Raw genomic sequence first — 144,179 nt, forward strand, 5'->3', positions numbered from 1 at the left:
GGGATCCTTGTATGCAATGCGTTAATGACCCTGCAGCAGTGTTTTGGAAAAGCAGCAGGAAGTATTCGATTGCTGCAGTGATTTATATAATCCAGTAGCTACATACCCATATGCAAAGGCACCTAGACCACCCAGAATTGAAGAAGTGTTATGGTGATCTGCTCAAGTCCACTCAGGCATAATCAACACCACCACACCTCAACCATCTTTCTTCAGAAACCCCTGCAGGAAAAAACCTTGAGGAGCTACCCCAGCCCTGGCACCATCCTCCACTCCCTCAGGGGGAAAGCTCAGGACCAGAAGTGATTCAGCAGAAGATGATGCAGCACAGAATTAATTTGCTTGGCAGCCACCCCACTGCAGGTCTGCTAACGCTGCTATGCAACACCTTTCACTGATAAACAGTAAAGCCAAAACCCTTGCCTTTCATAGAAGGGAGATACTAAACATGATGCAGTTTAGTGTTGTTTTCTGAAGGCAACAACCTAATCCAGCAAGTAGGAGTCATTCTTCAGAACAGGAACCTACATCTCTCTTCTTTCAGCCACGCTAACCAGAGTCTTTTTATTTCTCATGGTCTGGGAGCTGGATCCAACCCTTTCCAGAGCAGCTCTTCGTGCCCCTTTAATGAAAGAGGAGACGTGCACGCAGACTTATTCTTCTGTCGGTTGTGCATATTTTATGCCACTAAATAACTGTCGTGAAATCTGTGTTGTAAGCCAGTGAAAGCTATTTTGTGATGATGAGAGACCAGGCTCTGTAAAATGTATCCAGAAATTAAACAAGTAAAACAGAGCAAACAGCTCTGGCCTATCAAGGTAATTTATATCCTGTTAACCAGAAGGAAAAAAAAAAAAAGGCGCAAGAAACATCTGGACGTGAAAATTAACTAACCCCAGACTAATGACATAAACAAAAGAGAAATACAGCTTCCAGATCTGTGTAGCTGAGCCTGATGGATATCACAAGCTAGATTGCTAGGGGTTTTTATTTTTAAAAGAACACAACAAATCAGGGAGGAAATTTTCCATTTAAAGTCATAACTACTCAATTCAAAGATTTGTGGGAGCGTAAAAGACACAAACACAGTGGAAAAATCAGCTGCCAACAACTCTAGATGCTTGCTGGGCCCAAACCTAATTGAATAACAATAAACATTATTTGAAAATCATTTTTGTTGCAAAAATTCACAAGTAATATTATTTACGATCTGCTGTATAACCATCTGCAGATCTAACCAAATTTAAAAAAATACATACATGTACACACATAAATGGCCATAAACAACTATTCAAAAAAAATCAGTGTAGAATATGCATTTTAGAAGTGGCAGTTAAGCAAGGAAATTCTCCCCATGCTGCAATATTTTATTGCATCAAGGGCATTTGTTCCTGGTAGTGAAGGAATTTCTGGGTTTGGTGCATTTCCTTTAAATGTGTGAAAAAGGCTGGTCACTGTTTTCACCTCATCACTGACCTTGAAGCCACTTTCCTATATTCTTGCATATCTAGCTATGAAATCTTCATCAAAACTGCAGTGGGCTCTGCCATCTGTTTGATTCCCCCGCAGATCTGGGCAGAGCAGTTTTATGATCTGCTTTCCTGTCTATAATAGAGAGTATTTTTATAAAGGTGACAAATGGTACTGCTTGAAAAACTGGGGGGATGTTGTTTTATTTTCAATGTCGGAAAAAATATCTTTATGGAGCTTTTATTTGCTCATATTACCCCCCAAACCCACCAAAGCAAATGTTTGCTAAAATAATGGCAAGCTAAGCAAAGCAGAAATGATCAGGTTTTAGATTATATACCATTATGTCTTGTGCACCAACAATACTGCTTGCCAAAATCAGACTCCACAAGATTTCTAAGCAGAAAAGTAATCTTCAAATCCCAAGCTAGGTCTGCAGTGCTAACAGATTAAAATGTTCAATTTCTTTACTTAGAAGTTAACCCAATTTGACAGAAAAATCTTCAGGAGAAAGTAAATGTAGAGCTCTGTGTTTTATTTGGTACTACTTTACTGACTACAGCAATACTTGGAATGTCAGTGGTGTTATCCTGGTGCTAAAAAACGAATCCTGCATCAAAACATGTCCCCGAAAGGTGCACCTGGTTCTCTCATTCCTGCATGGAAATGGTGAAGTTCTTTCCCTGTGGTACCACCTCTGTGGTGCACCCACTGTGGATGTTTTCTGTCCTGCTCCTGCAAAGCAATAATATCCTATCAGTCATTCATAAGTATTATAGAGGCCTTCGCTGTGCTTCTGAAGTCACCAGAACCTAGTAAAACAAAACCAAAACCAAAACCCCAGTATATAATTTAGTTTGGCTTTGTGTGACTCGTGCAGTCCGTGCAGCTCCTTCACTTACATATGAACTTCCTAAAGGTGGGACAAAAGACCCTGTGCATGTCTGCAGGCTGGGCTGGGACTTGGAGAGGGCTGTAAAATGCAAGCTGGAAGGAAAATTAGCAAATTGCTTCTCTGAAACGGCAAAAGAGAAGAGACAGAAAGACTGACTTTATTTTCTAAAGCCTATATGTTCTCAGGCACTGAAGGGATGAATAACAGTCTTGCTGAGTTCTTCTTTCCCACGGGGGACACTCACACGAGTGTCACTGGGATGCCTGCAATGACTCCCCGGGACTGGTGGCACACTTTTCATCCCTCATCCATGAAGTTGGCAGGGTGTCAGGAAGACACAGGATGTTCTGGTACTGATCTGCAGTTCTTGCCTACCAAGTCAGAAGCCTCAGGAGAACCTGATGAGTGTAGGGAGGTCTTCAGAGATTGTTTCCACAGTGTGTTGCAGTGCTGATGTTTATGCAGCCCTTTTTTTATATTTCCTTTTGCCATGTGAGATTGAGTATTGAATATAAGTGACTTTTACATCATTAAAAATTCTCCCAGATGACTCAATAAGCCTTTTATCTCATTTCTTAATACAGGTATATTTCTGTTGGTTGCCAGTAAAAAAAAAAAAAAGCAGCGTTAACAAATATATACAATTCAGGACAAACCTGTAAAAGAACCATACGTTTCAAAGGCAATCAACTGTTACAAAACATTATCAGTCTCGATTATACATGCCAAAAAAAGAAAGCCCTAGTTGATCCTGTGTTAATTAAAAATCTTGAGTATGTACAGTCTGAATCCAGCAGATCCAACGTGAAGGGCCAGCAATGCAGGCAACCTTTGTGCCTTATGCACCAGTGGCGGTGGCACCCGGGCTTGCCTGCCGTGCTCTGTGCTGGGGACAATGGCACACGTACAGGACCTGATCTCCTTGCCCCAGTGGTTGTTGCTGATGCTGCAATTGGTTTCACCTGCACGGTGGGCTGAGCAGGCAGCTAACACAGCAAGGGACTTGGAGAGACTGTGAAGCAAAGACAGGTGGGGGTGATGGTGACCAAAAGTGATGAGAGAGGAGAAGACGCCCATAAGCAGTAGCAACCTCGGGGGCAGGATATCAGCAAATGAAGTGGAAGAGGCATCCCCCTGGAGCTGCACAGAGAGGAGGTGGCTGTGTGTAATCCACCAGTGCCCCATAAGGAGGAATGGGGGAGCATGAAGCAAGATGTCCTGGTGGCTCTCCTGTGCACCTCCCTTCTGCTCTCAACTCCCTTTGCCTTGACCTCACCCTTTTGCTCCTGCTGCTTGAGCATATGATGCTTTGTTTCCAGTGCCAGGGAGACTTTTTGAACAGGATGCATATGCTTCTTGCATTCCTTGCCCTGAGCCCATCTACAGTGCTTGACCAGCTTGGACCATGGGCATGGGCACGGGCACAGCTGCAACGTAGCTGCAGTGTACCTCAGGCAGAGAACATGGTAGAATGCCCAGCTTAGAAGCACCTCCTGAGAGAAGGGCAGCCATTCCCACTGAGGCTTCTTACAGTGTTTTCTCAAACACTTCTGATTCAAGATGTGATGCCTGTACCCATTATCTGTCAGGCCACACCTGGAATATTGTGTCCAGTTTTGGTCCTTCCTATACAAAAAAGATGTAGACAGGCTGGAGAGTGTCCAGAGAAGGGCCACAAAGATGACCAAAGGACTGGGAAGCTGCCATATGAGGAAAGGCTGAGAGAGCTGGGCTTGTTCAGCCTTGAGAAAAGGAGGCTTAGGGGAGACATCATCACCATGTCCCAGTATTTAAAGGGTGGCTGCAAGGAAGATGGAGGCTCCCCTTTTACAAGGAGTCACATAGAAAAGACGAGGGGTAATGGGTACAAGTTGCTCCTGGGGAGATTCCGATTGGACATAAGTGGGAAATTTTTCACAATGAGACCAATCCGCCACTGGAATAATCTCCCCAGGGAAGTGCTGGATTCCCCAACATTGGCCACTTTGAAGATTCAGCTGGACAGGGTGCTGGCCCATCTTGTCTAGACTGTGCCTTTGCCACAAAAGGTTGGACCAGATGATTCCTGAGGTCCCTTCCACCCTGATATTCTGTGATTCTACAATTCTAAGCTGGCCCTGAGCCCAAGCAATCAAGACCCTAGGAAGGGTAGGAGGGTGTGCTAGGGGCCTAACAGACAGTGGTTGTTATGGCTGCTAAGACTGATACAGATTGAGTCCCGGACTGTTTGCTGCTCTTCTGTTTAGAGGAACGGAGCTCCTCATGCAATGGCTTAGGAAATCGCCATATAGTTGTGGAGGAAACAAAGCTGCTCACTGAAGGAACCTGAGAAGGATAAGCAAAGAGCATCTCCAGGACACAGTGCTGAGGTTGCTCTTCCAGAAGAAAAGGACATGGGCACAAAGCAAAAAATCTTCCACAAGGGAAAAAGAGCTGCTCTCGTCCACCTCTCAGCTCATCCAAGAAACGAGTGGTGTCTGAATGAGCAGTTCACATCAGCTCTGTTCTCCAGCATCAGAGGGAAGGAGTTTGCTCCAGAAAAAAAAGCTGGGCCTCTAAGCTGGAGCTGCGTCTTTTGCACGTTCATGTAACAGATACCTGTATGCAGCGTGTAACAGCCTGTCCTCAAAAATCAAGATCTCTGCCTAGACTGGCACTGAAATGGGTGCAAGGTATGGTCTAAGTATCACTCTTGTTTCCTTGGTTGTTTCAAGATTTATTGTCAGTATACTTTATCTGTAATGAATTATTTTTTAAATGTTATTGCTTTCTACAGCTTAATTCTATTTGCCAAAACATGCCGACTAGTTAACTGTTGTATTTTTTTCTCTATTTATCACTAGCATGCTGTCGTAAAATAAATGGCTACTTCAAAAATCAATCCTCTTGTTTTCTGAAGCATGAAGAGGAGTCATCATTCAGAGGAGGAGAAGAAAACCTAGGCACCACATCAAGAGAAAACACATTGGCTCAAAATTTATGCAGCATACCTCGAAGTTACTTTCACTGTGTGCATGCTGTCATTTTGCCACCTTGAGCATGGCTATTTATTGAAGAGCTCTTGGGCTAACTGTGGCCTCCATGACTCCCTGCACACTGTCCCTTGTCCTCCTCTATACTGCATAAAGTAAGGATACCTCTGGGCCTCCCAGGGTATCTTCTTTCCCACTGGGAATCAGGTCCTGCCAGTTGTGCCCTGAAGTTAACGACAGAGTTTGCAGGTCCCTGATGTGACCCTCTTCCTACAGTGCTTTGCCTCATTCTACACTGTTGTATCACGCTAATGCAATATCGGTTTCCATTGCAGTGGAAGTTCCACATCCTGACCTCTCTCGGCAACATCCGTGTTGTCCATAGTCCATTTGCTGTCTCACACCTGAGCTTTCCCACTCCCTTTATCCATAAGCCAAGGACATTCAGGATTCCTCTTCTGCTTAAACAGCTGCACAAAGCTTAGGTTGTGCTTTCCCTTCTTCTAGAACTAGGCCTGAGATGCACATAAAGAAAAGCAAGCCTCAGGCTTTTCTGAAACTGGGGAAAAACCACTGCAAATCCAAGCAGCTGCAACTGTTTGGAGTGGTCTCTGCTAAAAGGATGGTGAACACTCCTGCTATGGGGCTTTTACAGCTGCAACCACAGACGAGGAGCACCCCAGGCTGGAGGTTTGTCAGTGTCTTCCCCCATATCCCTACCGGTGGCTGCTGTCAGAGACAAGGTAGGAGTTTGGGCAGGTCCTTGCAGGTGGCCAAGCTGACCGGTCCCTTTCCCTGGTGTTTTGCTGGGCAGAAAGTACCGCACATTACGCAGACACTTAAATGTCAGTCAGGGTCTCCATCTGTCACATAAAGGGATAGCTGCACCTATGTAACAGAAAGCTGGAATTTGCTCGCTTGTCCGTACTTCTTACATAAAGACTTGCAAGCCTGTGATGACAAGAGGTTAACTTCTGCCAGTGCTGGAAAATAGGCCAGGATCCCCAGCTCTGTCTGCACTTGCTTCAGGGCAGACTTAGGAGAAATCTAGTGAAAACAAATCATGGCACAGTCAAGAAAGGAAAAGGAGAAAAATGGAAACAGTATTGAATGCTGTGGTGTTCACGTTTTAAGATGCAGCTCCGCCACACTTCTTGATAGAACTAAATAACAGAAAACCATGGATAAGGGGGACCTCATAGATGCTTTTTAACCCCTCATCTTGATCTTTCCAGAAGGAGAAGTGATCTAATTCCTCCCAAGGTAATCATAAATTACCTGTTGCCCTTAAGAAAATGACGAGACAGAATCTGGCACTGGTATTCAGAACTACCAATAAAGAAAATAATTAAAAAAAGAGAAACCACAGTGTGTGACCAACCAATCTGAGTGACTGGGCAAATGTGCAGGGTTAATTGTCATTTTATTGCTAAAGATGAAGATTATAAAATTGTATGGCTTCATTTTTCTTGCTCTGTGTCAAAACTCACATCATCTGGAAATGTAATAATGCTTCCCCTGAAATAATATAGATATGCTGTTTATGTATTTTTCTGCTCTATGACCTCTTATCTTTTCCACGTCCTCCACCCTGTCTCTGTAAATGCTGGTGAGCTTAATTTATCCTGTTATGGTAGTTACACTTAGTCACAAATGTACTTCTTTTCCACTTCCTTCAGAGAGGACATTTCGCATAGCCTTGGAGTAATCAGGAAAGTAATCACAAGCCATCAGAAATGCCTGTCTACAAAACAACTAGAAACTTCCCTTTTAAATGAAGGTATTTGCTGAGAAATAGGAAAAGTTATGAAAAGCAGATTCATATCAACATTACTGATAAAAGCTAGATATTACATGCCTGCTCTGAAGGGAAACACGATAAAGGACAACCCTCCACCACACACTCCCTCCTGCCTCCACACAGTACTTGGCTTTTGGGACAAAGCTGCTCCAGCTTTGTAAGTAAAACTGCAAAAAATCAAGAATTTCACTGGCCCTTTAGCAAGAAACAATCTAGAGCCAAAGGAGATGCACAGCACGGCAGAGCCCTTACCTTATCATCTAATAATTATAATAAAACATCACTAAAACAAACATGGCAAGTGGATATATCTAGTTGCCATCTGGCTTCCAGGAGGACGAGAATGTAACCTTTACGTCAGTTCTGTTAATCTCTGTACTGACTTTGATCTTGTTACTAGTTATTTTGTGTTGTTAGAGGTATAAAGTTCACTCCTTTCACCACTTTTCTCCTAAAACTGTCTTTTGATTCTTATTCCCTTGACATCTCTTTTCAGCCTAAGATAAGCCAAAAGCCTTAATTTACTGAGCGTAATTCATAAAGCACAATCTGCATTCCTATAAAGCATCCTAAGACTTTCTTAAAATGTCTGTCCATAAACACATACTGCTTGCTCATCAGTTTGAGGTGGCACTATGTTCTCAATGCTGCACATCTGTCCCACAAGTCCTTTTTCCTGAGTTGGTGCTGAATCTGTGTTTCATCCTAACTCATACTTGTTAATAAACTCCTAAAGCTGACATCTGCATTTGCTGCCTTATATCTGTGCTGCAGGAGACTGGATCTTCATCATCAGTTGTTATAAATGGACATACCTTAGTTGCCATCATCAACATGACATGTGACTCCTCACAGGGCCTCTTCTGACATATCATTCTCTGAGACTGGCTGTGTACCTGCTGCCATAGCTTACTTGGGGACATATAAAGCTTGAAGATTCCTTAGAAAACACATTTTGGGGCTTGAGTCTGACAGCTTGGTCCCATTGATACACCTGCCAAAAGCACACAGCTACCAGCCATGCAAAGAATTGGCTGCCGTGCAAGAGCTCTGCTTTCTTCCAGCCAAATCACCATGTGGAGGTGCTGGTGGGACCTCAGTGGAGCCACCTGAACTCACCTGAGACACATGAGCCCAGCAAAATTATCAGACTTTTATTTTTCCCTTTGCTTTCTACCTTTCTCCAAAAGGGTTGTCTTTACTCTGCAGTGGACTGACCCAGGCTGTAGGACACACTTTGGCAGGCAACATGGAGAGAGAAGGAATGAGAGCAAGAGAAGAAACCCCAAACCTCTGATCTCCAGGGAGGCTGAAGCAAGTGTGGATTATAAGCTTAGATGCCCAGTAAAGGACAGCAGAGGTTGCAGTCTTTACATTCAACAGCACTTCAGGGAATCTGAGGAAGGCCAGAGTGGGCATGAAGAGACGAAAGCACCACATTTCCTTACACCTGCTATAATTGCACAAGGGTGCAAAGCCTTATCACACTTGATACAAGGGCTGTTTACATCTTTCTATAATTTTCTCCAGAAAGCTTCTATTTAACCACCAAATAACCAATGTCAACTTCAGGTAAGGATGGAGGTCCTCATCTTCACTTTCTGCAATGTGATGCTCTCCTGTTTTAAGATGTAGGAGGTCCTTTTAGATTGATGTGCTGCAGGTAGACTTATTAAGAAAGAGAATATTCCCCATGCATTATGAAGAAAAGTAGCTCATGGGCATCACTTGTCAGAAGAAAATGCTAGTGTTTTAAAGAAATATTTTTCAAATGACACAGGTAGGCAAAAATGTCCTGTTTTGAATAGCTACAAGAATGTTCTCTCTGCAGGGAGATGTGAAGAGCAATTATGTTCCCAACTTTGTAAACACGGATTAAAGAACTAAAAATGTATTTTGCTTTAGAAAGGCTTGCTTTGATTTTGTTCAAGAAACTCCTGAAAATCTGCACTCCCAAATCTGCAAAACTATGATAAAATAATTTTAAAAGGTAAACCTGTTTCCAATGCACACATGAAGGATAGCAATTGTTTGGTAATTCCATTTAAGCCTAAAATGTTTGGTAGCTTGATGCTCTGGTCATATTTTAATGGTATTTGCTGTAACCAGGCAGATTTATGTCCAGCTCTGTTCAGACACTCTCATGTTTAATGCAAAATTTGCATCTACGTCCAATTAAGTATATGCTTCTTGACTGTATGTCAAAAAGCAACTCAGTGTTCCTCCAAATACAGTCTTGGCAGGAGGCTGTAGGTTTGGGTGGAGATAACATGGAATCTCTGTTTCTGAGCTCTCAGGACATCATCCCCTCCAGGGACTGACATTTTTGGAGGAAGCAACCATTATTTCCTGATGTGGACTTATTTTCTTGCACCTCTGTTTTCTCTTTTGTTCCCCGGTGCAAAACTCTCAGAGTTTCAACAACATTGCAAAGGGAAGCTCTGTAGGCATTTATAGAGTTTCAATCCCCAACATATGATTATGAGAAGACTCACGGTCTGTATCTCAAATTAGGCACTACAAGATGGAGTGACATAAAATCATGTCCTATTGGCAAAAAAATGTGAGCGTCTGTCAAGATCAGCACTTACCAAAATAGCCATACGTGCTTTCAGTTGGCTGGATACTTAAATTCTGGTTGATATTATATTTTGTTTTGTACTTTCTTAAAAACACCTGAAGAGGAGGGGAGGTACAACCATAGCTACTGAAATAAATGGTTACTGTCCCCTGGCCTGTGACAGCAGCATTTATCTTTTCTACAGTCCATGTGTGAGGGGCAGGAAGATAAGTTTCTCTGGCTTAGCTATTTTTTGTCAAAAATCTTACCATAATTTTTCTACAGTGAATATTTATAACTGGTTTTAGTGTCAATATATTTTTTTGCAGTTACTGCACTTATTCACATTTTAATGGCCAAATCAATAAAGATTTATACACCTGTCATCCGAATTTTCCACAAAAGTGGTGAATACTTCAAAAAACAGTATCTCCTGCAGAATACTCCCCCTCCAAGCATCTTTTAAATGCCTTCATTGTTTCAGGAAACAGTAGGCTATCCATTCGAATAACCAACTCTTAAAGTCGTAAGTCAAACCCAGCAAAATTTTGAGGCAGTCTTCATGGCAAAACTTCTGTATATTACAAAAGCCCTTGCTAAGGAACCATTTTTTCTCTCTCTGTTTTTAAATGCTGCCCCTTGAATGGCAAAGTCTGGTTTATCACTTTGATATGTCTCAGCTGCACAAACTACATTGCCTTTGCAGCTTGAGGAGTTCCACTGCTTAGCATTGACCTTGTTTTGATTTTAAGGCAGTAAAAGATGTACTTTGGAGCACTGCTTTGGGGGGTGTGCAGGCGCACCGCTTAGGAGGGGTGGTACTAATTCCTGCTGTGTGTACCTTCCTCCAAAACACGAGCAACAGAAAGGAAAACCTGAAAGCATCCTTCCGCACCTGCCCATGGGCTTCGTGCAGCAGTTCAGCCTACCAGGGCACACGTGCACGCTCATCCTGGCCGTGCTTTTCTTGAAGGCAGCCACACCACGAGCCTCTTTTATCCTCTCCCAGGGGAGGCTGGTAAGACCCACACCATTGCTCTGCTGCCGGGGCTCTGCAGGATCAGCTCCCTTTCCATTCCTACACTAATATTGTTATTTCTCTGCTGTCCATCCCTTGCTGGATTTCGCAGTGGGCTGGTAGCTGCAGTGACAATGACGAGAAGCAGGGGGCTCCGTACCATTGGAGGCCCATCCTGGCTCAGCAGTGATGAGGCAGGCCTGTTCCAGCTGAAGCGCAGGGTCTCAAAGACATACAAAAGTACAAGGTTTCTGATCAGTTTAGGCTAAGGTTCAATGTTCAGATTGGTTTTAGGATAGAGCTTGGACTCAAGGCTGAGTTGAAGCCGAAGTTAGGGATCTGGCCCCAGCTGCATCCCGGCTTCACAACCTGCTCTTGTAAGGTAACATTCATAAATCCTCCTGTCTCAACCCCACCCCTTGCACTGGAGCTGCCAGAGAGGTATGACAGAGAGGCAGAGCTGGAGGAGCCCTGGCCCGTCAAACGGATCTGCTGCAAGCTCTTGCTCTTAAGTACAGCTTGGCTCACCCATATGATACGGCTGTGAGCAAAGCACTGTTAAACCTGCGGTACTTGCACTTGCTATGGCCTCCGGGTCCTTGCTCTTCATCATAACACTAAAATTCATTTTCTCCCATATGGGCAATTCCCTGTCCAGCTCTGACTTTTCCAGCCGCACCTCCCCCATCCTCTGTGCAGGCCAAGAAAAGCCTGTGAGCATCTTCACAAGAAAAGGAGGCTGCCGGGGGGGGGTGGTGGATCTTTCACTTTATATTTCAAAACCAGGTTGTCCCCTCCCCACCCCGAGATATTTATTCCAGCGAATTTCAGCCAAGGGGGCAGACCCCCGGTGCCCTGCGGTCACCCCCCTGCAGATGAAATTTCAGCGAGAGCAGATCCCGCAGCGGCGGGACCGCCTGCGGGTCGCATCTCGCCCCCCCGCACCCCGCAGCTCCCGCTCCCCTGGCGGCGGGGGCTGCGGGCGGCGCCAGGCGGCGCGGTGAGCCGGAGCGGGGCGGGCGGAGCGGCGGGGCGAGCCCAGCGCTGAGCTCACCTCCCTCCGCCCCCCCGCCCCCTGCCCGCCTCCCTTTCCCCTCCCCTCCCCTCCCTCCTCCTCCTCCTCCCGCGCCCAGCCTGCAGCCGGGATCTCAGTATTATGGCATCGAGGAGAATGGAGACCAAACCCGTGATAACGTGTCTGAAAACCCTCCTCATCATCTACTCCTTCGTCTTCTGGGTGAGTGCGGCGCGGCGCGGCGCGGACACCCACGGACCGCCGGGCAGGGCCCGGGCACCCCCGCGGCGGCCGCAGCCCCCACCTGCCCGGGGCGGGCGGAGGGGCCGGTGACGGGCGGCTGCGGGGGCTCCGCAGCGCGGCTCCGCCGGGATGTCAGCGCTGTGCCGTGCGGGGACGGAGCTCTTTTGATGCCGGAATATGTATGTGCATACATATATGTATATGCACACATATATACACACATTTATATTTTTATGTATATAGAATTTTTTTTTTTTTTTGCCTCTTCTTGCGGTGAACAAATACCCCCGACCCTCCGCGGGGGGGAAAGTTGCGGGGGTCTCCCCGGCTGCGCGATGGCTGCCCCCCCCCCGCCTCTACCGCCTCCCTGGACGGCTGGACCGGGGTGGGGGCGGCGGAGCGGCCCCTCCGCCCGTCTCCCCGCTGCCTGCCGCATCCCCATCCCGCCGCGGAACCCGGCGGGGTGCTGCCTCCCTGCCCCGTCCCCGACACCCCCTCCGCGGTGCTCGGCCCGGCTCTTACCTGGGCGCACCGGGTGCTGACCTCCACCGCCGCCCGGCAGACCCGCCGCGCTGCGTTTCGTAACCCGGCTCTGGCTCCCGTAAACCATTTTTATGACCCAGATACATTAATTGAGTTGCAGTGATTGACTGACGGGGAGCCGGGGTTTTCAGGCGACCCCGGAGGCTGGAGGTTTTCGCAGCGTCCTGGCCTGTTACTCAGCAGATCCCTGGCATGAGCAGCGTATTGTGGAGGCAATCTGCAGATTAAAGACCTTTTAATGGTACACGGTGACAACATATGATAATGGCCCCACTGTGTACTGTTAAGAGACCGTAATCTGCACATCATTGATACAGTACATTGAAGCGAATTTGTCACTTCCTAGCAAGGAAAGCTGATTGTGTATTATCATTTTAATAGCTTTATGCTGTGAAAAGTGTCTGTGAAATAGAGTAATTCAGATTTTCGTCATCTGTTTAAAAATGCATTCTAAACAAAGAATTGCTTATTCAGGGAAGTAACGTTTTACATCTTTATAGTGAACATACAACTTTTCCTGTTTCAACTTTTATTTCATAGGTTTTTTTTTTTAAAGGCATAACAGAAAGTCATAAGTCATTTTCCTAATCCACATTTATGGCAGTACCTCTGCGTTATTGACCCCTCCTCCCCCCCCCCACACATTTAACATACCCCTCTTGCTTTTTAACAATTTTGGTGGTAACCGGAGCAGATGTGTCTGATGACTGAAATGGATAGGAAGCTGGAATCATCTGTTGTTTTTTTGCTGCCCAGTAGATCCTTCACACTAGTCTGAAGGAGGTAAGTTGCTAAGTTTGTACACTTACCACAATTTCAAGATTCAGCCTTTCCAGTCCTCTCTTCTCAATGGATCTACAAGAAATCCCTCTTCTTCCTGCGATTAACGAGCTGCTGCAGGAGCTCGGGTGAATTCGTGGTATCTTTTCAAATGACGTCTTTTTTAAAAGTGACCGCTGTATCTGCTGTAGCCTGAATAAACAGAGGACTTAAATCAGCATGCCCATTGAGCTAGCACGTTTCATGAACACTAATCTCATTAAAAAAGAGAATTGTACATTAAGCCAAGCAGCTGGCTCAGGGCATTTGTGCTGTTGGCTGCTGTGATGCCAGGCCAGGTTGACAGCTGGGACCTCGTACGGTAAATAACACAGCTGAGCTCTGGTTTGGGCCATAGCAATGTGTCTGTGCTGATGGGATGCTCTAGTGCAAATTCTTTTCCTCTGAACTGTCTGTCAGGCTCCCATGTGTCCCAGTCTTCTCCAAGGGCATGGCCCACTAACGTGGCTCTTCCAGTTACTTGACACCCAACAGCTGTCAGCGTGTTCGTCTGTTTGTCCTCTTCCTTGAGCCTGGAAAAGGAGGAAGAAAATAAACAGAGTCAGAATCCTGCAACCATTGGCAAAATCACAGAATATTAGGGATTGGAAGGGACCTCAAAAGATCATCCAGTCCAGTCCCCCTGCTGGAGCAGGAACACCTAGATGAGATTACACAGGAAGGTGTTCAGGCGGGTTTTGAATGTCTGCAGAGAAGGAGACTCCACAACCTCCTTGGGCAGCCTGTTCCAGTGTTCCGTCACCCTCACTGAGAAGAAGTTTTTTCTCATATTTAAGTGGAACCTCCTGTGTTCCAGTTTGTATCCGTTGCCCCTTGTCCTATCATTGGTTGTCACTGAGAAGAGCCTGGCTCCATCCTTGTGACACTCACCCTTTACACATTTATAAACATTGATGAGGTCACCCCTCAGTCTCCTCTTCTCCAAGCTAAAGAGACCCAGCTCCCTCAGCCTTTCCTCATAAGGGAGATGAGAACAAATTTCTTTTCCATCATGCTTGCTGTTGCATCTGGTTTCTCAAGGCACTTGCCTAGGGAAACCTAGGCAGATCTCAATGGGAGAAGACAACAAAGGGCGTGGTAAAGGTCCAGGGTAGTTGACAGGAGGCCCTACATCTTTCTTAGTTGTTCTTCCTTTCAGCACAGAAGAACAAAGGTTAATTCACATTTTTGGCCCCTTTCTGGGCTTTGAATTGACCCATTTAGTAATAATTGGAGCAAGGCTGCACGTATTGACATGAGTAGAGCAGAAACATGGTGTGCTCTGGCTGTATCCTCATTTTCTTTTTACAGGCAAGTTTGAGAGCTGAGAGATGCGTGGAGTTGTATCAACCTCCCTCCATTATTTTCTGGGGTGCTCTTTGTGCTCTCAAAACCTGCTGGATCTAGACTCAGCATAGCTCAAATTTGGTCCCTGTGAGTTTTTAGAGCTGAAAATATGGGAAGGACTCAATAGGAGGAACTATTTTAAAAAAATATATCTTATCTAAATACCAGAAGGAAAACACACCAGTGCCACAAATGGCTGGTATGAAGAATTTTACTCTGATGGCTTACTCACTTTTTTTGAGAGGTTGTAAGCTAATTTCTGAAGGAGAAAGCCCTGCGTTGCTTAGCTGCAGTTTGTACAGTTTTTTTTTCCTAGCTGTGAGGATGGAGTTGCAGTATAACACATGGAGGAATGTGGTCCTGTGACAGGGAAGTATGTGATGGAAACCCTTCAGGTATCTGACCAGGTGGTTATGGATTGTGATGTGAGGGGACGGGGAGAGAAGATGCTGCTTTGAATCCGGTGAGCTGTTTTGAAACATCCAGAAGGACTTCTCTGTGTTTACATTGTTTATAAAAGAAGAAACATGTTTGCAGAACATTCTTATCATGAGTGATTATTTGTCAGGGTTAAATATGAATTGCATTTGTATCAATGAGTGAGATGTAAGCAGATGAAGGCTTTTAGTGTAAGCATTAAATGAGGCTCCACTGACTATACGGGAGCTGCAGAGCGGTAATGAAGAGACATGGTTCATTCAAATTTCATACTGCGTAGCATGTTCCTTTCCAAATACGTTTTATTTAATGGTATTTGTTATTTTTATAGCTTTGTCTCCTCCCGCTCACCGTACTCCCAACTTCTTTCTGTAAATGTATCGACATGGTAAAAAAATTCCATAAACAGAGATAACAAGCTTTTTATGTGCTCATATGTATTGTTATTCATAGTACACATTAAATGCCTAGGGTTACCGCTTTTGGTCCTTAAGGGACATAGTAATAAAAATTCAACAGCCATTTTTTTCCTAATCAGAATTCTGTACTGAATGCATCTGGTTTGGAACTAGTAGATTAAAAAAGGTAATAAAATCACTGCTTGGCTGTTAGGTATTTTTATTTTTTTCCTTTTGGGTATCATAAATTGCTTGCATAGAAATCTGAGATATAACCTGTCTTGTTTTTGAGGGAAGATGAATTTTGGATTAGAATTCAAAGTGAATTTTCTATAGCGGAGTGAAACCTTTAAGCACCCCTCAGTACCTTGTATTTATCTAGTTCTTAAGTGATCTTATGTCTTAAAATGTATGTATATGTAATGTTTCATTGTAGGCTTTGAAATATATTTTGTTATCAAATTAACAGCCTGTGTTTTGAGAGGGAGCTTTAAGGGTATGTGCACCGGTCCTTAAAAGGCTGCAGAAACTGGCTTTCATCTTCCATGCAAATCTTGTTGCCCAAAACAGGCACCATAGCAAAGTGATTGGCTTCCGATTTTATGCCCTGTGAGACACCTGGCATTCAAATGAGTGCTTTTTGTGTGCTGTGCTGCTGGTATGGGAACTTCTTGCTATTAATTAATGCAATAAAAGCATATAAGTAGAGTTTCCATTCAGATATTTTTCCAAGGTGGGTCACTGATCTGAAGAGCATCTTCTGACCAAGATTGGTGTTTTGGATACTAAATTAGGTCCTTAGAACTTGGCTTGTCTTTTGCTGTGTGATAAAATAAGAACTAAGATACCTATTTGCAGTAGTAGTAGTTTAATTTTCCAAGTTTCTATCACTGAGAAAATGGATCTGTGCATCCTGAACACTTCGGAGGTTAGCAAGTGGCAGGAGATCCGTGGACCTGAGTGTGGCAGGACAGGTAAGTGTTGCTCGGCTGCGAGGCCACAGCTGGCTCTGTGATTTTAAAACAGCTTGAAACTGCACGTTTCCATATCTTTAGTCTTCTTTTAGCCAGTTCCTCTGGTGGCTGCGGGAATGCGGCGTCACCAGCATGGAGGGGTCAGGTGGTCAGAAGATGGCACCGTGAAGGATGAGGGGCTCAGGACCCCTCTGGCATGGGGGGTGTGGGGAGACCTGATGTCTGCTTTGGAGGAGCAGCTCCCACATCTGCCTCTTCTCTCAGGCTTCCCCGAAAAGGAGGTGGCTGGCAGGGTGCTGGGAGCAGCTGCGGTGTCAGGGTGGGCAGCTCCTGGTCCTCACGCTGCAGGGGTACAGCAGAGGTGGCATTTGCCCACCATTTCGGGAGCTCACGAAGCTGTTTTCTAGGAAATGCCCGAGACAAAGAGAGAGCACGATGGCCTGCTCTGTAACACAGATTTATGGCTGAACTGCTGACCCATCTTAAATGCAGCCATTTGAGCCATGCATTATAATATGGGATTAAATTTGCATGTCCCTTTGAGTTACTAGTGGCATTAGTCATCTTCGCTATGAATGTCCAGCTGGGTTACTGAAATTACTGCTTTTCTCTCCAGAACTTCTTTCCAGTGTTTCTTCATTGGTTTCTGCATGTGTCTGGTCTTTTTTAATACCCCTTACCGTGCTTATGTTTTGTCTTTTTTTTTTTTTTAGTATCTGTTAGCAGACAGTTTTAAAGGAAATATTTTGGGAAATGTTTTAGCTTTCCCATGTGGCTTAGATTGCTCAATCTTCTCATGGTTCCATTGACTGCAAAGTCATCATTGTTATACTTTTAGAAAGAAATTTTATTATTTGTATGTAGTTACCTGAAATCCAGAAAAATCACACTCTCAAAAATGCACGATACCCCTGTCATGATGGATATGAAGTGCTCCACTGTTTAGGCATAAACCTCATGCCATTGCCTCCTTAAGGGGCCTGGTGGGGTACTGCTGCCTGTGTAGTAAACACTATGACTGTTTAGAGTTCACTCCTGCTCTAAGCAACCTGTTGTCTGGCATAAACAGTGTAAATACAAATTCTAGAGAAGGGCGCTGGAGGGGACCTCCTTAGCACTTTTCTGTCAAGAAGGCAGAAGGGTCCTTTTTCTTAGATGCTGGTTCATACCAGCCTTGCTTGTCAAGGAAACAGAGGCAGTTATTGTAGGTAAACCAAGGGAATTTAAAATGGATCCAAGAATCTGATTTTCTCTCTGGTTATGTGACTATTTATCCATTCCCTGTGCTGTCAGGGCATTAAATTAGGTTACCTGGTACTGTTGTCTCCATCTCTGGATTGTTATCACTGTTTCTTCAGTTGTTGCAACTGTCCTACAAATTTATGTGCTGATGAGTTAATAGATGAATATCTAGAAAGACCATGTATGTGAGCTTGCAGAAACACCTTCAGTCTTTCACATGCTTTTCAAGCACAATGATACTTGTTACAGGGATGTTAGCTTTACTGTAGTACCGAGTCTGTTCTTCATCCACCAAATTTGCAGGTGAAAATCCTGTTGACCTCAGTGTCTTGCAACGTAGGTGACTGAAACTTTAGAATAAAACACAAGACTCCAGAGGTGACTATAGGGAGCAGATGACAGTTAGTGTAATGCCATTTTTATTTGCATAATGTTATTTCTTTAGGCTCATCACTATTAATTAGCATTTAATCATCGCTCAGAGAATAGATGCTTCACATCAGAAGAGCAGGCCTCTTTCCATTTGAGCTCTGTTTCACCGTGGTGGGCAGATGGTTTATATGTTCTGTCTTTATAACAGTTCTGGGTGATAAGAGGGAAGCATTTAAATTTTTCTTGTGCTAAAGGGACTCTGAAGCATGGCACACTTGTGTCTTACTGGATTATCGTTATTTCATAGCTGAGCTGGTTCTTTGAGCTCTGGGAGTAGGCCACAGGATTTTTAGGAGCTGTAATTAAAAAAATAGAAATGATGCTGTTAATATTAATTTTGCGGTAATTTCTATGTAGTGCTTTGCAAGATGTTTTCCAGATTTTTTTTTTTTCATCTATATGGTTCTGGGGACAGTGCTAAAATCATTAAAAGGAGCAAGCAGCCCCCTTTCTCTCTCCGTTTCTCGCTTTCCCCATCTCTCTGAATTGCCATGCTGAGCTCAGGTGGTGGCTGGTCACTGTGCAGTGCCCACAGTGACCCCTTCCTGGAGCCAGGCTGGATGCACCACAAAACAGGAGGACTCCGCGGAGCAGCCCGGGCTGGGCAGAGGGCTGAAATTGTGTCTTGCCATCATTTCTTTCTAGGAGTTATTTGCTATGAGCTTTGAGAAAAGGTTGGGTTTGGTTTGGGCTGCATGTGGATTTGGATGGATCAGGTTGAAATGTTCTTTTTCTTTTAATATATTCAAGCAGGATTTTTAAACAGTTTATTTGCTAGGAGGATATGGTGGTGTGAATAATGAGGTGATGGACTTAATCTGTGACAGTCTGTGGACTAGCGTGCTGGTATGGTGTGGCAGAGAAGGAGAAGGAGAAGGAGAGGGAGAAGGAGAAGGAGAGAGTGAAACCCTGTAAACATCATAGGAAGAGGAGCACTTACATCTCCCTAAAACTGGAAAGTGAAAGAAGGCCCTGCTATATGACCCTTGTTGCCACTCAGTGCCTTTGAACAGAAATGAGCAGCTCAGACCTGCTGGTGCCATAGGATTGAAATTACCAGTGAAGCTAACAAGTTCTGAATGCCACCAGCACAGTATGTTTACAACTCATCCCTAGCACATGAGAAATTATTCTTATTGCAAGGACGTAAATACATTCCTTGCAACTGAAGTTTCAGCCGGACTGTGCTGATTCAATCCTTTGCTAAGTTTTAGAAACATTTGTCATTTGGATAGAGTTTCCTATGGGTTGGCCTCCATCTGACAATGACTTTGAAGTGTTTAGAAAATTCCTTTCAGCATTTTTGGCAAGAGAATATGAAAAAGTGCTCATTTAATATGTCTCTAAAATTACACGTGAGCTGTATCAAAACCTGAAATTTTTGATGGAGGTAGTCCTCTTGGGGATGGAAATTGTCGAATGGTGAATTGGGAAATCCCGAAGAAATGAAGTTTTCAAAGAAACAAGAATTTTCTGAATATGCCAGGTGATGTCGATGTTCATTTTGTAGCTGTACTTGAAACTTAGGCCAGTTTATGGCATCATGCACTGTGGCATGGCATGTGTTTAATCAGTTCAGCTAGGTGGAACCAAGGCTTGCCCTGCTGAAGATCTGTAAAGTGCGTTGGCTTCAAAGTAATATCTGGGGCTCGGGGCCCAACCGGAGTTGAAAGTTTGTAGCCGAGATGGGGAACCTGTGGTCTGGAGGCCCATGCAGTCTGCGAGGATGTACACCTGGACTGGGATTTTTGTCCTTGTTAGAAGATAACACAAAGGTGCATGACATTTTACAGCTTTCCTGAGGCTCTCCGAAGGCTCTGCTCTGATCTCACCAAAGAAAATGTGAAAGTCATTGTATACAGTTTATGGAAACACATGCAGATCAATTTCAAAAGCTATATGAGATGGAGGATTGCTGCAAATTTCCTATGGTGAAGGGGAGGGAGGAAGATCCCATGATTTCTGTTGTGCTCTCTAACAGTCTCCTGGCCAAAGCGTTGTCATTATGACTTGTGGTTGCCACTACTGCGTCAAAAGACAATCAAAACAGCAGAAATCTGTCATGAAAGCTGTGGCTTTTATTCTTGCATGAATAGGTTCAGATAAAACAGAGAACATTTTCCAGGTGTGTATTGACAGAAGAGAAGATGGAAATTCAATCCTCCTGTATGCAGTTTGCTTCAATAGCACTTAACATCTAACTGGGTCTAATTAGGCTTGGAATGATAACATAATTAAGTGCATGCCACTTCTGTTTCCCTTTGAAAACACGAAACAAATACAGGTAGGTTACTCTCAGTACTTTGATGCTCTCCCTGATGGCCACATCTCATTGCTGCGATCATTTTTGCTGATGCAGCTGCCCTGTGCTGCATTTAGGACTTACTGCTCTGTGGCATGCACTAATTGCACACAGCATGATTCAATTTACCTGTAAAATAATATACTATAGGAAACAAGCAGCTGATATTATTGCATGTTTAGAGATTTTTTTTTTAACTTCCTCTTGGTTTATCTGGTACCGAGTTTCTTTTTCCAGTGTGCTTCAGGAAAAACTATTGAGTTGAATTATGCAGGTCAAATGACCTGGAGGCTTAAATTGATCTCTCTTGTCCCAGAACAACTTACAGACCATCTATGCATCACCTGAGACTTTAGGGTTTTTTTCACAGGTGAGTGTAGTTTAAAAATTTCTGAAGAAAGAGCCAGGACCTCAAGATGTCAGGGAGCTGGCTGACAGGAGTATTTCAGTATTATTTCCTGGGACATACAAACCACGCCCAAGTGTACTCCTTGCTGCCTTTTCTCGTAAGATGGGGTCTGATGCAAAGGGATTTGATCAGGGTTTATAGAATCATAGAATAGTTTGGGTTGGAACGGACCTTCAAAGGTCATCTAGTCCAAACCCCTGCCGTGAGCAGGGACATCTTCAACTGGATCAGGTTGCTCAGAGCCCCGTCCAGCCTGGCCTGGGATGTCTCCAGGGATGGGGCATCTACAGCCCCAGGGCAACCTGGGACAGTGTTTCACCACCCTCATTGTAAAGAATTTCTTCTTCATGTCTGGTCCGAATCTCCCCATTTTTAATTTAAAACCATTCTCCCTTCTCTTGTTGTAACACACCCTTCTAAAAAGTCTGTCCTCATCTTTCGTATAGGCCCCTTTTAAGTACTGAAAGGCCGCAATAAGGTCTCCCTGGAGCCTTCTCTTCTCCAGGCTGAACAACCCCAGCTCTCTCAGCCTGTCCTCACAGCAGAGCTGTTCCAGCCCTCTGATCATCTTGGTGATTTACAAACAGAAGGTCACACCTTTCAAAAAGAAAAAAAATACAGTTTTGGGGATGGCATTACAAGTTTATTTTTGTCATGGCAGGTAAGAACTGGGACACATACAGGCTTTCTAGGAGGCGGCTAGGCCTTGCTCTGTCTACTGAGTATGTGCAGAATCTTTATGCAGTTTTCAGAGTACTTGTGCAAAACTCTTGTTGGCAGGATGGGGCAACTGTTGGCTTTGCCTGTGGCCTTGTAGGAAAATACTTTCCTATGGAAAAATACTCCTTTTTAAATATTTCCCCTTCAGTGTCCCTGCTTCGAAGTGTTGCTTTCTCTGAGCATCCTTCCAGCACAGATAAGGCAGCTCTGTGCCCTCCATCCCCCTGTGTGGTGCTGAGCTCACCCACCCTCGGCCGTGTTTACCAGCACGCTCAATGGAGAGGCATGCACGACAGGACCATTGCTCCTTGACCCATCCCAGGTGGTCCCTGCCACAACTGGGGGTCCACCAGCAGCCGCCCGGCCAGAGCGAGAACACCGCCAGGGCCTGCCCTGGGTTGGGCAGGTGTGGGGTGGGCTGTCCCGCTGTGCTCACCGGCCTGTGAAATTGCAAGCTGTGGGAGTCGTGCTTGGACCAACCCGTGTGGTTATAAACTGAGTATTCGATCCAGCAATGGCGTTATTTTCGACTGAAACCAGCAACAAAAACAAAAACAAAACCTCCCACTTCCAGGAGTTTTGTGTTTTGTAAGCAACGGCTAGCTGCTTTGTGATGTGAAAGATGGTTGTGCTTAAAATAGGTACATCTGTGGGAGAGAGAATTTTCAGCTAGTGAAACTGTTCAAAATGGTATGGAAAAGTTGCCTCAGTTTCTGTGAGCTAGCGTGAAATACATTTAATACTAAAGTAGAGAAATGGGTACTCTTTAACACAAAACTAACCTGGTCCCGGCCATATGGAAACCTGAGCATGCTGCACCATAGCTATTTTTTAACAGATGTATCAGATTTAAAGTGTTCCCTTCCCCCTCACTCCATGACCTGAGAGTGCCAGGGAACCAGACAGGATTAATCCCTGTACCCTGAAGAATATCCAGTATTAAAGCAAGGAGCTGGGCTGTTTCCTAGAGCAGTGCAATCCCCAAATGATCAAGAATATAACTGAGCCACAACCACTTAGTTGATTTATTCTTTTAATTTCATGAAGTGCTTGGCTTTGCAGTTTCATGCCAGGTGTTAGGCCAAAATGACTTCCTATTTTTTCCAGCACCCTTGAATATGTAAAATATATAAGATGGAAGACCTCTGAAGAATGTCAAGAAGAATTTCATGCTAACTCTTGGCTCTTAGGCAATCAATCAAGCTATTAATGATACAAAAAAGAGCCATCTCCTCAGTGAGAAAGAGTTAACCCGTTTTTCTTCTAGTGCCATTCATCAGCTGATCAGTTGTGCACCCAAGTCTGTGTGGCAGTAACATTTGCCTGCTGAAAGCATATTTGATCTATATCATGTTAGTGCAATACTGGTAAGCAAAATTATATGATTTAAAAAGACATTTTAAGAAGAATTAAATCAGCTGAGATTGATGAGTACATGTGGGTAAACTGAGCTTTGTCCATAGGAAATGTATAAAATATCTTGCAAAGTCAGCTTGCTCTGCTTAAAATCAGTGGGAACTATATATGACCAGACTGTCTTGTGCAGTCAGCTGAATGTTTTTGAAACTCACCCGTGCTTAATATTCATATTCGGTGAAACAGAAAGTTATTCTGTCTGGGATCTCACAGAATTCCCATAGAATTGGAATTGGGAGGGTTTATCACTCATTCTTGTGCTGGATATCTCAGCAGGATGAACCTTTTTTCCCTTCCCCTGTCAAGACAGGGGACTTGTTAATTTCTGCCTCCTGTCTCTACACTTGCTTTGCTTGCCCTTTGATTTTGTGTCATTTCACAAGAAATGTGCACTCCTCCAGTGTGGTGGTTCCACTGAAGCTCAGATGGACCCCAAAAGAGGTAGAATTGTGTTTAAAATTTTGCAGCTTCTATAAAAGCAAAGCCTAAACTAAAGATCACAAGAGCAAAAGACTCGATCTATGGATGTGTTGATGAGATAGTATACTGCAAGAACACATGTGAGTCAGCTGGTGGATGAATAAATGCTGAGTTTTATGGCCAGCATCAGAGGGCACGGCAAAATGCACACTGCTTGGATTAAATTCAGAAAAAAAATGGAGCCTGGCTGCTCCTTGTATGTTGATAAGGTGGTTTTTTTAACCAACATTGACACTTGTGTATTATGTTTTCTCTGTTCTACTGTTGTTCTTCAGAAGCATTGCGTAACTACTTATGGGAAAACGAACTCTTCGGATTTATTTACCAGTGGTAGTCCTTAAAAAATAATACTTGGCGTGCTGTTTTTCTGGGTGGAGACGCTGATGCAAGTCGAGCAATATGTATAAGGAACAGTTTGGTCAAATTTGGCGCAGCTGTGACTCACTTATTTTAAGTCCCTGACTGTAATAATTATTACATTGTAGCACCCACTTTGACATCTTATTTCAATTGCAGGAATAGCAAGCTGAAATAAAACTTACATTTTACCTGCTGTTAAGGTAGCTTGTAGAGTATGGGAATATTTCTGAGAAGTCTAATGGATACTGCTTGTGGAAAGGGATTATTGGATGGAGCAGCTAGCTGCATCTGAACTATGAAACTGGTAGACTGTGATGCTTTTTTATTCTGAAGTTGCATATACAATGCACTGGAAAAAGCAGGTTGCCCAGTATCTTGGGAGATGGAGCAGAGCTGCTGGTGCATGACAGGAGGTGAGTGGGCTTCCACAGTTGGGAATGGTCCAGGCAACTTTCCTGCCTTCGTAGATCAGACAAACCCTTTTGTTGGGAAAAAAAAAAGTAATAATTTCTCCTCAAGTAGGGCATAGGGGGGATAGTTTTATTTCAAGGAAATACCTGCACATTTCTGTAGATGGATATTCACCTCTATCTTGAAGGAGCATTTGGCTGGGGAGCAAGCACGTTGACATGCTTTTACCCCAAAGGAAGGAAACTCGGTGTGCCTGCCTGAAGAATGTCCTCATCCTATTCATGCTCAATGTCAGTGATCTGTTATCTCCATGGTATGTACCAAGTGTGGCCAGCAGGATCAAGTTTAAATGTTGACCTCCAGAAGAAGCTAGTTTGCTTACTTTTACCCTGCTGTGGACATGGAGATGTGGAGAAGGATTTTGCTAACATGGAGCTCTGGTTAAAGACCAGTATGCAGAATTTTGTAATTTTTGGATTCTGCCAGATTTTCTGATTGAGATTGTCAAACGGTTCTGGGAATTGGGCTGACTTCTTAGCTAAAGAAGGATTTCTCTCTAATTTCCTCGTGCGGTGGATGCTATGACAGCTGTGAAGACTTATTAGCCTTTTTCTTTGCTAAATTTTAATTGGACAGCTAAAAAGTACAGTCCGTGTGGGGATGGCAGTTCTCGGGAGTCTGCGTTAGTGCAGGAAAAGTGCCCTGGCACCTGCTGGCGCTGAGGCCACGTTGTGCTGAGAAGGCCAGAGTGGGATTCCCAAGCTGCCATTTAAGGCTAGAGGAGGTTGTGAGGATAAGAGTTTGGGGGCAACTTATTGCTCAGAGGAAGTATTTAGTTTGGGGATTTCTTCAAGAAGAAGGGAGTTTGCTCATGCTGACAGCCTGGTCTGTACCCCACACTGTAGGTCTGCACTTTCTCCCATCCCAGTGAGGCCCTTTAGAAAAAGTTAATGCCTTCTGCCCTTGATTTTGTCTCAGAGATAAATCAAGGTTTTTCACTAGCCAAAGATTAAGGTGTATTTTGTTGTTAGGTGAGTGTAGGCGGCAAAAGCTCATGGAAAGATGTGACCACTCATCCTGGTGTGCATCTTGAAGTTGAGTCAGTTTGGGTGAATGGCAGGCTGGTTTTATTCTGATGGTCCTTGTGCAGTTTTACCCTACCATCTCTTGTAATGACTACTGCTCCACTGGTCAGGCTGAGAGCAGAGCAGAATAGTTTAGAGCAGTTACTGTTTTGTTCTGATCCTCTGTACGGTCTGGTGAACAAGAGGGGAAAGGGTTCAGCAGGGACTCAGCAAAAGGTCAGCAGCTTCTCTGGCATTCCTGGACCTTGTTACCTAAAAAAGATAATTTTGAGGTAAGCTACAGCTTGATTTCTGTTTCCCACTTTTCCTCTGTAAGTGGTATCATATGGAGACAGACTGACAAGTGGCTTAGCTCATTCTTTGGTATCTTTTATCACCTTATTTGGCGCAGTTTAAATTACACTTTTCCAAAGGTAAATTACAAGTTGCTTAGGAAAGACTTTTTAATGCTGTTTTTGCTGGCAGTTTATTTTATCCTTTTCGTGTAAGCAGTACCAATCTAGTATCTAGTGGGGCTGCCTGCTAAGCAGGAACAGATGGCCTGTGCTAGCTAGGACAGGAAGGATCATAGGGGTAGGAGCCAGTGTTATCTACATATGTGTTTTGGATATCAACATGAACGTTTCCCAGGAGGGAGCACAGCTGGCACTGGAATGGTGGAAATCTGATTTTTTATATTCTTTATTCCAAGGCTTGGCGTACTTGAAAATGAACGTATGTGCTTCATCTTGGGCTATATCAATAATACTGAAATTACACCCCTTCTTGGATAAAATCGCTGTGCTTGCTGTTTTTCTGCTTTTTTTGGCTTATCCTGTAATTACAAGTGCTGTGTGAAGAAGTATACAGAAGAGACCAGCCAGTTCCATTATGTAATCTGCTTCCATGTATGCTGTGCTACAGGGTGGCCCTAATACCTAGTAACTAATGCAAAGCTGATGGAGGAGAAAACAGAATTACTCATAGCCATTTTAGACCAGTTTTTCCCCTGCTATCCTTGCTCCTGCACTAAAATGCTTCAGTTCTAGGATGGGCAAAAGGCCAAAGAGGAGAGGGGAATGTGTCAGAAAGTGGCTGCCTTGCAGATCTCCTGTTCTGGGGTACTCTCTTCTTAACGCTGGGCTGGCAGCATCCTCCACGCTCCAGTTTGGTTTTCAGCTGTAGCAGTGGGCACATCTCTAAGGGGGCAGGGGAAAAAAGTGTGGATGAAGAAAGCTGTGATCGTGAACACGGTGTGTTGAGGTAGATCTTTGATTCTGCTAAGGTGGCTAAGGCTTAGCCACAACCACTGAAATCACAGCCTGCTTTGTGTACTGTATTGTGCTGGATGTTTCTCATGGCACTAGCAGGCAAAGACCAAGAGATCCCAGGCATGTCTGTGTGATTATGGTTTGCTAGATCGGGCCTTTTGGAGGCCTCTTACAGTATATATTAGTATTTTTCTCCTCTTAACATTAAGAAACCATGTGTCTGGGAGGCAGGAAACTGCCCTTTTTCACATGAAAAAAAACCACAGGAAACTCTTACTGAAAAATTCCCTGTCAGACATAGAGTAATATTAATGTTGTTGTTGTTTTCCTGGGAGTTTCCCGTGCAAATCCAATTTAGAAGATAACATTCCATTCAGTTGTCCCCCTGCCACAGTTCTGAACTTAAATCCTTTTCCTTCCCCCTGGATGGACAAAGGCTAAGCAGTCCTTGCTTCATGTAAGGTAACTAGAGCTTATGTCAGCTGTGGGATGATGTAACGTTCTGACTTTTTTTCTCTATAGTAGGATGATAACCTGTACTAGATAAAACACATTAGAAGTGCCCAGAGAATGATGCCGAAGATGACCTAAGGCGATCCAGTCAGGCTGCAACCTTATCCGTGGGCAGGTGAGCAAGGGGAAGACAGTTCGCCTCAGCCTGGCCTGGAAGCATTTCTGTCTCACAACTTGATTTATGAAAGTTGTGCTTTCATACAGCTACATCACTGGAATGGCAACATTTTTTGCTGCCTCGACATCTGCCTTCTGAGCATAAGCAGAAAAGGCTGGCGTTGTGTTATGAAAAGACCCATGAGGACTGTCTCTGAATTGCCCTGGGAGAGAAGACCAGGTGAGGCAGTGAAAACTCCTCCTCTCCCCCAGCCCCACATACACACGCTTGAATCTGGGGTAAAGCCAAATTCTGTATGGGCTCCCAGAGAAGCTTTCCTGGTCATTCAAGAAATACAGAGATACAACTGGTACATATGGAGCCTCTTTCCAAATTAACGCAAGACTTCTTATTTTGGAAATGACCTTCCTTCCATTTAAAGCATCTTTTGCTTCATTTGGTATTAAAGTTATCTCAAAGGCAATTAAAGCCTTCTTTGTGCTGTGTTTGTGAACTCTTTTTCTTCCACAAAAGGTCATTTTACTTGAGGCAGTTGCTTCAACTTCTAGAAGTGAATAGCTTTCAGGACTCTAGTGACCACATTGCCTTCTGCTGCGTTTTCAAGGAACAGCCGAGATATCTCAGAAACTTATCTTCCAGGTAGTTACAAGATTCCACCAGAAAGATTGCTCCTTCCGTCAGCTTTCTTCCTAAACCTGCCTGCTTATGCTAGCAAGACTCTTTTCCACACGTTTGGCAGTAGAAAGTCAGAGGCGCTCTGCTCATGGTGGACTAAAAGCCTTTCTTTGATATGATGTGAGTTATATCAAAGGTTAAGATCTCAGATGAGATTGCCTCTCCTGTGAGAACTAGGACTGCTGGAGGATATTTTCAGAACAGTGGACGTAAATGCCTGCCCCAGTCCTGTGCCCTGCTTTTTCATTTACGGTCTCTTTTGTGGAGGTGGGACTAGAATTACATTGTTGGTCTTTCAGGGGAAGAAAAGATGAGTTTAACCCCACTTGCTCTATGACCCACAGAATACATGACTGTGCAAAATGGTCACATACACTTACCCTTGGTGGAGGTGATTGCTGAGATTTTTCTGGCTCTCCTATTCTCTGTTAGCTCCGTGATGGAGTGCTATGGCAAACCTTCCGGAGAACAGCAAAGAAACGAGCACCTGCTTTTGTACCTAAGCTGCTGAAGAGATCAAAGTATTTAATGCTAACTCTCCCTTGCGCTTCCCTCCTTAAGCTCTGCTCTTGAGAAATAGCTCATTAATTTCTTAGTGCCCTGGTAAGGAAGGAAGGGGCAGAAGGCCAATAACAAATGAATTCGGTCCAGGTCTGGTTTCCTCATAGCAGTCAGGAATCTGATCTTTCCCTCCTTGTTCCGGCAGGAAGACCAGGAGCTGGATGGCGAGGAAGTTGCTTCCCTGTTGTGCCGAATACTGGTTTGGTTGCTGCTCATATGCTGGCTCCTATATATAAAACATATTCTGTTGGACAGGAGAAGTTATGTAAAAATTATGGTAAAGGCTGTATAGGTTACACAGATTCCTGATTTTACCACCACCTTCCTCCCAGAACTTCACAACAAAGTTTAAGTGTAGTACCTTTCTTTCCTTTTCAACGATCTCTGTGTATATCACAAGTTGACAGGGAAAATGTTCTTTATAATAATACTTTGACCTCATAAGTCAGCTTTCCAGATAGATAGAAATTGGCAGGTTCCTTTTGTGTGGGCTTGGCAAGCACTGTTAGAGGAAAAGACAGTTCATTACCTGTTTAGGAAGGAGAATATTGGTGCCATAACACTATCCTTTGCTATCCTTCTCTCTAAGCTCACTGGTGAAGTCTGTTACAATGAACCACAAACTTTTTACCTGACTGTGAAATTGTCAAGAAAACCACAGATAACTCCAAAGTTTAAAGATTTGCACATGGTTCCTGTTGTAGGAAGACATTGTAGATTTTCACATTACTAATGCATGTTTCAAATTAGGCCTGAATTTGGGCAGAGGAAGTGAGGACGCTGGTAAAGACAGAAGATTTTACTATGCTTTGTATTCCAGCAAACAATATATGAAAGATGATTCGTCTAGAAAAATTGGAAGAATTTAGGTAACTTGATCTCTGATGACATAAAAGATGAAGGAAAAACCATAGCACTGCTTGTTTTGAAACTCTTTCTGTCTCTTCAAAGTGCTATAGTTACTGACAAACATCATACTACCAAAGTTTTAGATGTCTTCATTCCTGACGTACCTGCCAGTCTTTCTGCGGCACACCTGGGTTGCACCTTCAAGGCTGCCAGTTTCAGAAATTAAAAGACAAATGGTGAACAGTTTGTCCTGAAACACCTCATGATAAAATGTTATGCATATCTAACCTAGATAATAACAACAACAACAATAATATTTAACATCCTGGAAATGGTCTTGAAGTTCAAAATTCACTCTGCATCCAATGCCTCTAGCTTATGTTTTGGTAGAATAAAGCAGCAAAACATTGATCCCGTTCTTAATACTTCTCCTTGGCCACCAAGCCAAGGTTCCCTCTGTCCCATTGGGCGGTCCCTTCCCAGACAGCTGCTGTGAAGCTTGTCTGAGACGCAGCCCTGGTGTCAGCAGGACATGAGGGATGGGCCCACAGCATTTGTCTTCTGGTGTAAGGGTAGCCACAAGGGTTCATCTGCGGTCATCAGACCACTGTTCCATGGCAGCAGCTTGCTCTGGGTCTTTCTGGTGCCTCCTCTGGCAGGTACTATTTGCCCTGTACTTCCAGATGGATACGTTTAAGCAATCTTCCCATATCCCTCAAATGTATCACCTTTAGGGCTCCTTGTTCTCTAATTTCCTTTCAGACAGGCTCCTGTGCTTTTGGATCATTCTTGTGGAGAAGGGCAGTGGATTTCTTTGGTTTTTGTGATGGCCACTGCTATGTTTGGTCATCATATTGCTAAGGCAGTGCTGTTGCTCCACTGATATGATCTAGTCTCTCCTAGGTAATAAGTAGCTTTTTTTTAAAGAATTCTACCTTCCTTTCCCCAGGTTCCTGATGTTTCTAGTGTGTTGGCATTCTCATTTAAAACCAAACACTTCAGTTCCTCCTTCCACCGTATTGTGTACAAGTATATACATTTGTTCTGGCTCCCTATTTCCCCATGCCCTTTTTAAATGGGACAATTTATTCAGACTTCTCTTTGGTTTTTTCTGCTCTGCATTTTGCCAGTTCCTATCCTGTCCTCGGCTTGAGGCTGCAGAGTTTTTATGACGTGGTCTACAGGTCATATCCTAACATCATCCTAATCATTGTGTGGTTTTGCATTTCCTTGCTGCCTTTGGTTAAAAAACTCTCTTTTTATTTTCATTTTTTTTTCCCCATCCAGCTTAAAGGTTTAACATCTGGTTTTGGTTTGGTTTGGATCAATCTGCCTTCCCCTCTGCAGGCTCCCTCTGAAACTCTACTAGGCTCATCAAGAGTCCAAATGCTGCTTTTAGGCTGTGGTACAGTCTTGGGGTCCGAGCACTCACTGTAAGCTCTTTTCCCTGCAATTTTGTCCTTGTTCAGTGTTTTTGTGGAGTTATGTGTTGCAGAAGATCTGTCTCTTAGAGTGGGCAACTGCACTGCGGTGGCAGGGGGTCTGGCTGTGGGGCACGGGGGGGTTTATGTTAATGCTGAATAGCACAACCATGCTAAATTGGTCCTGTGCCAGCTATATCTTGGATTTCTAATGCTTTCGTAATGAGGCTGTGGTTATTTACTGTGCACACTCAGTACAGCCGCCTGCCCTGCCCTCCTCAGCACCTGCGGCTGGGGGCAGCTGCCCTCCCCATGGGGCAGCCGGCTGAGCCTGGGCAGCATTGCTCGCCCCCTCGCTCGAATCCTCACTCTGCCCTTGAAATGCGTTGGTCTTTTTTTTTTTCCCTATATTCAGCACTGTGCAGCGGAAAAAAAAAAAAAAAAAAGGACTGCATTGCATTAAAAAAAGGGAAGAGGAAGAGTGGAGGAGAGGTTAAAAAATGGAAAATAAAAGTGCAAAACCACCAACTTTGGTGCAGTGCTTGCTGACACAGGAGGGCATAGCGTCGGGCAAGGCACTGGCACACACAGAGATTTTGGGAGTGCAAACTGAGCTGCGAGCCCTAAAAAGCTTTCTTGTAATCTCATTCGCAACTACCCCTCAGATAGCATGGTGTCTCTGTGAACAGATGAACCATCACTTGCTGTGTGAATACCGGCAGGTGTACCCCAGGGGTGGTGCTGGGACCAAATGTCTCCTCCCGTGCTCAGGCAAGACGAAACTAGTTTTGGAAACAAACAAGCCAAGCCCAAGTGTGCATCATGTTGTGCTCATGAGTTATCCTCCTGCGATGGGCAGTGATGCTGTGGGTCGCAGGGTGCTGGGTGGTTGCAGTGGGGCAGCAGCTCTCTGCTTGTCCCCCAGTGTGGGGTGGGAGTAAGGAGACTGGCTGCATTGGAGGTCCCTGCCCCTCACCCCCTACTGACCTTTTGGGATTTTCTCTATGACCATGATATCATGTAATGCTTTTGGGGCCGGAGTTTGTCCTGTCTTTCCTTTGGGCTTTTCTGCCTTCAGATGGCTTCACCTGCTGGATGTTAGCGCTGTCGGCTGCCTGTTTCTAGCTGTGTGAAATATGAACACCAGAGAATTTGGTTGTGCAGGCAAAGATGTAAGAGCAGAAAGAGTGAGTTATGGAAAGATAGGAGTGGGAAAGAAAAGAAGGAGGAAGAAGAGAGAGTTAATGCAGAAGAAAACAGGAAAGGGAAAATGATGCTTGAGGTGACCAACCAGTCATCTGATGGGCAGTAAAAGAAATGAGTGGCTAGATAGAATAAACTGGGCAGATAGAAGAGGAGATAGGGCTGGCAGGTCATGCTGTTTTATCACCCTGTGCACTTGCTTTCTGGCACATGTCACTTTTCCTAAGGTTGCTTGCCTCAGTAACAGCGTGCCTATATACGTGCAGTGATGAGCAATGTATCAGTGCTATGGGAGTGCTGCTGTTCTGCTTGTGAGTGATACCAGGTAACTCTAAAATGCTATAGCACTTGATATGTAGCCTTCACAACCCCCTTCAGTTCCTCGTCCCTTGGGGCGGGGAGCTGCTGCTCTGCTGACCCCACTCTTTGAGGGGAGGGAGGCAAAGGGGGAAATGGGAGGGGGGAGGCGGCTGGTCTGTGGGATTTGTGAGGCTTAGAGGGGATTGTGCTGGGATAGAAGAACCCCTGGGAATGGGTAGGGGAAGATATCCCTGTGCTGCCTTGCAACACACCATCATGGTATAAGACCCCTTTATCTGCAGGTTGGTCTCTGCAGCAGAATCGGAGGGTCTGGTAGGCGGGAGGGGAGGCAGTGTGGTAGTGAGGGTGGGGAGGGAACCCTCCAGTTGGGTGGCTGCAAAACTCCTGTCAGCCCCTTTCCCAAATAGCTTTGTAATGTCATGGCTCCTGGTGGCATCGGGATTCACAGTGCTTCCACCAAAAAAAAAAGTGCCAATGGCATTGGCCATTAGCAATGTAGATGTGCAGGCAGAGACAGGTAGCAGGGCACCTGTGTCTTGAATCCAGCCCCACACCTTTGGATATGCTTGTGTATTCTAAAACTACATTTTCTATTCTAGCTGCATAGGAAAGGGAGAGCATATGAAAGATACTGAGAAAACATCTCTGGCTGCAAGTACTTATGTCACCTTTGGGGAAACTTGTCACAAAGCCAGTTACAGCAACATCTTTGTCCGTCGGTCATGTTGCTGTAAGTGTAAACACTGAAACCCCAAACATGCTGAGCGGTTTCCCAGCTGCATTGCATGCAGCTGCTTAATATGCTGCTGCTAAAGCAATTTGTGCTATGGGAGTGGGGCCTTTAGTGTATCCTAAAGACAGAGCACCCCACATGCCCAGTTGGCTGTACCAGCTGAGCATGCTCCAAGGGTCTTACTTTCCACCCCATTCCTATTACAATGGCATTTTCTCCCATTTTCTTTTCTTCTGTTGAATTAGAAAAGCAATATCACTAATAATCCTATTTAAAAAAAAAAAAGTTCCAGAAATTCATAAGCTGCCTGAGGGGGAATTGAGCATCTCTTTTGTTTACAGGAGCAAATAATTTCATCTTTGCTAGGCTGTGCCAGTTGCGGTTGCAGAGCAGCTTAAAGAGACTTTTCTGGTGACAGTAAGGGACAGAATGTGTTGAGATGCCCAATAATAGTAAAGCCGTGCTTAAGTGAGCAAGCCTATGCTGACAGCAGAGGACTGTTTCTGAACATTTGTACTAATAAACTTTGTGCTCTCCTTGTTTATCTGCTTTGTTCCCTTAAATGATGGCACATTTGTGGATAATTTCCTCCACTGATAAGCTACCCCTATCAAGTTGAAAGTTGTCTATTTTTAAAATGCCAGCTGCCTCTCGCATAAAAAACCCACTGCTGATGTACTGTTGCTTGCAATGCATTATTCAAAGTCCTTTTTAGACTCTCAGATAAAGAGCTTCATTAATATTTCAGCAGTCACTGTGATTCTCTCAAAGGGGGCTCCGTTCCCTTTCTCACTTGACATCCCTATATTTTTGTGTGTAGAGAAGATGCTTGGACTTTGAGTTACCTTTGGCAGAGCGAACCCATCATTTTCTGGAGGAAGCAGATCTTAAAAGAAACTTTCACCTTGAGATTGGTGCTAAGCAGATACCTGTTATACCCAGCACCTTACTGCAGCTCTCAGGAACAGCAGTGGTTTGGGGCTGGAGGGGCTGCTTTTGTACACTGAATGCCAACTGTTGTGCTCCATTACATGAACTGATCTTTCTAGCTGGCTTTGCTAGCTTAGAGGGGATAATAGGAAAGGGGATTGAAAAAGGAGAATCAGAACAGGTTGGATTTCTTTACATAAAGATTTACTTAATAAAGTTTTTTTATTTAATATTTACTGCATTTGCACTAATTTCAAAATGGTACTGAGGGCTATTTTCTTCCTTCCCTATATTAGGTACAAAGTCTGTGGTAAGCCTGGGCTTTTAAGAATGAACATAGTGATTTCCTCACCTGAGGTGCTGGTGAAAAACCAATATCAGGCAGGTCTGGAAAAAATGCTTTTGGCTCTAAAGAAGGAAGGCTGAGACAAGGAACACCAATCATTCTGAACTTGCTGGATAAGAGCAGTTTTCTTAATCCGTAGGGATCTTACTCCTTTCCTTGTGATGCCACAATAAAAGATTTCCTTTGGCTTGATTGTGCATGACAGGTTTTGATGCTGGGAGATGGAGGTCTAGTGATACGCAGCTGCATAATAATTTTAAAAGGTAGTTTCTCAATACATCAAGCAATTAAGTGTTCAAAGGGAAGACAAGCGTTCAAAGCTGTTGCTCACCCATGAAACGAGAGCGAACGCGATAATGCTTGCTAAAAATCAGTGCTGCAGTCTCCTGGGTGCAGGAGAGCTCTGGGCTGGAGTCTCCCCTGCAAATGGAGGCAGACGGAGAACAAATGATGAAGAGGTTGATCTAAGTAGGGTGGAGACCGTCAGTTAGCAAAGAAATAAAGCAACGACAGGTATTGAGGGGATTCAGACAGTGGGTAACTGGACACTGTGTTGCCTGCCTACAGTGCACGTGGTTTGCATGTCAGGCAGTTCTTGCACTGTACGGCCTCCCGTCGCGGCAGCGTGCAAGTCTGTGGCTTTGCTTGCAAAATGCTAGAAATGCTGTGAGCTGCAGTGGCTGAGCATCCAGAAACTTGAATGCTGGTTTGCTGTTGAAGGAAATTATTCTGACCAGGCTTGTTAAGAATAGCTTAATATTTCTCTCTCAGGTCAGCAGTAAAGTGATTTTATGGGCAAGAAGTAAGTTTGGGATTTGGTGGGTCTCATTTGGTGTTTTTTTTTTTTTTCTGTTGATGCTGCTGTGCTCTAAACTACATTTCATGTTTAGTTATCTTATTCAGTGGGAAATTAAATGACAGCTTTAGTTTTGTGAGGTATATAGTAGTTTTAAAAAGTCCAAATCCTGCTCACCCAAAATGTACAGAGGGGTTGTTTACTCCTTCAGGAGGAAAATAACAGCTGCTGTTCTTGCAAAATAAAGGGTTTTTTCCCCTCACCTCACTGGAATCACTCATGACTTTCCCAGTGTAGTTTGTGTAACATTTAAAAAAGGAACTTGGCTTACAAGCTGTTCAGAAGGTACAGGAGAGCATATTGCATGGTGCTGGGAAGACGGAGAGGATGCCAAAGCAATGCTCATATATTTAGACCAAAATATTGTGTCTTGGTGGGGAAGGTGGGGGGATTAGGCAGTAGACAAGTCCAACAGCCTGTGGAGGTCATGCAGACCCTGTGGGCTTGTGTTGTGTGGTTGACCAGCTGAGAGGAAGGACTCTGGGTGGAGGGTGCAAGCTTCAACGTTGCCGCGTTGTTAATGATGGGTGAACAGAATCATAGAATCACAGAATGTCCTGAGTTGGAAGGGACCCACGAGGATCATCGAGTCCAACTCCCGTCCCTGCACAGGACAACCCCACAGGTCACACCATGTGTCTGAGGCCTTGTCCAGTCTCTTCTTGAACACTGTCAGGCTTGGGGCCGTGACACCTCCCTGGGGAGCCTGTTCCAGTGTCCACCACCCTCTGCGGGAAGAACCTTTTCCTCATGTCCAACCTAAACCTCCCCTGGCACATCTTCCTGCCATTCCCTCGGGTTCTGTCACTGGTCACCAGAGAGAGGAGCTCAGCGCCTGCCCCTCCTCCTCCCCTTGTGAGGCAGCTGTAGCCCCGTGAGGTCTCCCCTCAGTCTCCTCCAGGCTCAACAAACCCAGTGACTCTGGCTGGTCCTCATGCGGCTTCCCCTCCAAACCCTTCAGCAAATTCATGGCCCTCTTACAGACACCCTCCAGTAGCTTTATGTCCTTTTTATCCTGTGTTGCCCAGAAGGGCACCCAGTGCTCCAGGCGAGGCCGCACCAGTGCAGAGCAGAGCGGGACAATCCCCTCCCTGCCCGGCTGGCCATGCTGTGCTGGGTGCACCCAGGACACGGGTGGCCCTCTTGGCTGCCAGGGCACACTGCTGGCTCGTGTTCAACTTGCCATCGACCAGAACCCCCAGGTGCCTCTCTGTGGAGCTGTTTTCCAGCAGGGGAATAGCGGGGTTGGCCCTGGCCGGCAGCACCTGTGAAGTGACCTGAGCGTGCGGGAGCTGCATGGGGGCTGGGTGACACGGTGGCTATCGGCGGGTGCGGAGCCGGGAAGGATGTGTGCCACATCCCTGTCACAGCCCCATCGTCACCAGCAGGAGATTATTGTGTCATGCGCTTACCGGCTGACCTTAATCTTCCTAATACAGGATCGCCCTCCCTGAGAAGGATGATAAACAACCTGCTGATGGTAACGCGGTAAGCAAAGCTTACTGTTCCAGGGAGGGAGTGTTCACAGGGTGCTGGGACGTGGAGGGTGGAAAGGGTGCCCTGGGGAAAACGGAGGGCAGAAGTGATTTCTTCCTACTTTCCCTGCTGCTGTCCGTCAGGGCTTTTGGGATTACTGTCATCTGATGGGAAGTTCCTCCTTCTTAGATTGCTTTTCCTGGCCAAGGAACCTTTTTTCCATTATGCCAGGACTTCCCGAGGTGCTTCGGCTGGCTGCCTCTTGCTCTTCAAATCCCTGGAGATCTCTGCTTCTTGTTCCCCATCCCAGGAGAAAGGGGAAGCGTCTCCTTCCTTTGTATTCTGGCCCTGCTACCACCGCCTTTCCTTCAGCAAACTGTTAATTATTAATACAATTAAATGTCTATTACTGGTTCCTGCTGCAATTGTGTAATAGTTGCCTTCCTTTTGCAAGGGTTACAGAAGGGTCCTAGCCCAAGGGACCTATCTGAATGGTGTTTGGAGCCATTACTCCCATCTGCTGGTAAAGTGGTTGACACTCATTAATTTACCTGAATGGTATCTGCTGGAGAAATTGGGGCCATTGCATCTGAGGACTGGCCAGTGTAAGAGCAGATACTCAGAAAGAAACTGGATGCTCGGGTCTGCCTGAACTTGTAAATGGCTTAGCTTGGAAAACACAAGCCAAATTTGTTTTAAAAGTTCTTAAAATTTGCTAAGGGTAAATATTTTTCCCAGCATAGCAAGCAAGGACTGTGTGCAAGAGAGGGGAAAAGACGGTAACCAAAAAGCAGAACAGGAATTCAGTTCTTCTGGGCAGATGTTTGATTCAGTGTCTTAATTGATCGGGTTAGCAATGAAAATACCTTTTTGTAGCTTTAGCCACTTCTTTTCAAAGTTGTGTGTTTTCTGGAAATGTCCTTCAACAGTCAGTATTGGCACTGGTTAACTCCACACACCCCTCCAAATTTGGAAGGTTGAGATTTTTATAAAGGGGGAAAGGTGTTAATACTCTTACACTGAGATATATGGATCTCTCTTATTCCTGTCCATTTTCCTTTCCTTCTTCCAAGTCAATTCTGAAAAAGGTCTCCAAGCTTCTGTTGCTGAGTCCCTCTCCCAATGGGAAGAAGACTTTCTGCAAGCCTCTTGACTCTTATTTGGTCCGATAGGAACCAGGAGATGCAGTCAGAAAAGCTGGTTTGGTTGGAGGACAGCCAAGCAAACAGGCACGTGCTCAAATCGGTGCTACTGATAGAGTGACACACTGGTAGAAGTGACTCAGGGGAATTGGCTAATAGGCTCTGCAGCTACAAAGAATTGTACAGAGCAAAATGTTGTTGTCAGCATAACATCTGATGATGCAGTAGGTAAACTTGTTTTTAATGGAGACTGGGAAGTGAGGCTTGGAAAAATGTCAGGCATAGCATTCTAGGTAGAAATTGAATGCTATATTCTTGGATGTTTGCAAGACTGTAATGCTTATTTAAGAGAGTAGAAAGGTAATTTGTTAATTAAATGTTCTGTCAGCTTGCTCCTGAGTGCCAGCTTGTCTGAGTCACCACTTACCAGCCTTCCTTCTACAAGTGTCATAAGCTTAATTTTTTACTGCAGCTTGATCTACATGTGATCCATAGTAACTCTGCTCATTTAAACCTGTGCAAATGCAAATGTTGCCTGTAGCATACCCAGTGTGATTAAAATTACCTCTTTGGTGGGAACCATGTCAGAATTGTTGAGCTGGCGCGGGTTTTCTTCTGGGAACAACCATCGTACTGCTGATGGTATTGCAGAAATGCTGTTGGGCTGAGACAAGCAGAAAAGAAGAATATCGGCATGGTTTGTCATGTCTGTAGGAGCACAAGAGAACTGAACTGCTGCTGTGCAAAGCGGAGAGATGGCACATTGCAAGTGTCTGTAGTGCAGTGTCTATATTCCTTCTGGGTTTTGTGTCCTTGCCCTGGAGCTGGGGGTTTTGCCAGACGTTGGTGTAGTCCTGTGCAGCTGCAGCCTCTTCACAGCCAAGTTTTAGGAGGCGATCTCAGCAGGGGAGGCTTATGGGAGACTCAAAAATGTACCTCAGAGCAATGAGAAAATCCGCAAAGCACCTGTCATGCCGCCTCTTGCCTGGGCAAAACATCTGGTTTTAAATCTCTTTGGGAGGGTGCCACTTCAGTACCCCAGCTCTGGGGTACTTTTGGGAGGGAGCTCTGGCCCGAGGTGCTGCCGTTACTCCTTCCTCATGCAGGGGACAAGAAGGGAGGCCTTTTGCTTCTGAGGCTGCCCAAGCCAAGAGGCTATTGCAGAAGGATGCTGAGGAGAGCCTCCCCTTTGCTGGTCATCCTAGTGGGATCTGGGGGTCTTGGGGCTGTCCAGAGGTGTCAGCACAGCTGTAAGAAGGACTTTGCTATTCTTGCTGGCTCGTGGCCTCTTGCAGAAGTGAAGCCCTGCTGGTTTGCCTTTTTGGTAGTAGGTAAGGTGTTAGGTAAGTATGTGCACTGCTGATTTACAGCCCTTACAAGAGCATCAGCAAAAGATCGCTTATCATTTTGCTAAACTTTTGCATAGCCACTTCAGTAAAGGGGTCAACTGCTGAAAGTTTCTTCAAAACAAGAAAGAGAGGCTTTCCTGCAGGCTTTTCGGTAATACCTTAAAGAGCACATCGCACCAGTACAACACGAAGTGGCTGTTTCTGCGAAGTATAGTGACAGTACTATTACTACATAGTTAATTGTGTCTTGGGCCTGAAATTAAGCTATTTGGGCTCTTTCACACTATTAGTAGGAGAGATTCAAAGGCTCTTTTCCCCTTTGCTTTTTTTCTACCTTTTTTACCCTCACTTTCCAGTTCTTGCTTTTAGATCTGAAATTATTTTAAATTGCCCCAGATGGACCTTCTGGGCAGAATTACCCAAAACTGCCTAGACCTGACCAGCATAAAGAATATCTCCTGGTGCTTGTGCCCATTAGTCTAATGGGAGTGACGAGTGAAACTCTTGATCAGACTTTGCAAATGTACCTCTGTGCCTGTTTATTTTGTGCCCTGTAGAGCCTTCAGCTTCCATGCATGCCTTCTGCTCGTGAAGGGACAGCTCACCAGCCTGGCTGAGCTGAGGTCTCGCATGCTCAGACTCAGGATGGGAAAGCCAGTTCACCTCGCAAAGTCACTAAAACAAGAGCTCTGCAAGTCGCTTGGCTGTGCAAACTGCTCCTGAATGAGCTGTGTTGCTTCTGCGCTCTGAAGAGCCTCTTAGCCCAAAATGTCCAGAGTGAGCCAGCTGTGACAAGGTGCAGGGGAAGGCTCATTTCCCAGGGCTGAATCAGAGGTTGGGTTTTATGTTCTTGTTTTCCCCCTGCCCTCCTCCTGATGCACAACTGCTGCTGATTCCTAACAGCACAGCTCCTTTCTTCTTTCTGTGCATGGGCCATTCTCTAGAGCTTTATTACCGTCAGTTTATGAAAAGACTTGTTGAAATGTATTTTGTGATGAGTTTTGCTTAAATACTAGTACCCAAAGCACTAAAATATGAAATTATTTTTAAAAATCATTTTAGAATTATTAAATAAAAAGAGAGAAACTAACTTTTCTAGAAGACCTCTCGATTAAACAGGTGGGAAACCCAGCAGTACAGCTAAGGAGAAGGAAAAGGTAGTTGTTCTTTGTTTTGTTCCGCTGATTTTTTTTTTTAATTCTATGTCCCTTGTGTAATTCTTGTGCGTTCAGAGGCTAATTTAGGAATGCAAGGTGTTTTACCTCTTTTCCAGCATCCTTCCTGTACCAGTACTTCCCTCCCTGGCCTTTGGGGAGGGGGCTGTGGCAGGTGAAGGTCCAGCAGTGCCGCTGGATGGGGCTGGTTCTGTGACAGGGCCCCGGTTTGGTTGCTGTGCCGGGAGCAGAAGAGCTGCCGTGCTGCCGCCTGGGCTTGGACAGGTGATCACAGACGGGGCGGCAAACAGTGCAGCTTCCTTTTACAAAAGATGTCTTGCTTCCTAGCAGTTCCTGTTGACCAAGAGAGCATCGGCCAGTGGTTGTGCAACTGCCGATGTCTCTGTGTTTTGCTGGTTCTCCAGAGAACTGCTAAGTGCAGTAGATGATTGTCTAAAAGGCATTCGGCTCATTTGTCGAGAGGATGCCAGTGCTGCTGCACGCGCTCTTGCCCACAGCATCTTGCATCACATGCTCTTTGGAAAATGTGCTTCCTTGATTGTGGCAGGGAGAGGATTGACTGCCTTAGAAAACTGCATGAATGTCTAGCTGGAAAGTACAATTTATCCTTGGTGCACTTTTCTGCAAAAAACATACTCTCTGGCATAATTTGTCCTCATATGACTAGTGCCATTAACTTTAATGGCTTGCATAATCAAGTTCTCACAATATCCTACCCTCCACTGTATTTTACTTTGCTTCTTGTTCTCATCCAAGCCTCTGAGGAACAGCGTGTGCTGTTTTGACTGGGAACGAACCCATGCTGGTCGGTGCTGAAGTGCACAGGCTCCACTTCTTGTGGCCATTTGGCCACCTAAGAAGCAAGGATAGCGAGTTTATTAATTTGCCCTAAACAACCTTTAGAAGCATGTTTTAAATTATAAGTAATTTCAGGGTTCATATTTCTGTTTCCAGGCACCGTCGGCGTCAGTAAGAAACAAGGACCGAGACCAGTAAAGGATTTGTGCGATGTGCACCCAGCACTGGGGAATAATGGGAGCGCTGGCCTTAGTCCAGGAGAAATGTGACCCAGTAAACTTCTTAAAAGACTGTTCAATCACTCTCTTTATTATGCAGGGACATGCAGGCTGTATACAGGATGAATAGCATTTTCTCAACTGCTGCCAAAGGAAACATTTTTTGCGCTGCGTGTAATAATTTTCTCCACTTTGGTGTCTCAGCTGGCAGCGGAAGAAAGCTGCTTCTCACTTTTTCACAGGAGTGATTTGTAATGGTCCAGCTTGAACTGAAGTGAGGCATAGGGGGACCCTCCATGGGTGGTTTGCTTCCTTCAAGCCTAGCGCAACTCTGTTGGTCAGTGTCTTAGCAGAGGAATCCACTGACTTTCTATAGTCATGTAGATCAGGAGCAAAATAATACAGGAAACCCCTCGAAACCTGTGTTCAGTTTTGGGCCCCTCACTACAAGAAAGACACTGAGGTGCTGGAGAGAGTTCAGAGGAGGGTGACGAGGCTGGTGAGGGGTCTGGAGCACAAGTCTGATGAGGAGCGGCTGAGGGAACTGGGGCTGTTCAGCCTGGAGAAAAGGAGGCTGAGGGGAGACCTGATCGCTGTCTGCAACTACCTGAAAGGAGGTTGTAGCATGGAGGGTGTTGGTCTCTTCTCCCAAGTAGCAAGTGACAGTTGAGAGGAAATGGCCTCAGGTTGCGCCAGGGAAGGTTCAGATTGGATATTGGGAAAAATTTCATCACAGAAAGGGTTGTCAGGCATTTGAACAGGCTGCCCAGGGAAGTGGTAGAGTCACCATCCCTGGAGGGGTTTAAAAGACACGTAGATGAGGTTCTTAGGGACGTAATTTAGTGCTGGAGTTAGATTAATGGTTAGACTTGATGATCTTAAAGGTCTTTTCCAACCGAAATTATTCTGTGAACATACAAGAAAAACACCACAGACAATGGGTAGCTGGATGGGAACAGACGGGAGGCAGAGACCCATCTGCCTGTCTTTGTCATGGGCAGATGTGCTGCCAGCTGGGATGGGGGCTGTCCCCTGGCCTGGTCCTGCCATGCACCTCTGCAGGAGACCAGCATCCTGGGGCTGAAGGGCTGGGGTACTGGAAAGCACCACAGGGCTGCGTTTGTCTGTGCTGGAGCTATTTTCGCACCTCGTCTTGGGAACTTTGACCACCGCTGTGAAGCGCGGTGGCTTGGCTGGAGGGGGGGGGGCGATGCCCTGGCACATAGGGACTGTGGCCTCCTCCTGTAGCTCTGGCTGTAGAGTACAGCTCCTTCTGCTGGCTCCTTCCCCAGTGATCCTCAGCTCCCCACCTCCCATTTTTGGGTGATGGGGGCAGCACTGAGACACCTGTGGGGTATATTTTACCCCTCACTTGCCACTTCCCCACCCTTGCCATCCCCATTTCAGTGCAAGGCAGGAGGAAGGGGAGACCTTCCTCTGTTTCCCTGGGTACCCAGGCTGCTTAAAGTAGGATGCGAGGCTCCTTCATCCCTTTCCTGCAGCGCTGCTGGTGAGCAAGCCCTGGCTAGGAGACACTGGCCACCAGCAGCCTACAGTGGCCAAGTCCTCGCACTGCTCTGTAGGACGTGTGGGTGGTGTTCCCTGTTCTGCCACCGATGCATGGCTGGTTAGGGCAAGTCCTTCCACCCCCACTGCAGTTTCTCTGCAGCAGATGATCCAGCTTTGGCGGCTCTGTGTGAAAAGCGCTATCTCTGACAATCAACGTTTCTATTTGACACCTGCAATGATGAAGCGACCAAGCAAAAATCCTCAATAACGTCAGAAATAGTGAAGTGTCTCCAGGTGTTGGGTTTTTTTTGTTTTTTAGTGCCTCTAGGCTTTGCCCTTCCCAGTGGTTTATTACTTTCCCAAAATAGGTTTCCTAGGAAAAAAACTTTCCACTAGATCAATTCTGAAGCCAGAGTGACAAGGTGTTTATTTATTTAATTGGTTTTATGTTCCAACCAATAAATTAATCTTCTCTGTGTTTGATTTTTGAGCAAGCAAAGCTAAGAGAAGGGGGAATGCATACCAGAAATGTGGGGTTTTCTTTTGAGTGTTTTGTCAGAGCTTTCTTTAAATAAAAAGCTTAATTAAGCATACCTCTCTCATTACAGTCTGTATAAATGTGGCGCCTAAAGAGCATGAATTGGGCTTGAGAGTAGTTTGCTGTTCCTGTGCAGCCAATCGTTTTCTTTACAAAAATAATTCCTGCATATAATTATTTGGTTATCCCAATATAGTTATCTTTTGCAACTTCGTACATGACTCTGAAATATTTTCCTGGCATTCTGACAGGCTGTGCTTCCCCAGCACTCAGACTATATTTTTCTCCCAAGCTTCTAAAATTGCATTAGAGTGGAGTTTTTTTCCTTACTTTTAAAATCTAAATTTGTTTTTTATGCTTCATAGGCCACAATGCTCACACTTACATATACAACCCAACTGCACACAAAACAAGAATGAAATATGCAGGGTTCATTAGTCAGAGGTGGTGAATGGCTTAAAATGTGTAATTAAAGAAAAAACACAAATGGCTCAGTGAATCAGATGTTAACAGAGTAACAGAGGTGAGGAAAAATTTTGTGAATAATATGCTGTTTGAAATGTAGGCTCCCTTAATTGCCCACAGTTAGTTCCCACCCATGTCTTTCTACAAGGATGATCAGCCAATAAAATATATGACATCCTCAACTTTATGTATTTCTTACGGAAATTCTGCTGTGTTCTTTTGCCCTGATGGTAGACTTTTTGTCCTTGATCTGTTTTGGGGCTAGGCATTTCTTGAGTTGACAATGTACCTTTGTTTAAGAATGAAATGACCAAATGTTTCCCAGCAATGGTACGGCCCTTTGTCTTAGAACTGAAGCTTTGGAAAACTCTGTTCCCGCTTAGGAAAAGTCTATTCCCACTTAATTTTTACAAACTAGCTTGCATAGTCAAACTTGTGACATCCTTGTTGATCAGCACTCACAAGATTTTTAAAAAAGGGCATAGAAAAGTAAGTGCTTTATTTCTCTTGCTGTTGCTGTAAAATTCTGATGTATTTTTAAACCTTTTCTGATGATGCATGTTTCTCGTGAGCTTCTCATAAATAGAGAAGTTGAACAGAATGGAGATTATTTCAGTTAATTACAGGGTGACATTATAGCTTTGAAATGGAGGATAAGGAATGAACAAGCACTTCTGAGTGCTCTGCCCATATTCCATTTTGTGCAGGCATGTTCATAGCTGTATCTGTTAGTATGTTTTTAAGGCTGTGTTCAGTCTCAATAGGGCGACGTTTGTCTGTGGGCCTCCCTCTTACTCTGTTTGCCACCAGTGTATTTCTGACAATGCCGGCACTGTCTCTGTGCTGTGAGCCGAATGGATGGCTTGTAAAGGGGACTGAGATGTTATACTGGCTCGTCAGTGATGCTCTTCATTTGTATTCTGCTCAGGGAGCCAAGCCACCGAGGAAGAGACGTGCCAGAACACTTTCCTTACGAGAGCCTCTGCCCGCTTTAATGTTTCCTTGCACTACTTTACCTTGGTGAACCTTTCTTTTTCCAGGTGCAGCTACTTCTGCAGCATGGAACATGGATTTAGGGGATAAAACAGATAAGATGTGTGGTACCTACAGACCTGTGGTTTGTTTCGGGCTGTTTTATTTTCAGCTGTGAAATGCAGCATTAGGGAACAGACAGCTGCATGGAGAACATCTGGTGCCTGCCCTCGTCCTGGCTGTGTGGGGGATTCGTGTGGGCAGAGAAATGTGAAGTACATTGTGGGTGTGTGGCCGGTGCAGATCTGCTTCTGGAGCAAATAGCTAGTTTAGCTTTTTAGGGAATGGCACATGCCCCTGGAAACATGAATGGGAAGCTCCCAAACTGCTGCTGTTTTAAATCGAAAGAGCTGGTTTTGCTCTTAATCTAAAAGACTGCATGTGTGAGACTTGACTTGCTAATGCAGTATGTTTTGCCTAAAATGATGCAGTGATGCATCCTCTGTGGTGAGATAACATTTAGATGAAGTGTGGTGCCCTCGCTCTCCTGCTCGAGATAGTGGCAGCCTTCAGGGAGAAGGAAGGACATTTTAACTCTATCAGGTAATTTTGCTCCCAAATTCTGGAGTACTTTCTTGTTTAAGGTCTCCTAGTATTCTTCTACGGCTTTCTGAGAAGTGATGAGTGCTGGTTTTACATACTGTCATCCTTCCTTGCTTTTACTGCGGCAGCTTCCGAGCCTGTTACGCGATGGTCCCATTTTCGGGACTGCAGATGCAGCACACCGCTGTTGCAGGAGAGACCAGACGCCCTGAGTGATGTCCTTGTACACCATGCTGACGGGGGCCAGGCAACTGCTGCTCGTCTCCCGGCAGCCCGTGATTAATGTAAAGTTCAACGGCACCAACCTTCACCTTCTGCCGTGCAAGTCATCCCCACCAGCCAGAGAAAGGTCTGACTGTTTGGGTGTTAGCTCCCATCCCTGCTGCTGCCCACATGCCAGTGTGATTTTTCTCTCCTCCATCCTTTCTGCAACTCCCTTTTGCCCTCTGCCCTTGAAGACTCCTGTGTAAAGGCCAGATCAAAGAGTCACCCTGGAAGGAAAACACAGAACAGAGAAAAGCCAATTTTGGTGAGGACTGCAGGTCATACGTCACGTCAAATCAGTCCCTGATGGAGACAGCAAAGAAAATCTAACATTGCAAGAGCAAATGCAGTTTGCTGAGGCAAGGTCCATGGCTGGTTTTGATTGCTTGAGGGTCATCTGCGTGGTTGCCTCAAACCCTCTCTGCACTTAAACTCATATGCCGCCAAACTCTTTCAAGTGAGGGAAATAAGGTGAAGAAGAGGTTGCTGGACGCTGGCCAGGGCAAGTACCTGGCCATTTGTGCGAGCCACATTATGAACAGGACAAAGCTGCTCTGACTTAAGTGTCTCAGGGAGTGCCATGACATGAATGAAGGTGCCCATTTCTTGCACTGTACTATTGATTTCCTCTGAGGCTCTCGCTGTCTGCCTGCCTGTCCTGGATGACAAAGATCTAATTCTAGATTTAGATAATCACAGGTTGAGTCAAGGTCAGTAAAAACTCCCGGATATATTCCTACAGGAAGCTCTTCTTAAAAAGCATTTTGGATGAAGGCCTAGTAACCAAAAGAATGTTCAAACAAATGCAGATAATAATGTATCCTGGATCCACGCCAAACAGACACATGTGATGGCAGAGAAAGCCTTTATCTTCCTGGGCTGTGAATGAATAAAACTGGATCCTAATTTCAAAACAAAGTTGGCGGGAAAAATAAGTGCTGCTGCAGTCAGAAAACTACAGCTATTTATTAGGTCCAAGCAGGGATATGTATCCTATATACAGAGCTAGAACAACGACGAAATATTCTTACCAACCCCTACCTATTAACTTTCATTACTCCTTTGCATCATCGCAGACTGACAGAAAGTGAAATCCTGTTACCTCTTTTTTTTTGATCAGTGATGGGTGCAGGGAAGCAGGCTTAAAGGAAGCCATATCAGAATAAGTGAGGCAAGGTGGAAACAGTGGATGGGTCTGTTTGGTCCCTGATTCATTTGGAACCAGGTATCAGAAGGAAAGCTCACAGCATCCTCCGAATGGAATAGGGTGATCTGTTGATGTCCCAAAGCACTGCTGTTTTCCATGCATTATGGATTTGTTCTTGTCACAACAGACACTCTGTCAGTGGAATTTCCTTATGTAATTAGGAAGAACATGATCACCTTCAACCCTGAGAGCAAATTAACTTTTTCGGCAGCAATTCCCATTCATGTTTGCACTGCATACTGAGGGGAAGAGGAATACCACAGATTTTGTGTGTAAGCAGAACACAGTCTGCAACTGGAAATGTCAGTAATTTTATGTGCTGGTGACTGGACATTTTTCGTTTGAAATTTTCATTTGAAAGTAAATTCCTGTCAGCCCCTCTATATATTGGGCTTTAGGCTGATGAGCAATTTCTCGCAAATCTGTGCATCATCTCTGTTATGCCTCTTACTTTTCTGCTTCTCCCAATGCTGTGCAAATTGATGGCAAGAAGAGAATGTGACTCAAATTGTTATTTGTTAGGCTGTCTGGGTTTTTTTTTTCTCCTATAGGAATTTTGCTATTTCAAAGCTAATCTTTCAACCCAAACTAGGCATGTGCAAAATTGATAACTAGGTAAAGCAATCACTCTACTTATGTGTTCCAGCAACAGGCCAACAGATGTAATCTCTGATACTGGCTAAGCAAACTCTGTAAATTAACTACATTTTAATCAAACGAAGTGTTGAATAGTGTAGAATAAAGGATTGACTCTTTGTTCTGCAACGTTTTCAGCAGGCTTCGGAAGACATTTTGGAACTAAATAGTCTTTTCTGACTGCAACTTCTCAAGACCCTTAAGGGTGATCTCACTGCCTCTTTTTAATACTTGGACTTCTGACTAGACTGAGCCTCTGATGCAGATGTCAGCATGTTCCCAATTATTATGGCAATGTCCTTGAGTGCAACCCTCTCCAGTTAGACAAATCTGCACAGCTGAATAGAGCAAAGTGCTGTTTCAACCTCAGTAAAGGTTTCTTCCAGCTGACAAAGCATTTGTTCTCAAAGTCAGATCTAGTTATTTTCTTCTTTTCCTTTCATTTTGCTTTTCCTTTCATTTTGCTTTTCTTTTCATTTTTCTTTTCTTTTCTTTTCTTTTCTTTTCTTTTCTTTTCTTTTCTTTTCTTTTCTTTTCTTTTCTTTTCATCTCCTCTTCTCTTCTCTTCTCTTCTCTTCTCTTCTCTTCTCTTCTCTTCTCTTCTCTTCTCTTCTCTTCTCTTCTCTTCTCTTCTCTTCTCTTCTCTTCTCTTCTCTTCTTTCTTTTATTTTCCATTTTCCATTTTCCATTTTCCTCCCCTCCCCTCCCCTCCGTTCCCTTCCCCTTTCCCTTCCCTTTCCCCTTTCCCTTCCCCTTACCCTTCCCCTTTCCCTTCCCCTTCCCCTTCTCCTTCTCCTTCCCCTTCCCCTTCCCTTTCCCCTTCTCCTTCTCCTTTTTCTCCCTCCCTTCACCTTTTTCCATTCCTTTCTCCTGAAGCCATTTCAGGGAAGACAAGTCACATATCTTGTATTTGCATCTGAAAAACACAGCTGAATATAAATTCATGGCTGTTTTTCAGTTGATATTCCATGCCATTTTTTGGCAGAAATCTTTTCCACAGGCTCCTCTGTGGGAGGAGGGGGGATCTCTGAATGCACTTTGTTCAGGATGTCCACATATACAAGTTTGCCTTTCTTCCCCTTTAGAGCTGTCGGAGCTGTCTGCCTGGCTGTAGAAGTCCATCTGTAATATATGTTGGCATTTTTACCCTGAAAAGCAGGGAAGTGTCTCTGTGCTTGCCTCATAATATTCTTTTGTTATGAAGAAATTTTGCCAGAATCAGCCCATCTTCTATTGCTGTATGAAGTTTCCAGAATAATAATGGATGCTGACTTCCAAATATTTAGAGTTCTCTAATTAGAAGAAACTATCTTTGCGCTCCACAGTAGGGGAATTGTACATACCTTTCCTGCCCTCCTGGCCCTAAGGGAGCTGGAACAAATGCTGTGTGCAAGAAAGCAACTGCTGATCTCCTGTACCATGCAAAAGGTCCATGAGCTGTGGGATGGCACTGCCCCGGCTTTGTAATGTTTTCCAGAGAGGCCATGCCCTGCCAGGAGAAAATCCAGTGGAAATGTGCCAACCCCAAACCTGGAACTTAATCTGAAAGGTTATGCTTTTCTTACTTGCAGGAAGTTAGGCCTGATGTTTCAGTGAGGCTATAACATGAACTATTGTTCTCTGGTAGTGCCCTAAGTTGTGTTTTGGGGGGTGTGGGAGGGGAAAGGCTTTAGAGCTGGGGCTAATGATACAGTTTTCAAAGAAATATTACTCTAAATATATGCTGTCGTCCCATACGGACTAACATCAGTGAGAACCTCAAAGCACATTGGAGTGCGGTGCTCCCTTATGTAGTAAAGGATGTAACCAAAATCCTTTAAGAAGAGAAACCTAAAATCCATCTCAGACCTGATGTGCTGATACTGTAGAGCATCTTCTCTTTGTGGCTCCATCAATCAGGAAATAGCTGGAACTCTAAGCATGGGCTTCTGGGTGAGGTGCGATGCCCACAGGTAAATGTTACGGTGCACACACAAACAAATCTTACTGTTTTATCTGTACAATAAATCTTGCGATTCCAGCCAAGCCCTGAGCTCGCCTCAAGTCTGCCTGTCCAGCCAGTGCAAAGCATGACCCCGACACAACCTGCCTTGTCCCAAAGTCGACACTGACCACGGGTGTTTATCTCCACTTAATCTGCTGGGGGATGGGAGTGATACGTGGCTGAAATTTCTCTTGTTCTGCTCAACTTAGGCCAGTTGAATCTTGTCCTTAGTAAAAGGCACTTCCCTGCCATCACGTTGACCAGAAGCACAGACTGCTTGTGTCTGAATTTTCAGTATTGATGAGGTACTCGATGCATGGAAACTTCACGGAGGTTTGTTGTAGCTCCTATAGTGCTAGTGTCGTTGTAGCTCTTAGTGCTTACAGCTGTGAAGCTGAGATTCGTGGAAAACTAGGAAATAATGGGTTGGAGGGGGAATGCCAGGTGGTTATCAAGTTCTTCTCCCTGCTCACTGGTATTAATCTACCCTGTGTTTGAAGAACTCTGCCTAAAATCTATTCCTGTGCTTCATTGTCATTATATGTTCACAGAATCACAGAATGTTAGGGATTGGAAGGGACCTCGAAAGATCATCTAGTCCAATCCCCCTGCCAGAGCAGGAACACCTAGGTGAGGTTACACAGGAAGGCGTCCAGGCGGGTTTTGAATGTCTCCAGAGAAGGAGACTCCACAACCTCCCTGGGCAGCCTGTTCCAGTGTTCTGGCACCCTCTTCTTCTCATATTTAAGTGGAACCTCTTGTGTTCCAGTTTGAACCCATTACCCCTTGTCTTATCATTGGTTGTCACCGAGAAAAGCCTGGCTCCATCCTCGTGACACTCACCCTTTATATATTTATAAACATTAATGAGGTCACCCCTCAGTCCCCTCTTCTCCAGACTAAAGAGACCCAGCTCCCTCAGCCTTTCCTCATACGGGAGATGCTCCACTCCCTTAACCATCTTCGTGGCCCTGCGCTGGACTCTCTCCAGCAGTTCCCTGTCCTTCTTGAACTGAGGGGCCCAGAACTGGACACAATATTCCAGATGCGGTCTCACCAGGGCAGAGTAGAGGGGAAGGAGAACCTCTCTCGACCTACTAACCACCCCCCTTCTAATACACCCCAGGATGCCATTGGCCTTCTTGGCCACAAGGGCACAGTGCTGGCTCATGGTCATCCTGCTGTCCACCAGGACCCCCAGGTCCCTTTCCCCTACACTGCTCTCTAACAGGTCATTCCCCAACCTATACTGGAACCTGGAGTTGTTCCTACCCAGATGCAAGACTCTGCACTTTCCCTTCTTATATTTCATTAAATTTTTCCCCGCCCAACTCTCCAGCCTGTCAAGGTCTCGTTGTTTTTATAATGTTTATAATGTTTGATCTGAATCATTCTTGCTCCAATTTAAGCCTATTATTCCTTATCTGCCATGGTTACAGAGAACAGATTGTTCTATTGACTTCTGTAACATGTTTTCTATGTACGTAGAAGTCTATTATTACCCTGCCTATGGCATTCTCCTCTCTAGATGAAAACAGCACAATTTTCTTTAAACTCTCCTCACAAGTCATATTTTCTAGATATCTTTCTTGTTCTTTGACCTCTCTTCTTTTGGTCCCCATATTTTTTTTAAAGTACTTGTAGCAGGAGATGATGCTTCATCTGGGGCCTTATGAAGCCAAGCAGAGTAGAAGGATGACCTCTATTGTAGGTCATGTGTGCTTCTGTTTATACATCCCGGAATATTCAGTTTTCACAACAGTATGACTTCACTGAGTTATGTTCACCCTACAGTCTGCTCCACCCCAGATCTTTCTCTGAGGAGCTGTTGTCTGAACAGTTTTCCCCAACCTCTATTTGCACAGTTAGTTGTTTCTGGGTATATGTAATAATTGTACTCCTAGCCATGTTGAATTTCAAAGCATGTCTTCAAATGATGAAATAATCTCGTATAATCTTGTCCTCTGGTATAATTGTGTTCCCTCCAGACTTGTGTGCTGCAAATTTTAATAAGCATGTCCTCTACTTCCTCCTCTCCTCCACTAATGACAGTATGAAATAGAACCAAGAGCAAGAAAAAAAAGGGGGAAACCTACTTCACATCCCTTTTCACTTTTACAGTGACCTATTAATTACAGTTGTATGGGTCCCCTATTCATTGCTGGTTTCATCAAGACTGTGCTTGCTTCATTTCTTACAGAACATCTGTGGATGCAGCATCCAAAGTGGTTGACTGTATGGGTAGAAAGAAATTATAAAGATATTTTTATATACAGGGAGCTGGAGCTTTCCTGAGAAGTGACAACTCATGGGGTGCTAATATACAACCTTTCTCTTCAGTTTGACTGTAGTCAAGTTGCAGCAGTGAATGATCATCCAAAATGATGGTGGTGTAAGTGCAGGTTCTTCACTTGAAAATCTTAATTTCAGATAAAAATCATGCAGGAAGATGTAGATCAGTCATAAACGTAAGGACTTGGGAAGCTGGTAAGTAGCAAATATTGGTATGGCCACATTCCTGGCTTCCAGTGTTACAAGGACATGCAACTAGATGCTGGCATGCGGGAACACTGGCATTGAAAGGCTGGATATTAAATGGCCCCATAGATTTGAAAACTAATATAGTTCATAGACTGAAGGCAAATGTAGGTTCAAGTACTATATATATCCCCAAATCTTTTGCCAACGCGTGGGTTTTACAGTAGGTACTTTTTATAGTACTTTTGCACTTCTTTATGCGTGCCTTAGATGTGACAGCTGGGGAGAATGAGGATAGCGTGTGTGGCACTGACAAATGCTCAAACTGAAATAATCCAGCAAAAGAGTCTTCGTGCCACTTTGTCTTTGGGTTTCTGATGATAATAGCAGATGTCTGCAGTGACGGAAGATGCAAGCTCCTGCTGTGAAAGACTGTAATAATGAGAAGCATTTGATGAGCTGACTGTTTCATTCTTACTGATGAGTTGATACTTTAAGCATACAAGTAATTACAGAACTTTGATCAGATTTAGTTTAGGTGCAAATGGAACTGATTCCAAGAGAGGCAGCTTGCGTGGACTGAAAAGTAACTAAGATGTGGTATGGCTGAGTGCACTCTCTTGCTGGCTTTATTTTTCATTCCTTCTCAACGTCTGTTTCCCCATCTACTTGGCACTGATTTTATGTTAAGTATCTCCTTAGACTTGACTTGTTGTGCAGTCTTTAGTATTTAAGGTTGTGTGGCATCGTTTTGGTTGCATGATTATCAGAAGTATAGGGAAAACAGTCATCTTGTTATATATGTCTTACAGTGATGCACTGGCAGAGTCAAACTGAAATATTACCTACCTATTGCTGCAAACCTTGTGTGTCTCATTGCTTGCTTCTGATTGTGTTGGAAAAAACCTGAGGGACCTTTGAGGGTGCCAGAGCACTGGAACAGGCTGCCCAGAGAGGTTGTGGAGTCTCCTTCTCTGGAGACATTCAGAACCCACCTGGATGTGCCCCTGTGTGATCTGCTCTAGGTGAACCTGCTTTGGCAGGTGGGTTGGACTAGATGATCTCCAGAGGTCCCTTCCAACCCAACCATTCTGTGATTCTGTGATCTGTACAGGATGAGAAATACAGTGGCTGGGGCTAAAGCTGCACCAGCAGTCATTCGGGGCTGGTGGACTGGAACACTTCCAGAGAAAGGGTACTGATACCAAAGTATCTTCATACATCGCAGCTAATCATGGGAAGGAAAGTGCCTGAGGGAAGGACAAAACTCTGTAAACAAGTGCGAGATGGAAATACATGCAGCAGTCCTTTCGGTTGTTTTGACCGAGGGGAGGCCAGTAGGAGGTCTATAGCAAGCTGTTGCTTTCTCCAGGTCAAGGAAAACATTTCAGGAGCAATTTGCCCCTGCTTTGTTTTGCTTTTCATTCTTGTGAAACACTGGGGGTTGAAGGACAAATGGGCAGCAGTTATTGTTTCATGGCCAGCGCCTCAGGGAAATGGGTGCAACCTGGTAGCTGTGCTGCTTCCCAAGGAATGTGCAGGCAGGGAGCTCTGCGGGCAAGGTGTGCCCTGCCAGCTCCGACAGCTCTGGCTCCGCTTGCTCTGAAAGACCTCCCAGATCTGTAGGGAGTTGAAATAAATATCCCTTTCCCCTTCCACAGGGTCTTGCGTTGGGTTGCCTTACGTTGAGAAGGACCAGGTGTCGCCTGTGCTACCCGCTGCTAGCCAAGCACAACTACCTGGAGCAGAAATGGGCCACTGCTCCCGGAGGGCTGGCCGCTCCTGCCATGTCTCTCCTTGCATGCCGGTCAGCAACTACATGGTGGCTGTGAAATAGAGGGAGACGGGAGCGGGTCATTTTTGGAGTGCTGCTGGTGAATGTGTCGCAGAGCTGCCTGCCTTCACACCGCCCTGGCAGCAGCGGCCCCGTTGTGAGGCTGATGCTATAATTAGCTGGTGGCAATTAGCAGCCGCTTGCTTCTGTCGGAGGCATTCAGGCTGTCTGAAGCAGTAAATGCGCAGAGCTATGGGGTCTGTGCTTTAATGACTGTAAGTATCTTCCCAGTGCCAAAACCAACCGGCTTCTGTAACCTGGATTTCAGACTGATTTGTGGCTTTATTTTGGTAATTCAACAGTAGATCGGCCTTTGCTTTCCCCAGGTAAATGGTAGGAAATGTGTTGAAGCATTAAGAGGCCTGATTGATGTTTCTTTGCAACTCCTTTAATTTATAGTAATCTTTCGCCTAATTAAAAGACCTTACTGATTGGAATATGTGCAGATCCCTTTCTGGAGACCATACCAATGCATTCCTTTAACCTGTGTTCTTACCGTGTCATTCCACCCTGCTTCAACTACTTGGGAATACAGGAACTCTTACGAGAGTGGAAGCTCCCTTTTCACTGAAGGCGTTTTCTTACTTAAATGTGGCAAGATCCTGGGTCATTTTTAGCTAAGGTTGCTTTCACCATTGATGGATGGGCAAAATTATGTACCCCCCACTCTCTGACTTGCACCATTTACCTGTGCCTATCTCATGGAGAAGAGATTGTGGCAGTGTACACTGCCAAATGTTGCTTTTGCAGGAGCTGAAGCTGGGGGAGGAGGATACTACATCCTATTCACTCTATTTTTCTTTTTATTAACAACATAATAGGCCAGTACATCATGATTTGTTCTGACTTTTAATAGGTCAGTTAACTTTAATGATTTGGTACCTGCCTCATCTGGCAAGTTATCCATTTCCATTATTTTTTTCTGTGGTAGTAGGAAATGTGCTTCAGGGAAGGTGCAAGTTGGTGGCTTCATTGAAAGTTCTTAGTATTAAATTTGTCTTCCAGTTCGTTCTTGCATCAAAAGCTTTCACTGGTTAAAAGCAAAAGAAAAGCATGGAGAACTCCATCAATTGAGAAAGGCTAGGTTTAATTTTAAAACTACAGTGTGCTCATGAAGTTTTCTTTACCCAGACAAGTGAATGTGTCCTCTATGAGATTCACTGTAGTGTTTCTGTGTTTTTTTAGTATTTGTTTAATTTATGATACAGCTGCTGATAATATTTTCCTCTATATGTAAAATATGTGAATACTGATTTCTATACATATTCACTCATGTATTGCTTGTTTTAAGAGTAGAAGGACAGTTCTTTGAAACTGGAAGGAAAAAGTTTGAATATAGTGTCGAACAAGGTGTCTTATATCACATCCTCTCAGTCTTGTCATCTTGCTTCATGACACCAACTGTTGTGTTTATCTTCCTGGTGAAAGCTAGGAGCTGGTTTTTTTATTTGCAATGCAGAGGCCAAGAACTGGCCTAGCCTCCCCTCCCCTCCCCACTCTGAAAATGTTCACCATACTTGAGGGTTTGTTTCTTGGTGTGGCGTTTTGGGTTTTTTTTGTTTCGTTTTATTTTTCTGGCATGTCCTCCCACAGCGCTAGCAATTCTCTGGCAGTGAACATGACTCTGGGAAAGAAGAGTGGGGTCTCACATCTTCTTGGTGAGCAGGGCAGGATCCAGAAGCCTGCGTCATACCAGACTGAGCAAGACTGATCTTGACCTGATTCTATCAAACTCAAATGCTGACAGCAGGAGCTTAAAACATGAACTCCTTTTGGTGTCTGCAGCGGCAAGATGTGATGGGCCTGCCCCGCGTTTTATTAGAGAGCTGGACAAACAGCGTCTGGAAGTATAATGAGTACTAATGGCCTTTGGGGCTTTTTTTCAGGGTGTTTTTTTGGTTTTGTTTTTGGGTTTGTTAATTCGTTTTGTGTGTGTGTTTTTGTTTGCTTGGTTTGTTGTTGTTTGTTTGTTTGTTTGTTTAATCTAGCATCTAAAGTATTCAGTTTTGCTTATCTCAGAATTTGGGTTGTGCCTTGATCACCCTTTTTTGCAGCTGTGACCAGCCCCTAGAGTGCAGCTCTCCAGGCTTTGCTTTTAATTCAAGCTACTGGTTTGCGTGGAGTCTCATCTAATGCTGGGGCACTTCGTACAGCTTCCCTCTCTCTCACGCAAGGGTAGGGCCATTTATATGAAAAAGCAGACAGAGAGCTCAGCAGGTCTGTGCTGGATCTCTGTGGTGCGGCTTTGAACCATTAATCTCTCCTGTGGTTGCTGATGCACTATAATCCTGAGCACCTTATTTGGCCCCATCTCTTCCCTTTTTCTGACCTTCTCCGTGAATTATTCACTGTTTCATAAATAAATAAGGACGCAAGTACATTTTGGGAGATTTTGCAAATGCTGTTTATAGAATCAACATGTTTGGTACAAAAGATAGCTCTAAAAAGTACTTGGCATCAGCTAACGACACTGTAATCCTAAGCACCTGCTTCACAGCCAGGCTGCCGTGACCCTAAGGACCAGATCAGGAATTTTTAGGAGGAAAGACTGATTGTAATGTATGATACTAGAAGTGTCTGCTGCCCGACATATGGCAGAACTAATGTACAGCCTTAGTGGCTGTATTTATAGCATGCAACAGCCAGATACACCACAACAAGCAGAACTGCTCTTCAGTGTCATGGGAATTCCCTAGTGTTATGGCTCAACAGAAGGATGGGGCCACCTCCTCCCTGAGACATTTGGTACTCAAACCCTCTGAAACAATTTTCATTAGACAGTACCGTGTGCCCGGCGTGCTGTTCTATGCCGAGGCTGGCACAAACCAATTTGTTGACGCTCTGTTTACCTTGTACTCCGTACCATGCCGTGTTCCAGAGAGCAAAGGAAAGCATCGCGTCTGCTGCCCTCATTGCCTGGGAGAGGGATCAGGAAGGGAAGCAGAGCATCCGCTGGAGCTGGAGCTGTTGCCCATATATCTGCTGCTCACATAACCGATAATCTCCTATGTTCAGCACGAAGCATCCGGAACAAAGTGCTACCCACGCTGTTCTGCTGCTGACATCCATCGTTCCAGCTCCCATCTGCTCACAGGTTTCCAGGGCATCATCTGTATTCCCAGCTGCTGGTCCTCTCACGTATCACTCAGGTCCTGGGACAGGCTTCGGGAGGAGTTGCCCAGTAACTCCATCCTAAGCACTGGCAAATTACTGCTTCCAAACGAGGTTCCTTAAATTCTTCATACTTGGACATAGGTGTGTGTATATATTCATCTAATGCAATGTATAAAATCATACATGTGGAATTTCTCGAAAAATAATTCATTTGCCATATGCTATTGTCTGCTTCGTTAGGCATATCTCTCCTTGCTAGGTGTGCGCTCTCAGCCCTGTTTCAGTCCTTTAATGTCTTCAAGTGTTAGACATGTTTTGCAGTCACTCAGCCTGCCACAGAAACATTTTTCTCCTCTGGACCTCCGAATTTCTCTGCTTGAAGTCAGTCAAAGGTACAATTTGAACAGCCATAGCTTTAAACACATTATCCTGAAGAAGATTTGCACTGCAAGAGAAGTGGGAATTTTTCCTTTCCCCTGGGACTTGTAGCACTTCCATCTTACCTTGGAAAGGACCCAAGATACCAATTTTTAACATTCTTACTCTCTTCACAAGAAAGTGTAAGTATTCTACATCATCTAAGAGGCTTTAACATCCTCCGAGCCTTGTAACCATCATATTGAAAGGGTACAAAAAATAGTTGTAGTAGGATTTGGAAAGCTGTCTGGTACGTTTCCAGAAAGGTGACATACGGAGGATACAGGGCAGTGGAGTGTAAGGATGGCTTTTTTTAACATTTCGGTCTTGCCATCCGAATTCAGCTGTGGCTTTACCACCTGTCTTCAATCCATGGTTTCAAACGCATGCTGAAACCACCTTGTATGCTCTCCTTCCCCATCATATATTCCAATTCATACTCTCAGACTCTGCTACAGAGTGATTTAAAGGGACTCTAAATTTGGCAGGAAGAATGTGGCTGCTGTAGAGTCTCTAATCCATCCTTCTGTATTTTACTCATCACTGACAGGGGATTTGGAGAGGGTGGAGATCTGAACAAAGTGTGTAAAATTTGCTGCCGACAGCCTGATAATTAAAGGCGAGAAGATAACAGTATATGTAATAATATTGTTACATACGCACAAAGCAGGGCTGATCTTAATGTTGGAAGTTGGATATTTATGAGCTATGTGCCTTTAAGACCTACATAATGCTGCCACATTACCTCAGGGTTTTTCTTTTGAATTTCCAGCTTCAGAAAATCAAGCTTGCTTATTTTTCGTGCTTTTGTTTGTTTGTTTTTCTTCCTTCCCCTGCCAGCACTCTCAAAACCCAGGGGTGTTTATGTGAAAGAAGATTCACTGCACATAAGATATTCTGTTGTGATAAGATGTTGCAGTAAATAGAGGTAGAATCATGTGGACTTCACTGTCATAGAGATGAAATGGTTGAGCTGACTTTGTTACCTTTTGTTACCTCCCCTAACACCAGCTTTTCGACTTCGGACAGCTACAACTAATTTTTCTCTATTGCTCTCTGACATCTGGTGGCAGCAGCAGGTAATGCAGTTAATTTGCTTAAAATCTTGCCAAGAGGGTAGCACAGACATTAGATTTTGAAGCTTCAGTAGCTTGGCTGGAAAATAAACTAACTTGGCTCTTGGCATTGTATTTTGGTGTGGTCTTCCCCCGTGGGTAGGAATACTCCTGCAAGGATGAGATTTGAGCAGGCCAGACCCTTCGATACGTTGTGTTAGTATATATCCCATTAGAAATTAAATGGTAAGTTTGACTTACAGGGTGCATTGTGATTTAAAATGTTGCCAGTGAAATTCAGTAAGAAATGCTTTGATGTTTAGAGAGCATAAGTTTGATGATAGCAATGCCGCAGAAAAAAATGAAGGCTTTTGGCTGCCTCTCCGATATTTTCTTGATCTAACGGTTCATTCCCCAATGAGCTGGAGTTTGCTGGTTAGCTCTGAGAAAATGGCCAAGCCTGAAAATTAAATTATGGTGTCATTCTCTGCTAGAAAGAGAATTCTTTTTGCTTTTACTAGAAATGATTGAGTCCTTTCTGTTCCTTTCTTTTCCTCCCCTTCTTAAGTGCTGAGACACCAATGAGGATAAACCCAGCAAAACGGGCAGCAGATGCACATCTGTGTGCAGCAGGTGCGGCAGTATATGAACTCGCTGTAGTTCCAGCACAGGCGCTTGAGGTTTGTGTGTGGCTGCTGACAAGGTGTCAGTGAACCCCCTCTGATACTCAGCTGCTGTGTCACTAACAAATAGCATCGTTTCTCTGTGAAGACCGGTATCAGGAATAGGTGGATAAAGTGTTGTTAATAGGAAGGGCAGCTTGTTTTATAATGGTTTGTTTTACACCTGTTTCTGCCTTCTTGCTGGGTAAGAGTAGCGAGACCACAGTGAGGATGTAAAGTGACAGTGATTAATTTTGTGTGGTATACTGCGGATTGCATTCCCGTTCCAATTTTAGGCAGAATGCTTGAAAATCCATGTTTCTTTCCCCCCCCAATCTCCAGTCCCAAGAAATCAGCCAGCTGGAAGCATAATCCCCACAGCTTCTTAGCTGTGCAGCAAGAAGTGCTGTATTCAAGAAGGAGCTTTTCCACCGTGACTCTTAGTTTTGCACTCTGTGTCATCTTGCCAGTTCTTACACGTCAATGGCATGGCATTTTCAGCAGCTTGTCCCCTATTTCTCTGGCAGTCAAATGAGCCAACGGCTATGAGTATCTTCTTTTTATTCTCTTCCTTGGTTTTCTTGTTTGCTTGTTCCAAATCCCCCTCCATACTGGATTTTGTCTAAGAGATTGCCCAGCTTTACTGCTCAGGCACAGTTGCCATTTGTTATCACCGTGGCTTTTCTGTCAGAGTAGACGCCTGCATGTCCCAGTTCTCGGTGTTTGGTTCCAGACGCCCTGTAGATGGGGCAGAGCAGGAGCAGGAATGGCTCTGCAGACAACCTTGCTGGCTGCCTCCCAGAAAAAACCTGAGGCAAGTGTCAAGGCTTATGTCTGTCAGCACTGCAGGGCTAAACTCTGTGTAGAAGTGGCTTTAGGAAAGACTGGCCGTGTTCAGCAGATAGCACAGTTTTGTGGCAGCCTGAATTCCACTGGAGCCCTGATGCCAATGCATGTCCTACTGAAATACCCGTGGAAGGCAGAGCAACTGCAATGGACTTTAGGTTGCCCTGAACGTGCTCCTTGGTAACTGGCTGATGATGCTAAAGTCTTCTTTGGACTTCACAGCACTGGACACTATTACAGAATCACAAAATCACAGGATGTTAGGGATTGGAAGGGACCTCGAAAGATCATCTAGTCCAATCCCCCTGCCAGAGCAGGAACACCCAGATGAGGTTACACAGGAAGGTGTCCAGGCAGGTTTTGAATGTCTCCAGAGAAGGAGAATCCACAACCTCCCTGGGCAGCCTGTTCCAGTGTTCCGTCACCCTCACTGTGAAGAAGTTTCTTCTCATATTTAAGTGGAACCTCTTGTGTTCCCCTTTGCACCCATTGCCCCTTGTCCTATCATTGGTTGTCACTGAGAAGAGCCTGGCTCCATCCTTGTGACACTCACCCTTTACATATTTATAAACATGAATGAGGTCACCCCTCAGTCTCCTCTTCTCCAAGCTAAAGAGACCCAGCTCGCTGAGTCTCTCCTCATAAGGGAGATGCTCCACTCCCTTATTAGATGTCTTAAGGCAGAAGAAACCTGTTGCGAAGCTACTGTCGAGGTAGAGGTTGGTTTCACCAAGGTGCCTTGCAAGCAGCTGTGGTTACAGGCAGTTGTTCCTAGCAGAGCTAGTTACAGGGGTGCAGGTGACAATCAGGGACATGCTGCAACCGTGCTAGCCTTGGGACTGGTCACCACTGAAATAAGGGCTTGAGCTCTATGTGAACTGACACTGGTGAACTCTTGCCACAGCCTTCTGCCTTCTCCTAAACAGGTGAAGTCCCAGCCCTGTGAGCCAGGACATTCTCCAGCCATGCAGGACAGGTGGGATCACAGAGGGTGTTTTGGGGAGAACAAAAATGCTCCAGCACAGTAGGAGATATGGTGCTTCTGGAACAAGCATGTTATCTCGAAGGGCAGCTGCATGTTATCACTGTTGTTCTGGCAGATGGAGCCAGGCTGTGACCAAAAGAATTGAGAGCTCCAGTGAAAGGTGTCAGGGCAGAAAAAGAAAGGATTGGGATACCTTGAGCTTATCGTCCTTTGTGGTTTGCTTTGGAAAGTTTTAACAGAAATCACACCACAGGAAGGTGCTCAAATTAGTGCTTCCCTTCCCACTTTGTCCTGTCGTTGATAAAGCCATGAGTATAATCCATTATTTTGGATGTATTTTACACAAGAACTTTCGTAATAATATCTGAAGAGTCTCTTTCTAGATAGACAGAGATGTGTCGTCTTTTTTTCATAGTGTCAGTGTGTCATCCTATGTCATAGAACAAAAAGCCCCTAAGAATTTAAACCTGTGTTTTACAAGGATGTTTAGTAGTCTGACTTATACCCAAGTCCATTATAGCTTATTGGGTAAAATGTTTAGCATATGTGTTTTCCCACTGTGAAAGACAGCTAGACTTGATTAGATGTTTAAATGTTTTGCATGAGGAATTGAAATGAAGCTCTTGGCTGGTGGCAGAGGCAGCAGAAAGGACAATATGAGCCTATGAACTACCGCAAGATTTCCCAAGTAACAAAACTGCACTCTGGAATCTTTTGTGTTCAAGGTGACTTAATCTTAACCTACACAGCAATAATTTCATGCTCACCAGTGAATAAATGATCATCGTATGAAAATCTGCTCAATCCTTTTGCGGGGAAAGAGCAAGTGCATAGGTCTTGGGTTTTCAGTGAACCCAGGGGAGTCTTGGTCTACCTCCTGCCATGGAAAGTGGTGTCCTTATCAACTACCATCTCCTCTGCATGGCAAACTGTAGTTTCTGCTCTCCTTGTCAGCTGGGTTTTGTGTGGATGGGAAGTAAACTTGGTGTGCTGAAATGTTGGGTTTCATGTAGCACAGTGGCTCCAAATTTCCCTGTGGTGTAGCCCATAGCTTCGTAGAGGGGTTGCTTCCTGGACCTTCAGTATTGTGTAGCACCCCCACAGTAGTTATACCAGTCACTTCTGTATGAACATACTTATTTTGTGTATTTTAGCTGCATTTACTGCGATTTAGCAACTGGGTCTAAGTAGTGACAGGACAGCTCTCAGCTTGCTGTTGTACATGGCATATGAGTTGAGAGCCTACTTGTCAGAACATCCTAACACTGTTCACTTTTAGCATCACCGGGAAAAATTGAGCCCAGGAACCTGACACCACAGAGCCAGGAGGGGTTTGCAGTTGCCTCTTTTTGTGCAGAGAATGCCTCTGCATTGGAATAGAAGATTTTCCTTTAAAACCTTCATTTAACATTTGGGAGAGATTTTTTTTGCTGTCTAGTTATAATTGTTAAAATAGGTCAAGGCTGAGATCCAGATCATTATAAATCACTCCTCCTTTAAAGGCAAATATTTTCCCATTTGGCCCAAGGGACTGAAATCAAGTCTGACAAGGCGCACAGACCTGCATTTTATTCTTGGCTTTTCCGCGCTGCCTCTTTTGCATTTTTCTCCATCTGGAGAGCAGTGCTTACCTTGCACTGCTGTTGTGGGGATTAATTAATCCCTCTATTTGCACAGCGCTTTCAACGTGCCCAAACGAAATGCTGTTACTGTAATTGCCTCGTGGCTCTGCGCAGCCTCTCGTGACAGCGGGGTCTGACAGCCAAATAGATGGGCAGAGCAGCCGGGGCCACTCGACGTGCTGCCTTCTGAGGTCTGCCTCCCCCCCTCGCAGCCAGCCCAAATGGAGGGGGACACCGTCCCTGCTGCGGGGTGCACCCGACCTGTGGGTTGGGCACAGGCTTACCAGGGCTCATGCAGGTTCCTGGGTTGTTTACTGTGCCCCATGGCTGGAGCAGCCTCTGGAGGGGGAACTGCCTGAGCTGGTGATGGGGCTGCTGTGGGAAAGTCTTCTTCAGCAAGATTAGCTTTCAGGTTGCAGGTTGCTGTGCATCTAGCACTGACTGCTGGAAATTTGGACCTAAATTTAACAGCTGAATCATAGAATAGTTTGGATTGGAAGGGACCTTCAAAGCTCATCTAGCCCAACTCCCCTGCCATGAGCAGGGACATCTTCAACTAGATCAGGTTGCTCAGAGCCCCGTCCAGCCTGGCCTGGAATGTCTCCAGGGATGGGGCATCTACCCCCTCTCTGGGCAACCTGTGCCAGTGTCTCACCACCCATATTGTAAAAAATTTCTTCCTCATGTCTAGCCTGAATCTCCCCTCCTTTAGTTTAAAACCCTTACACCTTGTCCTATCACAACATGCCCTGCTAAAAAGCCTGTCCCCATCTTTCTTGTAGGCCCCTTTTAAGTACTGAAAGACGTCAATAAGGTGTCCCCGGAGCCTTCTCTTCTCCAGGCCAAACAACCCCAACTCTCTCAGCCTGTCCTCACAGCAGAGCTGTTCCAGCCCTTTGATCATCTTGGTGGCCTCCTCTGGCCCCTCTCCAACAGGTCCATGTCTTTCCCGTACTGAGGCTCCAGAGCTGGACACAGGACTCCAGGTGGGGTCTCACCAGAGCAGAGCACTGGGGCAGAATCACCTCCCTCGACCTGCTGGCCACGCTGCTTTTCATGCAGCCCAGGATACGATTAGCCTTCTGGACTGCAAGTGCACATTGCCGGCTGATGTCCAGTTTTTAATCCACCAGTACCCCCAAGTCCTTCTCTGCAGGGCTACTCTCAGTCCCTTCATCCCGCAGCCTGTATTGATACCAGAGGTTGCCCAGACCCAGGTGCTGGACCTTGCACTTGGCCTCATTGAACCTCACAAGATTCACATAGGCCCACTTCTTGAGCTTGTCAAGGTCCCTCTGGATGGCATCCCATCCCTCAGACCTGTCAACTGCACCACTCAGCTTGGCGTCATCCACAAACGTGCTGAGGGTGCACTCAATCCATTGTCTATGTCATTAACGTAGATATTAAACAGTACTGCTCCCAGTACGGACCCTTGAGGGACACCACTCGTCACCGATGTCCATCCCGACATTGTGCCATTGACCACTACTCACTGGATGTGGCCATCTAGTCAGTTCCTCATCCACTGAACAGTCCAGCCATCAAATCCATACCTTTCCAATTTAGAGAGAAGAATGTGAATACGTTATCTGTTGGTGTTTGGAACACAAGAGGGGATTTGGCCTTTGCTTAGAAGAATGTCAAACCACTGCAGGATGATGTCCTACATCATGTGCAAATGTCTGAGGACAAAACAGTCACTTAGCCATCTTAACAGTGGATTATCAACTTTATCTGTAATCTTCTAGGCATTTAAGGCCATAAACCAGATCACTGGTGCTGTCTTTAGAGGGAAAACAGGGTTTGTGTATTTTTTTGGCAGTAGGCTGTCTTAGGTACTTCTGGTCTCACCTACTCGAATTTTCTTTGTTAAATAGCTGACCGTAGTGTTTTGGAGGAGAGGGCTGGTTCACAGTAGAACAGTGGCAGGTTGAAGGTATAACAAGGTTATTAACCTCTTGCAGTTATAGCAATAAGCATTTGCATACCAGTGATTGATTTTCTTTACATCTCTGCTTATAAAAGAGATGCACTAGTAAAACATACAGGGCTTCACAGATGGGCTGTAAAATATCAATAGAAACACTGTGGTGGTGGTTGCTGTTCCATTTCCTTCCTTCTCTTCTGTTGCTGTCTTACTTTATCGCTCTTCATTTTTTGTCTTGTCACTCTCTATTTCCTCTGTACCTTGCTGGCAAAGTTTCTTCCAAGTGGAACTGGCTGCCAGCATGGTGATGCTCATGCAGCAGCGCCCCCACCTGCCAGTGCCCATAGTCTTGGTGAGGGTGGCTGTACAAGAGCTGCAGAAAATACAGTCCACAAATGGACAAGAGATGGTAAGCCAGAAGAATTTACTTTACTGTCATCCTGACAGTGGATCCTTTTCCGGTGATATATTCAGGACACTTGGATGCCAGTGGGAGGAAGCAGAGTATAAGATACACAAAGAGGGAAAGGCCTCCAGAAAAACATCTGAGTTATTAATCGTGTCAGGCAACAAATTTAGGATGATAATGCTGCATGGACAGTGGTGGCTGTCATCAGCCTGTGGTGACCTGCTGGAGCAAGGTCCCTTGCAAGGAAGAGGAGGAGTAGGAAAAGGACATCTTTCTTAAGTTACCTAAGCTGAAGAATTGCTGCATAGGTGTCACCTTCAGAAAATTCAGCTCAGACATGAGAGAGGAGCTGTGGGGAAGACTTGAATTACTCTCTTTCTCTGAAGAAGAAGAACAAAACATGATTGCAGGTACAAGAGTCCATCTAGGAACACCACAATTCATTGGCATGTTTCTGGTACGAATGCTGGTCTCGCCATGAACATGTTTCCTACACATTGTCTGAAAAGATGTATTTTGATCCTCTGAGAACTTAATTTCACCCATCTTTATTTTGTCAAGTCTGTTCTGCATTAAGCATTCTTGCTAAATGGAAGATTTGTTGGCGACTCACAGCCATGGGAGCTGTGGGGTGAGACCTGTATGTTTACGGGAAAATCAAAGCTTGGAGCTGACAGACTTGGCCCGATTCTCACGCTGGGGTGATATCAGTGTCTTGTGAGGTACGGATTACTGTCATTTCCATCTTTCTCCATGTGCTTCACCACAACATAAAGGGCTAATAGATGGTATTTGATATAAAGCAGCATCTGTAAGGGGATGAAAGATGATGGCTGATTAGCAGCACAGCTGACTGTCTGGGTATGTGTCACTACAACATACATTGACCTACCTCTTCAGGTAAAGCTGTATGTCCTTTACTTTTCTCCTGCTGTGGGTTACATTTCACAGAATAACCCAGTGCCTTCTCGAGGGCACTCCCTTAGTAATCAGGTTCCTCTTGGCCATTGCTAGAACTATTTTATGACTTCTTGACAGTGTCCCTCGTGCTAGCTACTATGATGCGAGCTTGTCCTCCAAAACAAAATTAACACAGTTGCCTTGGGTAATGCTCATTCTGCTCATGTGCTTTGCTGCGATAAGGGGAATGACTGTCACTTGAGATAGCAGGAAAAGGAAATGGGGAATTTTTTCAGCAGCATACAAATCATATTGCTTTCTCTTCCAGGGAGCCAGCAGGTACCAGTGGTTGGTGTGAGGTGGAGGATTACGTGGTATTGGAGGCATGACCGTGATCCACACTATACGCATGCTATGCCTTCCTCATGCATTGCGTGCTCCCATCTCCCTCTTTCCCCTGAAAGTGAGAGGATAGAGGCTGTTATCTCTTGTTCCCTGGCTGATGGAAAAATAACCTTAACACTCCTCTTTCTACGTTTTGTGTCCTTGCTGTTAAAACCCTGTGTTAGGGATCTTTCTTCTGCCCTTCCCATTATCTCTGCCCAAGCTGAGTGCCATGTCCCCACTGTGCTGGGTCCTTGTGCTGTGGGCTGTGGGAGGCTGAGCCCTTCATTTGGGTTCTGCTGCCTCTGCTTGAGGGAAACCAGTGTGGGTGGGTAGCTGGGTCCTCTGGTGTGGGGAGGCAGAGTTTACATCTTGTCTTTCCACAGAAATGCCCAGGCACTCCTACACAGCTTTGCCTGCCGCCTCAGCTCTCGCTGCCCTGATTTTGGTTTGATTCGTTTGAGGGGGAGGTGGGTAGAGGGTAGGGGGGGTAACCTCTGTGGCTGGAGGGTTACCCTTCCTCTGACTTTACTCTTCAACATGATGCTTTTCCTTGGCTTCTTCAGCCCCTTCTGCCCACACAGTTGGTGGTACAGGAGCTGCACGAGCAACGCTTGGCTGAGCGGTGGTGGCACTGCAGCCTCGCCATGTCACACAGTGCCATCTGGGACTCATCAAGGCTGCAACCTCAGTTTGGTCACCTAGGGCATCTCCATACCTGTGGGATCCATCATGTGCTCACTCAACCCACCAAAGCCTGATTTGAGTCGCCAGTTTCCAGGATGCAAGGCCTTGGGCAGGTCTGTTCGGCCTGGGGACCATAGGTGACCTGAAGAAGACAACTGGTGACACCTGAAAGTCAGAGTTGGGCAGTCAGGAACTTTCTTGGGCAAAGCACTATCTTTGTCCTGATCAGGGTAGAGGACAGGGCACAGAGTCTGCTTGACTCTCCTCCTCACCAAAGGCAACACTACATGTTGTCACCCCAAGGGTCGGGCCTCTCTTGATATGAAGAATGGAATGGGGCGGTGTGAGGGGCAGTGGAGGAAGAGGAAGGGGTGGCAGCCATCATCACCCTTCCAACAGGAGCAGCCCAAGCTGCAGCTCCTCAGGGTTTGGCTCGGTGGCCCTGGTTGTTTTTGCCCTCCTCTGGGTGTTGTCCCTTTACTGCCCCAGGCAGCTCTGTGCTTTGTTTTGCTGTCCTCCTGGTGGCCACTGGTGTTGGACATGACGAGATGTGCTCTCTTGCTAGTGTTGCCTGGTACAGCTGCAACCTCTCTCCTGCTGCCCCATTTCTGCCTGCCTCCTCCTCGTCAAATGAGATGCAGACTGTCAAGAAACTAGGCTTGTGCGTTAGAAAATGTCCTGATTTTGTTTTACTTTCTGCTTCCCAGGAGGCAGGAGGGAAAGGAGAGGGAAGAGGCAGTGACTGGAGGAAGCAGACTGAGGGGCTACCCGCAGCACTGCCAGCAAGACGGGTGATTTTCGGTGGGGGATGTTTTCTCCTGCTTCCTCCACGTCTCCTGAAGGTGCTTGTGGAACAAACACCTTGGGAGCTGGCCTGGGAACAGATGATGGGAAACACCCTCTGGTTTTTCAAGGCAGGGGCCAGAACCAAGGCAGGAGCTTAAGTCACTTGAATATACTGAGGATTTCATAACATAAGACCATTTCAGTAAAACTTACGGGGTTTATTTGTGAATTTATATGGGGTGGAGTGTGTGACTTTGTGTTTAGTTTTGATCAAAGTATTTTTAGAAGCAGGTTAGCTGATGTAGAGTATTCCTTGGTTTTCATTGCCCTGCTATGTGATGCCAGTCAGTCATTAGTAATGTTGCATTTTTATTGTCTTTCACCTCTAAAACAAAATAAAGGAAATGAATTTCATCGGAACTTCTCCTCAAACATTTACCGCGCTCTCTCACTACCTCTTAAATGCTTAAAGTTGGTTCAGAACTGAGTATTAATAGTTGTATTGTATTCATTTATTTTTAACTTGACTCTAAGCCTGAAAGCAACCAAGCAGAAAAAAGTGTTTAATAACCAAGAAACTTAGAGGAATGGTACACATATCTCAGTGTTGTTAACATCCTTCAGCAAAAAAGATTAAGTGCTGCTGTCGTCATTTAAGCCTTGGGAGGTGGGAGGGAGTGGAAAATGGGAGAGGGGGAGATGTCTGATCCACTTAATGCAAAGTATAAATTGATGTCATTTTAATTTTCTCCTTATAAGATTTACCACTTTACATGTAAATACCAGGCAGCGATGTGGCTATGCTGGATTTCCTATTCATATGGAGAATGCATTCATCTACTGGAACTTAACTGATCACACTGTGTGAAGAGGAGGATAATAAAAAGCTATGGAGTGAATAATGGAAGGATTTAAAAATGAGGCATGGGGGGCAGAAGATAGAATACAGCATAATTTTGGAGGTAAAACTACAGTTGAGATTAACTGTATGTTTCTGGACATCTGGCTGATCTAAAGTCTGTCTGACGATTATCTTGTAATTGTTAAACCTGCTGCCTTTATGTGTCGGATTAGGTCTGTTTAAATATGTATGCAAAAAGCAGGGTGGTTATTGATTCTGTGCAGCATAATTTGATCCTAGTTTGGAGTCAGTTTTATTTCTACTTTAGTTCATGTATATTTCGTTCTCGTTTTGCTTTTTCTCGGAAGTAACATCAAAACAAGAGCATCCATGAGAATCTTAGTGATAGGAAATTGTGTAAGATTAAAAAGTTAACATTTTTAGAGGAACTGATTTAGTAAGGAAAAACGGGCATCTTATTAGTTACTAAAAATACATCTTCTGAAAAATTGTCTGAAAATTAGCATCTAATAATGCTGCATCTGTATTTAACACCTTTCACTGTTACAGATTTTTAATTAAAGACTTTTGTCTTTATGCCAATTAGTCTGAGATCCTAACCTTTGTGCTTAACGAAAATGGTTGAAGGAGCTCTGCTGACAAACTCAGTGTTATTTGTAGAGAAAGAAAACTACTAGGAAAAACACATTAATATCAGCTCCCATAGAAACACTCAAGCATTTCATTAGCAGTTGTAAGCCAGAGAGACAATAGGGAAGGCTTTATTAGGCAAGAGGTGGTAAAGTGGAAAATTGGCACCAGAAAATCAAAGTTTCATCATTAATAGCTCCTCACAACTGCAACCTCATCTTACTGTTCATGAGTTTGCATTTCCATCATGCCCTGATCACAAGCGTTTAAGGCCACGTAATAAATAAATGAATAAATTAATTAATAACCCAACCTTCACCAGCGAGAAAAAAACAGCGTGCTGGTTCAGCGCCAGCAAAATGTGCTCTGCAGCCATCTGCTCAGCATCAGCACAGCGCCGGCCAGCGCGCCGCAAGCGGGAGGCGCAGATCGTTCCTCAAGGCCCGATGGTCGAAATGTCACTGATTTTATGTTCTTCGCAGGGTGTATTTAATGTGATCTTTTCCTTACGGGTCCCATCTCTGCCGGTGTTTCTAGTTACACGGCTGTATAAGAAATCCGCTGCAAATATGTTGTGTCTTTATTAAAAGGCTAAGGGTAAGGAGTTGAAATGCTGAATATTTTGGTTTGTTATTGTAAGATGGATTAAATGAAAAAAGTGAACGCGTGTCAAGGGATGTAAGAGAAGGGACAGATTAATGCAGGCATGAATGAGGTCAGAAATATGATGCTTATGTAGAGTCAGGTTTCTAAAGATGTTGAGGTACCTAAAGGTGCAGATGCGTCCTGGGGTTTTCAGGTGGTCTGGTTGCTGGACCTTTGTGCGACAAAAGAGAGTCTTTGGAAATTGGGTGCCTATTTTCTACTGCATTATCCCTTCGGAACGTGTTGGTGCTTTTGAAAATTTCCCCGTTTACATGCTGGGCTTCTTACAACCTCTGGTAATCTGGTTTGTAGTAGTTAGCAAAGCTGCTGCCTCTGTAGTTTATCCTCTGCCCTGCGATGCCCAATCTTGGGTGCAGTCTTCATGGTTTGGTAGTGTTGACAACCAAGTGTCAACACTGGGTTTTTGGACTGAGAGATCGACAAAGGAAATAGAGGACGTGGGAGTTCACAGCTCTGGCTTAGCGGTTAGATACCTAAAATCTGTTAAAATAAGCGACTCATAGTCTACCAAATGCCTCTATGGATGGAGGCTTCTGAGCCTTTATTTCAGTGTTTCTGCAGAGTCTGGCAGGCATTATTTTGTGGGCGTGGGTGCTCTTTGTACTTCGGGGAGCTAAACACTCGCTTACATGTTACAAAAGGAAAACTGAGATCTGAAAACTCTCTTCAGATAATGCTGGGTGGATTCAGAGCAGGGGGTTGAAAGTTTATCAGGCATTGCCAAGTTAGAATGTAAAACCTGTAAACCAGAATGAGCTCTTCCCCACAAAAATATGTATTTTTTTTTTCCCAGACAGGTCTAATTTAAACTGTTTAGCCAGTTTATGCACGGTCCACATAGTCACATGGGTTCTGTGTGCTTGCAAAAAAGAGTTAAGAGCATGACTGGAAACTACCCTTAGACATTGCAATTGCACGGTTGTGAGGGTGACTCCTATTGCTGCTGGAGGAAGATGAGGAACCCATGGGGCAGCTTGGGAAATGGTGGGTTTTGCAGCAGTCACGGTGTTTGTGGAGGCTTCCTGCAGGCACCAGTGACCCTGACGTGGGGTTACATACTGGAGTATGAGAAGCTTCAGTCTTCTGATGAAGATTTTAAAGAAAAAAGACAAAAACTTGCTCTCTCACGCCACCTTTGCTCCCTTTCTAGGTTTTCCTGCTAGGAAATGCATGTGTTAGACTCGGCATCCAAACTGTGTTGTGGACATTCACTGCTGTGCATCTTGAACACAGGATTACCGGGGCTCCTAGGCAGTATGGACCACTTCAAGCTTTAGTCCACTTCAGGGTTCAGGGACTTCTCTGTGCTGAGTGCAGGTCAGGGTTAGGGTAAGGGTTAGAGAGCTGTGATTTGGGGGCAGACAACCAGGTTAAAAGACAGATATTGGTATGTTCTAACACTGAAAAAGACCTAACATTGATTTGGCTTTTGTGCTATGTAGATATTTCTGGAACTGTAGAAATGTGGGATGGAAAGCACCTCCTGCAGGAAAGAACCTGACTCCTTACTACCACTGGTAGCTACATTGTCCAATGCCTTCGTGACTGACCAAACTCTGTCTCAGAGCTAAATGGGTCTGGCCTCCGAAAGTCTTGTTGAAAGGCTATTCAGAAACTCATCCGTGTGAGGGGTTAAACACCTAATTTTATCCTGAGGCAATACAACTGTGCTTTTGTACCCATGCGGCTCCTTGGGAGTGAAGAAGGGAAGCCAGCTGAGCTCACAGACAGTTGGGCTTATTCTCGGGTATTGCTGTGTTCAGCAGAACAAGCCACATTCTTCTGTTCTTTCCTCATACAGTAGGCTGATCAGAGGTGGAAGAGCTGGGTGTTTCTCCTCTAGATCTTCCATGCTCTCATTATGTCATATTTGAACCTGAACAGCCAGAATCATACTCTACTTTAGAGGAGATTTCATCATTGCTTTAGTCTGTAGTGTCTGTATTTCCATGTGCATTGCATTGGTAGCTAATACTCACCTTCTGAGCAGCTGGTACAGGTCTTTCACCTGCAATTCCTCGTGACTGAGACCAGTGTATGGCAGGGATCTGTATTCGTACACTGAAGACATCACACAGTTAATCATGTTCCTTCTGTTTTGGTGTGAAACGCCTCCATTTACTCCAGTGTCCTCTGTGTGACAGTGTTGGCCAGTTTCATCACCAATAAACTTTCCTTAGGATATTCCTAGATGTTTGTGATGCTCATATGAATAAGTCAGCCCAGCTTGCAGAATTTCTCTAATAACTCCTATCAGCAAAGGCTATTGCAGCTTCCTCCGTGTTGCCAACATCTTTATCATCAGACTGTTTCTGTACAGCTTTTCTTTGCATTTTCCACGTGGTGCTCTGTCAGCAGGTTTACTGAAGGGAAATCAGATGGTTCCAGTGGTATTTCTGTTGTATAAAAAGTGAGTCAGCTTTTCAGAAAGAGTTATTTGGGTTAATTTGTAATAACTAAACTTCAGTAAGCCATGCTGCATGGCTTTATCCCACTTCGTACTTACCTCTGTGCCATCATTTGATAAAGCATATGAGGCAATCCAGAAAAAAAATGTTTTTATGTTAAAAAAGGACATCTATTTAAATTAATAAAACCTTTTTTTCTCCATTTAGCAACAGTAATGCAGGCAATGCTGCTAAAGATGTACACTGGTGATCTTGATTTGAAAATTAATGCTGGTTTTAAGTTTTGAAAGGAATATTTTCATAATATTGTTGCATTTTAATGGGACATTATGAGTTTGAGAAATAACAGTGAAGATAAAGCCTTGCTGGCAGCTTGTGGCCGGGTGCCAGCCATTCCAAAAGAAGGAGACAACAGCTCATACTCAGTCGTATGACTGATTGTAGATGCTGCAAGACTTTATTTTTTCAATAGGTGAGGCTTGGTTTTTCATTTCTGGTGGCACTTTATCAGCTTGGATAGTGAAAATAGGGTAGTGGGATAGTGAAAATTGGGACCAATACTGTTCAATATATTCATCAATGACTTGGATGAGGGAATTGAGTGTACTATCAGCAAGTTTGCTGATGACACCAAGCTGGGAGGAGTGGCTGACACGCCAGAAGGCTGTGCTGCCATCCAGCGAGATCTGGACAGGCTAGAGAGTTGGGCGGGGAAAAATTTAATGAAATATAACAAGGGGAAATGTAGAGTCTTGCATCTGGGCAGGAACAACCCCAGGTTCCAGTACAGGTTGGGGAATGACCTATTAGAGAGCAGTGTAGGGGAAAGAGACCTGGGGGTCCTGGTGGACAGCAGGATGACCATGAGCCAGCACTGTGCCCTTGTGGCCAAGAAGGCCAATGGCATCCTGGGGTGTATTAGAAGGGGGGTGGTTAGTAGGTCCAGAGAGGTTCTCCTTCCCCTCTACTCTGCCCTGGTGAGACCTCATCTGGAATATTGTGTCCAGTTCTGGGCCCCTCAGTTCAAGAAGGACAGGGAACTGCTGGAGAGAGTCCAGCGCAGGGCCACAAAGATGATTAAGGGAGTGGAGCATCTCCCTTATGAGGAAAGGCTGAGGGAGCTGGGTCTCTTTAGCTTGCAGAAGAGGAGACTGAGGGGTGACCTCATTAATGTTTATAAATATATAAAGGGTGGGTGTCACGAGGATGGAGCTAGGCTCTTCTCGGTGACAACCAACAGTAAGACAAGGGGTAATGGGTTCAAGCTGGAACACAAGAGGTTCCACTTAAATGTGAGAAGAAACTTCTTCTCAGTGAGGGTGACAGAGCACTGGAACAGGCTGCCCAGGGGGGTTGTGGATTCTCCTTCTCTGGAGACATTCAAAACCCGCCTGGACGCCTTCCTGTGTAACCTCACCTAAGTTTTCCTGCTCTGGCAGGGGGATTGGACTAGATGATCTTTTGAGGTCCCTTCCAATCCCTAACATTCTGTGATTCTGTGATTCTGTGATTCTGTGATTCTGTGATACTTTCTTCTTATATTTGTTTTCTTAAACAGTGCAATTCCTGCAGTGATGCAGCAGGGTCATATTTACTTGTGTTGACATTAAAATATCCATTTGAATGAGAAGATGTTTTCTTCAATAGATCTTCAATACATGTGGAAATGTGTTTCAGAAGCCCTTACAGGTCTGAATTTATCAGCAGATTTGATCAAACTGAGTTCAGCTTACTTTGTCAGGTTAGCATGAAGGGAAGTTTGGATGTGTCTAAGCAGTCATGTTGGGGGAGAGTGCAAAGTATATAGAAAGGGCATTTCCATTATAGTTTAAGCATTGCTTTGCTTTGAAGGATATTCTCAGGTATTCTTTATGTGCTCTAAGAAAGTAAGTGATAGAGTGTAGTGGAAAAGAGCCATTCTGTTCTACCTTTCTGTATCCTTTCTGTATCCAGCAGATCATGAGTGGCTTTTGAATGCCCCTCCATGGAGGGAGGAGATCTAGAGCCACTGAAATGTTTGGTGGCTTCCTCATGGTTTTTTTTTTTTTTGCTTCCCTTTGTGTTGGGCTGGCATTTAGAAGAGAGGAAACCTACCTCTGGGTGGTACAAACCAAATGCCTGCAGGCATGGCTAGAAGGGGACGGCCAGGCACCTGTGAGGGGTATAAAACCTGGAGATGCAGCAAAATAGCAGCCAAAGATGAAAAAGGATGAGAGAAAGATGGCAGAACCTCCTTAAAACAGTTTGGTTTATTTTTCGTTGATGGGTGAAGATATATACCAAAACTGCTCCTGCCAGATAATAAACTTCACCTAAGTTTCTTTGGGATAATACATTTGCTTTTGAAGATTTGCTTTGCTTGCACTTATTTATTTATTTATTTATTTATTTATTTTTTCCTCAATTCATGTTTTCCTGTATTCCTTCTTTATTTTTCTTGCTGTTCTTGCTCTCTCAGTAACAGGGTGTTCTGCTGTGTTGTCAACTGTAGCACAAAACACGCAAAGTGAAACTTCTCCCAAGCATTAAGCCAGGCCTTGAATTGTTCTGGCGATAATATTTGCATATAATGGGAGCAACGTAATTGTACTGTGGAACCATTCTCACCTTCTGACTTCCTAAACTACTTTGGCCATTTTCATGAAAGGAAAAGTAACGTTTGAGAACTTAACATCCTTTTTTTATATGTATGGCATACCCAGGGAGCAGGTAGCAAGAGCAGACCGAATATAACTATTACAAACCTACCAGGCTTCCTTTTCAGGCTTGTCCAGGATGTGCTGATGTGTTTCTCTCACTGAGGGCCAAGGGGATGCCCATGCTAGACACCTTGAATTCTGCAGTGCTGCCCTTTGTGCAGTAATGTGATGAGTATTGCCCAGTGCATGTTGATCTGGCTCCTGTGCATCTATGCTCCCCAGTTTCACAGAGCTGTGGCCCTTGCACTCAGTCAGGGAAATTAATTCTCCGACAAAAGGAGAAGCATCTTTTGGGGCGTGAACTCGCCTAAGTTTTGTTTTGTAAGCAGCTTCATCTCACGGTGGCATCATTTATCCCATGTGAAGTATTCTTGTGATGTGTTCTTATCTGGACACTCATTTACTCACTTGTGCCTCAGCATCCAGCCATAGTTTTTTGCCTTTATGAATGGCATACACCTTAATGTTTAAATAAGTCCAGGTTGTTTTACTTCTAACCAAAGTGTGTTCCTCTCCCCAAGCCAGAGGGAGCATCCAGAGCTCGCAAACATCCATCCTCTGTTTCTGGCTACTAAACAGCACCAGACTGCTCTTGGAAGAGATTCATCAAGTCCCTTTCCAATATCTGGGGTAGGGGTGTCAAACTCATTTTCACCGGGGGCCACATCGGCCTCGTGGTTGCCTTCAAGGAGTAGTTACATTGATACAGTCCTAAAATTACATTCATCCCTTTAAAGGCAACTGCAAGGCTGATGTGGCCCCCAGTGAGAATGAGTTTCACACTCCTGGGCGAGGGTATGAAAATAGTTATTTGTTGCTCCTGTAATTTCACTGGTAAGATATAAGCTGGGAACCTGGAACCTCGAGTCTAGGAACCTGGTGCTCTTAGAGACAAATCTTGTTGTCTGGTCTACTGGGATGGTTAATGGTAGAAGGGATTAGATGCAAGTGATTTGCATTGTGCAAAGAACTCTAAATCAGATTGGTTTTCTTTCTTGCTGTATTATAGAATGGTACCTTTTTTTTGTGATTGACGAGGCATTCATTTGGTATTCATTCGTGTCATGCATGGTGTTTGAGTAACCTACAAGTCAGTGAGCTTCAGCCCTTCTCTGCATAATTCACAGTGTATCTGAAATATCTTTTTGAAAGTCCAACCCTTTTGGCACAAACAATAAAGATTCATTCTTGTTAATTCTACATTTTCATGTTTCTGGATGTGGCATGTTTGGGGATTCTTTCTACTGTTAATGAAGGCATCTCTGCAGCTGCAGAGCAGCAAAATGCACTGCAAAATGCATCAAGCCTTTGCAGTGTAGAAACTTGTAACTGAAGTACCAAGGTCAATGTCAGTGAAGTATGGATGGAAATGTCTATGTGTGAAACCTCCATAAGAAACAGCAGAACAAGGGTTAAAGGAACAGCATGTTTTGCTATGGCTCACCCTTTGTATGAGGTCAATCAAGGAACCAAATGGCAAGAAGAGGAAGGAAAACCTGACTTAAAGATAGGATAAGAGGAAGAACAAGACTGGAACCATGAGATGCCCAGATAAAGAAAACAAAAGAACTGTAAAATTCAGGAATTTTTGTCTAAGACTTCTAGGGGGACTAAAACAAAATAATGAGGCAGAAGTTTCTGAACAATATGGACTCCTAAATGGTATGGAAGATGAGCCCCAAATCAGTTTTTTATGTCCCATTGAGAAGAACCCAGGAGATGTTGTGAGAACTAGGCAGCCAGCATCTCCTGACCTCTGTGGTGTGTGTATGCAGGTGATCCTGACTAGTTGGCTGGACACATGCATCTTGGTGCTTACGAGTATTTGAATGTGAATGTGTCAGTAAGTAAAATCAGCTTTGGAGTTTCATAAAATAAAATCGCCTTCTGCTTCCATGAAGTTTTACACTGAGTTCTGTTACACTAATCAACATCCATAGACAGTGTCTTGGAAGTCTGAGAGACTTACAGGCTGAGGAAGCCAATGATGATGTAGACTCTTTCAGGGAAGTTCCTGTTACTTGTTTGGCTGTTTCTTCTTCTCCAGAGGTGCATCTTGGAGCACTCCCTGTTGGTGATGCTTAGATGGGAATAACATGGTTTTGAAGAAGCAGAACATACTGGAGCTGTTTGTCAGGGCTGTCACAGCTGGAAGCAGCCTTTGTTGTCTGTGTTCTCCCTGTGAATCCCAGGAAAGCACACGATTCCCTAGCTTTGTCTTCAGCGATGTTGAGGCAGGAGACCTCCCTGGGGTGGACTACGGTGGGTCCGTGGATTCCCTGATGGAGGGTATGGGAACAGAGATTGGCCTTGAAGATATGAGGGTGTACCCGTGAGAAAGAAGGGAGTAAAAGAGTAACATTGACGATAGCAGAATTAGCCAATGATATGTTACTATTGCAGCCTGTAACTAATAGCAAAAAGACACTTGAGCTGGTAAAGACTATATAAAAAAGTGTTTGTGGCAATAAATGGAGACTGCTGTTTGTACTTAAGAACTTGGTCTATGTTGTTTGTCCGTCTCAACCGCAACAGCTCCCTGACAGCCCGGCATGCTTGGAAGCCATGAGGTCCACCTTTTAATATAATGCATATTAAAATACAGGTCTTTATATTTTTATATGTTAATAAAGCAGGAGAATGCGCTCCTTTTATATATGCCTGGAGTCTGGAAGTGAAAGCACTGTAATGTGTGTAACAATGTGGTTGGCAACATGAAACGCAAAAAGGTATGTCTGGTCTTTTCCCATAGTGTTTTGTGTCGAGGTTTTTGTTTTTCTTTTTATCATTATATGTGTAGCAACTCTGTTTGCTGTCACCTTCCTTGCCTATACTGCTATTTTTTGTTCCTGGACTGCCAGGCTCTGATACCTTAAGCTTAATGTAGCCCATTTGGTAAGCCACCATGTTGCTGGTGTGTCATCCTGGATTAACAGTGAGCATCAGCTACAGCCAGATAGGATGGCAAATTCGGGAGCTACATCCCTGCCTGGAGCCACTCACAGTACAGTCTTAAGTGACAGCTGCTGGCAATGTGTAGTAAGAGCTGGTGAAGTAAAATAGGAAAGCTTGGTAAATGCATGCAAGAGAGTAATCAACTAGGAATTTGTATGGCTCATGCTCAGCCTTTTAATGCCTTCTATTTTCTCTTGTGAGTAGGTGGCTCCCCAAATTGGAACCTTTAAAGATCATAGATGAGTCTTGAACAAGACTGACTGGCAACAGTGCAAACATGAATTTTACAACCACCAGTCCAATGAAATAAAACATAATAATAATATTAAATAATAATAGTAATAATAATGAAACATACATAAAAATATGTATAATGATGGTAATGTTAGCTTGCCTTACTGCTAATATGAACACTAGTAAGATAAATATTGAATATCTGTAAGTAAACTATCATTATACTAGCATGCAACCTCTCTTCTAATTGTAATTCTTCTTGAGAAAGAGGCAATGGTTTTCTTTAATCTTTTCAACGGGTGCTCTACACTGAATCATTTTCTTTAATTGCTGTTCTAAAACATACAACAGTTTTTTAATGCCTACTTTTTATATTTATCTTTTTACTTTCCATTAATTGCAGTACTTCCATTCAAGCTTGGAAATTAAATTGCTTCTTCAACATATTTCTTCTCTGCTGTATGTAAACATGGGCTTTTTTTTTATTAGCCCTTTTTCCAGTGAAGCTGAAAGTGCCACAGTGCTGAATGCATGGGGAAGATTTTGCCAGTTGTCTTAGTTACAGGTGCTTTAAAGGAAACGCAGAAGAGTTGCCATGTGGGGCAAACTTCCTCTCTTGCTCCTGCTGTGGGGAATTTATCTCATGTTTGGGGGACGGAAGAGCTGCACCAGGAGCCAGCAGGATGGCTGCTCACCACTGCCTTTCCAGTGGCTGCTCTGAGCACCTCAGCCAGGCTTTGCAAGTTAGTCTGAAAGTGTGTGTGCCAGAGCTCAGGATCATGATAAAGTCCTCCTCTCTCCTTTCGTTTAAACAATCCACCTACTTCTTTTATTTGCTTTGATCGCAGATTTACTAATTATGTTAATGGTATATCAAAACCTGATTAGAGCTGATGAGATGAATAGGAAAAAAGAAGTCTAAAAGTATTTAAAAATTAATCATCTTTCATTGCAATAAGATATGCAAAGTCCCCTATGATTTGGTCCATCTGTTGTTTAGGACATCGTTGTGTTTTTTTCAAGAAAAGAAAACTTGAAGCAGAAAGAAGTGAGTGAGCCACAAGTATTATATGTAGAAATCTAAGGGCTTGATTTAAAAAATAATAATAATCCATACCTTCTGCGAATCTTTCACTGCATCTCAAACAGCAGGAGATTCCTGCTCAGAAGTTTTTGGGTATTTCGCTGGTGTTTACAAAGGACGTTTTGCGGGCCAGATGGAAGTACGTGGGCGAGGATGAGCAGTCCACAGATGGAAGTGGCAGCCATTGCCTCCTGAGTCTCTTCTGGAGGGACTCGCAGCAGCTCAGCCATGAATCACGAGGGTGTTGGTCCCTGTGCTCCCACGGGAGCCGTGGCAAAGCTGAAAGGTGGGATGAGGGAATCCCGCACGTGTCCCTCAGCTTCTGGATCCACACCAGAATGAAAGGTGTGGTGGGAGACCTGTGGTTAAAATCTTTCATGACTGCCTGGCCATCCTGATGTAGACTAGAGTTGCAGGTTATCTTGTGTCTCAAAAGAGCATTAAAGTACCAGCAGTATAGTTACATGTGTGTTATCAGCAATCTGATAGTGTCATTTGGTATTACGATTATCTGGTATTTTCTAGTCTTGTTTGTTTTGTTTTGTTTCAAACACCACAAAACTTCACAACTTCAAACATCTGGGTTGAAGTTCTTAAGGTTTGGCTCCTGCTTCCGGCTAGCTTCTTTGGTTTTATTCCAGCCAGAATTCAGCAGTCTGAGAGCAAGGCTAGATAAAAACAAACAAATGAACAAACAAACATACAAACAAACTCTTTTTTTTTTACACATACAGTCATACACACACTTAAAAGTGTCAGTATTTTCATTAAGCAACTCTAACGCATAGCGAAAACCAACTTATACGTGAGGGATATGCCTTCATTTTCAGACATACACAATACCCACAGACAGGCACTCCTGTATCTCAACGATTTAAGCAACAGTATGTGTGTATGTATAGAAATACAAAACACAATTCAGTTGTTTCTTTTAGTGTAATCCAGAAACTTTTAGTGAGTGGTTGCATGTCATAAACTATTCTGAAATAATATTTATAAGCTCTGGTGTATCGGATGTGGGGGGTGATCTTTTTGAATTTTGATTCTGGGAAATGTTTTTATTTTAATAAGATGGTGCACTACAAGACCAGCTCACTGAAATCTTATGCTAAATGCTAGGAGCATGCCAGGGAATTGTAGCTTCTCTTCTGCAGTGCTTCAAAGCTGCTTTGCTGTCAGTTGCCCTTTTCTACCAGCCCGGCTTGTGGAGCAGTCATCTTTTTTCCGCTGAGGATAAGGATATTCTGATGGCATAGCTTCACATGCAGAGCCAAGCATCACCTCCTTGAATATCTGACTTGCTTACAGATAAAGCCATTGTAGCCCTGATAAACCTGCAAAGAAGTGAGTTAGTGGTCACTCCAGCTGGCAGCTGGTCTCACCCAGAAGGCCCCTGACATCCATATAGGTGTTTCAGAGGCATGTGTGCCTGATTTATCTGTAGGCAGTTGCTGATTTTAAGGAATGTGCATTATAAAAAGGCACACTTACATATCTCACAAAACTTTTAGAAGTTAGGAACTCGCTACACGTGATATCTGCCTACTGTGTGGGCTCTGGAGGAACTGACAAAATTGAATTTCATCTGCCTTCTACCTCCTCCTTTAGCTGTTAGGAAGACAGGACTTGAGAGAGTAACCGTGGTTATTAAATCCATCGCCCAGCAGTGCAGGAGAGTGCACAGACCATCTGCACACCACAGTCCATGGGGATGCCTTCCTATTGAGATTTGGGGTGGATATTTCCTTCCTCTTTCTAAAAAAAGCAAAGCAACTTGTGGCTTTGACTTTGGCTTCTTTAGAAGGAGCAGTGCATGAAAAACAGAGCCCCTCACAAATGAAAGACAGAGCAGTATGAAAAACTGTTGTGTAGCCACAGAGCTAGAATGTAGGACCTTGGCTGGGACAAAACTAGGCTATTTTAGAGTGGAAGAAACCATGCTTTTGCCCTCCTTAGCCTTGTTTTGTTACCTGTTTTGCTTCCTTGGCTGCATTGCTGCCTGTGCTTCAGAAGAGGAGCAGTAGCTCAGGTGTGAGTGGGAGCAAATACAGATGGTTATTGAGAACATAATTGGCTTTGAAAGACCAACTTGGGTACGCTGAAACGAGAACACTTGCTTTCTCTTGGTGGCCCATGTGAGCTGAACAGCAACATAGTGGGGATCCACCATGTGTACCTGCCTGCCAAAAGCAAACCTGTGTCTACTGGAGAAGTTTACTGCAGCACAGTGCCTGAAAGAGCTGGAGAGAAAAACATGGCTCATGAGAAAGGAGAAAAGGAAAGAATCAGAAGTTTTGTTTATGAAAGAAATGTGTTCTTTCTAGGAAAAAAAAAAAAGTGTTTGGAATGGCAGCTCTCAACTCCTTCCGATTATGATTGGGAGAATGTAAATAACCGGTGATTTTCCATAAAATGAGATCAGTACATTAGGGGTTTAGTTTGAATAATAAAATCCTTTTTAAACTTTAAGCAATCTCCTTATCAGATCATTACATGTGTTCTTGAGCTGATTTTTGCATGCACTGGACTGAAATGAATGCTGCAGCTGACAACCTCTTTGCAGAGGCTGCCCGGCACTGCACGGGTCAGGGCTATAAGGCACCCCTGGCCTCCTGTTTCCTCCTCCCAGCTTCCAGCCAGATAGGGATTTTAGTGGGGCCCTCTTGCTCTCCGCTTGTACTGCTGCCCAGCAGCCCCCCTCCCACAGGCAAAGGGAGGAAAGCCGCCCAGATGTCATCTTTTGCAGGCAGTGGTCATGTTGCCGGCTTCATCTCCTTCCCTCCCACGGCACTGTTCCGAGGGGAGGAGGCTGCTCCCAACATCGTCACTCTCATTTCTACCCTAAATACATTGGTGGCCGGCGCGCGCCCACTTTGTTCCCAGCGCCGTTGTTCTTTGGCTTAAACAGCCCTTTCTTGTCCTTAATGTGTAATCCCCTTACAGGCAGGTTCATATCCCTTTACTCCTCTTTATCCCACTTCATGCAAGGCTTTGAGAGCCACGTGTCCTGCCTCCTGCCAGAGGCACTCGCTGTTGTCTTGTCATGCTGGGAGTCTTTCTTTGTACCCGTTGCAGAGTCACCTCACCTTTCTTTAATGGGGATAACCGGACTTTAGCCCATTGCAGATTGTGTTACAGCATTGCGGATGGGGCTCGCTGATGCCTTGTGCGGTGCCAGCCCATGCGCAGCCTCTTCTGGAAATACCTTTGCCCTGGGAAATGCACCGCTGGGTCGCGCATGCCTTTTTCTCTATGTGTGTGCCGTGAGTGGTTCCTCATAAACACCATGGTCAGCTGGCATTCAGAAATACTTTTTCTTCACTATTACTTGCAAATTTAGGAGCTTGAAACTTCTGGCATTGGTCCCAGCAGCACAACCTTGAATTTGGTACTATTGATTTTCAATGCGTATCTATAATCGCACGTTTCAATGCCATGTTCTGCTATTTCTGAAGGTTATTAGGAGCACAGATGCTCGAATGCAAAATGATTCCAAGAGCGTTTCACACCACTGCTGTTGTGTGCAGTGACTAATGAGCTTGTATATCACTTTTTAATTCTTTTCAAGTTTTTTCACTGCTAGATGTTAACTTTGTAAGACCAGCAGATGAACAAACTGATAGCTCTGTGCTTCCTCCAGTTCCCACAGCCAGCAAAGTGAGAAATCACTCTGGGTCTTGTCCTCCTGTAGATGTCATTACTGCCTCTTGTAATATTCAGAAGAAAGCTGTATAAGATCAGCGAAGTCATAATTACAGAAATATAGTATCCATATGGACAGTGGCAGACTAGTGCCTAATTAAGGATGGAATTGGACTTACAGTGCTCTGCATCTGTCCAAGAGTTTTTGTGTGCCCAACAGGCCTGCTGGCTACCTTTCTCCATGTGCTCACTATGTGAGTGTTAGATGGATGCAATAATTCCCTGGAGGAGCTTCCTCTCCTGAACTGTATTGCACCAACTCCCCTTCAGAGTTGTTTTGCAGAGTCTTTGTGACTGTACCTATTCTGACAAGTTTTACGGTGTCTGCTGTCATCCAATGCATGTACTAGTGCAAAAGAGTATGGTTTTTTCTGTGCATTTGACCCAGGATGCACACATAATATTTTCTTCCTCTCTAGAGCTGGATGAACTGTACCACATGGCCACTGTATACTCACTGCATGTCCAGTTTTTTATTTTATTCCTGTTCAGAAATGAAGAAATTTTGACAATTCACTTGGGCTTAAGATGGTGTAGTATGATGCTGTAGTTTGCTGCTACTTGTCTGAAGACTGTTACACATGCAAGGAGGAATTCCTGTGCTGACTGATCTGCTGAAACTACCAAAACTCCTTAATCAGAGATTGTCTCGAAGTCTTCCCTACCCTCGTCAGTCCTAAGGTTCAAGAGAGTCTGTCCACTCAAGTTTAGACCATTCTTGTGCCAGCATGGGCTTTGAATGTAGTGCTACTCTGATGGCCATGGATAGCACTAGAGGCAGTTCTTCAGGGTGTTTCATTTTCTTCCTTTACTTTCTTCACACAGGGATTATAGAAGTTTAGATTTTGCATGGATTTATTAGGAGGCAAGCAATCAACAGGAGCACTTAAGAAACAATAAAGGATTTAAATAGGGGATATTCCTGTTTCAAAACATATAGTCTCGATTATCTTGCATTTTTTACCTTTTGAAGTCTTAGATCTCAGTAAAATTGGAGAATTGTTTTAAAGTTTGAGGCCAAACTATGTTACGCTGTGTAAACCACATTTATGCCATCTTTGTGTATCGCTACTGCAGGCATTTGAAAGTGTGAATATGAGGGACAGCTGCTGAATTTAAGCTTCCAAAAACTTTCAGGTCCCACAGGTAAATTTTCTCTGGCTGTATCACTTGGCTGATGATCAGTTAGTTCTTTCTATTCTTCTACATATTGTACTAGAGCTTCAAAACAACCACTCTTTCTTTGGTTAGGGATGTGCTTTTTCATTGATATTTGACTGAGTATACACATGTTTAAAGTTATACTTGTTGAAGACTTGGCAGTTTTCAATACCATATTAGTCTCTCAAAAATAGAATCATAGAATCATAGAATGTCTTGAGTTGGAAGGGACCCACGAGGATCATCGAGCCCAACTCCTGTCCCTGCACAGGACAACCCCACAGGTCACACCATGTGTCTGAGGGCTTGTCCAGTCTCTGCTTGAACACTGTCAGGCTTGGGGCCGGGACACCTCCCTGGGGAGCCTGTTCCAGTGCTCCAGATTGTGACATTTCTAAAAGCAGGGAAGCTCAGCAAGAAGGGAAGGACATGTCTAAAAGAGATGGACAAAACCAGGACAAAAGTAAGCCTAGTCTGCCCTTAATATTTGTTAAACTGCAAGTAAACAGAAAAAAAGGCCACATGGTGGCCACAGATTTCAGACATGAAAAAGGACTCATAACTTCGAGGAGGACCTGCTGGTTTGTTTAGCCAAGCAGGTGTGGAAGTGTGTCCTTTAAACAGCTGCCCACCTGAGGTGCGTGATCCTGCCTGGTGCAGGCCGCAGCTCTGCAGGGGCTCTGGCTGATGAGCAGGTTGAAGCTGAAGCCATCCAGCTGCTCTCCAGAAACACCCTGCACCCCCACAAGCTCGGTCCGAAGCCGCCTTGCTCCTCACCAGCCTGGTTTTTGTTCCAGTGGCCACAGACCACCATGTGGCTTCCTCACAAGTGACCGCAGTTGACATGTGTAGGAGACGTGACACGATCAATCAGTATTTGGGAAGCAGGAATGGCTGCAAGGCTCAAAGCCATTTTCCACAAGCTGATGATGGGTGCTGAAGGCACCTCCTTTCTCTAATTACGTGCTTTAGCTTGCAGAGTGGCATGCCACTTTTGATGTCTTCAAACTGGAAGTTCTTTTTCCTTAGACGTTCAGTCACGCATATTTAAAGCTATGTTTCAAGAAATTAGGTCTGAAAATTCCCAGCAGGAAAGTATTTTTGCATTTTATTTTTATCCAGAGATGACCACATTTTTGTCTGCAGCCGACTTAAAAGATACATCAATTAATAGAGCCACAAGAGACTAAACTGTAAACCAGAATATTTTCTCTCATTAAATGAAGTATCTTACATAAAAATAAGCCTCATGATGAAGAACTTAATTTTACTAAGATTTACGAGTATCTTTCTCTGAGTGCAAGGTGTAATAAAGCTGAGTTTTCACTGTAAGAATATGATTGTTTATTATAACCATTCATTATGTACATGGCCTTAGTATAGAGATAAGGTCCCAAACCTCATTGTTCTCCCTGAATCTTCCTACAAGTGGCAAGTAATTCATTATTTCCTTATAGGAAAATTCTGTAAGTATTTGCTACCATATTAGCAAGAAATTATTAGTTTTGACCCATGCTGCAAGGATGTTTTCAAGCTCTTGTGTTGTGTCTCCCACCCTGGTTGTCATTTCTGCCCCAGCCTGTATGGAAAGCATTATTAAACCTTGGTGTATCGTTAGTGTATGCATGGGTGAGGGTGCTGGGTTGTATATAAAATGTTCACTTCCTATCAGAGGTCATTTAACGCTACCTCCTTGTTGCTGATAGAGGCACCGTTAGAGTTAGGGATAAGGGCACACTGTTGTCTGCAGTGTCAGCTCTGAGTAGCCAGATCAACTGCATTCTCCGTGATAACTTAGTATTCACTTAGGTGTCTGTATGAGAGTTGGTATTTTACTTCCTCTTCATAATTTTTTTAACTGGCACTGTAGTTCGGCCTCCAAGGGCATTAATCTGTTGGTGGCTCGCTCATGACTACTATTCATGCACTTGTAGTAGTGTCACAGCAAGGAAAAGCACTTGAACCTTAAAAATAATTTCAAAAAGATATAGGGTACCAGTTCACTTACAGAAAGCAGCTGTGGAAGAACAAATCGTTAAGCTTGACGTCGGTGTATCTAATGAAAATCTCCTCTGCTGTATTTCAGGGGCAATCTGGTGTCCAGCCCCTAGACCTGGGTGCACCAGATACTCAGCTTTGACCTGGTGGCCACACGAGAGCAGAAGCCACATCCCCGTTGCCATAGTTTGCACGTGCTGCTATCCCTGATGACAGTTTCTGCAGGGAGGGCATGGACCAGTGGTTTTAATACATAGGAACAGCAGTTTTGAATGGAAGCAGCAAGAGCTGTGGTGGATAATGAATTTTGTGACAGCAGCTACAACTAGATGGATGCTGAGCAGCAGGGATCATAACTCAAATAGATTGCTGGGGCGAAGGGACGAAGCAAGACCTGTTGTTCTGGACAACCTACACTTGCAACAGGAAGACACAATCCTGCGCCAAAATTGTTGCGGCCTGCCCAGGTGAGACAGGCAATGGATCGCAGAGAGGAATGTAATCGAACAAATTCATCTTGGGGCATTTTTTCTTTAGGTGCTTTTGGCTGGATTTTCTCTGGAAGGGGTTACTTAGATGGGAAACTCTGGCAGGAAAGGAGAGGAAGAGGAGGGACGGGCCTGAGTTAGGAGAGCAGGGAGACAAAAAATTGTCATGTCAGATACTGGCGAATGTATTAAGAAATGGTGAAGTCAGGGACTGGAAGGTGCTAGAGCAGTTATGTACCAGAATGGCCACTGAGGGTGTTTTCTCCTTACACGGGGACCTTTACAGAATGTCTCTCAGTTTGCGAATGGTCCTGAAATGATTATTAATTGGCTTGCAACTCATTTTCTTGAGTAGAGTCTTCACTGAGCAGAGTATAATTACAGTGGATTTTAAAAACAGTCAAGGAAGTTTTACTAGAACCATTTGTTTCTGTCTATCATCAGAATTCTTTTTCTTTTTTCTTTTTTTAAAGCATCTTCATTTTTAGTGGAAATACTGGGCAGCACCATTGATGATTAAACCTTTGGTGGTGGTTTTGTGTTTGACTCTTTTCTGTCAATGAGCATAATTTTTTTATTTTTTCCGAAGAGGACGTAAGAACATGAAAGAGTTGCCTTCTTCCAAAGACACAGCTCGTGACATCTTCGTTTCTTATTAGCTCCAGCAGAGATTGATCCTGTGCAAAAGGCAACTGAGGTTGGTTTTGTAAGTGTAGCCGAGATCACCAGATGTGAGAATAGAGAATTCAGCTGTGTTGCTGGCTTACATGCATCTCCATGTTGCATTGTATCTTTTCTTATTGCTTTGCTCCTGCCTGTGAAGAGCTGACATTGAAGCTCAAAGGAAGATTTATGTTTGTTTTAGTTGCCTGCCTGCCTGATTAGAGCCCAGAGACTGAGGCAGGAGAAGATTCAAAGCCAGCCATTCCCATTGCTTGGCAGGCTGCAAAGCAAGAACATTTTGAATGTGATCCCTTGCCTATTTTGGGAAACATAAAATTTTCAGAGGTAGGCCAGTTATTTTTAAGCCTCTCTGGACATGCTTTTAATGCAGAATTTGTTCTGGATGCTGTCAAGGTCAATCATTTTTTTTCATGAAAAAGTTTCTCTCCTTTGGGAAAATGTCTGGTAGATCTAATTAGCTGTGTGCCTTCGTCCTCCTTTTTTTCCTCACAGCCTGCTAAACCTATTGCTAGACCTTTCAGCTTCAGCCAAGATGGACTGCATTAGCTCTTGTCTGCCTTCCCCTGACTTCATCCATTTTATGTGCAGACTTTCTCCAGCCTCTTTGAGGAGAAGACTGCAGAAGAGCTGTGTGGAGAGAGCGCACCTTTACCAAAACGCGGGGAGGCTTGTGGTCGGAAAAGAAAGTGTTGGAATTGAGGAGCTGAAAATATCAGCAACATGGGTATTTTCCTTGCATTTGACTCTTTGTTGCCACTTCAGATCTCTTTTCAAGTTCCACACATTTCTTATTCATTCAGCAAGGCTCTGAATATGAGATTAAATAGAAAAATGACACCTACAATGAGATCCTGATTAATGAAGCTGGCCCCCCACATCTTAGTTCTGTGCATAAAGAACTGGTCCAGGGAAATGCTGAGCTCTCCTCGCTGCTTTTGGAAGTAGTAGCGATTGCTGTGTGCTCGGTATCAGCCAGGATTGACCTCCAAATCTTATTTTGCCAGAGTTTAGGAAGGAAAATAGCTGACATCTGTAATGAACAGGAGGACATGAATTATGTAGACAAATAAACTAGCGATTACTGTTGCACATTTATCTTCACCTCTGTAAATGATAAACTTTAAATGTTCCATATGGAAGCCCTGTGTATAAATTAGTGCCTCTGCATTTGGGCCTCTTGAATCTCTATGGATGTGCAGCGTGGCAGCTTTCCTATCTCCTACCTCAGTTTAAGGCAGCAGTTCCCATTATACCATGCTACCAATGTTCTGTGAGATCTGGGGTATGAAGACAGCGGACTCAATTAGGATGCAGCATGCGTTCAGTTGAAAGGAGTACACAGTGTTTCCCTGCCTAATTCTGACAGAATTAAAGATAGCGTACTTTGAAAAGTTATTCTCTGAATCCTCCTATTTACATATTCCCTCTCCGTTACCCAGAAAGAGGAGCTGATAGTTTTATCTTTGTCCTGGCGCTATTAAAATAAGTAATGCTTAGATATTTTTGTGTTGCCCTTTAATTAAGAAAATGAGAGTGCTAGTTCTAATTTCAGAAATGCCCAGCATTGCCAGAATATCACTCTCCCTGGTGCCAGCACATGTGCTTGTATTAATGCGGTTGGCCATATCTTTGCTTGTGTGTCTCTTAAAAGCAGATGGTTCACTGGACAAGTGAAGTTAGACCTGACATTCAGTTCAGTCGTATTTCTGCTTGCCTGTTAGCTTTTTTACCACATCCAGTCAGCTCCAGAAATGGGGGCAATACTGCAGATAACATTGGAAATATGTGTACTAATGCTGAAGAGGATCTGTGTTTGCCTGAAATCAGTGACTGGTGGGACATCATGCTTGAAAAGAGGCAGGACAAGGCAAGGAGAGATGCTTTGTTGGTCCTTGTGCAGTCTTGCTGTCCTACTGACAATCCCAAATTCATTCAGATGCATTAGTAAATATGCAATACACAGAGTAAATGTGAGATACACAGAGATGTTAGTTGGGAAGGAGCAGGGGAATATAACTGTGCTTGGGAAGGCAGTGAGGTTTGGGCATGATGCATATGGCCAAAGCAAGGGGTAGTGCTGGTTGGATTATTTTTTTTTCAAGATTTTTTTTTTTAAGGCAGAAGATGCTGATTCATCTAGATTAAAAAACTCAATGGTAATATCTTGATTTCAGTTGAGTTTTTCTTAGAAAATGACCAGGCGGCCTACCTGCTTCGTTTCCTGCCATCACATTAGTGGAGGATTTCTGGGGTGTGTTTGCTGATCCTGAGCTCACAAGCAATGAAATGTGAGACTTGCTAGCGCTAAACAATGCAATTTCTCATTGTGTGTAGTCTTTACAGTCCTTGCCCTACTTAGATATCTCCTACCTTGTTTGGGTTTTTTTAACCTTTAAAATCCTTGACCTAAATGAAGGGCAAGCCTAATAATGTTTTATTGGATGCTACATCTCAGGTTTCTGGGCTGAGGAAACATGAGACTAGGGGCTTCCACTGCAGTGAATTTTTGTAAGGAAGACATGATCTACCTTTGATGAAATCCAGGATGAAATAGCTTTCTCATAATATTGAAGGCTAGAAAAAAGAGCACAGAAAAGAACCAGAAGTTGCCGGGTATTTTTTTTTTCCTTTTCTGGTCCCCAAAAAAATAGTGGTTCAAGATTGCTGGTCTTGAAAGATCGGTGCAGTAACAGTGTCTTAATTTTCCCAGTTTCTCTCTTTGGCATGTATCAGCTCAAAAGCCCGTGGCAGGTATCAGTAACTTCCACACCTGTGCTCTGCTGAGACTGACAGTAACTTCTCCCAACCAGGGGTGAGCAGGAGAAGAGAGCTGCTGTGCTCGATCTAGTGGGGCTTCTTTGTTGGTGGCTGCTAGCAGGAGATGCTGTGGGTGATGTCAGGGATGAGGAATGCTCCAGGCAGGGCATGAGGCTCTCAGGGCTGGGACATTTCCTTTCTGGGTGGACTCTAGGGCTTGGGGTTCTCCTGAGAGCAGCGACACATGAGGCTTGAAGGACAGTGCCGAACATCAGGAGGCGAAATCATAGAATCATTTTGGTTGGAAAAGACCCTCAAAGTCATCGAGTCCAACCATTAACCTAACACTGTCACTAAACCACGTCCCTAGGCACCACATCTACACTTCTGTTAAACACCTCCAGGGATGGCGACTCCACCACTTCCCTGGGCAACCAGTTCCAGGGCTTGACAACCCCTTCCGTGAAGAAATTTTTCCTAATATCCAATCCGAACCTCCCCTGGCGCAACTTGAGGCCATTTCCTCTCGACTGTCACTTGCTACTCGGGAGAAGAGACCAACACCCTCCATGCTACAACCTCCTTTCAGGTAGCTGTAGACAGCGATCAGGTCTCCCCTCAGCCCCAGTTCCCTCAGCCGCCCCTCACAAGAAGCACTGTGGCCTGGAGACACGTGCAGAAAGGGAGCATCCATCAAAATAGCATGGGAGGCGGGACAGTTTGCAAGCATTAAAAAGAACTGACCAAAACCAACTTAAAAGCTCCTTTCATGGACTTGAAACCAGTCCGAGTTTCTGGAGGCTTGTTACGGCAGCAGGCCAAACCAGGCCTGCCCTGGCTCCTGGCACAGATCTCTCTCTTAGGATGCCATCTGTTTGGGGACGGGTGTGTGCTTCAACTGCTTTATCTAGGTGTGGGTGGGCTACTACAATTTAAACCAAGGTTTGTGTAAAGTCCAAGGAAAACTTCAGAGCACTTTGCTGAGTCAAAGCAGTGGGTGTGTTTATGACAGGCCTTGAAATGTGGTATATTGGGGTTTTATCTGCCTGTCTCTAGCTGTGCGTAGTGTAGGCAGCTCCACCTCGGGCCCGCTGTCACCTGTGGAATCCAACATTGTGATGAAGGGGGCAGTCAGAGATCTGCTTTGGGAGGGCAGGTGTCCATGTTGGGGGTCCCAGCAATGGTGGAGAGTGAGCAAAGTGCCCCTGATGTATCTGTAAGCCTGGTTGCTGCCAGCCCAGCCCTGGAAGTTGCTCCGTGGGCTTTATTAACCCTGCGGCAAAGGCAGCAGTGTGCTGCCTGCCCAGGGCTCCTGCCTGGCTCTGCATCAGGGAGGCAGAATTACCAGTAGTGGCTGGGCAAGGGGATGGAGTGGTACGTAACAGCTGGTAAGTATTCGTAATGGCTGAGCTATCTAGGCAGCTCTTCCCTGTGCATCCTTCTTCTGGTCGGCTGCCCTTGTGCATATTCAGACTCTGAGCTTGAAACAAGCAAACAAAACAAAACCAACAACCCACAAAGTCAGAGGTGCTTGAGGGAGGTGGTGAAAGCCAGGGTTGCCTTCATCACATCATGCTTGTCACAGCTGGTGTGATATAAAATGGGGCAGAGACTCAGGGAGGCCACTCTGACCCTTCTGCCTGCCAGGTGCTGTGTGGGGAATGGGGTCCCAGCCCTCCAAAGAGCAGCTACTGACGGTTCTCCCACAGCTCCTTACATTTGGGCAGGATCTCTCCTTTAGTTGCCTTTTTTTTTTTTGCCTTTTCTAATGCTTGTTTTTCTGTGCCACTCCAGATGTATCATTTGGGGCATTGTAGGCTCCGCAGCTGCCAGTTCATTTCTTCTGTGTCTGCTGAGGATATGGAGTGGGGTTTTGCAACCCTTTTAGCACAGTCTGTGGTTGTCATACCATTTCCAGGACAAATCTTAATTCCTTGAGGGGCCACATGAAGGCCAGATTTTGCTGTAAAAATCCACTGATGGAGCGGGACTGCTGCTGTCTTGCTCCGTGTGTGCTGGCTTTTGCAGTTATTTATAAATAAAGCTGCTCTGGATGATGAATCTTGGCTCAGGGGGACTCTAAAAGTCGAAAGGCTTGTGGTGGGTCTCTTCTGTGCAAGGATATCTGAAATATTTTGTATGTCTCCAGGAGAAGATGTATTGATCATATCCATATATCTATCTGCCACTGTTTATCTTGATTATTTCCTAATAATTTTCCATCGTGCCACTGAAATGTATGATAATGGTCTGAATGGAAACATTACAGCAGGTAGGGAGTGGGAAAGACTGGGGAGAGACTGTGAGTTGCAGAAGGTTCTCTGAGTTTCCTTTAGACTTTTCAGATGCAGATGGACCCACATCACCTAGCTCTTGAACCTGTTGGGCCTGACCCCCAAGTCACGCTGGACAAAGAATTAGGCTGGCATGGTGGTTTCAGGTCAAATGAAGGATTTGCTTCATTAATCAGATACCACCGCACAGGGCTCATTTCCACAGCCTCTTGGGCAGAGAAGTAAAGGTGAGTGTAGTGATGGTGAGTGACGGGCGCAGTGTGTATTTCTGCTGCCTTGTTTTCAGGACAGCACTATCCTGGTCTTCTGTCTGCCCTTGTCCCTCCTGCTTTTGAAGAAAACAAACCTAAAAACCAAACCAAACAAGAGGCTGGTACATTGATTGCTCCCTTGATAGTGTGATGGAGCAGAGAGGTAGAGTTAAAAAGTGTAAGGAAATAAGGTTTGCCTTTGGGTGGAGGTGGGCATCAGTCAAACCGCTGCTCGTGCCCTGTTAAATAAAGGTCATGAAGAGATTTTCAGGGAAGTCTTCTGGTTTTTTTCTTCTTCACAAGCAAAATTCCAGCTGGTGCTGCTGCAACCCACTGTGCAACTGCAGCGTGTCTTTGTGGAAACGTCCCATCCCCTCTGCACAGTGCCAGGCTCGCTGGGGGTTTACGCCTCGCCACAAACCGTGGATTTCCTTAAACACATGTAAATCGGGGCACTATTAAGACACAGAAGGGGAATGAACCACCAAGAGGCTTTGCTCCTTTTTTCCAAAGTCTGTGTCTACCATAAATTGGATAGGACCCCCCTGAGACAGGAGGAAAACAAACTCTTAAAACGCATAGTAAAGGGTTAGTAATTGTTTCAAACAGACATCTAAAAATGCTTTTTATTACAAGGCTTGAGTTCTCTTTCAAATGTGAAGCTGCTTGTTCATTTTGGCAGTGAATGGTGCTTTTATGTCTCCCTGGGGACAGTGGTAAAACTTTCAGCAGCTCAGGCACAGAAACCAGCCCTTTGTCGAACTGGAGGCGAGAAACCAAAAGTTGTTCTGCGGATTTCCGAGTTCCCCACAGCTCGCTTTTGGACTTTACTGATTAATCCGCACCCTCTGAAAAAGCTTTTGTTAGGGAGAAGGGGGAGAGAAGTGAAGACAGTGTTGTGTGTGGATGGCACCCAACTCAGTGGAGGCGTTTGGTGCCTGTGGGTAGGTAAGCTACTTGGTGATTTTTTTTTTTTGACACTCAGCTGTTAGTTGGTGGGTTACAAGAGCAAGGAATCGGCACTTTTCGCACAGTTGCACCGAAAGATGGACAGGAGCTGGATTTATTCCTATCACCACTGTGGGTGGGAGAGCAGAAATCCCTGCTAATCCTGTCCCAAAGGTGTGACAGAAATGCTGACACCTGCCTCAGCCGTTCAGGGGGTGCAGGGGGGGCTCAGGTAGACAGAGGGACATGGTGGGTTTCCCTGGCAGTGCTGTGCCCCGGTGTGCTCTGTGTGGGAGCCAGGTGGGGGCACAGCTCTGGGAAGCATGGGGGCAGGAAGGGAATGAGCTAGGAAGTGTCTAAATTGCAGGTGAGATTATTTTCTCTCTGGTATAAAAAGGATCTTCTGTCTTTGAGGACGTGTTAATTTGCTTTCGTCTGTCTGGGCCTCCCCTCTTTATTCTCTCTTTTTGTGGTTTCTTCTCTTCCCCTGCATCCCTCCCCCTGTATCTTTCTTCGGAGCATCTCTTTTATATCCTCACTCTTCCTGGCATTTTCCTTAGGTGGCTCTGATTATTCAGCAGCTCTGCTCAACACAATTCCCTCTCCAGAGAGGGAGAAATGCTGCACCAGAGCAGCTCTTGCTGCGGCTGCCGCAGATGCAGGTCGAGCCGAGGACGGGTTCCTTTGCCTGCTAGTGCTGAGCAGCAGGATGCTGGAAAGGGCACAGTGGGAAGGCAGTGATGGAGATGCAGCCTCCATAGTCCCTTTTGAACCAGCCTAGGTAAAAAAAGCCAAAAAGCTGCTTTCCTTTTTTCCTTTGAGCAGGTTTTCCCTGAATTAATTGACATCAACCTGTATGAAAAGTAGCTGAAAGATCTTACAACATAGCTCAGCTGGGATTTTTAGGGGCAACATGCCTGTCAACAAGGATCCCCTCCCTGAACAGTTGCAGAGCAAGCCTTATGTAATAGTGTTGAATTTCAAGATTTCACAGCAGTATAAAGATGTTCACAATAGATAACTTGGAAAGTGAACAAAAGAACACTGTTGGGACATTTATTCTGCTCCTGCCCCTTCACAGTGGCCTGGAGGAGCTAGTAAGTTTTGGGGGAATTCAGGAAGCATCTGCAGAGCTGGCACTCCGGACTGGCCCTTCATGTCCCACCTTTGGTCGCGCCATGGGAATGAGTTACGTGTGTATGTTTTTGAAGCGGCATTGGTCAGCATCGGGTGGCCATCAGCAGATGGTGCAGGCATCATCCCGGTTGTGGCTGCTGCTCGACGTCGGGGTACGGCACACCATGGGCATCCCCCATGTCCCTGCTGGAGAGGGCAGCCCATGTGTCTTGGTTGCTCTGCAGCATGGTGGCCTCTGCTTGCACGCCTCAGGCAAGAGGTTGGATGCTCCCAGGTCCCACTGGTGTCCTCCCACCCTGTGTCGGGGAAAGCCTCTCCACAGCCCGGGGCTCGCTTGCTGTATAGCCTGGGGAGTCGGGGAAGACTCACTTGCCAGAGTGGTGCACTGCAGGGGATGCTCGTGTTCCTGAAACTTTAGCATTAAGGACAGGACGTCAGGCAGCAGGTTTTTGTGGTTCAGGCAGTTTTTGTGGTAAAACTCAGGGGGCGGGAGGTGGCTGTGGTTATTGTTGGATTTTGGTAAGACTAGTGGAGTTGCCACCTCTCTCAGTGTGCTGCAGGAGCAGAGAGCCTGTTGCTGCAGGCAGCACACTGCATCCTCCCGTGGCAATCATTGGTTCTGCGACGATTAGTCCTAGATGTTTGTCCTCCAGTGGCAGTCTTAACGAAACATCTCGAGATTCTGGAAATTAATTTTCTCTGTCCGTCCCTCTGGAGTTAGTAAAAGTCTTGAGGCTTCCTTCTGCCAACACAACAGCACTAATGAATCTCTTCAGATGTGTATTGAATTCGGCTGCCTTCCCTGGTAGCGTTTGACAGCTTTCTCCTCTTGCTTTTGCAGATCACAGGCGTTATCCTTCTCGCAGTCGGCGTCTGGGGCAAGCTCACCCTTGGCACGTACATCTCTCTCATTGCTGAGAATTCCACCAATGCCCCCTACGTGCTCATCGGGACGGGTACCACAATCATTGTCTTCGGGCTTTTTGGCTGCTTTGCCACTTGTCGTGGCAGCCCATGGATGCTGAAACTGGTAAGTGTGCCGACGTGCCTTGAGCAAGAGGGGAGGAGGTTTTGTTGATGTATTGGGATTCCCCCCAACCCCTGCCAAGCTTCACCAGATGTTAATGTGTTTTTTTAGGCACATAAGCTAGATTTTATTGATCTTAATGTTCAACACATGTGCCTTTTGGACAAAGAAGGGGAAAAAAAATCCTTGCCAAAACCAGTTGTTGATTGAGTATGAATGAATTTTGCTACTGCACAGTGTACAGGCCCATGTGTGGTTGAGTGCAGAGTGAAATGCTGCTGGTGAATTACTCTGTGGGTGATTATACAATCATTCTGGTTTTTTGTGAGCCACATAGATAGGTGTATTTGCAATCTTAAAAATATCCAAAGCATCATAAATGTGAAATTCATTTGAACTGTATTTTAAAGGGGTAATTTCAATGCTCTGATGTGAAATCTATGGAAATAAATAGTTGGTACCTTCTAAAAGCACACCAGCCTTTATTTTTCTCCTGATGTTCACTAGAATAAAACAAGTCAGCCCCAGAAAGCAAATCTCTGTATGGTATGTTTGTCCTCATCTCAAAAGCAGTGTGGATTCAAGGTACACTAAACGGGCACAGCAGCTGTCTCTCGGTCCAGTTTAACATCTCTCCCTATAAGTTTTGCTGTTCGGAGTTTTCCAGCCCACCTTAAAAGGCAAAGTAACTATGGGTTAAGCAAACCTATATGATAAATGGTGTTTCTAGGAATATTCAGGAGCAAAATCCTACATGTCTAACGATCTGAAGGGTGGAAATAGCACTTGTGATGCACTGAGATAGTGGAAAAGGGCTTGACAGTACAATGTGTCTCCTGCTACAATATCTGGGGGCTGATTTTCTAAGGAGATGGGACAATTCTCCCATTTGAACTGGACTTTTAGAAAGGACATCTTGAAGACAGTTTCCTCAGTTGATGGCACAGTAGGGGAGAGGCAGCAGCTGCAGATCGGTCAGCAGGTGGCCGACTGGTGGCCAGTCACTATGTACCTAATGCTGTCATACATGCACCACTGCTGTCTCTTGCTGCGATATGCTGTCAGGGCACGTTTAGACGCTTGTTGGAGTTACTGCAATCCAGATGAGAAAGGGATATAGGTGAATAACTACATAAATCCATAGGAAATCAGGTTCTGGTAGTTGCTCCATAAGTCACATAACTTTTTTAAAAGTATGCCACTTACAGTGGCATGTGCTGTTCCAAGTGCATAGTTTTATTTTCATTGTACACCTAAGAAATATTTCAAGACTTTCTGTCTTTCCTGAACAGAATACAGGCAGTGATTTGACAGCTGCATTGATTGGAGAGAATGATTTTTCTACTTCTCTCTTCGCTGTTGACCTCCCTTCCCCAGCAACTTTCCATTAAAAATAAATTTCCCTTTTTCCAAATCCTGCGAGAACTTAATTTAATTTAAAATGTTTCCTTTTATAATTAACTGTTATTTATCACATGGAGAAAAAAGATGATTTTCCTTCCAGTAGATTAAGCCCCAACTTCAAATTTTACCATTCCACTTTGCATTTTTTTCTTTACCTTCTTTATTTCTGCTTAGATGTATTTTGAACAGTTTGTGAGTGTCCACACTGAAAGCACTGTTTTCAAGATTTATTTAGATCTGGATCTAAATGCTGCTTCTAAAGCCAAACACGGGCCTTGGCTCAGCAAAGCACTTGAGGCATCTGTCCAGTATTACCATGAGAATATGTCCAGTGAAGTCAGTGGTTCAGTTCATTAATTGTAGAAACTTCAGGAATCAGGCAGCAAATCCTAGTCTAGCACTCAGATAAACACAAACAAAAACACCTGGAGAAGCTTATTTATTTTAGCAGAGCACCATGCAAACATAAAGGGTCTGTATTCTTAATAGCACGATCAAAACCTGATTGACTTGGATTCATCTCTGGCATGTGAGTGTGCTTTCATTTATGTGAGAAAGAAATGTGGGAACAGAAATGTCAGAAAAGCCAGTACTTAGACAGTACGCATCATTTGTGAATTGTATAAACACATATTCAGGCTATAACCTATGTCTCACCTCCAAAACCTTGGGTTTATTAACATCTTTAAAGGGTGTCTAGAGTGGAAAGTTAAATATTATGTGATAACTGAGCAGTATCTGTGCTGAGACAAAAGCCTGTCACATTCTGACTCCTCTTGCCTTCTTCCTTTTCAGTATGCCATGTTCTTGTCCCTGGTGTTCCTGGCTGAGCTAGTGGCTGGCATTTCAGGGTTTGTGTTTCGCCACGAGGTAGGTGGAAATGTGCTGAGTTTGCACTTGGCAGTGCCTCCCTGGGCAGGAGCTGCTGAGAAGTTCTCTGGAGCGTGGCGAATGTGTAGGTCGCTGAGCTTGGCGACTCCAAACGCATCTCCAGGGATGCAGCTGATGTGCAACAATAACGTGTACGGCTCTTAAAAACTGATGCAATTCCAAATGAAGGGATTTAGCCAAAGCTCTTGGCCTCAGCTGCCTGATAATTTATTCTGGAGCTATCGTTTTTTTCTGTGCCCATTATGTAAGATCTTCGTTACTCTTTTACATATGCCGAGGGCTGCAAAATAGATTAAATACTTTTCTTAAACACAGCTTCTTCAGCCAGGCAAATGCTTGTTTACATAAGGCAGAGAGCACTGCTTCATCAGACTCAATGTTTTGTAAATTTTTTTTTTTGGGGGGACTGAGGGGAAGTGGGATGGGATTTTGTTAATTAATAATTAACTGGTTTCCTAATTTCCTCTTTTGACATGAGATTTCCCTTGCTATAGGCTTTTCTGGTGTCTACCCTTCCAAGTGGTGAACAGTTTCTAATTTGATCCTAAAATGCCTGTCTATCTACTGAGGATTGGCATTTCACCTGGCCAAACCTGTGGCATCCTCAGCATCAGGCTGCTGCTCCGTTTTGGGAGAGGTGGTCTCTTCTGAAGGTCACAGCCATGTGGGTTGCCCAAATCATCTGCTACCCTGCCTCTTTACCACCCAGTCAAAGTGCCTTTCCTGGTAATGTCCCCGAACCTTCTACAGTTGAGACACCTCTTGTTCCTTACTCAAATGCCTTTGGTGCTGGGGCTGAGGGCTGCTGCAATGGTCAGGGGGGTTCATGGCTTCTTTGGATGCCACTGGCTTCTGTCACCAAGGAGTCTCCACAAGCTTCAGCTCCCACCAGGCATCCATGAGCTGAAAGGAGCAAGCAGCCTCCTTCAGACTTCGTGCTGGAACAAGGTGTCTGGGGAAAAAGTAGCAAAGGATATCTTTCTTATAGGTTAAGTCATATTCTGTTTTGTAAAATGGAGCAGTTTGCTGGAGTAGTTTTCTTTCTATGTCCAACAAACCCCATTTGAAAAACGTCATGAATGACTCTTTACAGTTAATAGGAAGCTCTGCCAGCTCTGAAAGTACACTTTAAAATGAGTGGAAAGGGCTAGTTTGGGTGCCTTGTTAGGTTTAGAAATGCATTTACTTTCTGCAGAAACTGCTTTGGATGTTATAGTTTTTGTTGCTGACGTGGGCTGTTTTTTTCCTTGCCCTCATAGATCAAGGATACTTTCCTTAGGACATACACTGAAGCAATCCAGAATTACAACAAGAACGATGAGCGGAGCCATGCAGTGGATAACGTACAGGAAAGTGTAAGTCTGAAACTGGATACTAAAAATTAATAAATAAAGAGAGAGAAAACATACATTCAGATTTGATCACAGAACATGACATGTGGATGGCTCAGTCTGCAAGCTCTATATTGCAAGCAAAGTTAGAGGCTGGCAAAACCGATCTAAACAAAAACTATTTCAACTGATATGCTTGTCCAATATGCCTAAGTTTTAATGAATGAGCTATCTAATAAAGACAGGGCCAGTATCACTTGCTTGTTCTTGGTCCCAGAGCTTGAATTAGGTTTAGGAGCCAGTTTTATCCCTTAAAAACAAGGTGTTCTCAAGGGAATTTGTCAATAGGATTATGAAATTATGTAAATTTGAGCTGGGTGAGACAGGAGTTTATAGTCCAGCATCCTGTATCATTAATAAACTGCAGCAGTTCTCTTCACAAGTATGATGAGGGGCTGGCAAGGGAGACCTAGTGAGTTCAGGGGAGAAAGAGTGTATTTTCTTGAGAGCAAAAGGGAGTGGACAGCTGTGCTGCTGAGGCTGGTGACGAAGGTTGTTCTCTGGCCGTGCTGAAAGGATGGATTGTCTGCTCAGTGGATGAGCCTTGCTGACCCATGGGGTGCGGTGGCAGGGCACTGGGGGATGCCACAAGCAAATGCCACAACATGGCCAAACTAGTTGGAGATGCCAACCATGAGGGACCAAGTCCACCAACTACAACACAGAGCGATAAAATTTGCATTTAAATTCTCACTGGAAACTGTACCATAACAAGAAGCTATCCCTTCAGCTCATAATACGTTCTAGGAGCCAATTTGCTTTTCATGTGATTGTAACTTGCTAAACAGCTGAAATTTTAATGTAACTGTATTGATGACTTTAGATGTTCTTTAGAAATTACAGCTGTTATGTAGGGCCCCTCAGCATGTTTGAAACTATGCCTCTAACCTGTCTTCTTCTGGTTCACAGATTACTGTGCTGACCTAAACTGAGTATATTGTGCCATCAAATTGTCTGTTTGCCTAATGTTAACCCTTAGTCTGAATTTCTAATTCCTTGGAGTTGACTAAACTAGTTTTGAGTAACTGTCCAGTGTTTCTGTCATAGCAAAGCATTCATTTTATTTGTAACTCTGGTTTTCAAGGAACTGCATTTATAAGCCCTTTTCATGCAGAGAATTCAGCATGTATTCCATATCTCTGAGTGACTGTCTTCTAGTTTAGCATCTAGAACAGAACATCCTTCCCAACTTACGTTTTTTCAGCTGATTTCATAGACGCACTTTATGAACATATGGTCTCCTTCTATTCATGGCTCAGTGAATTTTCCTAGAAATTATTTCAATGAGGTAGAGAGGCTTGCTTCACCTTAGCAAGTTGTACTAGTTTAACCCTGTTTGCGTTACATATAATTCTATGTAATGCTTTGGGTTTTTTAAGGCCATTTTTTTTACTGCATTGTGAGGCTCTGTCTTGAATTTCCAGGATAACCTTTAATCAAATAAATAAATAAGCAAAAGAAACAAACAAATGAAAAAGAACGCAACAGACCTTCAACTTAAAAAGATGGCTTTATGGCTGGAACTTTATCAAATGTTACAAATAGCTTTGCTCATAAAATACTGTTTTTTCAGCGGGTCATCTGCTCCCATCTTCTGTAAATAACAGTCCTGATACTTTTGTGATAAATGGGGTGTGGAGTGGTAACTACTTTTCAAAACTGAAGACAACCTGTCTTTATTTTGATTATGAGCTTATTAAGTGGGCAGTAGCAATTCTGTACTAGCTTTAATTCTGGTTGGTTTGTTGGTTTGAAATCTGCTTCTTATTCCTCGTAGCTGAGCTGCTGCGGCATTCAGAGCTACACCAACTGGAGCACCAGCCCTTACTTCTTCAAACACGGCATCCCTACAAGCTGTTGCATGAACTCCAGTGACTGCAATACTCAGGATCTGCGCAACATGACTGTGGCTGCCACTAAAGTAAACCAGAAGGTACCTGTAATGTTGTGCCAGGGCCAGTTGTTATGAAACCATCCAGAACACCAGTGGAGCATATGGCTGCTTACAATTGCATTTCATTTTAAATAGGTGGTTGATAACGTGTGTATTGGGCTGAATTGATGGTAAGGATGGGCTTTGCCCCCTGCTTGCTTTAAAATTCTTTACACTGGCCTTTCTAAAATGACCAGGTGCAGCAACATTTCTGATGAGGAGGGGGTTTGTTCCCCTTCCTCACAGCAGAGCTTGGTTGGGGTACAGCACTGCAAAGAGAGACAGTCCTGGCCAGACACTTGACTGCCCTTGAGGGTTAGGTTGGTCAGCACTTGTCTGCTCTCTCCTGGTGAATGTGGTGGGGGTTTGTTGAGGACGAAGACATAGTGAGGTGGAGGGAAGGACAGGTTTTACTCTTGCTTATGTTCAAACACAAGTGCAAGAGCCTAACTGTCGTCCCAAAGAGAGAAAACACAGGTGATGGACACCAAGCATGGTGTCTGGCTGGTACCTTTACAGTGACTCTTAAGAAGATCTTCAAACATGTGCAGCTGCAAGCATAGCACAACAAAAGTGACCCCTCCCCAGGGTCACCAAAGGAGCAGGTTGGGAAAACAGAATAGGGTTGGGAAAGCAGGTTGGAAAAACAGGAAGAAAAGGAATAATCAGAGAACAAAAATACAGAAAACACAAAGAAAGGGAGGAAAAAAAGAGAAAATAATGCAGCATATATAGCAGACACTGCACTGCAGAAATACAACTCAGGTTATTGCTTTATGTGCTAGTGCACTATCAGTGCTTGCTTTCTCACTTGAGATTTGCAAGAGAGGCAACAGACAGTTTATTGATAAAATGAATGGTGGTGTGGCCAAATCACCATGCTGAGTTGCAGCATAGCTTAGTCAGGCTTAAGGATTATTTTCTTTTCTGTTGTTGTTTTCAGAGTTGGAATGAAAAAGATGAGTAAAAGACCTGAGTAGATAACAGGGGAAATATGGAAATGCTTCTCTGTCTTCTGTCTCTATCTTTTTCACCTCAGTCACCTGTGAATCAGGAGGCTGGAATGGAGGCTGAGGACAGCCTCAAACATCTTCCTTTGAAAACCAGTCAAGTGGACAACATTTCTAGCGTGTATTAAAAAAAAAAAGGCAAACAAAAAGAAAGCTAGAAGGTTCTTTTTGACTAGGCCTTTTTTTCTGTAATAGTTTAATGAGAGCCACTTGTTGAAGATATATGTGGAACATTAGTGACGTCCATCTGCTAAGAAACTCATAGTCACCACCAGTAAAGTAACCTTACTGGGTGGCATGAGTATAAAAGATGCATTCAGTTGTCCTCTGTGAACTCGTAGTAGCTTTCTGTTTTTGTAGAAGTGGAAAGGAGGTGAGAGGCGGGACGGGGTCGACCTAGGGGACGTGCAGTATGGCCAGCATCTGCTGCAGGCAGAGTGCCTCCTGGGCAGCCCATCCTGAGCCCCTGCTTCTGCCCACCTTCCCAGCAGGAAAGCTTTCTGGTGTGACTGGTGCTCTACCAGCAGGTCCCACCTTTTCAGTTCAGGATGGTCACACACTCTGAACCTTTCCCAGCTGCATAACCAAGCAGGTGCCATTTGCATTCCCAGCACCGATCTGGTGTTTCCTTGGAGTGCCAGGCTTGCTCTGCACGCACAGAGAAATGTGTGTCCCCTTGGGAGTTCCTCGTGGCAAAGGGTGCTTGCTAAATGGTAGGAGGACGCTGAGGGATGAATGAGCTTGTGCTAGTCCAGGACTTGTAACTCACTCGCAGCCATGCTTGCTCCTAAGCATCTCTCCTGCAAGTGCACGACTTGCCTGACAGAAGCAGAATGCTCAGGAAGCAGTTGACTTAATTACTTGATTTAATTGCCTAGGGAAAATGCGAATGTTCTGAGACATCTGAAAAATTGTATCCCATTTTCTGAGATAGCCATTTGTAATCAAAGGTTGTAAAGATTTCTGTTTAGCAGTTGCAAGGTCTTGGAGTTGTCCCAAACATTTGACCAAAGTGGGATGTTTCTGAAAGGGGCATGAGAACAAAAAGTAAGCAGAAGGAAATATTGTGTGGCCCTATGCTTTCACCTCAGATAGGAAGCAAAATGTCATTGCCTCTGACCCAAGCCCCTTGCTCATCTTGGAAATAGGCACTTTGCTCTGTGTGTGTTGGAGAAAAAGGAAAAGACATATTGTCTGTGTTATGGAAGACCCTTGGTACCATTCCTGTAAATAAGTATATTTGGAATAGATGTTTTTGATGGACCTTGCAAAACTATCAGTAAGAGAAGTTCTCAATGAGCTAATCAAACTATTAGCAGTTTATGAGGACGAATGATGAATTATCCAAAAAGGATTAAACTAATGATCTAATTGCAGGACTAAAAGACAACATTCGTAGATTTTCTTTGCCAACTCTGCCACTAACTTGCTTATTGACCTTGAGTAAATCATTTACTTTCTCTGTCTGTTTCCTTATCTCAGATGGGACTAATACCTAACTTTAAGAGCTGTCATTACGATTAGCTAATTGATGTTCAAATAGTGCTTTTAATCTTCAGAGCCCGCTACCAACAAATCTCAAGAACTACTTCTCTCTAAAATCTTGATAAAGGAACAGATGCATGGACTGAGGACTGATTGGATACTTGCTAAATTGTCACTTCTGTCCTCTGAATCAGCACCCAGATGTGCACACACAGCGCTCCACATACTTCTGTACTGTATATGCAACTCTTGGGTGCTTCTTGCGCTCTCCCTCTGTGCACAGCAAGGACTGAGCAATTAAGCCGTATTTATGCAATGCACTTCAGGAAACAGATGATTGTGATTTGGGAAAACACAGTCTTCAAATGAGGAGAGTGATCAAAACTATCTCCCTTTCATGTTTTTTTAATGAGATCTTCTGTCTGCCTCAAATTACCATTGCTGTTAGATGTTGCATCTCTTGAAGGCTGCTGCACAGAACAGATTCCAGAAGAGCTGGGAGAACATTAAGCCATGTCAGACGCAATGAAAGCACTGTTTGAGAAATCTAATCTCATTTCGTAACATGTAAGACACACTCAACTGTAGTTGCTTGATGTGTTAAATAAGGAAGCTTGAATCTGACATACTGTACACTGTAGCAAGACATAATTAAGGATTAGTATGTACGCTTAAACATTTCAGAATTGAACTACAATTGTGGTGGTTCCAGCTACTATTAGGTTTACCACTTCATTACTCTCAGGATTAAATAAAATGTTTTCTTATATTATAAAGGAGGCTAAAGAAATGATACAATTTAGTTCATGAATGGCCTGTCTCTAACAAAGGATGTAATTTTCTCCTTCTAGCTGTTATTTTTCACAAGCATCTAATTCCCTGAAGTCACATAAAGAGTTCCTAAAGTGTTTGCAGAAGTGAGGGGAGTGTGGACAGAGGGGAAATGCAGAGACAGTTCTGTCTTACAGGACAGGAGTCAAAACTGGGAAAGAGAACTCACTATTATTTCTGGTTTTTTCCAACTTCTGATAAAGTGCATAAAGTTATACCATTAGATAAAATGCCTTGGAACTGGCTTTACACTGAAAATGGTGTTGGTCATTTGAGGAAGCTTGGCAAAAGGGGCCAAAAGGTGGCTTTGTATTGTGTGGGCAGATAGGTTACTAATGAAAGAAAAAAGCGATGTGATCCTTTTTTTCTTCAAGTTTTGCATCACTTGTTTAGATTCATTTAGACACCACAAACTATGAGAACTATTATAATTTCAAATGATTTTTCGTGCGGTAAAGGAAGTGAGGGCAGAAACTTGGTGAAAATTATCATACTGAGGGGGACATCTCAAAAAAGCCCATCCAAGAGAAGGACAGAAATGTGTATGAATCTTCTGGCCCCAGAGTGGGCTGTGAATTGAAGCATGAGGAAGCAAGTCATCTGATAGAGTCAGATTCTGAGCTAGAGAGAGAAAATTGGGTTTAGGGATCAGGACAGGGAATTTTATGTCCAAGAGCAAACGAACCAAGAAACTTCATACAAAACCCTCGATAACTTTGTTATATGGTCTCAAGTTATATACTACTCAATACCTTGTCTGGTGTCTTTTGACAGGTGAAGGCAAGCAAAATGCCTCACTAGACACCTGAAGCATGCCGGTATTAAATATCCAGACTATAAGGAGATCAGCATCATTTATTAGTTTTTGACATCTCTATTGTATTATAACATTACCGTATACTGTTAGTGATTTTGTTTCAGGTCAAAGCTATATTAATATTTTTAAAACAATACAAACTGACTTCAATAAGACCTATAAAAATGAGTCCGACATCACATTTAGCTTTTAAAAGTACTGAAATACGTTTGTTTTTAAAAAGAACTGATTTTGCCACCACTTTCCATCATTCACTCAGAACTGCTATTAAATAAAAAGGTGACATTGTTGGAAATTACAGCAAAAATATTGTCTAGCCCAAGTCCATTTTAAATGAGAAATTTCTACGTATGCGTTAATGGCAGGGAAGGTCAATACAAGGAATGATTATCTTTGTTTTTCAGGGCTGTTATGACTTGGTGACCAGTTTTATGGAGACAAATATGGGAATCATAGCTGGAGTGGCTTTTGGGATTGCGTTCTCACAGGTAAGTGCATAAACACTTCCCTTCCCCCTTTTTATCCCTCTCTCTCTCTTTCTTTACCCAGACTTCAAGGAAGGAAGGATTATGGAAAGGGACTGAACTCAGCACGCTCGTTAGTCCTGAGGTCATCTGTTCATTGATTTTCTTTTTTTCAACTTAAATGAAGTTTCTCCTTGGGAATATCAGTTACGGTTCAGCTAATGACTAGCTCAAGGAAAACAACTTGTCCCTCCACTGGGTCAAACAGAGGTTAACCTAATAAAACATTGGCTTAAATGGAGCATAAACAGCTAAGAAGACAAATAGTTTATCCATTGTTTGGATAGGCTTCTATCTTCTAAGCACCCTTATTATTAGTTAAAGGAGTCTAGAATTCAAATAGCAGTGTATCTTCAGGCCTCCCCATCCTGGACCTGGAGCCTGGAGGGTGCACCTGGTTTGGATGACAGATTTTATTTATTTTTTTCATTTCAGCACTGAACACTGAGCAGAGATCTGCCAAAATCAGATTGTTGAACCAGCTCCCTGCCTGCACTAAAAGGAGTTTGGCATGGGAGGGACCAAAGGGGAGCTAAGAAGGTGTTTGCTGCTCCCTGATATTCAAACTGCATTTACCTAGATAGGGGTTGGGGAAACTAAGGGTCTGGTCAGAATCTTCTGATCAAGAAGGGGCAGGAAAACACCTGCATCTTTCAACAAGATGCTCCTTTATACTAGTCACTTTATATGTGATAGCAAGGGCTCTCCTGGAAACATGCAAAAATGAGAGAGAGGGAAACATGAGCAATGCAAAAGTGCTTGCAAAATGGTTCAGCAAAAATGCACAGCGACATATATGATGCCTGAACCACTTTTACCTGAGAGGCAATCTGCTTTCTCTCTGCAGAGAGCACACAGTACAACTGAAAACGTCATATTCAAAAACTATAATGCAACTTTCATTTGCTTCATTCACACAGTATTAAAAATCTAGGTCCTGAGGCAGCACTGAAAATATGAATATATCTGTTAAATGACATGTTTATCGAGTGGCTGGAAAAAATGAGATGCTAGGAAAAATTATTTGACTTCTTCTTAAAACTCATGAATTCGGTTAGTAAGCTGTAGGTTTACACCGTGCCGCACTGGAAACAAGAGATTTATCAGTGCCGTTGCTGATGGTGGACAAGTGAATTAATGGGAGGGCTGTGGCTGCCCTCTTGCCCCTGCTGCCCCATGTGGTCAGCCCGTGCTTGGCTGCGTGGCAGTTTAGTCACATCTCTCTTGAGTTTTAATTTGCTCAGCAGTTACAATGGCCTCCAGGTTCTTCAGAGTAACTGTCCCCAAGCCATGTGGAAAATGGCCACCACATCTTCTCGGTCAACATACATACAACCCGAGGGAGCCCCAAAACGGTTTGTGCTCAGACCAGCTGACTGCTCTGCCTTGGGCACATCTGGAAACCTGATGCCTTCTGGCCTAGGTGTTAGATGTGAGAAGCCCATGATTTGGCCTGTCAGCCTGTTTCATGTGGGCATAAACTTTGGTTTGTCATATTGCCAGCACCCAGAGCATGTGCATGGGTGTCAGGTCTTCAGGATACAGAAGCGGTGAAACCATCAGTCTGGAGTTGTTGGTGCGTGGAGCAGGGAGAGGTTGGTTTGTTTGTTTGTTTTCAGTAAATTATTCTAGTTCTTGTTGAATGGTCGGTCATGGTCATGGTTGTCTTGATATTCTTCTCCAACTTTGATTATGACTTGATTAATGCTACAGAACTCTGAGCTCTTATTTCAGTTTGGTTTCTAGAGAGCCAGAAGGCTATAAAGCATCTTTTTAAATGCCGCATGTAAAACTATCCAAAAGAAAAATGGGGTGACTAGATTTTTACAATCCATATGCTGCTGGGGCAAATGCCTCAATCAGGACCTGAAAGCCTTTAATCAGTATATTGTATGTATGATAGGCAAAGCATCATGTTATCTTGCCTGAAAGTTGTTTGCAGCTGGGAGGGAGACTGTAGGAAGAGTACAGCTGGAATTATTAGTAGAGTCATAGAATGTCCTGAGTTGGAAGGGACCCACGAGGATCATTGATTCCAACTCCCATCCCTGCACAGGACAACCCCGCAGTTCACACCATGTGTCTGAGGGCTTGTCCAGTCTCTTCTTGAACACTGTCAGGCTTGGGGCCGGGACACCTCCCTGGGGAGCCTGTTCCAGTGTCCACCACCCTCTGGGGGAAGAACCTTTTCCTCATGTCCAACCTAAACCTCCCCTGGCACATCTTCCTGACATTCCCTCGGGTTCTGTCACTGGTCACCAGAGAGGAGCTCAGCGCCTGCCCCTCCTCCTCCCCTTGTGAGGCAGCTGTAGCCCCGTGAGGTCTCCCCTCAATCTCCTCCAGGCTCAACAAACCCAGTGACTTTAGCTGCTCCTCATACGGCTTCCCCTCCAAACCCTTTGTATTTTGGCACATGCCGGGTGTTTACCCTAGGCCATGAGTTATTTGTGAGCAGGACAGGGACAGGCGGGCGGGCAGAGCGTGGCCCCTGCCGCAGGAGCCATTCGGCACAAGGCGAGACCAGCGCAACAGGCTGCAGGCAGCACGGAGGGAGGCACGGTGCTGCTGCAGCTCCGAGTGAAAATTGAAGTATGTTTTGATGTGGCGTTGGCACCTCAGGCTGCCTGATGGCAGCGTGTGCCCTGCTGCCAGCTGGGGACGTCACTCCCCTGCGTAAGCGCAAGGCTTTGGCACTGGGTGGATACTCAGCTGCTTGGGTGTTTGTGAATGTGTAAAAAGGAGAAGAGAGAGGATGCAGGGCAGAAAAATGCATCTCTCCTGGGGTGTGAAGAATAGAAGGCGGCCAGTTATTATTTACTGCCTAATCTGTTTTGCTGGACCCAATTAGGGACAGTGTATACAAATTGATTTCAGGTTAACCGTGGCTGGCAGTAATGCCAGGCAGTGCTCCAGCTGCAGGCGAGGTTTCGCTCTTCCTACTGAGAATAGGCTTAATCTAAATAAAAGACAAATCAGATCATGTTGCTCTTCTACAGTAAAGCATGCTCAATGCCTTTCCTTCACGTGATTCTTTAGGTGTTGACTAGTGTGGGGAATGTGCTGATTCCCAGAAACAGGGGAAGTTGATGTAATGGCATTACACATCTTACAGGCCTGGCACAGACCTCCCAATCGGAGTCAGAGTTTTAAAAAAACTGCTGTGTTGCTGACGCCGTCTGCACTGCTCCTCGGGTTTGAAATAATAATGATAAAATACAATTTGACTTTTTGGAATTATATGCCAATGCTGACTTCCAGCTGGAATAATTTCAGTTTAGCAGGTGCTCTTCAGAGCAGCAAAGTGATCGCTTTGTTGTGCCCAAAAGAGAAAAAAATTATGCAAGCAGCACAGATGATGAAGTTTTGCCTAGATAAAACTACAGTGCAGGGGCACAAGAGGCAAGGTTTGGACGGGTTTATAGATTGTGGTTGCAGTAGAGTCCCTGAGTAGGGGAGTCTGAGTGCAGTGTTAAGGCCAAATTATTCCTTTTCTACTGAAGGACTGGAAGCCAGGTGCATTCCACGTGCTCAAAACCAGCTCCTGAGCACCCGCGGTTCCCATAATTTGAAGATGTGTCCTCATGTGGCTACAGTCCCTCTCCATGGTGCAGCACCCACCTGCCCTCTTTACTATTAATGTTAATGTGAGTAGCTCTGCCTGACTGTGGACACAGTTCTGACGCAGACATCACCTACCTTGTCTGCTGCAACTCCTCTCTGAGTATAGAGAGGCTGAGATGTGGCCCTAGCACAGGATTACACCTCAGTCACCCCTTGCACCAGGGTTAGGGAGTGGCATCCGTATCAAGATCCAATATGTGACTTGAAATCTAATATAAGACTAATTTTGTGGCTTCTAAATACTAATCACTGTGGATTCAGCATGGAGATAGGACCTGTGCCAGAGGCATACTACAGCACAGGAGGCTGACTCAGGTAGGCGACATGTGACGTAGAAAATTCTCTGTCTTCTAAAATAGAGTCAGGGAACCTAGATGCTTGGAGATTTGCATTTTGAGAAGATGGCAGGGTAAATCATTGAGCTAAACAATTATTCCTGATGGATTAAAACAAAACAAAACAAAACACCACAACAGTTTTAGCTTACCCGTTCTGCCGATGAATTCCAAGTTAGTTCAACACATTTCTATTTACAGAAATTCTCTCAAAGACTAAGAAATGGTGAAAATACCAAGACCCAAAATAAAATGAAATTCAAATTGCACTTCAGTTTCTCTTCAGTCTAATAAGCTGTAAGAAATATGTCATGTAGGACAGCTTCCAGTCAATTTTAACTTCGGCAAAATAACTATATTAAAAAGCCAGTTATTATGTATGTGATAGGAGATAAGATTGCTAGGAAGTTACTGTGGATAGATTTCAATGATCAGAACTGAGATATGCCTGAGATGACTCCTAGAAACCATGGAGAGCTGAAGAACTCATGCACTGCATTGTGCTCTCTCAAATGAGCTTTGGCCAACAGGATGGTAGTACAGGAGACACACCTGAGGGATGTGGGTTCCCCAGTGCTCTAATTTGTCAAGTTTCCTGTGGCAAGACCAGAGGTTCCAAGGCAAACTCTCAGTTTTCCATATAATAGTTCGAAAGACTGGGACAATCTTAGAAGAAGGGGAAGAACTGAGAGAGAATACAAATGCAGAAACAAGTCGGGCATCTTAGCACTCAAAAAACTGGGACTATAAAATAAAATTTAGAAAATTAATAAGGGGATGAAAGCTGAGATGGGGCATTTGAGAGACAATGGGAATGAAGAGAAATGAATGCAGCTTCTAGCAGCTAGTTTCTTTGCAGGAATCCTTTTATGCTGATTCCTCAGGTTTTTCAAAGGAGCTGCGGGCACCTGCTGCACAATAGGATAAGGGGCTTCCTCCCGTCTGAAGAGCAGAGCTTGCAAGTGATCCAGGAAATGCAGAGAGCAAGGGGGGGTGGAGAGCGCTCATTTGTGGTTTGCAGACTGGGAGCCTCTAACCTGATTTAAATACAGAGGACTGTAGTTACAGCTGTAATGAAAGAGCACCATGAGGAAAATTCAGCAGCTTTAAATGGTATTGCTTGTTGGCTATGGGAGGGACAGTGCTCTTGTGGTTAAATGTGGGAGACTACACACCTTGGAAAATACATGGTTTTACATGTTTGTTCAAACTACTTCTAAGATATTTATTACAGCTCTGCTATATCCTGGTAAAGCTAGAAATGTTGTATACAATGTGTATGCAATGGCTCAATATGCATGCCGTTATTTTTGAAAGATAAAAGTTTAACAATATGGTACTATAACCACTTAAATGCATAAAACAGCATATGGTTAGAGCCAAGGATTAACAAGTGGGCCAAAAATCAGAAAGATACATTAATGTGTAACCTGCCATTTTTCTTCGGAGTGACTTGATTAAATCAAAACCTTGTCACATGCCTGCAAATGCTACAAAGCTTAGACACGCTGATTATTAGAGTGACAGGCTGTGTAAATCAGAAGAATCTCTAATTAAAGGCAGCCAAGGAGGGCTGTTAGAGCTGAAGGGGGGAAGAAAAGCCCATGGCTTGCTATTTGTACAGGCTGCAGAATCTTTCCCCAGTAAACGTGATACAAGCAGCAGATTGTGTCCAGGAACAACGATGGCTGTAATCTGGATGCTCTTGATGGGAAATAATAAGTACCTCATGGTACAGACATAAAACAAAACAAAACAAGACAAAACAATCACAACAGTAAACTTGAATGTATATACCTCGTTGGCCATTGTAGGATGAAGGAGGAACTGACTTGGGTCTGGATTGGATTAAGTGCCAGATTTTGCACCTGGGGCACAGCAGCCCTGGCTGTACATACGGACAGGGGGACGAGATGCTGGAAAGCAGCTCCACAGAGAGGCATCTGGGGGTTCTGGACGATGGCAAGTTGAACATGAGCCAACAGTGTCCCTGGCAGCCAAGAGGGCCACCCGTGTCCTGGGTGCATCCAGCACAGCATGGCCAGCCGGGCAGGGAGGGGATTGTCCCGCTCTGCTCTGCACTGGTGCGGCCTCGCCTGGAGCACTGGGTGCCCTTCTGGGCAACACAGGATAAAAAGGACATAAAGCTACCGGAGAGTGTCCAGAGCAGGGCTATGGAGTTGGTGAAGGGCTGGGAGGGGAAGCCGTATGAGGAGCGGCTAAAGTCACTGGGTTTGTTGAGCCTGGAGGAGACTGAGGGGAGACCTCACGGGGCTACAGCTGCCTCACAAGGGGAGGAGGAGGGGCAGGTGCTGAGCTCCTCTCTCTGGTGACCAGTGACAGAACCCGAGGGAATGGCAGGAAGATGTGCCAGGGGAGGTTTAGGTTGGACATTAGGAAAAGGTTCTTCCCCCAGAGGGTGGTGGACACTGGAACAGGCTCCCCAGGGAGGTGTCCCGGCCCCAAGCCTGACAGTGTTCAAGCAGAGACTGGACAAGCCCTCAGACACATGGTGTGACCTGTGGGGTTGTCCTGTGCAGGGACAGGAGTTGGACTCGATGATCCTTGTGGGTCCCTTCCAATTCAGGACATTCTATGATTCTATGGAATTTGCTCGGTGAAAATAAATAGGATGAAATACATGGTGAAGTTCATCTTAATGAAAAATGCAGTAAGGCAGAGAAGTAAGCTCTGAGACCAGCTGAGGAAGGTGAGAGAAGGCTGAAAGGTACCACAAACACAGAAAAGGGATAGCGAAGCAGTGGGACAGGGCCACCCAGAGGCACTTACTCTATTCTGCCTGTCAGAGCATGGAGAAACATGTATCAGGGATTTGCTATGGGAAATTATCCAAAATTGAACTGAGCTCATGAAACATCACATGAGTAAGCAGTGGGAGTGTTAAAGACTCTCTGGTAAACCCACAGAATGTAGTGAGTTTTCAGCAATGCTCCCCAAATATCGTCCTCCTGGTGACTGGAATATTTAAGTGTGGACATTTAAAGTTCAGCCTGAATACGCGTACATCCTCATCGTCACCAGCCCATGGTGTCCTGGCTGAGTGTGTGAGCACTCCAGCTACCAAATAAGTTTTCTGCTTGAGCACCGATCTAGAGAAGTTTAGTAGAAAAGGCAACCAGATAGCTAAAATGTCTTCTTGGTATCAAGTGAAATTTTCAAAAGCTGAGGAGGGTTTTTGGCACCCACATCTCCTTTGGCAACCGTGAAAATACAGCCCACAAAACCTAGTAGCTTAGGTTTTTACTGGAGGTTGGTCAGGAGGTGGTATCTGTGCCCCACCTCTAGTTAGAACCAAGGCGCTGTCATCCTTAGTATTTGGTGCCAAAATGGGGAGGTGCACATGGGGGACAGTGGAGGTTCAGCCTGCTTTTAAAGGTGACTCTGTGTCCTTTTGAGATATCCAGAACTGTTCTGGAACAGGAAAGGGAGAAAATTTCTGGCAAATGAAGCGTGGCCTGACCAGGAATGTGACATCTTAGGGGCAGAAAACAGTTTATTTGGATTTGATGTACCCTGGCTTGGTCTTGCTCTGGGCTGATGCCAACCCAAATCAAGCAATTGGCTAGTAGAGAAGATGTATATTTTGATGATGATCACGTTAACAGGGAGCGCTGATGGTCTAGGGGAAAGGACACGCAATCCCAAGCGTGAAATAGAAGAAGGAGCCAGCTGGGATAAGCAGCCAGCCAGGCGTTACCTACGTGTGCTCTGCTGGTCTGAGGGAGCTCTGCTGCTGCCAAAAGGTTGTGATCCCCCTCCTTAAGCACTGCTCCCCCCACAATGCGCTCTGTCGGCGGCAGCAGGAGATGGGCAGAGGTGGTGGCCCATGGGCACAACTGGAGCAGCTGTGACAGCCCTTGCTTGGAGCCACGTCCAGGGAAGGCTGGTCCCCCTGCAGAGACGGCCGTCTCGCCTCACCTCTATAGCCAGGGATGAGCTGTAACAATCTGGATACACTCATGAGTTAATTAATTGACCCATCCAAATGAGAAAAGCAAGGTTGAATTATTTATGGTATATTAACACTGTCAGCATATGCAGGAAATGCTAACAAACTGCTATAGGCAAAACGTTGAAATGACTGAGTGCTTATTGACGAGTGGAAGCCAGGGATCTGTTTTCAATAATCTGAGTGACAGCCCAGGGAATAGCAAAAGGCATTTTTAAAATTTATTTCCGGATTTATAACGCTCATTTCTCCGGTGCTGCATCATTTATAAAGAAAGCGTAACCACTCTGGGGCATTTGGAAGCTTTTCCCCAGCACACTGTTAACAAAGCGAAGGGGGCTGCTGGCTCTCCGTTGTGGCGAGGGACCCAGGTGGAGCTTGCGAGTGACCCGCAGCCAGTAGGGTGCTGGTACCCCCCCCAGCGCACCCATCCATGGCTGACTCGGCCAGGCGGTGCTGACGGGTTTGAAAAGCAGTAAAAAGACATGCTGTCTATCAAATAAATACGCCCTGATAACAGTCAAGAGGAAGATCCGACGAAGAAAGATGGGAGATTTTAATGCTGTTTTTCTGACGAGAATGGTCCTTAAAATAGGGCATAGATATGCTGTGCATAATAACTCCAGAACATGAAATCTTTGCTTACCATGGTCTCTCTTTTGCTCTGAATTCATTTAATTTAACTTCTATTCTACTTTTATTCTTGTCCGGAACAGTTGATTGGGATGCTGCTGGCATGCTGTCTGTCCCGGTTTATTACTGCTAACCAGTACGAGATGGTGTAACAAGGTGAGCTTTCCCCACTTTCTATGCGGTATGCTATATATGTTCCTGTGTATTGTCATGGCTGTGCTGCTTCTGCCGAAGATAGCAGGCAAGTTTTAGATGCTCAGCATGTCCATGGAAAATTAAGTCTTCCCACGGAATACTTTGCTTTGGGTTTTTCATTGCAATATTCTCTTCGGTGGGGGAAAAAATAATAATAAAACAAAACCAGGGAAACATACTATTGCATATTTTGTCATCTTGGTTTTCTTCCTGAAAAACATCCACACCGTTAGTGACCAAAGCAACCCACTTCTTTTCTTTTATCATCCCCACCCCAGTCTTTCAGAGCGCGAAGCCCAGAGCCTGTCCCAAGATCAGGAGCTGCAGAATTGGAGAAAGACTGAAACGAATGTTATAGCACACACTGTCTCTCGCACGCACGCCCACCCACACCCCGACACGAGCACGTGCGCGCACTCGCACCCCACCTCCCGAATTCTGTCTCATGTGTAGTGTACCATTCTGTGAAGTACCGCCGTGCCACCGACAGCAGCCGGGTCCCCTCGGCCTCCGGACCCCGACCCCATCCCTATGGCTGGGCGTAGGACGGCACCGTATGTATGTTCTTGGTCACACAGTAGTTGCATCGTAAGTTAACAAAGGTAATTCATTAACAGCATTGATCGGGCTGTGCATGTAGTGACTGGAGGGCGTAATTAGCCTTTCACCATGGTTAATAAGTGTTGCACACATTCATATAAACCGGTATATGAAATATATATTCTTTTGGTTTTATCTTAATTTCTTGTTTATTGCTTTACTAAGGTTTTTCATCCTTTCCCCCTGCCCTGCGCCTGCCCCCCGTCCCTAAAAACAAAAGGAATCAGAAACATAACATAAAGATACTTGAAAATGATGTTAAAATGTTGTGCTTGAAGGGAACCATTATTCCTGATGTTCTTCTACATCTTTGATTCTTACTCAGTGTTGTATGCCTAGTGCGTATCCCAGTAGGCTTTGTCTAGTGCATTTTGCCTCTGAACCTGATCCTGTGTAATACTGTTATTAAGCTGTGTTGTTGCTTACTGTGAAGGCAGGAATTTTGCTTACTTTATTTTTATTAGGTAGTTATGAACTAATTGAACTGTGCTGTACTGCGGCCTTCATACTTTTTTCCTGTTCTTTCTTTTTCTTTCTTTTTGCATTGAGGTTGCAGCCACCAAATACATTGTTGAATCAAATCTAAATAAAAACACACACACACACAATCACAAAAGAACAGGCATATGAAATATTTTTGGGGGAAAGCAAAAGTTTAAAACCTTTTTAAAAAAATAGGACTTTTTTAATAATGCCTCTGTCTAGCATGCCAACGAGAATGCATTGATATTGTGAGTATTTGTGATATACGTATTAATAAATGGAACCATTACAAATTTCTAGCTGCTTCCTTTTCATTCTTTAGTCATAACAAAACTCTTTCAAGGGGGGAAGTGAACATGAAACGCAAGTGCACAGCTTGGAATGACATGTCTTTATGCATATTTTAGCAGCTAACTTGCTTGTGACAGAAAAATGTTACTACCCTTGGAAAAAAGAGAAAGAGCTGGAATTGTTTCAGAACTCGTAGAAAAACCTTCCACAGCTGGTTTCACCACGTGACAAATACATACCCTCTGCTTTGCAATTTTTCTTCTTGTGACTGGTAACGATCTGCAGCGTTTAATTATCCCATCCTTAGTGCTGCACGTGGTTTTGGCATTAAGAGTTTCTCTCGGATTTTGGCGAGGGTGGGAAGAAGAGGGATTTGGGGTTGAGGATGGTGGGTAATAGCCATCTTTGCTGCATTTGTGGAAAGGCAGGCACTTGCATTTTTCTCCTTTGAATACTTGAAGTGTTGGGACATCTGATGGGAAGCCCATGAAAGCTTAAACCTGGAAGTTTTGGACCAAGCCCTTAACATCGGCAACATGGCCAGAGAAGAAGACTCGAGGAGGGAAGCCCTGCGGCCTCCAGCCTGTGGACGAGCTGCACAGTGCCTGTGTCTGCACAGCCCGTACTGCTGCCCGAGTCTCAGCCTGTCCTCTGTCTGTCTGTCCAGCCATCAGTGCCTTCCACCTGGTTACTGCAACCCCGGGGAGCTGCCCTGTGTGGTGCCTCCAGGACCAGCTCATGATGAACCTTTGGGTGGTGATGGCGTGGCTGGTACACTCTCACCCACAGCCGTGGAAGAGCTTGCAGCCCCAGGAGCAAAAACCTGTCAGCACATGCTGAGGCAGCATGTCTTAAAAAACCCCGCGTGGCATCTTTAGCTTCGTTCAGAGAGCACTTCCAGAGCAAGGAAGAGAAATAGATATTTTTAAACAAGAGGAGAGGAAGCTGGTCCACAAATTTAAATCTGCCCTCAACAAAGCATCTGCCGTGAGGGAGCGGGCCATCTTTAAACATGGAGAACACCAATACAAGTCCTGCATAAATGCTGGGCAGTTTGCGTGTACTTTGCTGAGGACAAAGCCACTCGGTACAGGTCGCAGCGCTCACATTTGCAGTTCCTTCTGAAGGCTCACAAACAGTCGGAGCCGCTCGCTCAGTTGCTGGGGCTACGCGATGCTGGAGCAATGCCCATCTCCCACAGGAAGTTCACAGGGGGATGTTTTTCCACACCAGAAGGAATTGGCCCACCAGCCACTCCAGTGTCCCTTCCCTATTCATCCCCGGACAGGTCTACCCTGCCTCATGGAGGGAAGGTGAGGGGTGAAGCTGCCACCCTGTCCCTCAGGAGCCACCAGCGACCTTCCAGAGTGGAAAAGCACCAGCGTCTGCTCGGTTTTCTTTCCTGTATTTTTTTGTCTTTCTTTCCTTTCTTCCTTCCTTCCTTTCTTTCTTCCTTCCTTCCTTCCTTCCTTTCTTCCTTTCTTTCTTCCTTTCTTCCTTTCTTTCTTCCTTTCTTTCTTTCCTTTCTTTCTTTTCTTTTTAGTTTTTTTTTCCAAAAGAGTTGTTTGCGCCAAGAGCTGTTTCTTTTGAAGACGCTGATGTGGGGTGACAGGTCAGCAGGACCCCAAACTGCTCCAGCTTGCCCATCCCCATTCAATAAAGCATGTGCTCAGCTTTAAGGCATAAGCTGCTGAGTTTAAAGTCCATTCAGCAAAGCCCTTCAGTCTGTGCTCCATTGTTGCCCTCAGCCCAGCAGCACTCCTGCTCGTATGGGGTAGGTGTGTTAATTGGGCTCTTGACAGCATCTGTAGAGAGGATCAGGTTGGTGAAGGACCTGCCAAGGGCTTCCCTGGTGGAATCTCCCTGGCTGGGGCCAGGCAGCAGCTCTGGGGGGAGTGTTGCACTAGCCGGCACTGTGGCATCCCCTGCCCTGGGTGCAGCATCTCTGCCCTTCCATGCCCCCCTCCTGGAGGGAGAAGCAAAGTGGTCAGTGGAAAGTAAACAAAGCCTGAGCTGCCGAGTGTGGGTTGATGTCAGCCGGGCACAGATGTGCAGCACTTTCCCTCCAGAGGTGAAGCTTCCATGGGTACTGGGGGGGCTTTGCTGCAGGGGCTGAGGTCCACCTGCTGGCACAAACTGAATCAGGGGCAGAGGGGCTGGCTCCTGCTGGGCTGGGCTGGATCTGGCTGCCTGATCCCTCCCTGAGCAAATTGCATTCACTGCAATCATTGGACCTGAGCTGGGCAAAAGAAGGCCTGTTATGTTAGGACACGGGGTAATGGTTTTAAATTAAAGGATGGGATACAGGCTAGACATGAGGAAGAAATTTTTTACAGTGAGGGTGGTGAAACACTGGCCCAGGTTGCCCAGAGAGGTGGCAGATGCCCCATCCCTGGAGACATTCCAGGCCAGGCTGGACGGGGCTCTGAGCAACCTGATCTAGTTGAAGATGTCCCTGCTCATGGCAGGGGAGTTGGACTAGATGTCCTTTGAAGGTCCCTTCCAACCCAAAATATTCTATGATTCTATGAAGGGTGGGCAGGTTTGGGAGTTAAAGTGGGTGATGGGGTAACTGGATGAGTCCCAAGAGGGGTGGGAGGAATTGGGCATGGCTGGCGGATGAGGAGAGTGGGAGATGGAGCGGGACCGTGGGAGGAGGAAGGGACACTGAAACCACCTTGTTTTGGTCCTGGTGAGCTGCTACCTTGGTTTGGCTGCAAGGTGCACCTTAGCTGGCACGTGCATCCCATCCTGAGCTGCCTCGCAGGGCTTGCCTCTGCTGAGGAGGACCTCCCCAAGCACTGTCAAGAGGATAACATCTCGCTGTGAAGGTGATTTTTCACAGCAGCATCAAACTGCAGCTCTGGGAGCAGGTGGCGTTGCAGGGAGCCCCGGCTGGCTGCCACCGTTCTTGGGCGAGCATTGCTGCAAAGGAGACTGGCTTTGCAGGACTACTTACAGTACTTCAGCATGTCGCTCCTCAGAGAATACAATGCAGGGGCTAAAATGATTTTGCCTTCTGTGGCTCTTCCCCTTGACTTTAATGACTCATTACTGTTTGTGATAGTTTCGAGATTAGAAAATGAATTTGCTGTCAGCCAAGCCCCATGCATAAACTACCTGGCATCCCACTGGAGGCACAGAATTGATTGGGGTGTCAGATTTCTACCAGGGCCGAGTTAGGGCTGCTTCAGTATGAACATGTATAATAGAAACAGAAACCGTCATGATTTGGCATACAAATGGCACTTCTGCTCTTCTGTAAGTAGAAGTGTTTTACCCCCAAAACGTGTAAAACCTGGTCAACTTTCTGCAAGCTGCTTTTGTCAGCCTAGCCTAATTTTGAAGAAAAAAGCTGTTGCTTTTGCCTTTCGCTTGTCATTGCACCTGTTCCTGTTGCAGCCAGGAAACTTTTTATTTAAAGGACATTAGATTTTTGTCCAGCGTCACCCAAGATGTTTGGTATGTGCAAGCTCATGAAAAGCAAGCTGTGCTGAGGCAGCAGCTCCTCGAGCTCTGGAGTCTGTTCTGCTCCGTGGTATCTGCAGTGTGGCTATTTTTGGTCTCTGCTGAAGCTATCTTTGGGTGACACGGAGTACTTATTTTGCATCGCAGTCCTCCGTGTAATCGATAACTGGGGAGTGTATATACACGCACACACATATATAACATCCCTGGTGTTTTATACACCAGTGTAACTCCTTCCTAATGTGATGTACATTCCCAGTTCAACTACTAAATCACCAAAATGCTATTTTTTTATTCACTATACTCATATAACACAGTGTCTTGGCCAAGACTTTGAGAAGCAGTAGATTTCAGGCAACCCCTTGGAGATATTTCCAAAGTACTCTAGCTTTCAGATAGTGCCAAGCAACCTACCTTTTGGGAATCCAGCCCTTTCAAAACCTCTCAGGGCACTCAGAAGTGTGAAGTCATTTTTGAAAGCCCTATCTGTTCTTAAAATGGAGATTATTCATCGAAGCAAAAAAATCACTATTTTTAAACTTGCAGTTATCTGCACAAGGGAAGCAAGGTCAGCTTTCTGGCTTGCATGGAAGCTGTACTTTGTGTGCTTTATCTCCTTGGGAACCAGAAAACGTGATGCCTAGTAGAACTGCTAGAGCAGGGTGAACTGCTGGGGGGAGAATAAGGCGCAAAATACATGAGCACTTCTATTTTTTTCAGTGAAAAGGGTTTGAAATGGGAAATATTTCAACCTGATCATGTGTCCGACGTGGCGGTGCAGCAACCTCCAGCTCCAAGCTGGGCAGGCTCGGTAGCTCAGCCCTGCAGTTTGTGGTTATGGTCCGGAGAGGACGGTTGCCTGCCAAGACACCTCTTATGTCCTGATGGTGAGAGTAGCCTTTTGTGGGAGTCTGTAGGTGTCCAGCTGCTAGAAGCTACCACAGTGCACATGTGATGAAGTTCACGGCCAGCGTCAATCCCTGGCACTACCTGAGGCTTTGCAGGAGCGGTTTGACACCGGTAGTTTCTTAGTCTGGCTCCCACGGGCTTTACTGTTCTTCTGTGGGATTTACCTTTAATGTCGTATAAGTTATTGCTTGCTCAAAATAACTGGTTAGTGCTTATGTTGATTATTTGGTATCTTCAGCCGTGTAGTTATTTGTAAAAAAAATTGCTGAGAATTTTCTTAATCCTGGAGTTCATTGTGACCCAAATGTCAGAGGAATGAGCCCTTCTCAAGTATAGGAACTGGTACATTGAGCCTGTGGGTTATTGCTGTGTGTCACCCCATTTGACTTCACGCAAAGCTGGTATTTGCAGGGCCAGGATCTGCCTCCTCCCTGCTGGCGAGGTGGAATTCAGTCCTGCGGGGAACCAGCCCGAGCCCTGTGCGCTCCCGCAGCCTGCCAAAATCAATGCCGTGCCTCGGGGGAGTACGGAAAACAGGTCTCCACGTGCTGTGTGGAAGCAGGAGGCAGTGTTAAGGTATGAGACTCAGAAAATCCTGGCTGGCACTGCAGCAAGCTCGAGCACTGAACTGAGCATACGCTGGTGTAGTCCACTGGTCTTTGCAATGGTGGGGTTTCCTCCCAGTGCTTATCTGGATAACCCAGATGCTCCGTGCTTGTTTGGACTACACATTTTTAAGTGGTACAATGTGAAAAGGAAATCAAAAAGCCAATCAAAATAATCTCTGTGAGACCCATTCAATAAAAAAGTTATTGGCAATTAGCACACTTTTTTATAAAAAAGTAATTAGCCCTCCTGCCCTGAGAATTAATGAATGCTTTTCATTACACCCCAAGGGGTAGTAAACCCAATAATAATCCACTTCAGATGAATGTTGTTCTGAAATGACATTGTTTGACAATGTAGGCAGCAGGACGGTCACAAACAGGAGGCAACCCTGCGCTGGTGAACACTGGAGCTGGCTGCTTCAAAATGAAAGGCCATTCATAATTTGCTTGGGTTAGTGCAATAGACTCAACTTCTTACTCATTAAGGAGCTGAAGCGAAGCATATGAAAAGACCAGTGCCTCATTTGTCCCTGGATGTGGAGCTTAGGAAGGCAACGGAGATGCACTAGCGCTGGCTACTACCTTTAGCTGAATGTGTCGTAGGGCTTGACAGGGTGGAACATGACTTGGCTGCTTGGTTGTCTGGATGTGGTGATTTTACTGTCTGAGAGGTGTTTGGTGGCCAAGTGGCAGAGGGCTGTATGCGCCTGCTGTCTCCCCTTCACTGCTTAACCCATTGGCACCACAGGGAACGATCACCAGACAGCAGCACCCCTTCCCCATTGCTCCTGTTTACTTGTCGGCATTTTCAGCGAGATACGCGTTGGTGCAAATGCAAAAATCGCATTGACTTCTCAATTCAGTGGGTGTCCTGCTCTGACAGCCCATCCACGGTCATCACGGCCGCCTGGTTCTCCTCAGGGTGGTAAGGCACGGCGCAGGCAGGTGCTCCCTGTCAGAGGAAAGCCCTCAAAGAGTGAACAGATTAATGACAATTTCCCTTCCCCTGCCCTGGGAGCATCCTTGCTGCTCCCTGGGGCAGCGGTTCCCTCCAACCCACATGTCCCCTGCGGTCCTTGCTCGGCCTGGGTCTGGTGAGGACCCTGCTGCTGCTGCTGTTGAGCAGGGGGGCTGCTGGCACAGCTTCCTGCAGCCAGGCTTTAAAAACTTCCCCATTAAGTTTATAAACCTGAGAATGACAGTGAAGAGCTGAATCCTCCCCTCCAAGCTGGGCGGCCAAATTAGGAAGAAGTGGTCCAGGATGAGGCACGGGGAGCTTAGCCCACAGGGCTTTCCCTGTGGAAAGACAATATAGAATCATGGAATCATTTCGGCTGGAAGAGACCCTCAGGATCATCGAGTCCAACCATAACCTAACTCTAGCACTAAACCATGTCCCTAAGAACCTCGTCTAAAAGCCTTTTAAACCCCTCCAGGGATGGTGACTCCACCGCTTCCCTGGGCAGCCTGTTCCAATGCCCAACAACCCTTTCTGTGAATAAATGTTTCCTAATATCCAATCTGAACCTCCCCTGGTGCAACTTGAGGCTATTTTCTCTTGTTCTGTCACTTATGGGAGGTCTAATTAAGGAGGCAAGCAGCAAATTTGCATGCTGCAGATAAGATCTGCTGTGCCCACTTCTTCCCCTGCCATCTCACACTTATTTGCTAGGGAGCCCATCCCCGCCCCAAGGCAAAAATATGCCTCTAACCTCTCCCCCTCTCCAGCCCTTCCTGCGCTCTCCGGGGGACCAGGGAGCTTCCACCCCATGGCAAGAACGAGGTCTGCAGCAGATGGTGCTGCAGCCCCGGGGGCAACCTGGGAGCACTGGATGCAAACGTGCCAGCCAGCTCTGGGAACAAGACAAACTTTAATATCCAGCTCTACCAAATGTCTCTGTGGCGGCCACGTCTTCGCTGCTGCTCCATAATATTATAAAACACTCAGATGAGCAGCAAATGTAATGATTGGTTAACTTGCGTTGTGGTACTGCCTGGAGGTGACAGTGCGGTATCAGAGCACCGTCTCACTGGATGTGTCAAGGAAATGCAGTCGTGCCATGGAGCTAAGGCTGTAGGTGTAAGGACAGGAACAAACAAGGGCAGAAAATAAGGAGGAGCGAATTAGGCAGTGTGGAGGCTTCTGGGATCCATGCAACAAGCTCAGGCCTGCGTTACAGTTACTTTAGGCAATCTCAATTTTGGCATTTCATAGATTATGGATGCCTAATTTCACAGCTGTAAGCTTGAGCGCACATTTGTTTTGATGTAATTACTTAAAAAAAAAAAAAAAGTACATGAGGGAAAATATTATTTTCATGTGGAACCATAACCATCCTCTGAGGTACCCTTAGCAGGGCTGCAACCCCTAGATCAGCCCCCTGGCTGCTTGTCACACCGACTCTTTATGGGGTGGTGGAGTGGGACTGCTCGGCTGCTGGCCAGCAGGCAAAGCTGCCCGGGCTGCGGAGAGTCAGGATTAAGGGGATGCTCGCACAGAGCACTTGGCCTTCTGGGGAGGTCGATTCCTGTGCTGTGTCATGATTTTGGTAAAAAGGGAAATAAAAGGTCCCTCAGTTTAACGATTGCTAGAGGAAGTTTTACAAGGTGTGTGTGGGGGGGGAATTCCAGTTTGGAATTGTTCGGAAGTTAACTAGCTGTCATTAGCTTTGAAACATGAATTAGTAAACACTTAACTGCCACATTTAAAGTATCTGGGCTCAAGGATTACAGGTTTTGGTAGTATAATAGCATTTTAAATTAATGTATGTGTATTTGCAGTTTTCACTTTTTAGAGAGTTGCCCCTTTTTTGGTTGATTTTTGCTTTTTTCAACAGATGAAATGCATGAAGACTTGGTGTGATCTTACTACAGAACCGAGGAAGATCAGGGCTAGGTCTCATATGGATTCATACAGTGTGCAGGAATGTGTATTTTTTATCATTCATTTTATTGCAATACCAGGAGAGGAAATTTTTTGCAGAGATGGTTGAAGCTTGGAAGGAAAGTATCCTTTAATGGTAGCTAGCTGCTAGTGTCTGCAGCTAGGACAGGTCAGACTCTAAGACATAAAGGCAGCTACAAGCTCGAGAACAGGTGGAGTTACGGGGTGAATATGTTTTGGTTCAGTAGGAGCTGTGACCCAGTACACAAACGCACTTACTGAAGTGGGAGATGCTCATAAACCCTCCCTGTAAATTACCTGCCCTGCAAAACTCCTATTAATATAGCACTTAAGGAAACTATTCCAGGTAGGCACAGCAAACGTGAAGCCTGGATGGCTATTACCTACGAACTCCCCCGCAGCAGCCCCTGGGCCAGGTCCATCAGCCCCTGGCAGCCTGTGGGGCAGTCACCGTCCTTCCCAGGGTGCTGCCACCGCCACGGGGTGGCACGTCCAGCACCCCCTCTTTCCCTGGCTCCCCGTCTGGATGGCTTTGCCGCACTTCCTAAGGACAGCTGTGCATGGCTCTGAGCAAAGATAAACAGAGTAAGGGGGTGGACACTTTTGCTCTTTTTTCACATTTTGTCCCGAGCCTTTGAATAGCTTCCTTCAAGTCCTGAGGTTCCTGCGGCGTGCCTAAGTTTCCCTATTAGAAAGGGATCTTGTGACAGTAAGGTGGGAGGTGCGCAGAAATGCGGGCTGCCCCTGAGCCACAGAAATAAGGAGCTCAGCTATTTCCACCCATGGAGTTGCAGTCTCTGTAAAAAAAAAAAAAAAAAAAAAACCACAAAACCCAACAAAATACAAAATTATAGTAACTTCTGAACCTGAACTGTTCCTCTGCATTGCTGCCTGCAATAAATTTGCCTGCAGTGCTGAAGGCACTTGCATGTACCTGCGTATCCCAGGAGGGTTTCAAACACTGGACACCCTGCACAGGTACAATACTCAGGAAGCAATTTTTAACTGAGGCACAAATGATCTGTTGTGTTTGTCATTGGCTTATTCCCAAACTGGACAAGCTACGGCTGTTACTGTTCCTCAGCCTACCTCATTGTCTCTTGCCAACCAGTACCTTGTATTTGAGAATAATTTGAGCCCCGTTACTTTATAAGTAGGATAAGTTTTCCAAGGCCACTCTAGTCCTCTCTTCATGGTTGAAGAAGTCATGCTGTGTGCACAGGTGTCCAAAAACTCACAGCAAACTCTGTTATCTCTGTGAGGAAAAAATAAGCTGTTTTTAAGACACGGATTGCAACAAAGCACTATGTGTAGTGCCTTCTCGCAGCCCAAAGGCGGCAAAGATAGATCTAGCAGGTGAAGAAGGAGGTATTACCATCTGTGTGGCCTCGTTCGTCTTCTGACAAGGCTGCGTTACTTGGCTGTGCCGAAGGGCGGCTGTGCATGGCACAGGGTGCAAAGCCCCCACCTCACCCCGGGCTGTGCTGCTCATCCTGGCACCCAAACACCAGCCAGCTGCCGATAAATGGCCAGGGAGGACTCATGTCCTGCTGTTGTCATTGTCATCGTGCCTGTTTTTTCTGCCATGATGGAGTTAGTCCAGTCCAGCTGACTAAACCTGAGTCATGCTGTGGAGAACACAACCCACAGGCCTGGCTGCAGGGGTCTAGAAGAGCCCCGTTTCTCAGTCCTAGCAGTCCCTTTCTGCCCTATTTTGGTACCAATGGTGCAATTTTCAACACCACATTCAAAACCCAAGCTTTTTGTTCTTTCTTTCCCAATTAACATTCTCAACATTCTGATTCCTTGAGAAAGATGCACATCTATGCCACCTGGGGAAGGTACCAGTCAGGGTGCACATCTCTGCATCTAAGGCACAGTCCCAAGACAGCCCAACAACTAAGGGCCACTGAGCATATTAGTAGCAGCCTAATGAGTTGGCTTGTAAAATCTTTAAAGTGAAAGGTGGGCATGATACGACAGCCCCTCATGTGAACCATATCTTCCCTGTGTTGTACAGATTAATGAGCAGAAGAATCCCTAGGCACAAAAAACCCTATACAGACTTTCCAGTTTATCAGTGTTCTTTATTTTTACCACTTATCCTTCAGGGAAGAAATATGATCAGATAAACCATGCTGAGGTGACATTTCATCTACTGAATATTTTCTGTAAAGGATAAAGTAAGCATGTGGTGGTATGCACATCTGTGTATGTGTGTAAAAGACAGCTATTATGCCATGTATCATCATCATCATCATATAGTATACCATTATACCTTATACTCTAACTGAAAACGAATACATTTTTTGCCTTATGGGATGGCAGAGTATGTGGCAAGGCAAGGACAAGGTAAAAGCAACTGAGTGCTTTTAAAGCTGATACATGTTTCTGAGAGGCAGCTTTCCAGGCCAGCTGAGATGTATTTGGTAGGTCAGCAGCATGGGCAAACCAGGCACTTTCTTTGAGGTATTCCCAACCACGGCAGTCCCTTGCTTATTCTAGACCACGAGCAAAGGGGACGCTGAGTTTCGCAAGCTCTGTGCCCGTGCGCAGGATTGTTGCATCCTTGGATGCCACGGTGGAGCCATCAGGCAGAGGCTCCATGCGATATAACGTTGCATCTCCCGCGCACCCACTCAGGAGATCGAGAGATGTAATTTCAGGTCTGCAAGCTCTGACAGTGTCCCTTTCTGTGCTATTGCAATTACGCCTGTTACACCAGCGCTCTTTACTCCCACTTAATATATTGTGGCACTCGCGGTGGTGTTGCAACAACAGCTGACAGATCCCCTGCCTTTGCAGATCCGCTCCTGTCAGGTTGCAGGTGCTTGCTAATCGGATAATGCTGTTGTTTTGGTTGCGCTCACGTTTGTCTCTGCTAAATGACAAGCAGGAGCTTGTACTCTGCTTTCCGGCGCTTCCCTTTCAAGCTTCGCAGTTGTACTTGCCATTTCACCTCCTGAGCGTATCAAAGTGTGAGCGTATCTCGCTGCTTTGCGATGCGGTGGCAGTTCAATCACGGGGAAGGATGCTCGGTGGCACTCCCCAGCAGCGCCTGGCACCCGGCAGCCCTCATTAGCCTGTCACGGAGGCAGCTCTGAAATCGATGGGAAGCAAAGGGCTGTCACCTGAAACCGGTCTGCTCTTGGTTTCTGCTGATTGACCTTCCAGCTCCACTGGGGGAAAACAAGCTATGCTGGATGGCAAATATTTGTGGGTCCACTCCCTTCATCCCAGGAGCTCTTTTAGTCTGGAGCCAGGGAGGAAAAGGCAGGAAGAGAGGGGCCCCCTCTCTCCAGCAGCGGTTGCTGCTGTAAATCTCACTGTTGCTAATGAGCCCAGGTGTAAATGAGGTACTGCTGAAACACACAGTTAGACACTCTTGATCATCGGGGGGCACTCAACCCAGAGATTTCAGCACCAAAACCACAGGCTTAAAAAAAAAAAAAATTTAAAAAAATCTCAATATGTAGTCATGACCACAGGCACCAGACTGGGGTTTTACATATTCCTCCTGTTAAACAAGCTTGTTCGCCAGCATCCGAGGCCCAGAGCAGCTCCAGCCTCTCCCAGGAAGGGCTCTGCCCATCGTGCCCCTCAGCCAGGGCTCCTCAAGGGCTCTCACTGCAGGACCTGAACTTCCATGCAGCTCAGGTGCTTGGGAGAAGACTGCCTAATCAAGGAAGGGTACAATTAATAGATTGCCCTCCTGCTTGAGATCAGGGCAACTAATCTTGCTAATAACACGATTTCCCACTTCGTCACAGATAAAGGACATCTCATTTGGTGCACGTTGGAAGAGCCTGTGCAGTGCAAGGCTCAGTCTCTGCAGAGGTAACCTTCAGTGAAGCATTAAGCCCAGCAGCAAATCTGAAGTGACTGTATTTCCTAGAGGGTTTCTGTACAGCACCAAGTTTCCACCTACTTTTGCAGCACCTCGAACACGGAGCTGGGAATAGGCTCCAGAATACAGCCAGACTAGAGCATGGTGTCATTGGAGGGCTGCTTCCTATATGAGTTTAATGTGCTTACTTCAGAAATTTTACTTACTACAGGCCAGCTGCCAGGTTTAAAAGATTACATATAGGGAACATGGAAGGATATTGCAGGAAAAAAAAAAATCAGATAAAGGCTGGCCTCTTGGTAGGAAAATGGGAAACAGCAGAGTCAGTGGCACTTTTTGTTGGTTTTAGTGGTGGTTGGGGCTGCAAGGCTGAGAGTGAGTATAAGAAGGGAAGAACATGACTTCAGAGATGACACATTAACATAAATGACCTACCTAAGACCAACATTTTGCATAAGAACTCAGAAAGAAAAATATCCTACATATTTAAAACCGACTTAAAAGAAATAATTAGACTTGTTAATCTGGCATATTAAAGAAACTCTATAACTCCAAACTGATCAGCTCTCAACACATCTTCATTCAGGACCTTATGGGTGTACAGGATGTCTCTTTATTGGGCTACAGAAAACAAACCTACATGGCAGCCTCTGCATGGGCACAAAGATCACACTGGGCAAAGCGACACGCCTACAACAGAAATGAACAAACGCAACTGTGATGTGATGTCTAGAAAGTCTTAAAAAGCCTGTGGCTGGAAATGCCAGAGTAAAGCAGACAAAGGAAAAGTGCACATAAAATTCAAGGGAAAGCGGGAAATGTCTTCTACAAGGAGTGATGACAAGATAGATTGGATGCATACTTTGAAGAGCTTCCAACTAAAACCAATCACAAAAAGCTCAGAGTGAAAAAAGCTGGAAGGTGAAGGGAGTTTACAGGAAAGATAAGGGCAAGTTCATAGGCAGTGAGAAGACAATCTGCAAATTTTAGGGATCTCACTAGTAAAAATGAATAGTGATGGTCATAGCCAACCATGGCCACCCCAGCAAGCATGGGACCAGAAAACTCAGGAAATTTAATATGAAGATTAAAACTTGCAATGTCAAGCTTTCCAGTGAGGGAAATCTCTAGATGAGTTACCTGTCACTAAATCCACTGAAGTCAATGAACTTGACAAAGAAAAGCAGTAGGTCATGAGATTGCATGTACCTGAGCTGTTAGGCCCGAGACCAGGAGGGTGCACGTCACCAAAAGCTGCAACAAGAACTAGCAAAAAGCCTTCCCAAGAACAAGAGGACTACCTGTATCCTTATGAAAGGCACAGGGTTGTCACCCAGGGACATAAAGGTATGTCACGGAAAAGATGAGCGCTGTTCTTGTTACCACCTGCAATGTTTCAGAAACCTGAAATCAAGGGATTAAAAGAAGCATTGCAGAAGACTGCAGAAAGCATAGCTTGTAGCACATGAAACAAGAGAAGGCTTCACAACAGCGGAGGAGAGGAAGAGGGGCAGGTATCAGGTCTTGCTTTGACCCTTAGGCGAGATCACAGACAGCAGGAAGAGACCGAATTCTTCCACAAATCAGCTATTTTGGCAGGATTTATCAGCTGCCGAAGGATCAAGGGACGCTCCAAACCAGAGCTCCGGCTAGGTGTGAAGGTGAAGACATCAGCCCTGGAGAGCTCATGGCCCTCCTACGAAGGGACGGAGATCCTTATAAATTGCTACAGCTTGATGCAGTCCTGCTGGAGGCTCCAGCATGCACAACAGGCACCACAGCTGAGACTGAGTCTTGAAATAACCTTCCGGAGTGCTCTGGGAGCCAGAAACACTTCACAACGTTATTGTAGGCGCAAGAGAGACTTGCAGGAATGAAAGCACCCATTGACAATGTGCCATGCCGGGGCAGGCAGTGATCAGAATCCCAAATCAAGGAGGACACTGAGGCAGCCAAGAAGATACAACCCAAACCTCAGCAGCACCAGATGTCAATTATAAGCACCAGACAGCTTAATTATGTCTGGAGAACCCAACCACAAAAACCAGCACAACCCAGCAAAGCCTGCCGATTATAAGCAACATTGAACAAGCTGAGAATAAAAGGGGTAAACAGGGAAGTTTAGAAGCTGCAAAGAAGGCTGAAGTAGGTCAATGTGTTCCCACCCAGCGATGCAACTCAAACCACTTACTAAAGAAACTGCTTTGCTCAGGTACAGAATAAGTATGACAGCTAGAGCAGTGGACATAGAGAAAGGGTGAGAACAAGGATCTGAAGCATTTACCAGCATCGCCTTTCAGTATTTCCTCCTCCTTCCCCTTCAACCACTACAATCAGGCTTGTGCCACAGGCCAAAACACAGCTGTAAATAAATAATAAGACTTCACCAAGCTATGGCATGACTGTAAAATGTTCCATGGTCTCTGGTTCCCACCTTCACAAGTGTCTGTTGCATTAGGATGGCCATATTTTTACTCTTAAACAATAATCCATCGAACAGTGTGACATTAGGTGATATGCAGCACGGACTTAACATGCTTGGTGAGGCTTTTGGAAAGCTGCTGAACTGAGACGAAGTCAATGAAAGAGAGCAAGATGTCCACAGGGAGAGCTAAAGAGAGGAGAGGTGGTGTGTCACCCCAGAAATCCAGGCTTGAGTAGCTGTACCCTGCAGTGAGCTTCGCGAGAGGCACCATAAGGACAGGGAACCAGGTTGGAAAGACCTGACAGGCCATGTGGGTCACTGTGCAGATTTTTGATGGTCAACCCCTCACTCTGTAGCATCCTAGTAGAAACTACTATATTGCCACAGAAAAGGAAAAGGCAGGGAGCAGCACCCTGGCAGGTGAGTGCCTTTGGAAGTAGGTTGCAAGTCTGGAAGAAGAATAATGTCAATTCAAAACAGCAGCCAGCATGCCACCCAGTAATTGTCAGTGTGTTCAGCTTGATGAGATACAGGTAAATGATCTGGAGAAAGCAGAAGCCTCCCATGCGAACATGATAAACCCTACTACACTGTATCTCCAGCAAAAAGGGGAGACCTGGGAAAGAAATGTGGCCAAAGAGGAAATACTGTCACCAGCAACAAACTCTTGAAGTAAAGGATAGTGTAATCAATCCCCCTACATATTCCCAACATGAACATTCAGTCATTTAGGAAGTATTCATTAAAATTGTGGACGCGGTATTTGCCACGATCCTGAAAAGGAAAGCATCTGAGGGGGAGTGTGGGAAAGCACTTTGCAGTGACTCCGCTCCCTGACTTTGAAAAGGAGAGAAAACAGCCTGAAGTCCTGGGATGGACAGTAAGAAGAACCTCTGTGCCTACCCTGGTGGGCAGCCAAGTGGGGGCTCTTCACCCCCAGGCAGCTGGCTGAGGGGCTCAGGTCAGTGGTGTTAAATCCCTGCTGATCCCCATGGCATCCCGTGTCCTCCAGCAACGCTCACGCCCCCGTTCCCTAGAAATGCTCCCAAGTAAATTACTCATCTTGCAAGCACAGGAGAGCTGTGGAGTTGACTAAACTATTCACAGACTGTACAGGCTGTGACTCCTGGATACCCACAGCTCTTTTAGGTCCAATCTGCTCTGGGTATGGTAGCTAGGATTTTATCACAGACTGACTTCTACTGTCCTTTCTAACTACCAAAATATGACTTCTGAAAGGGCCTCCGCCTGTTTCACATCTTACTTTCATTTATTAAGTTGTGCCGTATCCCCATCTGGCAATTGGCTGGGGGTTTGTTTTGTTCTCTTTTGTTTTGTTTTCTCCCCTTGAGTTATTCAAGGAGACACAGAACTGGCTGAGTACATTAGATCATTATATGTCTCTTAAAGTAGTTGCTGGATTTATTTGAATAGGGATTAGCAAGATTGTTTTCTTTAAATTAATACAGTAGCTTACAATTTTCAAATGATAATTTTTGTCCACTGTATTGATTTGTAGTTAAAGGACTTTGATGTTTTTACTATAGTATAAAGAAAGCAGTTAAGTATTGCTGCTATGAAAACCAACAGTTTTAGAATTTTCTTCAAGACTGTGAAACAACAGATGCACAAATCCCATTGAAATTCAATGCATATTGACCTCTCACCCCTGTAAGTTGCTTGAAAAGCTCATTTATAGAGCATCCAGAAGTAGCTTTATACACAATTAGTAATTGCTATCAAACATTCCTCATACAACTCCACATATTGTTATTTTGGGAAAGAAAAAAAAAAAAAAAAGGAAGAGCATTCCTGACACAGTGTTACTGACATAGAAAAGTGTTTCAGCCCTTTCCTTATCTGTCTTTGTCTCCCTGAAGTCCTACACTTCAGCTCTCTGTGGCTCTTGCATCCACAAACTATGGAGGGAAACCTCGGTCTAGTTTATCCTTCTGTCATCTCACTTCCCCCTCCAGCCACATCCATAATTTTATCCTACGCCCTTCCAAAAAATAATGGAGCTTCTGCAGCTCTAAGGACCTTTAAAGAAGCCACCCAAGTTTTCCTTTATCAGAGGGCAATATTTGGATAGAGAGCTGGCTAGTCAGGATCCCATGCACATTGCTCCATCAGCTGCATCCTCAGCACATCACAGCTCGTATAACACCAGCAGCTGGTGTGGGCTTACTGTATCTGAGGTTGCTCCAGCATCTCCTGTTTGTTCTTGCGTCTAACTCAGGGAGATGGACATGGATCATGTTATTAACTTGCTCTCATATGAACTCAGGGAAAGCTGAAGAAAGACATTGAGGTGCTGGAGAGAGTTCAGAGGAGGGTGACGAGGCTGGTGAGGGGCCTGGAGCACAAGTCTGATGAGGAGCAGCTGAGGGATCTGGGGCTGTTCAGCTTGGAGAAAAGGAGGCTGAGGGGAGACCTGATCGCTGTCTGCAACTGCCTGAAAGGAGGTTGTAGCATGGAGGGTGTTGGTCTCTTCTCCCGAGTAGCAAGTGACAGGACAAGAGGAAATGGCCTCAAGTTGTGCCAGGGAAGGTTCAGACTGGATATTAGGAAAAAATTCTTCGCAGAAAGGGCTGTCAGGCATTGGAACAGGCTGCCCAGGGAAGTGATAGAGTCACCATCCCTGGAGGGGTTTAAAAGACACGTAGATGAGGTTCTTAGGCACATGGTTTAGTGCCAGAGTTAGGTTACAGTTGAACTCAATGATCCTGAGAGTCTCTTCCAACCACAATTATTCTATGATTCTATGTGCCACTCCTTTCTCACCCTTATGTTTGTAGAGTTCATCCAGGTGTTGACCCCATACAAGCCCCGTTTATGCTGTTTATGCCCATCTGTCAGGTTTTAGTTGTGCTTGGCATTGGCCCCCTGACACAGATCGGGTCCACGAGCAAGTGCTGACTGCAGCCCCTTCTACACTTGCTGGCACACGAGTAAGGTAATGCAGCCACTAACGCCTCGTTTCTGCAGTGGCATTATCTGCATGTTTGCAGACAAGGCCTAAGCTGGGCTGTCAGAAAGGAATGCTTAATTATTTGCTGCCTGTCTCCCACGCAAGGTTCTGCATGGAAACCACAGGATTTAATTCTTATTGCTGGAGGGAATGCGATGGGGCAAAATGAAGTGCTTAGAAACCCTTTTCTTTCCCAATCATGCTGTGTCTGGCCAAATTATTAAGTCATCCTCTGTGCACACTCACTGGGAGAAAAATAGTAACAATAACAACAACAATAATAATATTATCTTAATGAAATACTGTAAAGAGAAACTAATTAGTAAGTGTTGCAGTACCCTTTCTGTTTGTTTGCTAAACTGCAGAGGAAGCACTCATGTCTGTGTGTGCTGGTGGCAGATGAGTAACAAGAGCTCAGCCTCCTCTCAACATATAACTACCAAAAACTTTAGAATTTGTAAGGAGTAACATATAAAGCAGGCAGTAATGTTTTCTTTCTGTCTCTTTGTATACATACCCTCATGCACGCAGAGATTCAATAGCTTGTATTTCTATAAGAATACAAACAAATATAATCCATTCTGCCCCAAAAGTTAAACTGAATTGCAGCTCAGCAGCAATATTTTCAAAGGCTTTTTGATAGTCACTTCTCTGCCTTTGAACACATTTTGGCACTTGAATCTATGGAAGAGGGGCCTTTACAAGTTTGGGTCTGAGGCGTCATCTGGTGCATGCTCTGTATCTTTTAGGATCTGTGCGATCGCACATCACTGCACATCTCATAAAATCAGCTCTGCTGTGCTTATGCATTCACAGCACAACTCTGATCCAAACACAGCTCCTTATATTGACGGGAGATTGGCTTTGGGGTGTCTTATCTACAATAATGCTCACAGTTTGCCTAGTCTAGCCAAGAAAACACTGAATAAGACATCTAACCATTTAAGTCCGGCATTTTATGTGTGAACAAGAATCTATCTGCATGTCTTTGTCTAAAATTTCCTTTCCCTCACTGATGTGCAGTGTGTTGCAATTGATGTGATTGCTTTTGTCCTATCCAAGGAAGGACTGGACTTCAGCAATACTGCAAAAATGCAATGCAGTTTGAAAAAATTACTCTAAAAGCAGGGAAAAAAAAAACGCTTGAAAAGCTCTTTGAGATGTAAGCTGTTACATAAAAGGTCAGCTGATATTGTTATTACTTTATTAGTCATTATTGTTGATAATGATGAAAATGCTTGCCTGGTTTCAAAAAGGTCATCCTTTCTGCCGTGATTCAATCTCATTTTGAAGGCTGAAGGCTTTGTCCCTCCAACTCCGTGTTGATTAACTTTGAGTTTGCTAAAGAAGCAAGACAAATTCAATCCATCACTTGATTTTCAGTCCAGGTAACCTCAACAGTTTTTAAACTCGCCAGCCAATTTAAGCAAATGTGGCAGAGGGTCAAAGATGTCCAAGATAGAAATTTCCTGAGGGTTGCATGAAAGCAGGAAGGTGGATGGAAAAGACCCTATTAACATTCCCTGCTGAGCGAAAGGGCACAGCGTGAGTGTAACTGCTATTACACAGTACAAAGTCCTCTTAGGTGCTCAGCCTTAAACCACGAATCTGTAGAAAACCAGGTCTCACTGGATCTCGTCTTCAAACACTTCTTTGTTATACTCTCTTGATAGCAAACCCAATAACCTCTTAAGTAAAGATTTGAATTGTAGATGACAATACGGCCTGTGCTAGCATGTAAAATTAAACCTTGCCATTATTTATAGCTCACCAAGCCCACAGGGTGTGGTATGGCTCTACCTGAAAGATAGCAAGTTTTCCTTGTGATGGCGGTTCGGCTCTTGCCCTGTTTTCCTGTGCAGTGGTAGGGGTGATCCGAGTACAGCTCCTCAGTTTATTATCACTGTCTTCATTCTTTCTGACCATGTCTCAGTTCTCAGCTCAACTCAGTTTCTTTTTGCTTTGCCCTGTCATCATCTACATTTTAACTTGCTTGGCATATGGTTTATATTCGTGTCCTTTACCCAAGCAATGCCAGCTCCCCCATATAAGAAGTTCTTGCACCTGTGAAGACGCATGTGTGGATCCAACTGCAGAAGGAAGCTTAACATAACAAATCCAGAAATTATTTCTAAAGCTCCTCTGGAAATTAGTCACCCACGAAGAGACTTTTTTTTCTCTAATAGTATTTCAAGCCCAAATCTGCCCCTTTTCCCCTCTGTTAACTTCAGTTCATGAAGCATAAGACTTTTTAGTCCGGCATGCTGGGAAGTGATTGTGGGGCAGTCAAACTTACTTATTTCTGTGCTCTCCATTTTGGAGACAACTAGAATTTGCTGAAATTAAACCTAAAACTAAAAGGTTCAGCAAATATTAATTTGTATTTTATAGGAAGTTAGGTCGGACTGCATCGCAGGCATTTTTTCATATCTAGTTATAGTCTTAAAAATGTCACAGCCCCAAAGTTTGTAGACACAGCACACTCTAAATAAACAGGAGAGAATGATTTCAAAAAGTAAATCATAAATTCACACACGTGAGTAACCCCTGTGTGTCTTGACTGAAAGGCTTAGTACAGTGCTCCTGTGCTTCCAGTCAACCAGCTAAAATCCCTTAGACTCCAGGGCTCCCCCAATAAACTGCTCACACATCCTTCCAGGGTGCCCTCTGTTTGCCGAAATTATTCACCAAATAATTTAGAATGAACGAATAAACGTGAGAAAATCGTGACCTGCTTACGGATGATTACCAGAGGAGGGGGAGGGTCCGCAAAATCTATCAGATTCATTACTCACTGGCACTGAAAGCGATTCACCTGGCTCTGCTCCCAAGCCTCCCCGTGTAAATCACATCCCTCACAACCCGAAGGAGCCTCATTTGCCAAACAAGCGGAGCAGCGGCGCTCGGCTAATAGCTTCGGCTCCGTCACAGTTTCAGTCCTAAATCAGGAGATCCGAAGGACACTGAATATCTACTTTTAAGCAATGGCTAATCGGCAAGGGAAGGGTTTCCCAGCGAGTCACAGATAGCTTGTGCAGCCACCAGCAATTTATCCCCTTCTCATTGCTATCGACAACACAAAATACCACCTCTTTCAGCCACGGTTATCCAGCCATTACGGCACATAAAATATTGATGCAAATTAATGTAAAAAAAAAAAAGCGCTGAAGTTCCTGTAATTCTAGCTGCACCGTAAAACTGGTTTTCTCCGAGAGCTTGTCCGTGCAGGAGCAGGCGATGGGCTCTTGCAATCTGGACCCGCGGCGCTAGATGGCAAAACAGCGTCAGTTTTGGTAGCCCGGCCCGGGCTGCTGCTCCCGGCCCCCCTGGCCCCCCCGAAAGCCGGTGGCCGTGGGTGCTGCCCGCCCGTGGGCACCCCGCGGAGTGGGGGCTGTGCACCCCTGGCCCTCCAGCCTGGCCCCCAGCGCCTCCAAGCCACGGGGGGAACCTGCAACCGCAGAGATCGCCCCTCAAAGATCCGATGCGGCTCCTAAATGCCCTCGGGAGCAGACCACAAAGGCCGGTATAGATGTATAGGTGGTTATTTTTCTTATTGCTGTTGCTGACATTAGTTGTTTGCTCTGCAGTTGCCTTCAAGAGCTCTAGATCCCCTGCAAGACAAGCAGCCCTCACTCCAGAAGAGATTACCCAGCAAATGGGTGGAAAAACTTGTCTCCCTATTGAATAAAAAATTTACATTTGATAGTCTCACAGGGAGACCCCTCTCCTTTATATTTTATATCAGTCTATGCCTGGGCTGCTGTACATTGTGATGGAAGCTACCACCTGTGCAGTTAAGCTGCAAGGCATTTTTATAATATTAGGAGTCTGTTCTCTTCCTCATGGGCAGATAATACCTGTTTATGTTAAAAGGAGTTATAGAGGAAAAGGTGGAATCTCCAGGATCTGGTTTTGGATCAAATGATCAAAATCTTCTAGGTCAAAGTCAAAACAGTGATCTCTGGGCAGGCTGATAAGTTACCTTCCTATTTTTTTGTAAGGAACTTAGAGTTATGATCATGTCAATAAACTCCTCATAATCACAACACTATAGGTCATCCCAGTTTAGGGATAACCTCTGTTCCCATGCCATATGTAACTGTTGGAATCAGTTTAAGTTGGTGATTGCAACTTCTACAGTTTCATCTGAGGGCAATATCCAAACTGATCTGTCCTTTTAATGGTTGGGAACTTGGAGAGCTGATGGCAATAACGCTGCTCCTCTCCACTACAGCTGCAAGAGTGTGTGTATAAGGCTCTGATGTTAATGGTCACGACGTGACCCCCTTGGAGATGTCTTATGTGTAGTCCCCATCCTTGGGAGCAGGTGAGCCCATATTGCTGAAGCGTGACTTCCAAAACAGAGCTTTCCCTCAGAAAGCCTTGCAGAAGCTTTCAGCTGTGTTCCCCCTGCTTTAATTTTTCTCTCTATTCTTCCAATATTCAGCCCTTCCCCCTCTCCCTTGTCTTTGATGAGGTGCTGGTCAGAGAGTTCCAAAATGACCTTCCCCTAGGAAGCTCAGCATAACCGTTCATCAAAGGACGGGGCCATATCAATTTCCATAAAACTTTGCACCTGGGGATAAAAAGGCAGCAGGAAGCCTGAGTGAGCAGTGCACACTGCATGTTTTCTCTTCAGAGTTGAAAAAGTTCACAACAGTGGTCGAGTCCAGATAATGTCTACCTTTAGGACAGGATGGGACTAATGTGAAAAAGTCCTGCTTTCTGCTGGTGTGGGCTTTTAGCACGTCAGATGTATTGTGCTCATCCTTGGCTATTTAAATAACACTGTCTCACTCTGTATAAAGCAACTTACAATATGAATGCAAAAAATAGCTACGGATCATGAAGCAAGTGGGAATGGATAATCAATTTTTATCACTAATATTGTGGGTAAGACCAATAACTCTGCATGAGTTATGCAAGTCTCTACTCTGAGCAAATGTGTTTCCTTTCCAAGCAGTCTCATTTTAGCCCAGCCTTAATAACAGAGAAAGTGTTGAGTTAAACACATTAAAACAAAACAAACATTTATTCTCATTGTCCATCATATTTCTTTTTAAAATGTGGGAATGTGGAATTCTCACAGATGTGCTGGCCGTGGGAGGCACAATAATGATGGACTAGAAAAGCCTTTCAGCTTTACAAACACAGGTTCCAATCAAGCTTAAGTAAGTGACAGGTGAAATGGGGCTATTGATTTCAATCTAGTCCTGTTTGGCTACAGCAAAAAACTCGGCACAACAGTGTCTTAGCACTTAAAGGGATGCTGTCAGCTAAAACATAACGCTTCTGCTGGAGAACATCTGCAGCGTTATTTATACCAACTGAAATTACTGGAAAGGTGGAAATTACCTGGGCTGAAAGACATCAGAGAGTAAACGTTATCTTCCCTCATTTGGGGAGGTATAGTTACTTTGTACTTTTGGCAGTGCTTTCTGCCAGACCCGTGCCCCAAATATCTTTTCCAGTTACATGGTAGAGCAGACATGACGCATGTGTGCAGCTCAGGGTGGGAAACACATTTGGTCTGTCAAAGGAAAAGATCCACATGGAGTCAAAAATGGGCACATGGACAGCACGGGATGGAACATGGTGCAGAGGTCCGTGATGGAGTCCCATCCAAGCCAGCACACCTGCGCAGTGTAGTGCAGTGCCACGCAGAGACACGGGCTCGCATCCCAAAAGCAGCCAAGCCCTGCGAGCACAGCAGCTCACACAAAGCTCTGCACCAATGCAGCCGTGCTGCTCCTTGTTACAGGCACATGCCGAGTCCAACCAAGGAGATAGGTCCTATGGCTCTGCAAGAAGTCCCTAACAGGTCCTTCAAGCAAATGCAGTGGCCAAGGTTGTGTTCCCTTGCCGTTGAGAATAAATGGAACAGTCCTTGCCTCGCCTGAGAGGTAGAGGAGAGCTGTAAGTGGGGTGGGCTCACAACTCCATCGTCAACTTGCAAGATTAGACCTTAAGGTTCCTATTTCAAAAGACCCCAGCATGCACCATCAGGACCTAATTTTTAAACACCTTTGTGCTCTTTTGGGTGTGTAAGGGGCTCAGGAATGAGCACAGGGAGCTCTGTTTAAAGCCTGGCCTTCACTGCTGCTGCCTAATGCCTGAATCTCTGGCCCAAGGTGACCCGCTCAGGACCATGGCAGGAGTCAGAGCCAGGGCTAAAAATGCAAGAGTTTCTTGCTCCCGCACTGCTCTTTTATCTTTCCCATCCCAGCTCCTGGTGCACCTCTCCTGCTGCTGTTTAAAGACACGGCAGGGCTCAGTGGAGGCTGTGCAGCTGCCCTCTCAGTTTCCTTACACCGGATTTGTGTCAGACATTCAGCATCATCAAACGTAATTTTGAATGATTTTGTAGTTCTAGGTTAATAAACTGCTTACCATCATAGAGGAACTGAATCATGCATTACTCCAGTTGCTACAATGGACCTTTTTCTTAGCCACGTATGTAGAATGCATAGTTCAGAACGATTCTCAATAGTGCTACATTTCCAGAATCACATTTTTAATTAAACAGCATTTTCTTTCTTTTGTTTCTAAATGGGCATGCAGTGACGTTTAAATCTCACAGACCTCCATGACTGGTACATCTCAAGACCTCATAGCTGCAAAGCTCCACTCTCGCTGCAGAGAATAAAATATCAGAGAATAGTGAAAAAGCATAACGTATGCCAAACAAGCTCTCTGTGTGACTATTTTTTTAATTAAATTACATGGAAAAAATTCTTATCAATTCAAAGTCTCTTTGCCATGACCCAGCTTCAACGTTATCTGAAGATTATGTTCATCACTCATTTAGTGAGGCCATTTGTCAGTTTAGGGGAGGAATGTAGTGAAACCCCCTCTGACTCCAGGAGAACTAGGATGAGTATAAAAAATGTGCTGGTGGTACTGTCTCCAATGTAGTACGGAGTAGTAGTATGTGGTAGGTACCTTCTAACACGTGTAAGAAGGTTGGATTCCTAATTCTGTTCTGAGAATGACCTTAAAACACATGCAATAATATGTTTTATAGATATGGATATATATTCTGGTAATTTCTTTGATGATATGGAAGTCAAATACCTAGTGATTGAGAAGAGCCCTTTTGGTGCCTCGGACTGCTGAATGCCGTGTGTGTCTCCTCTGAACCCTCCACTTACTCTAGTTTGAAGCCAGGAACATAGTTTAGGATTTTTTACCAATTTTCCTAGGTGTTGCATGAGGAAGAAATTTTTTACAATGAGGGTGGCGAAACACTGGCACAGGTTGCCCAGAGAGGTGGCAGATGCCCCATCCCTGGACACATTCCAGGCCAGGCTGGACGGGGCTCTGAGCAACCTAATCTAGTTGAAGATGTCCCTGCTCATGGCAGGGGAGTTGGGCTAGATGAGCTTTGAAGGTCCCTTCCAATCCAAACTACTCTGTGATTCTATGACCCAGGCATAATGAGTACAGGGAAACTCTGATTTACTTTTCAGTCATGCCCTTTCACTTGGAAGCTGAAGAGGATCCAGCTTTCGTTCTGAACCCCACTCAGCCCTTCACTCCGTGGTAGGGGCAGGGGGTCTGGCAGCTTGTCTGCCCACTCCCATTTCTTCCTGCAGGCACCACGTTGTATATACCTCACAAGCCTGACCACAGCTTTCAGAAACATCCAATAAATCAACAGTTAAAAGTGACGAGGAGACATGGGGAGCAGGTGCTTATTATCTGTGCATCTCTGGAGAAGAATAACCCACAGTGTATTTCCATGCCCGTTTGAAATGGAATATGACCATGACCCTGCAAGTGGCTCTGCTTGAATTGTTCCTGGCATCATGTTTTACTCCTAATATTTTCATTGTCTGCCTCCATCAGTTTTACCTTCTACTGTAGCATTAATTTTGTATGTGAATATGGAGGATGTACTTTAAATAATACAACATATGCTTTTTATTTGCCATGTAGAATAATATTTTTTTGTCTGATTTATGTTCCACCTGGACAAAATTATTTTTATGACGGGTTTATTTCATTTGCTCCCACATCCCCAAGTGGGTGGGAAAGAAAAGAGAAATCTTGTAAACCACCAGTAATGATGGACACAGAAATCTCCTTTGAAATACAAATTTACTGCAAAAACAGATTCTCTCCAACCATGCAAATGAAAAAATGCTGTAACAATTTTAAGTGTGCAAATGCATAGTACTACTGGAGAGAGTAATCTTCAGGCTCTTGTTTCATCCCTTACACAATGTTGGGAGTACGGAGAAATTCACTGACAGCTATAAGCTATTCCAGTAGAACAGAATTACACATATGGCTAGAGCATGGATTTAATTTAGTTATTTTCAGAACTTCATCAAGAAACAAAGCCAGGACAAAACCCTGCGGTCTTTCAGTTTGCAGATTTGCCACAGAATTGCATAGGCTAAGCTGCCAAATCTACCTCGTTTCCAGTTTTCACAAGGACTGTGGAAAAATGTTACTTTCCACTGAAACGAGTTAGTTTCAAACAGATAATTTGGGCTTCAATAACAAAAATATGTATGATGTACCTTGTTTTGTGTTTTACAACCCTGGAACAGACTGGCAGTATTTTTATGTTAATCTATCTCCCACAGAAGTACTTACTATAAACAGATTTATCAAAAAAAAACCCAGAACATTTGCAATCCTTAGCACAACTTTGTTCTGAATTTGGCTTCCAGCTTTTGGTGCTTTTTGTAAAACAACTAAATACTAATCATACACATCCATAATAGTCATAGCAGTCGGAAAGCTCTGGTTCTGGTTTTGGTTGTAATAGTCACCTTTAACCATACAAATCCTCCAGCCAAAACCACATTGTAGTCGGAGTGCACATAATAAGGACACATAATGCCTCCATGTCAGATCTAAACAGCCAAGCTGGGAAAAGTAGAATATTCTTTCAGAGCAGCTCCCCTTTTAATACTGAATGTAACAAGAAGAGGTAGGACTTCGCCAAGAAAATCCTGCTGCTTCAAGTTCTACTCCGTATCTCCCCATCAGATGGTAGAAATCCAAGCTGGTGTTTCTCCTTCAGCTTCTTCTGGCAGCAATCAGAAGATTTGTTTCCATGCAGGCCCTCCCATCCGCACACAAAGCTCTGCTCCAGCCCCTCATCCTGCCGTGTCCCTAATTCTTGCTCCATCAGCTGTCACAGAAAGCTCCAGTGAAGGCGGGCCACCTTTGTTCTGCTCCATCTTCCCCTCTTTCTGAGCACTGAGAAGAGTGTAAAATTTATCAACAGCAAGCTAGGCACTGAAAATCAGGTCGCTGGTTTAAAACAAGGAACTATAATCTATAGCATAAACACGTATTTTATTTGTTTCACCATCATGCCAGCCCCAGGCCAGAGCTCCTGTTCTTCCACAAACTCCTCAGGATGAAGGCAGCTCCTGCAGGAAAACTAAGCCTGCAGATGGGAAGAGAAAGGAAAACAGTTTGAAAAAGCTACAGTAGATGGTGCTAGGCAGGTGCAGAAGACGCTAGCTAGTCATTTGAGGATACCTGCAAGATTTACCCCTGAGCTAAGCGGTTTAGAAAATGTGCAATTTAGATTTATCAGTTCAGAAGGGAGATTCAGATAAAAACAGTTGAGCTGGAGAGATTATTAAATGCAGAACCTCGTGCTGGGATGATGTTCACCTTACCACATGTGCTGATGAAGGGGAAATAGGGTGCCAGCACCCCCTAAGCTGCACCCAGCTCAAGCCTGAAGGCAAGCAGCTGCAGGGTGATGGGGGGAGAGGGGCCAAGCTGCAGGCAGAGACCTTCTCGCACCCTGGACCTTCTCCTGGGAGTGTGAGGTGGCACCTTCTTGCACGTTGGGGCAGGGATGGCAGAAGCAGCCAGGAATGCTTGCAGGTTATGGTCAGAGCAGGAAGCGCAGATGGGTAGTTCCTGATGTCAGCCCCTGTGTATCAAACCGATAATGTCACAGAAAGGTGGTCTTGTGTATTTAATTTTATCAGGCAGAAGAACTCTGATATATGCTGCGCTCGGTTCACCGCTCCCTTGCAGATTTACTCAGCGTTTTAGCATGCGTGCTGCCTCGCTGACAAGAGATTAAAGGCTCTCCTCAGAGCCCCAGGTATTACGCTCAAATGCATAAATCAGGGCTTAACATATAATATTTGTCCATAAAAATATATCATGGTGGCATTCGTTTGGCTATCTGCATATTAAAGACTGTTACAGAAAGTCACGAGTTTATTGAGCATTATTTTGCTATGCCAATTAAGTCTTCTGCCATGCTAAGCAGGTATCCTTTCTGACAGAGCACAGGCAGGGCTGCAAAGAGGAAGGGGCAGATTTTACTAACACCATTCATGACCCCCACCTGCCCCAGCTGTGCAGTGCTGCGCTGGGAACCCGCCCGTGGGCCAGCCTGGGGCTCTGGCTTCCCAGCACTGCCCGGGCAGGGCAGGGATCACAGTGGAGATGACACCGCCAGCTTCTAAAGGAGAAAATTGCATGATGTATCACCACTCAGGAGCACCCGCCAGAGAGCTGTTCAGAGCCAGATTACAGTCTCGGAGGAGACTCTCATACCTCTCGGTCACAGGGTTACTACGATGATGCAGTTGCAGCTTGTATGCAGGAGGGAGAAGGGATTTAAATGATGGCCGGAAAGAAAAGCTGGATCAAACCTCACAAACCCTGTTCAGATTAACCCAGATTCCTGAGTCCTCAGCTTTGAGGGACTTGAAATGGGCCAAATTGATTCTTTTCCCTTGAACAGAAGAGGAAAAAAGGGAAGGAGAGGATGAAGTTTATACTTCGGCCAGAAGTTTAGAAGCAGCATTTTAGACTGAAGGGAAACAAAGCTCCCCAAAATAAGAATTTGTGCAGTCCAGAGGTCTTGATCCTACTCACACCAGTTCCATATTAGCATGGCTATATGGATTTCTCCGCATTTGCTGCTGACTTATAGAGACGCAAGGGAGAGAAAATCAGACTCAATTGCAATCTTTCTGCCTTCATCCTCCTCATATTCAAGGTCTTTTTTTTTTTTTTTCCCCTTGTAAATTCCTATTATTAACACAGGGGAAAAAAAACCTCCCTGGGATCTGTGGCGCA

At 44.8% G+C, this 144,179-nt stretch overlaps 1 protein-coding gene across 1 annotated transcript; it reads left to right on the forward strand.

Moving 5' to 3' along the window:
* Positions 1 to 11,815: 11,815 nt before the first annotated feature.
* TSPAN7 (tetraspanin 7) lies at positions 11,816 to 115,976 on the forward strand. Its single transcript, XM_065641086.1, has 8 exons — positions 11,816 to 11,953; positions 95,371 to 95,559; positions 97,756 to 97,830; positions 99,111 to 99,206; positions 101,020 to 101,175; positions 105,723 to 105,806; positions 114,485 to 114,557; positions 114,875 to 115,976. The coding sequence occupies exons 1-7, from the start codon at positions 11,873 to 11,875 to the stop codon at positions 114,551 to 114,553; spliced, it is 750 nt and encodes a 249-aa protein (XP_065497158.1). The 5' UTR covers positions 11,816 to 11,872; the 3' UTR covers positions 114,554 to 114,557; positions 114,875 to 115,976.
* Positions 115,977 to 144,179: the final 28,203 nt, after the last annotated feature.

The sequence above is a fragment of the Caloenas nicobarica genome, chromosome 1 (genome assembly GCF_036013445.1).
Source record: "Caloenas nicobarica isolate bCalNic1 chromosome 1, bCalNic1.hap1, whole genome shotgun sequence".
In the NCBI taxonomy this organism is placed as follows: domain Eukaryota; kingdom Metazoa; phylum Chordata; class Aves; order Columbiformes; family Columbidae; genus Caloenas; species Caloenas nicobarica.

Coding starts and splice junctions, on each gene's coding strand:
- TSPAN7 (XM_065641086.1), top strand. CDS start 11,873: ATGGCATCGAGGAGAATGGAGACCAAACCCGTGATAACGTGTCTGAAA. Junction 97,831..99,110: donor GGTTTGTGTTTCGCCACGAG/GTAGGTGGAAAT, acceptor TTGCCCTCATAG/ATCAAGGATACTTTCCTTAG. Junction 105,807..114,484: donor TTGGGATTGCGTTCTCACAG/GTAAGTGCATAA, acceptor TGTCCGGAACAG/TTGATTGGGATGCTGCTGGC.